Source organism: Palaemon carinicauda, unplaced genomic scaffold (genome assembly GCF_036898095.1).
Source record: "Palaemon carinicauda isolate YSFRI2023 unplaced genomic scaffold, ASM3689809v2 scaffold49, whole genome shotgun sequence".
Classification (NCBI taxonomy): Eukaryota; Metazoa; Arthropoda; class Malacostraca; order Decapoda; family Palaemonidae; genus Palaemon; species Palaemon carinicauda.
Genome location: NW_027171750.1, coordinates 238,537 through 365,384, shown reverse-complemented (window position 1 = coordinate 365,384; position 126,848 = coordinate 238,537). Strand labels below are relative to the sequence as shown.

The 126,848-nt window shown below is 39.7% G+C and overlaps 2 protein-coding genes across 2 annotated transcripts; one reads left to right on the top strand and one right to left on the bottom strand.

Moving 5' to 3' along the window:
* Window positions 1-5,415: 5,415 nt before the first annotated feature.
* Window positions 5,416-120,653, bottom strand: LOC137637009 (uncharacterized). Its single transcript, XM_068369324.1, has 13 exons — window positions 120,610-120,653; window positions 117,092-117,167; window positions 101,874-102,169; window positions 101,118-101,288; window positions 99,352-99,501; window positions 90,370-90,497; window positions 89,297-89,419; window positions 88,094-88,221; window positions 72,520-72,617; window positions 71,558-71,643; window positions 18,845-18,937; window positions 14,627-14,824; window positions 5,416-6,270 (listed from the first exon to the last, which is right to left on the bottom strand). The coding sequence occupies exons 6-13, from the start codon at window positions 90,385-90,387 to the stop codon at window positions 5,416-5,418; spliced, it is 1,599 nt and encodes a 532-aa protein (XP_068225425.1). The 5' UTR covers window positions 90,388-90,497; window positions 99,352-99,501; window positions 101,118-101,288; window positions 101,874-102,169; window positions 117,092-117,167; window positions 120,610-120,653.
* Window positions 37,497-61,803, top strand: LOC137637007 (DNA replication complex GINS protein PSF1-like). The gene is given in 6 exon segments (XM_068369322.1): window positions 37,497-37,538; window positions 47,898-47,969; window positions 53,834-53,924; window positions 57,052-57,114; window positions 57,116-57,169; window positions 61,276-61,803. Coding segments are annotated over 4 exon segments (312 nt in total). The 5' UTR covers window positions 37,497-37,538; window positions 47,898-47,969; window positions 53,834-53,861; the 3' UTR covers window positions 61,408-61,803.
* Window positions 120,654-126,848: the final 6,195 nt, after the last annotated feature.

Here is a 126,848-nt window from a genome sequence, read left to right as displayed (position 1 = left end):
AGTATTCTATAAGTTTTATTCCAGCTGTGACCAAGTTGTGGAATGATCTCTTTAATCGAGTAGTTGAATCAGCAGAACTTCAAAAGTTCAAACTTGCAGCAAATGTTTTTATGTTGAACAGGCTGACGTAAGTCTTTTTATAGTTAATATATGACATGTTTTGATATTGTTACTGTTTTTAAAATAATTTATTCCTAATTTTATCCCATCGTTTATTTACTTCCTTATTTCCTTTCCTCACTAGGCTATTTTTCCCCCATTAGACTCATTGGGCTTATAACATCTTGCTTTCCCAACTAGGGTTGTAGCTTGGCTAATAATAATAATAATAAAAATAATGATAATAATAATAATACTGTCCGGCCCTTGGCCAAAGTCTGGCCAGTCACAGGACCCAATATCACAACATTAACATTTCTTTCTTTTCTATATTCCATTCACTAAATATAAATTATCCTAATATTTTCTTTAAGTCTTCTTCGTAAATTTATTGTAGTTCATTTAATACGTTTCTTTCTTTTCTATGTTCATGGCAAATAATACAAATTTCTTTAAATTATCTTCACTATTTTCTTAAAATAAAAGTTTACTCCCCCCTTGTGTCTCTTTATAATGTACAGTTTTCATATATTTGTTCTTGCTTTAAAGATTACTAAATTATTGATGCTAATATATTGTCACATAATTATTCTTTAATTCTTTTCTTCCACTTTCCCACTTTCTATATAATTCTAAATTAACTTTACCCTCTAAATTCTATTTCCAATTTTCAGTGTCCCACTTTGTTTTTCTTCCTCCTCCTATTTTATTTTTGTCTTTGTCATTCTTCGTATTCCTTATAACCAGGTTTAATTCCTGCAGGTACTTTGTTGGTTATTTCCACCACTTTCCTCCTTTTCTTGTAGTCCGGGTGATCTTTTTCAGAATATAATTTTTCCCATTCAGGGTACTACACATGTACTGGAACTTACCATCTATCACCTTTGTTTGCATGGAAGATGCCCATATGTCTCTCCTTAATGTAGTATTTGCTATATAGTGTCACACTTGAAAGGGATTTTGACATAGGAAAAATCTATTTTTGGGCGAGATGGCCATGTCGACCTGATGGAAGTTCCCTTTGGCTGCTTTCTACTGTATAATATTTTTACACATGATATTGCAAGAGGAGTACCGTTAGGTATCAAGGGGTTCCAACCCCGTCCTTGGACCTCTCTCCCTTTGAGGCTTCCTACCGAGGCATAGGTAATTCTCTGGCACACTTCCATCAGGACGGCACGGCTCGAGCCTAAAAAACCGATTTTGACGTAGGAAAAATCTATTTTTGGGTGAGATAGCCACATCGTCCTAATGCCCCACCCGTTACGTTGCCTCTCCGCGATGCCTCTTCTCACGGTAGTTGTACTGCTGTGTGGAATGAGTTTATCGGGGACGAGTGGTACTATGAAGGGAGAGGATATGTAACAGCTCTTCACCTTAGATTCCTAGACTGGGTTAAGTCTGTTTGGGGTGCAGATATCTATGGTTATCTAATGATACGTCCCTGATTATACACATCTTAGGATAGCCGTTCCGGGGGTTAGAACCCCGTGATACCCGAGGGTAATTCTCTTGTAATATCACTCATAGAAATATCATATGGTAGGAAGCTGCCTAAAGGAACCACTGAATATTGTTAAATCTTCAAAAGGTGCAGGATTTGCAGTTAGACCCCATTAAAATACCAATTTTTCTTCCCTTATAATTCTTATGTTTTCACAGCAATATGATAAGCCATTTTTTCCTTTCCGTAAATTATATGCAATGGTGAAAAGTTTAAATATTTTGGATTACTGCTCATTTAGTACATGTCTGAGGCCTTTGTCCTGCAGTGAACCAGAAATGGCTGCATTGGTTGTTAAGGAAATGAAGAGGGTAATGAGGCGTTCAGAAGTGTGCCTACAATAACCAGTCCAGGTCGCATGTAGAGTTGGACACAGGGCACTGGAATTCCTGGTTCACCTCACTGACTAAGTACACTCTGTCACACCTTAACTGTGCGGGCATGTTCTGTTGTTAAGTCCCACCCACTTCCTCGGCCATCTATACCTACACCATCTGTTTGGTTACTTACCGCATTTTAAGGGGTATGACAGGACAGGAATAACTGGGTCCCACTGTACATATTCAGATTAGCAATTTTGTATAATTTCTAAGTCATTATCATTGATAAATATAAATTTATAAGGAATGAATTGGACAAAGAAATCAAAACAAATCACGTTAGACTACAATTCATTACTTTCCAGGATATATTTGATCAACGGTCCACATAACTCAACACCTTTATGTAAACCTCCTGTGATCAGCAAAGCTCCAAACACTTAAAATTACTCTCATTTCTCTGAAGCAGGAGCTAAAAATTACACACTGTAAAGAATAAATACTCAACTTTCCAGAGGCAGAAGCAGTTGGAGATTGCACAATAAATCCTCATATATCGAACACAAACGTTACAGTAACAGGGAAAACCACCATGCGAAACTGCTACGAAAATAGGAATAAGCGCCATCTAGATACTCAATTACAATAGAAGTCTGTGGAGAAACCTTGGGAAGGCCTACATCCAACAAAGGACTTTTGAAGGTTGAAATGATGATGATGAGATACTCAATAGTAGTACGGGAGGAAGGGTAACCTTGATAACGGCTCCCCTTCTATTTTTGCCACTTTTCCCCCCTCGAAGCTTAAACGCTATTCGGGGTGAAGATTGTTATGTGTCGTATCAAGATATACGTCCCCTGATATCATGCGATATCCTTAAGAAATATTCTAAGGATATTCGCGCCAGGAGTTAGAATTCTGGAGACCTAAAGGTTAATTCTCTGGGAATATCCCTTAGAAAGCTACCAATAGGAACCTTCCATCAGGACGACATGGCTATCTCACCCAAAAATAGATTTTTTTCATCGCTCAAAATCCGTTTATTACGATAAATCTTTTGGGTCACCCCTGGAAGTGATAGGTAAGGCTGTTGTTTAATCTTTATTATGATAAATCTTTTGGGTCACCCCTGGAAGTTCTAGGTAAGGCTGTTTAATCTTTATTATGATAAATCTTTTGGGTCACCCCTGGAAGTTCTAGGTAAGGCTGTTTAATCTTTATTATGATAAATCTTTTGGGTCACCCCTGGAAGTGCTAGGTAAGGCCGTTGTTTACCAATACATAAAACTGAACTGGATCTACTAACAGATATAATGTAAATCTATATAAATACATTACAGTAGTTCAAAGGCCGACGCACTTTGCCTCAGGTTGCTTTACAATTCACCTTGCGTCTAAAAGCCTTAAGATAATCAAACAGGCCTGGAACTACGCGGTGACGTTGTCGTTCACACACACACACATCACAAACCTGAAAGGGAAACTTACTAAATTTCTATACCCAAATATATACATAAACAAAGAATGTTTATATATATATTAAGTATAAGAAAAAGTAAGTAATAAGTAAAGACAAAACATTAATGGCTGCCAAGCGAGGGTGAGAGCTGACACATCTGCCCATCACCCGAGCCAAAAGCGAAGTGAATCAGTTCACCGGTGTGTGAGGGGGGAGGGGTAGCTAACTACCCCTCCCCTACCCCCTCGCTAACTAGCGAGGGGTAGTTAACCCTCGTTAAAAGTCTAATGGCTCGCCATTTCAGCTACGCCGAAAGTAATACCCCATGTAAATAGCGTGGTTTGTATTTCGGTTACGGAACAAACTATATTTATATGGCATTTTCTGAGCACTTTATCATAATTCATTATGTCCTGAGCTTACTAACTGAACTGGTTCCAAGAAGCTGCTTGTTAAGTAGAATTTTGTTTTCCAGCTGTAAATGTCAACAAATAGTCGGGTTTCAAATGAAATAGATATTATAAATATTATTTTGCTTTTTGTATAAAATGATACAATATTGTTAAATCACAGTATTTCTTGAGAACCTTCTGTATTATGTGGATGAGTATAAAAATAATTTTATTCCTATATAGAAAGAAACAACAATAATAAGAAGGGGACATCTATTAATGTATAAATGAGCGATGCTGAATCTTGCAAAATTAACTGATTTCATCTTGGGAGTCAAAAAAAAGTCTTTTTATTATTTAGGTATCCATTAGTTTAAAGATAACAGAAAACTTTCTTATAACAAATGTGGTAGATATGAACTAAAAGCAACTAACATTTTCTTTTTCATGTTAAGATTCAAAATAAAACAACAAGCAACGTTTATATTTATTTACCTCTTGGAGGGATAAAGACAATGTTAGCCCAATGCAATTTCTAAGGCAAAAAATCTTTTTCCTATTCAACAGTGTTCACCAAGTTGATTTTCATTTTCGTAGTCCTGAAGAGACAGTATTCTTTAACCTTTGGCACAGTATTACGAGAAGGTGTACGCATATTTGTGGCAATTTTGGCACTGCTGTCCATTCACTTGTTAAGCGTACTTCTGGCAAATATAGGATTTGGACAATAACTGGTAACTTAATAAATGCAAACTAAAAGACAACTTCATAAACGCAAACAAAAAACCAAATTAATTTTCCATATATTCTGTAGCACCAAAACTCCTAATCTTACCCTCATCATCACTTCATTCTTAACCTATTTATATACAGTCATAAAACTACTGCTTATAGAATCGTTAGCAGTATAAAAAGTCATCTCATTTTCTTCCTCTTCATTCCCCGTAGCGACCTCCGGTTCGTCGACATCAGTAAGACCAGCGACGTATCAATCTGTATCCTCCTGCATTTGTTCAGGGTTTTCCTGATCTGAGGATTCATCCGAGGTTTCTGTAAGATTTGCTTCGCTCCTGTTAAAAGAGTTCAAGCTTCCCTGATGTTTTACAGACTTCATTTTCTTTAGCTTTTCTTTCAAACCTTCCAAGACAGATTCTACTCTCGATATGAGACGCTCTAGTTTTTCTTCCTCCTCATTACGACCTTGGGGAAGGTTTTCTACTCTGGTATACTCGGCAGCACAATCCCCGGTATACCTACCAAAGTTGAGTGGGTGATAATAAAAATCATCCACGACCGTTTTTCTTGAGTTCACCGTTATTTCAAACGACTTGCAAGCAGCGCCAGGGATCTGCAAAAACTTTTCTCTGTCAAAGTTTCTCACATTCTCTCTCAAAACATTTAAATTAGCGACAGCCTCGGATTCCTCACTGGTATCCGAGTCTCCCGTATGTACTCCCTGTATATTCAAGGGATGAAAGGGAGCAAAAGGAGGCATCGGATACTCTTTACCATTGATGGTCAGCATTGGTGAGCGCACATTTCTGGTTTCAAACTCGTTTTCTACGGGGACACGCTGAGAAACGGACTCATCTGAGGTGCCAAAACTATCTTCGATGTTCGTTTCCGCAGGAGAATGAAGCCTTAAATTTCCATGAGAATCATCATCTGTCTTTTTGCAAGTCTTGTCAACTCCATGAGAATAATTGGTTGGCGATTTATCTTTTCTTTGTAGAACGTCTGTCCTTTCCCTGAACGTAATGTCATCTTTCTACTACTGACAGACCTTGCTTTGTTTACTGTGGAACTTTCGTTGTCACATTTCACACTCAAGTCAAGTTTGCTCTCTCCATCTGAACGTAATGTCATCTTTCTACTACTGACAGACCTTGCTTTGTTTACTGTGGAACTTTCGTTGTCACATTTCACACTCAAGTCAAGTTTGCTCTCTCCATCTGAACGTAATGTCATCTTTCTACTACTGACAGACCTTGCTTTGTTTACTGTGGAACTTTTGTTGTCACATTTCACACTCAAGTCAAGTTTGCTCTCTCCATTTGGCCATTCCACTCCGCTAACATACACATAGTTTCGCTTAATGACCACTTTGGGAAATTCACTCTCTTCTTTGCTTGTATCCGGAAAACTAACTCCAACACTAGTCTTCGGCCTACATCCCAAGGATGAACTTCTACTGCGGGACCTAGTGACTCTGGGGGAGGGAGGAGTGTGTGCAGGCCCTCTGCCCTTCATGTTCTCAGCCCAAAGAAAATCTGGGGTAGATGAACTTTCTGAAAGAATTGTCTTCGCAGCATTGCTGTCGTCGATGGTAGTCGAAGAAGGCAGTCTCTTCAGCGTCAAAGATCGAACGACCGCCTCGACAGACTCTCTCGTGAACTTTGCCTTTCCGTCGACGTTGCGTAGACTTTTGATGAGCACGCTATAGGCTCCCACTCCATGTTTCAGGAGGCGGCGGCAGTGATCTTGATCCATAGCAAGCTGCAATTGAATATAATATGAGTAGTGTTTCATATACATTGTCAATCTTAACAACTAAATGATTGAATTCTGTTAACCCTTTTACCTCCAATGGACGTATTGGTATGTTTCACAAAACTCATCCCTTAACCCCCATGGACGTACCGGTACGTCCTTGCAAAAAATTGCTATTTACATTTTTTTGCATATTTTTGATAACTTTATGAGAAACTTCAGGCATTTTCCAAAATAATGAGACCAACCTGACCTCTCTATGACAAAAATTAAGGCTGTCAGCGCAATTTAAGAAAAATATATTGCAAAACGTGCTTGAAAAAGAAAAACCCCTAAGGGGGTTAAGGGTTGGAAGGTTCCAAATAGCGTTGGGGGTAAAAGGGTTAAACGGATAATATTTTACAAGGAAGACCGACTGAAAAGTAGTCACAAAACAGAATTAACTAACGTTAGACAATGCAAACAGTTCGAAACTTTAAACTTTGAAGGGGGTAAAATAGAAATCGCCTAAAGTCACACATATTCAACTTAGAACTTACTTAATTCCATCATTCCTTGTGATTTTATTTGTCATGAAAGTTAATTTTGATCTAATTTTTGAACACTGTAAACTTTGGAATTAAATTTCTTTGTAAATACTTAAAATCTTATATACATTTTCTTATTCCTTTTGCACAAGGATAAAATTACAGAATTTCCTTTATACATCATACACATACCAAGGCACTTCCCCAAGTTTTGGGGGGTAGCCGACATCAACAAATGTCCATCCATATACCAAAGGCACTTCCCCCAATTTTGGGGGGTAGCCGACATCAACAAGAACAAAACAAAAAAGGGGACCTCTACTCTCTATGTTCCTCCAGCCTAACCAGGGACTCAGCCGAGTTCAGCTGGTACTGCTAGGGTGCCACAGCCCAACCTCCCACATTTCCACCACAGATGAAGCTTCATACTGCTGAGTCCCCTACTGCTGCTACCTCCGCGGTCATCTAAGGCACCGGAGGAAGCAGCAGGGCCTACCGGAACTGCGTCACAATCGCTCGCCATTCATTCCTATTTCTAGCACGCTCTCTTGCCTCTCTCACATCTATCCTCCTATCACCCAGAGCTTTCTTCACACCATCCATCCACCCAAACCTTGGCCTTCCTCTTGTACTTCTCCCATCAACTCTTGCATTCATCACCTTCTTTAGCAGACAGCCATTCTCCATTCTCTCAACAAATGTAACAAAAACAAAAAAGGGGACCTATACTCTCTACGTTCCTCCCAGTTCCTCAGGGCTCCAATAAGGAAAGCACTGATGTACGTAAAAAATTAGGAAATGAAGAAAATAAAAATGTTTACAAATAATAAAACAATGAAGGTAGCAAGGTAAAAACAAACATGAAATAGATGAACTAAGAATTTACATGAAAATGAACCTACCAAGAAAAGTTTGTTGGGAATATCATTGCAAATTTTGGTCATGGACACTAGAAGACTTCAAGAATTAACTGCATGTACACTATTACATGGTTAATGGTGATAGTATAGAAGAATAAAAGAATTAAAACATATCATTAAGATAGACAAGGCAAGATTACTTGAAAAGTCTCAATATATATGACAATGTCTTCGAAAATTGTATTTTTCCTAACATACAAACCACGAACTACCCTCTCTTGGGTTATCTGGGGGCTTCAGCTCTCCCACGACCAGAAATCCCCCCCCCCCCCCCCACACACACACAAATCTGCCAACCACCCTTCCAGTACAACCTCCTCTATTGACCCACAATGCACCTAGAAGGACCTCTCAGGATCACGCATACCCAGGACAGCTTAACCCTTTTACCCCCGAGCTCTTTGGAAATTTCCAACCCTTAACCCCCAAGGGGTTATTTTTTCCCCAGCACATTTTGCAGTATATTTTTTTTAAATTGCTCTAACAGCCTTAATTTTTGTCATAGAGAGGTCAGGTTGGTCTCATTCTCTTGGAAAATGCTTGAATTTTTTCAAAAAATTATCAAAAATATGAAAAAAAAAATTTTATAGCATTTTTTTGCAAGGACGTACCGGTACGTCCATGGGGGTAAAGGGATGAGTTTTGTGAAACATACCAGTACGTCCTTTGGGGGTAAAAGGGTTAACTAACCCCATTCCAGTCTGAAGAAAACTACCGATCTCGACTCCTACCGAGAGGGGTTTCAGTGAGGAAGGCAGGATGGGTAGTAACCCGAGAGTAGTTCGTGGTAAGTTAGGAAAAATACAATTTTTAAAGAAATTGTCATTCGTTCCAACACGACACTTACCACGAACTACTCTCTCTTAGGAGACTCAGACTTAGGAGGAGGGGAAATGGACCCAGGTAGGAGAGGTGCACCTGGAGGTCGAGGAGAGGGGGCGGGCCTGTTGGGAAAATCACTCTTACAACAATACCAGAGAACCACAGATAAGACAATGGAACAATCACCCAGACATCATCATCTTGATCCAAAGGTAGCTGCCCTGTAAACATGGGGGGGGGGGTCTTGAAACCCCCCCCCCCATGTTTATAGATCCGAGACACTCTACTGCTCCCCGTTCGGCATAAAGTAGGTAATGTATAGAAACAGTTAGATCCCTTCCCGAGACCTGAGAGAACAGTCTTTGCCATGTTCAATTGCTACTCGGTATCAAAATTTACAGTCACATATCCACGAGAGCAACTTCGTGCAGTGAGACTTTTTGAAGCGCCCTACGCTTTGGGACTTCTAAAAGATGGTAAAAGCTTCATTTTACACAGAGCAGAGAAATGTTTTTTTTTTTATTGAAATGTAGATACCGTAGTTGAAACAAAAACACGAAAGTAATAAGCCGCTTGAATAAAAGGAGAAACAAACAGTTATCCAAATATCAAATGAACTACGAATGATGTCGTTAACTGCTAAAAATTTGCAATACCATACCAAAGACCCTTGACCTTTTCCTTGCACTGGACGACTGACCTATTTGTATAGGACTGAACTACATAGGAACTGAGCCTCTACTAGAAGAATGGCCTTCTATCATTATTATTACTTGCTAAGCTACAACCCTAGTTGGAAAAGCAGGATGCTATAAGCCCAGGGGCTCCAACAGGGAAAATAGCTCGGTGAGGAAAGGAAAAAGGGAAAAATAAAATATTTTAAGAAGAGTAACACCATTAAAATAAATATATCCTATACAAACTTTAACAAAACAAGAAGAAGAGAAACTAAGATAGAATAGTGTGCCCCAGTGTACCCTCAAGCAAGAGAACTCTAATCCAAGACAGTAGAAGACCATTAGAGCATTACCCATGACTAGAAAACAATGGTTTGATTTTGGAGTGTCCTCCTAGAAGAACTGCTTACCATAGCTAGAGTCTCTTCTACCTTTAACAAGACGAAAGTAACCACTGAACAAATACAGTGCAGTAGTTAACCCCTAGGGTGAAGGGGAATTGTTTGGTAATCTCAGTGTTGTCAGGTGTACGAGGACAGAGGAGAATATGTAAAGAATAGGCCAGACTATTCGGTGTATGTGTAGGCAAGGGAAAGTGAACCGTAACCAGAGAGAAGGATTCAATGTAGTACTGTCTGGCCAGTCAAAGGGCCCCATAACTCTCTAGCGGAAGTACCTCAACGGGTGGCTGGTGCCCTGGCCATTCTACTACTGAAAATCAACAAGGATACTGACCTGCCAAGAATTTGAGAAATGAAGAGGTACCGTATTTCCCGCGGTACGAGACACTACAAGCGGTAGGATGCAACCTATATTCATCCAAGTAATTTTTGGAAAATAAGAAATTGAGTCTTTCCCAACCTATCGTAGCAGCAATTCCTAGTCGGCGATTTTCGTGTGGTTTTCCGTCTAGCACGGTAAATTTTTATATTTTGCTACATATTCATATAAAAAAACCACCAAACTAGTCTTAGCTGATACCACAGTAACAATGTTTCCAAGTGTTTGTTCACATGAAAGCAGTGTTGCCAAATGATCCAGATGAAATTTCGGCGGAGAAGTAAAATTCCAATATATTTCCTAAATTCCTCATGTACACATTTCATACTAAATTATTGATCAAATAAAGAATAATCTAGAATTTCAAAAGGCAAAGACAGTTGAGGAAAGACAGGAAAGCCTACCTATAAAAAAACCTGTGTGCCTGATCAGCGCCATCTATTGCCGACACACTGAACTAACTGGCTAAAAAACTCTACAGGATTTGGTATTTCAGAGGGTTCATAAATTATGTTACCATAACAGTTACCTAATAATTGGTCTATTCATCTAGTGATTTTCCATATATTTGTATTAAATCATGTTGATCATTAGACTAACTATATTCTTTTTTCAAATTCATTTAGTTTGTTGCCTGTTAATTTACTTTCTCATTATTATTACTATTACTTGCTACAACCCTAGTTGGAAAAGCAGGATGCTATAAGCCCAGGGGCTCCAACAGGGAAAATAGCCCAGTGAGGAAAGGAAAAAGGGAAAAATAAAATATTCTAAGAAGAGTAACATCATTAAAATAAATATATCCTATATAAACTATATAAACTTTAACAAAACAAGAGGAAGAGAAATTAGATAGAATAGTATGCCCGAGTGTACCCTCAAGCAAGAGAACTGTAACCCAAGACAGTGGAAGACCATGGTACAGAGGCTATGGCACTACCCACGACAAGAGAATAATAGGTTTGATTTAGGAGTGTCCTTCTCCTAGAAGAGCTGAGGACTCCCTTCCTTTACACAAGATGAGTTAATACGAAACTTAATATGTACATGTAATATCTATTAACCCTTTTACCCCCAAAGGACGTACTGGTACGTTTCACAAAACCCATCCCTTTACCCCATGGACGTACCAGTACGTCCTTGCAAAAAAAGGCTATAAAAATTTTTTTTTTTTTCATATTTTTGATAGTTTTTTGAGAAAATTCAGGCATTTTCCTAGAGAATGAGACCAACCTGACTTCTCTAAGACAAAAGTTAAGGCTGTTAGAGCAATTCTTAAAAAATATACTGCAAAATGTGCTGGGAAAAAAATAACCCCCTGGGAGTTAAGGGTTGGAAATTTCCAAAGAGCCTGGGGGTAAAAGGGTTAATATCATTAAACACCCGACTGCATATATCACCTTTAGAATATGGCTAATCTTAAGACTTTACACATTAACAAAATGCAAGTTAAAAGTTAGGCTGTGTGTTTAATGTATATACTGTATAATACTGCAAATATAACTTACAGAACATGTGAATAACACACAGCCGAAATAGGACCTGTGCACTTAAGACTAAACTATAGAAGGGGAGATTAGTGGTGGGTGGTCTAATACTGTCTTAGGCTTGTTAACCCTTTTACCCCCAGGTTATTTGGAAATTTCCAACCCTTAACCCCCAGGGGTTATTTTTTTTCAAGAACATTTTGCAGTATATGTTTTTTAATTGCTCTAACAGCCTTAATTTTCGTCATAGAGAGGTCAGGTTGGTCTCATTCTCTTGGAAAATGCCTGAATTTTCTCAAAAAATTATCAAAAATATGCCAAAAAAAATTTAAATAGCAGTTTTTTGCAAGGACGTACCGGTACGTCCATGGGGGTAAACGGATGAGTTTTGTGAAACGTACCAGTACGTCCTTTGGGGGTAAAAGGATGAGTTTTGTGAAACGTACCAGTACGTCCTTTGGGGGTAAAAGGGATAACAGCCATATTTTTCTCATACCATATAGAGATATGGTTAGAGAAGATACTCTAATTTTTCTGTATTTAATGTGATGCTTGTTTCTAGAGGACGGGTTTGTGCTTACATTAGTAAAATAAGGGCATCTCGAAGTGGCCTTATCCTCTATTAGGTCCTGTTTCAATGTATAATCTCAGACATTGATGAAGTACAAATGTACTGTTAAGTTATAATCATCTATACATTCAATATACAACCTTACCTTAACCCTTTTACCCCCAAAGGACGTACTGGTACGTTTCACAAAACTCATCCCTTTACCCCCTGGGACGGACCAGTAAGTCCTTGCAGAAAACTACCATTTAAATTTTTTTTTTTGCATATTTTTGATAATTTTTTGAGAAACTTCAGGCATTTTCCAATAGAATGAGACCAACCTGACCTCTCTATGACAAAAATTAAGGCTGTTAGAGCAATTTAAAAAAAATATACCGCAAAATGTGCTTGAAAAAAAAAATAACCCCTGGGGGTTAAGGGTTGGAAATTTCCAACCCTTAACCCCCACGGGGTTATTTTTTTTCAAGCACATTTTGCGGTATATTTTTTTTAAATTGCTCTAACAGCCTTAATTTTTGTCATAGAGGGGTCAGGTTGGTCTCATTCTCTTGGAAAATGCCTGAAGTTTCTCAAAAAATTATCGAAAATGTGCAAAAAAAAAATTTAAATAGCAGTTTTTGACAAGGACGTACCGGTACGTCCATGGGAGTACTGTAAAGGGATGAGTTTTGTGAAACGTACCAGTACGTCCTTTGGGGGTAAAAGGGTTAAAGCGGGCAAATGCTCGCAGAAATTCAAGCATCATTCCTGTCCTCCCTTTACTGCTGTGAAAAGGAAGATTTTTTTTTCTGCGGTTTGTGCGACTAGGTCTATAGTCTATTTCTTTTAGCGATGCATATTTGCACCGACTCGCAGCGGTGCCCTTTAAGCTCGGAAAAGTTTCCTGATCGCTGATTGGTTGGACAAGATAATTCTAACCAATCAGCGATCCGGAAACTTTTCCGAGCTAAAAGGGCACCGCCGCGAGTCGGTGCAAATATGCATCGCTAAATAAAATGGACGAGTTAGTTTTCAGCTAACTTGGTAACACTGTGTGACTCAGCAGTGAGATGTTTTTTCCAATTTTCTGTTCAGCAACAACTATCTGTATTTTTCAGAACCCATGCAACAAAGTCATTGCCATATTATTGCTTTATTACAAATTAGTAGGGGATTCAGCATTATGAAGCTTCATCTGTGGTGGATAACGGGGGAGGGTGGGCTGTGGCACCCTGGCAGTACCAGCTGAACTTGGTTGAGTCCCTTGTTAGGCTGGGAGGAACGTAGAGAGTAGAGGTCCCCTTTTTTGTTTTTGTTTCATTTGTTGATGTCGGCTACCCCCCAAAATTGGGGGAAGTGCCTTGGTATATGTATGTATGTATTACAAATTAACAAAATATGAGAAAATATAAAAATAACAAATTTGTATTTTTCCTAGTAAACAAACCTGGAGCTATTTATAGGGTATTCTGAAGTACGCCAAAATTATACCCCATAAATAGCGGAGGGTTTGCATTTACGCCGGAACAAATACTGCATCAACAAGTAATACATCGTAGTGGCGTCTGCTTGGATACCATTAGTTGGCATTTTTGCATGTAGATGTGTTGCCATGATTAATTAAAAAAGTACATTCAAAATAAGTTTATTACATCGTCACCCTCATAAACTAACTGCCTAAGTCATTTTCTCCACTTGTTGGGAAATAAAAAAAACGTTCTCATTTCCTAATTCTTTATATTATTGTATTGAGCTTCAATTAACAAATCCTAATTCACAAATTCTTCTATTAAGAATTTGTGAATTGAAGCTCAAGACAATGATATAAAGAATTAGGAAATGAGAAGGTTCTTTTTTTATTTCCCCAACAAGTGGAGAAAATGACTTAGGCAGTTAGTTTATGAGGGTGACGACATATGAATGACGATTGTAGGCTTATATTTTACGTTAGATGCGTGTGTGTGTATGTCATTACTGAGGTGTTTGAGAGTTGTCAAACTCCCCTATACAACTTTACCTAGTTTCAAGATAACACTAAGGGGGAAAAAAAAAAAAGTGTGTCTTATGACATGGAAAATACGGTACTTCATATATGCATCTCAAACACCAGTCCTTTTCAGTGTGGAAAATATAGTAAAGGATATTAGACAGCATACAGTACTGAGCCTCAGGTATACAGTAATGGGTTTGTACTTTTAACCCTTTTACCCCCAGGCTCTTTGGAAATTTCCAACCCTTAACCCCCAAGGGGTTATTTTTTTCCCAGCATATTTTGCAGTATATTTTTTAAAAATTGCTCTAACAGCCTTAATTTTTGTCATAGAGAGGTCAGGTTGGTCTCATTCTCTTGGAAAATGCCTGAATTTTTTCAAAAAATTATCAAAAATATGAAAAAAAAAATTTTTATAGCATTTTTTTGCAAGGACGTACCGGTACGTCCATGGGGGTAAAGGGATGGGTTTTGTGAAACGTACCAATACGTCCTTTGGGGGTAAAAGGGTTAACTTAATTAGTTCTTTCAAAATACGCAAGAAACAAGTACTGCACTGTATTGCTTTTTACAAGACATGCAAGGACTAATATCTACGATGGAACTCACCTTATCCAAGGCTGTATTGGGAAAGACTTGCTGCAACAACGCGAGAAGCTTCGGCACTTTGGTCTGGAGGCGCCCCTTCAACTCGGCAAGCAGTTGATCGCTGAGAATCAGACAACATCGGCTCCAGGAGAAGTCTCGCCGGATGATGTCGTGCGCGTCATTAATGTAGGTTTTTAACTGTGGCTTGAAAAAATCATCCTGTAAAATAAAATAAATTAAATTAGCAAGAAAATACTATGCTAGTCAGTGGCTCCACCTGAAATTTGTAAACTGGTATTAAAATAAACGTACGTAAACATCTTTAGTGACTGATTAACAATAATCATTGTGAAAAGTCGATGTCTCACAGGATGTAGATACAGGAGAGGGGGTTCCCGGCCCACTCGTCCCGTCCCTTTTAGTCGCCTCTTACCAGCTGAACTCGGTTGAGTCCCTTGTTAGGCTGGAGGAACGTAGAGTAGAGGTCCCCTTTTTGTTTTTGTTTCATTTGTTGATGTCAGCTACCCCCCAAAATTGGGGGAAGTGCCTTGGTATATGTATGTGTATTGTGAAAAGTTGGCAATAAGTAAGCTGGTTAAATCAAATTTTTATGGATTATAATCATCATTAATAATAAGGGATTTTGACGAAGGAAAAATATTTTCGGGCGAGGATCCTGTGTCGCCCAGTGAAATGCTCCACTAGCACAATTTTTAAGACATAGTTATTGCTGAATATACAAAAAAAAAAAAAAAAAGAGAGAGAGAGAGAGAGAGAGAGAGAGAGAGAGAGAGAGAGAGAGAGAGAGAGAGAGAGAGAGAGAGATGCGCGGAATGCCAGGAATAAACCTAACTCGCTCACTCATTGAGTGTCGGTATAGAAAACTGGGGCGTGATTGAACCACGACCATAGATCCCTCACCAATTAGACCTCTCCTTCATCAACATCCCCCCCTCTCTATCCCTACATTTCCCCACCCCCCCATCCTCATTCCTGCTCAGCACTTGCGTTTGTCAGACGCGTTTTGCTTTGCTCCGTGTTGTTTTGTGTTTTTTGGAAGATGTCCGACGTTTTAGAGATCCCTGCTCCCAAGTTGAGTATTATATTTGTCTGTTTTGGATTTCTAAGAAGCGACACTTATTATTCTTAACCCTTTTACCCCCAAGGGACGTACTGTTACGTTTCACAAAACCCATCCCTTTACCCCCATGGACGTACCGGTACGTCCTTGCAAAAAAAATGCTATAAAAATTTATTTTTTGCATATTTTTGATAATTTTTTGAGAAAATTCAGGCATTTTCCAAGAGAATAAGACCAACCTGACCTCTCTATGGAAAAAATTAAGGCTTGTAGAGCAATTTAAAAAAAATATACTGCAAAATGTGCTGGGGAAAAAAATAACCCCTGGGGGTTAAGGGTTGGAAATTTCCAAACAGCCTGGGGGTAAAAGGGTTAAGCGTGTTTGGTTTTTTCTTTTCGCTGCTGGTTCTTCCCACCAGTGGGGAAAATTCAAAAGATTTACTTGTGAATTTCACAAGCAGTGGCACCACAGTATATCGATTCACATTTTCTTCCAACTGCTCTGAAATTAGTCTATGATTTTCTAGGAAAATCACAAATTTCTAAAGTAATTTGTATTTTTCCTAATTATGCAACCCTCAGTCATATAAAGGGAGTTCAGTGGCCACTTTCCTCTTGGTAAGGGTAGAAGACATTTTAGCTATGGTAAGCAGCTCTTCTAGGAGAAGGGCTATCCAAAATCAAAACCACTGTTCTCTAGTCTCAGGTAGTGCCATAGCCTCTGTACCATTGTCTTCCGCTGTCTTGGGTTAGAGTTCTCTTGATTGAGGGTACACTCGGGCACATTAACAAAAGAGGAAGAGAAATTAGATAGAATAAAGTTTTTATTGTTTATACTGTATAAGAAATATTTATTCTAAAGTTATTACTGTTCTTTGTCGATGTCTCACAGGATGTAGATACAGGAGAGGGGTTTCCTAGCCCCCTCGTCCCGTCCCTGCTGCTGCTTCCTCCGATGCCTTAGATGACCGTGGAGGTAGCAGCAGTAGGGGATTCAGCATTATGAAGCTTCATCTGTGGTGGATAACGGGGGAGGGTGGGCTGTGGCACCCTAGCAGTACCAGCTGAACTCGGTTGAGTCCCTTGTTAGGCTGGGAGGAGCGTTGAGAGTAGAGGTCCCCTTTTTTGTTTTTGTTTCATTTGTTGATGTCGGCTACCCCCCAAAATTGGGGGAAGTGCCTTGGTATACATATGTATGTATTACTGTTCTTAAAATATTCTATTTTTCCTCGTTTCCTTTCCGTACTGGGATGTTTTCCCGGTGGGGTCCCTGAGTTTATAGCATCCTGCTTTTCCAAAATAATAATAATGACGACTTTACGAACCTGTATTGGCCACTAAGAATTTAATCAATTTACATTCAATGTGTTGGCTAATCAGCTGACAAAAAAAAAGAAAAAAAAAAGTATCTTGTTGCCATGATTAATTAAAAAAGTACATTCAAAATAAGTTTATTTATTACATATGAAATAAGGACAAGGATAACACGTGAGAACACAAGGGAAGGATAAGGTAACCACACGGGGACACAAAGGGATAGCACAGGGATACCACGAGGGAACCACGCGGGACACAAAGGAGTCTGGGACATAAAGAGTCGCACTGAGACAAGGAGAGCGTCGAGATGATATCGCGCCGCGACCAGAGAACTTACCGAGGACCAAGACCCAAGCTAGCAGGCTGCCTGACACAGGCCTAGCCTCAGGGCACGTATCCTACCACCTGAGGTTAGACCTCACAGAAAACGGAAGTAGGGTAAACTACACAAAACACTGGTCGGATGAGAGGAGATTCCAGGCAACTCCTAAGAAAGTAGTTCGAGGTAAGTTTCCGTGTTGGAACAAAGTTGAAATAAAAGATGTGGACAGATAAAAGCTAGATGAGTAATAAAAAAGTTACGTAAGGACCTACTAATACAAGTAACAAATATACACTACGTTACTTTTACCATGCAAACAGAAAAGAGCAAAGGCGAAATACAATAGCAGAAGTTCCTCAACTTACAAACAAACAAACACATATCCAACTGATATTATAAATCTCGGATATTGTATCAAAAGTTCATAATGAAATACAGTATCATAATTCAACGCAGTAATCAAGACGACATTTGCCATATGAAACTGGACAATTTGTTTACTTTTGCAGTGGAAATTGTACGCATGTGAGTCGGCTGATGCCTAACCTACAATATTGAACAAAATTTGACTTAAAAACCGCTTCTCATACATACATACATATACCAACGCCCCTCCCCAATTTTGGGGGGTAGCCGACATCAAATGAAACAAAAACAAAAAAGGGGACCTCTACTCTCTACGTTCCTCCCAGCCTGACAAGGGACTCGACCGAGTTCAGCTGGTACTGCTAGGGTGTCACAGTCCACCCTCCCCCATTATCCACCACAGACGAAGCTTCATAATGCTGAATCCCCTACTGCTGCTACCTCCGCGGTCATCTAAGGCACCTGAGGCAGCAGCAGGGCCTACCGGAACTGCGTCACAATCGCTCGCCATTCATTCCTATTTCTAGCACGCTCTCTTGCCTCTCTCACATCTATCCTCCTATCACCCAGAGCTTCCTTCACTCCATCCATCCACCCAAACCTTGGCCTTCCTCTTGTAGCTTCTCGGAACCTATTAAGTTTGCAAGCCGAGGATTTTCTGTAAATATTTCTTCAATTTGCCCCCAATATACCTTAAAACTAAGCCTCAGATTACCAAAATACCTTAAAACTAAGCCTCAGATTACCAAAATACCTTAAAACTAAGCCTCAGATTACCAAAATACCTTAAAGCTAAGCCTCAGATTACCAAAATACCTTAAAGCTAAGCCTCAGATTACCAAAATACCTTGAAACTAAGCCTCAGATTACCAAAATACCTTAAAACTAAGCCTCAGATTACCAAAATACCTTAAAACTCAGCCTCAGAATACCAAAATACCTTAAAACTCAGCCTCAGAATACCAAAATACCTTAAAACTCAGCCTCAGATTACCAAAATACCTTAAAACTCAGCCTCAGATTACCAAAATACCTTAAAACTCAGCCTCAGATTACCAAAATAGCTTAAAACTAAGCCTCACATAACAATATTCTTTCATTATTGCAATACCCTCTAATTTATCTACAAAAAAGTATACATAGTGAAACTCACATAAAGATGAAAATCTGTCTTAAACTGCTCCCAGTTGAAGAGGGGGAACCGCTTCAAGATTTCATTGGAAGGACACTTTTTCCGGTGTAAATTCTGTGGAAAACAAAATGTAGTAACAGCATTAGAGAGAGAAGCATCTTTGCTAAGGATATGTTTGTATTTGTATCTTTAAGATTGATAAAGTAAAGAACAGATGCTGAGTGCATTGACCATAATTAGGTAAAAATAAAACCAAAAAGCATCACAAATTTTAAGCATTTTTGTACTTTTCCTAACCATACAAACACGAATTCTTCATGGGAGCGTGACTTCCGCAAAGCTGGTACGGTCGTTTCAACTTTTAACGAGGTCATAGGTAGTAGGTTGGCCAGGGTACCAGCCGCCCGTTGAAATACTACCGCTAGAGAGTTATGGGGGTCCTTTGACTGGTCATTCAGTAGTACATTGGATCTTTCTCTCTGGTTACGGTTCTTTCCCTTTGCCTACACATACGCTGAATAGTCTGGCCTATTCTCTACAGATTCTCCTCTGTCCTCATACACCTGACAACACGGAGATTACTAAACAATTCTTCTTTGCTCAAGGGGTAAACTACAGCTCTGTATTTGTTCAGTGGCTACTTTCCTCTTGGTAAGGGTAGAAGAGACTCTTTAGCTATGGTAAGCAGCTCTTCTAGGAGAGGGACACTCCAAAATAAAACCATTGGTCTCTAGTCTTGGGTAATGCCATAGCCTTTGTACCATGGTGTTCCACTATCTTGGGTTAGAGTTCTCTTGCTTGAGGGTACACTCGGGCACACTGTTCTATCTAGTTTCTCTTCCTCTTGTTTTGTTAAAGTTTTTATAGCTTAGCCTATATAGGAAATATTTATTTCAATGTTCTTATGCTTCTTAAGATATTTTATTTTTCCTAGTTTCCTTTCCTCACTGGGCTATTTTCCCTGTTGGAGCCCCTGGCCTTGTAGCATAGTTATCCAACTTGGGTTGTAGCTTAGAAAATAATAATAATAATAATAATAATAATAATAATAATAATAATAATACTGTAGTGGTAGGTGCCTGATTGCAGGCGTGCCGAGGCATCCAACCAAGCGTGACTTAAAGGTCTTAGGTTTTCATGGTTCGGAAAAATCATAAATCGGTTATATAGGATTAACAACTTCCGGCCTCAGGTTACAAAATTTAGGTGCCAGTATCTTATGATGAATCGCAAATAATTGTACTTGATAGAAAATAATGGCCAATTTCGGTCTTTTCTGGCTTTTTTATTCAATTTTAGTAGGTTATGTTAGTCATAGAATGAGGTTATTTAAGGAAGGCATGTCCCTGGGCCTCTCTGGAACCTTTCCCCCCACCGGCAAGCGTGCTGTTCTGTGCTGGGGGGGGGGGAATGTGGCGATGGCTCCCTTACCGCGCAATGTTCGGCAGCCTCGCGCGGGGAGGGGGCAAGGTTGAGCTGGAAGATCGGTAGGTCAGCTGGCAGGACCATCAACACTGGAAGTTCTGCTTGATCCTCCGAGGCGGGGTCTCTATGAAAGACCTCTCCCGCGAACGAGAGAGGTACCCTTCGTAGAAGAGACTTGGCGACACTCGCAGGCTTAAGCACTGGAGAGTGCCTGTGTGCAATCTCAGGAAACTCTAACGATGTGCGCTGGTGCGCAGGGGAAACCTGGCGCTTAAGGGAAGTATGCGCAGTATTTGCCCATACGCCCTTTTTTCCCCGAAGGGATCGATGCCTGTTTAATGTAGGTGTCCACAGCGCGTCAGCAGTCAGGAACGGAGATGGCAGGTCAGCAGGTCTAGGAGATGGCGAATAAATCTGCGGAGAGGTCCGGATCAGCAATCTGAGCTAATCAGGAACAATCCTCCGAAGAGGAGTCTCTATGAGTGGCCTCTCTCGCGAACGAGAGAGGTGAACACTTCGTAGAAGAGACTTGAAGACACTGTTGATGGCGTCCCTTAGGGCTGTTGGATCAGCAAGCTGACCTTATACGGAGCAATACTCCGAAGAGGAGTCTCTATGAGTGGCCTCTCTCGCGAATGAGAGAGGTGAACACTTCGTAGAAGAGACTTGCCAAGACTGTGCTCCACCCCTGAAGGAAGAGAAACTCAGCAAGGGAAGAAAAAAGTCTGGCCGAAGAGCAGCACAGTAGTCGACGGCGATGAATTATTAAGGTATGGGAAGTTCTCCCTCTGCAGGGAGAAGATCTCACACCCGGGGAGGGAACCTCCCTCGGAAGGGAAGTTATCCAACCCATGGAGGCGAACCTCCTTTAGCATTCTAAGATGATCTTAAGTGCTGGCATGTTGTCACTGGAGAACTTCTAAGAGAAGAAATAACGCCCATGACGACGTCCTTTGAGGGACGGCAGTGACAGCAGACTCCCCAGGCACAAACAGGACAGCTCTGCTTCGTTGGCACTCTTTAATCAAACGAAAAAAAAATTGCATAGTTAACTGGGAAAATAAAATTAAATAATTATTTAACAGAGATTCCCCAGGGAGGAACTCCGAAGAGTAACCCCGCGGGAATAGCAAAAAGTAAGAATTAGAAATTAAGCATGCGCCCTCCTCTTCCACTGAAATTCACGGGAGAAGGGGGAGGGCGGAGTAATTGTAATAAAAACAGAATTATAATAATCTAAATCATCTAAGAATGTTCACTAACAGTAAGAACCACTGACCCCCGAAGGGAAGTGTTCCCCACAGAGATGCTGAAAAGTTAAAAATACAATTAGATTTCATTAAAAAAAATTGAGACAAATAAACAGAATAGCAACCCAACCCGCAACGGGAAAGGAGCTTCCGTAATAGTACGTAGTAGTATTAAGGGGTGAACGACCTCGAGTAGAGAGAGAGACCATAGTCAATCTAAACTCCCACATTCCCTTCACTGAGAATCCAAGTTCCCCTTTGGAAAGGAGGAACAGCGAAGATAATAGATGAATGAAGAAAATCCAGCGATGACGATTCTCCACGGCGGCCGAGTTAATGGAAAAGCCGAAGGAACGACCGAAGGACCAAGAGGGAGAGGCCGTACCCCATGACGAGAGACCGTGGTGGCCTTGCACTACGCAGGTGTCGTTGTCGTACATCACACACACAGCACAAACACTGAAAAGAAAACTTACTACATTTCTATACACAAAGATATACATAAACATTAAGAATGTTTATATATGTATAACAAGTATAAGAAAAAAGTAAGTAAAAAAACAAAAAGCATTAATGGCTGTCAAAGAGGCAAGGGTGAGAGCGGACACGTCCGACTACCACCCGAGCCGAGAGCAAAGTGAGCTCAGCACAGGTGTGGAGGGGGGGGGGGGGGGGGGGGGGAAGCAGGCTACCCTCCCTACCCCCCCGCTAACTAGCGGTGGGGTAGTAAACCCTCGTTAAAATTCTTATGGCTCGTCATTTCAGCTACGCCGAAAGTAATAACCCATATTAAATAGCGTGGTTTGTATTTCAGTTACGGAACAATTAAAGGTTTACTTCAAGTACTTAGATGTATAGGAAAAACTAAAAAAAACTACAACTCACAAGTAATTTAGCTGCCACATAAAGCTGGATTAAAGTTCCGTATAACCGACGGCATCACTGGAACGAGATGATCTTCAACAAATCTTCCAGGAGATGCTCGAGAGGCTCTACATTCTCTGGCGTTTTTTTCTGCAGACAACAGCTGAAGCCTTCTGACAAGGAGGGGGAATCCCCTGAAGAAATCTGGCCTCATATTTTCTTCTTGAAACTTTGCTTCAATTTCTGAAAGATGTATTCAATTAAATGTCAGGGTACAGCTTCACAGTACTGTAATCAAAATCAAAAAGTGTGATTTTCCTATTCTCTAAAATCTAAACAATCCATATTTTCCAAGTATTTTGTATTCCACCTAGCTATACAATGACCCAGTCCTATAAATATAGAATTTTTTTAACATATTTGAATTTTCCAAACCATAAAAACCTGAGAGTTTTAATAATTAGGAGAAATACAAAGTAAATCTATGACTTATTCCCATACATAATACAAACCTTATACCTTCAAGTGGAGGCTCATCCTGAGGATGGCAGAAATATCGATGTACTTCGATTCTGTAAAAGAAGCAAAAATCATGACTCACGTCAACCTCTTAACTACCTGAGCGTAGGGATATCACAGGTGCTAGACAAGGCCCCCACTAAGGATTAGTGGACACTCTAGGAGGAATCTACATCCTTCCAGATATGAGTATCCGAATGTATAAGTATTATGACTAGGAACACACCTCTCCATCCTTCCCCTTGTACAGATGGACGTGGAAAATACTTCAATGAAATAAAGTGAAGGAAACTTTCTCTGTCGAATAGCTTACCTGCATGGATCGTACGATCCAGGTTACGTACCGTCGCGATTGTTAAACCTTAAGGTAGGGGAGCAAGAAAGGAAAAATGCCCAGACATTATTACGGCACCTTTCATTCTCGGACTTGTATCGCAAACACTGCCTAAGAAAAGATGCTTCTTGTCCCATGATGGTGCTAGGCTTCCTATACAACCCGCTGAACAGGTATCAGAGGTCCTAAGGAAAATGGGTCAAGGGAGTTGGTATCCTCCTGCAGGTAGTGGGCAGTGGAGGTTGTCCAACAACTCCAGACGCCTGCCTTCAGCAACTGCGCCAAGGACATGTTCTTTCTGAATGCGAGGGTGGAACAGATTAATTTGACTTTGTTGGTTAGCGGAATAGGGAGACTACTCGAGGCTTTCTCAGAAGCAGAGTTTAATGACCTTACAAAGCCAGAAAGCGAGTGTTCTTGGAGATCGGCTGAGGAACAACTTATACTCTAGCTTGAAATGTCTGGTTCTCTTATGATAGCACCGTAGAGCTCTAATACGACAGAGAAGTAGGTCCTCTTGATCGTTAGTCACATCTAGAAGAGGGTCATAGACTCTAGGGTTCCGAGTCTTGGCTACAAACTCTGGAACAAAGGTCATCAAGACCTTTTTCCATCCTTCAGAATGACGAACGGCATAGGAGATGCCATGCGACTCGCCTACTCTCTTCATCAGCATCAGACACCTGTCCAATGCTCAAGGGCTCCAACAGAGTGTGTTTAAGGGGACCGCCCGAAAGACTCCTAAGGTCATGAGAACCCGCAGGGTCAACATGATGATAGCCCGAAGGTTACGAACACCGTGAGGAGAACTTGCAGGTTCAAAAAGACGTCTCCTCACAGCATGAGGAGGAGAACGTACAGGATGGCGAGGGATCACACAAACTTCCACCCTACGATCCTCTGGAGAGCAACGCAGAGCAGACTCCGCCCGATGGGGAGACGGATCCAGCTCTTAAGATACCTCCTCCGCAGGGGAGGTTTGTTTTCCCGAAGAAGAACGTCGCTTAAGACAAGGCTCTCGCTCCGCCCCTGGAGGATAACCATAAGCGTAAGGGAGACCGCCGATGTCCAGAGGCAGTCTTCTCTTGAGAATGAGAGACTCATTCCCTGAAAGAGATACTTGCTTCGGAGAAAGCTCTGCTACAGCCCCTGGTGGATCAGCAAACTCCTTAGAGTCGGAAACAGACTTAAGGCCTGACCGACGGGCTGCAGCGCCTGCTACACCCCGCAGCTCTAACGCAAAAGCTGAACATAAGTTTTCTCTCGCAAACGCAAACAAGAGGAAAGTTCTCCTGAAGGAGGACATCACCTAAGACAAGCTTTCTCCCAGCTCTATGGGAAAAAACCGTAAGCAAAATAATCTCTCTTGCAAACGAGAGAGAAGTCCTCCCGAAGAAGGACATCGCCTAAGAGACAAGCTTTCTCCAAGCTCTATGGGAAAAAGCATAGGCGTAACGATCTCTCTCGCGAACGAGAGAGAAGTTCCTGCCGAAGGAGGAACAAGCCTTGGATTTGCTTTTCCCCAACTCAAGGGGAAGAAGCACAGTCTTCGGCGACGAGATAGCAGAAGCAGATCTCGCCGAGCTGTCAGTAATTCTTCCTGAAAGAGGGAAGGTTGTTAAATGGCTGAAGTATGGAACCTCTCCCTCGGAAGGGGGGCAGCCCAACTCGGGGGAAAGTTAACACTGGCAGCACTCTATGCTTCCCATCACCAAGCCTTGTTCAAGTTGAAGGTCAGAAACGAGTGCTACCTCGTAAGGTGGGCAGCTCACGAACTGCCACAGGAAGTGCAGGACATTGACCGGAGCGGCCGAAGCCATCAGCATGTTTGGGCTATCTGTTAGAAAAGGTAATAAAAGTTGTGATGAATTGCAATTCATAACTCCGCTGTATAACATACTATTCGAAGAATAAGTCCCCTTCCTTGTAAGAGAATTCCTCGAAAGGGAGCGGAATTGTTATGAACTTTAGCTCAAGTACTGAAACAAACACACGGAAATGTCGAGAGGGCGGCAAGATAGGGGAGTAGTAGTATCAATACAGTACAAAGAAAACTCCCTTACGGTGGAGACTGTCAACTGTAATTAAGTTACAAGTACAGTACTGTACTGTATTTCACAAAATGAGTATGTTTTCATATATACACGCATATATATGTATGATAAAAACACACACAAAAGAATAAACTATACAGAAAAGCAATCAAGGCAAATCTTTGCAGAAGAGAAAGGCAACATGTCCGTCCTCTACCGAGCCACAAAGTAAAGTGGTTACTCAGCCGAGAGGTGTGAGTGAGCGGGGTAGCCAGTCTACCCCAACCCCCACCCGCTACCTAGCGGATGGGGTAGTTATCCCTCACAAAAATTATCATGGCTAGTCTTTCAGCTACATCGAAAGTAATACCCTTATAAATAGCCGAGGGTTTCTATTTACGCCTAAACAAATACTACAGTACAGTATATAAAACAATAGAATATCTACATCTGAGCAATTGTACCACATGCATAAACTGTTCAAATACTTATTTTGTGAAGGCCTATTTGGTCGACTTCCAGAGTGTGTGAAAACTCTGAATCAAGTCATGTACCCCCTAACTCCGGTCGTTCTCATAATTATGATTGCTAGAGTCCGAAGAATTTGGATTCAGCGACTTCAAAAATGGTACGCATGGTCAAGATATATATTGTTTGTTTGCATGTGAATTTATTTATTTGTCCTCTTTCCTCCCAGAATATACAATAACAATTTTACCCATTCAATCAACACCAAAGCTACGACATAGTTCAGACACAGAATTCTCTTATGGCCGGTTATATGCTAATCACTTGGTTATGGGTTGAGAAGTATAACGAAATAAGAGTCTGGGGGCAGAACTCCACATTAAAAGAATTTTGAGCACATATTAATGGAGGCTGGGAGGAACGTAGAGAGTAGAGGTCCCCTTTTTGTTTTGTTTCATTTGTTGATGTCGGCTAACCCCCAAAATTGGGGGAAGGGCCTTAGTATATGTATGTATGTATTAATGGAATTGGGGTATAAATACTCGGTTGGGACAGGCATAAACTTTTTTATCACTTGTCAAATCTATTTTCTCTTGGGGAAAATGCTGTCTATCTTGGTCTGAAATACGATATTATGAAGCTTGTTTTACGATTTATGAAATATGATTTAGTTTTACCTAGCTAGGAGGGAACCCGGGTAGGAAGCAAACGCAGAGTTGAGACATAGCCTTACGGTAAGCTAAGGATACAGCTGTCTGAGGAGAGCCGCAGCCCCCCACCCCTCAGTAGATAAGTAGGTAACAATAAGAATCCTAGGTTAGGTTATATTAGGTAGTGTTCTTGGTTAGCTTCCATTTTTAATACTGAATGAAATTTTTTGGTTAATATATGATACTTTAATTACTAACGAAACTGAAAATCGCTATAAGGAATGGACAAGTGCTGGCTAGTTTAGCATTTTTCTCTGTATGGTAAATGGGGGCTGGGGCATAACAACTTACGCAATAGTTGATTAAAATGTGAGGGCTAATTCTTACTTCAACTCCATTGTTTACATTTGGGAAAGTGATGGCGAGTTATTGCGCATCTGTTGCTTGCGTTTGCTTTTTCCCGCTGTTCTATTTTTTTTTGTATGACAATCATTGCCTGGCTTTTTAAACCAAATAAAAGCTTCCAAGTGTTTATGCACAAGTTCCGGGATGCCATTCTACAACAGCCATTTATTTTTCCACCTTCCCCTTCAGTTTCAGCTTGACCATCACAAAGACATCTCAAAGAGGGATGCACAATCTATTTTGAAAGTGTATTTTCTTTTTTAATTTGGTGTAATTTCATCTGTCAGTAATTGATTATAATGAAAACACTCCATTCAGTGTATAGCTATTGTTGATGATATAAAAGTAGAAAATAACCCTGAAATAAAGACCAATGGGGCTTGCTAGCACAGCTCAACATGTACCGGTTGCCAGACATAGGAGCAGGGATGCAATGTTAATTTTGCGAGTTTAGAGAGCCACGGCAAAGAAAAAACCATTAAGAAGACATTTAGTGAATAATAGATGATCATGATACTTTAATTTTTAGCCACTTACATGAACCATATATTTTTCCAACTTGTTACCTTGTGTTTATTTTGCAATTCTGACCATTATTATTGCTGCAAATCACTCGTTTTTGGCATTTCCTCACCCAACAAACCCCGATTTCCCACTGGAGTTCACCATAAATTTTTTTTCAAAGGGAGTCCAAAACCTCAAACAGGAGGTTAGCCCCAATAATCATTGGCAGAAATATATCAAACATGAAATTAAAGTATCATATATTTACCCAGAACAATCCAAAGTACAAATAAATACAGTACACGGTATAAACTCATGGAGGATGGCTAATGCGCAGGAAGCATAAGCTCATATTCGCGCAAGAAACCATGTACAGATGCACAAATGGGAGCAGAAACCTCGGGGTGTACGTATAAAAGCGGCCACCTGTGTGTATGATGACGGCTGACTATATAATAATACAGCAGTGTAAGGGGGCATTAGCAGCCCCCACCTACCCGTTCGGTAAGTAGGTAAGGACACTGCTTATAGGTTGGATTAGGGGAGGGAAGTTTAGTTTAGTTGGTGTCTATATTTTATGCTCGCTGGAGGAACTGGCCGCTGATATACAAAGGCTCCGAAACCTCCAATTCACAAAACATGACCTAATGAATGAAATATACATTTCAGGGGAAGAGGATCCCCATATTTTGTGCAATTTTTCGTGGATTTATTATGCGTCCCAGAGAGTAACGTATATAGAAAAAAAGGTTAGCTTTACCATTAATCATCAATTCGCCAGTAAATCTTCCCTACCCTGAACCCATGGTTCCCACTGACTGGCCCCATTACTGTAGGATATATTGGGGTATATCTTATTAACTATTTATTTGCAAGGGAAATAATGGTTGGAGCCTTTGTATATCAGCAGCCAGTTCCTCCTGTGTAAATTAAGAATGGACATCCACTTACCTCAACTCCCCCCCCCTAACCTAACCTACAAGCTGTGTCCTTACCTACTTACCTAATGCCGTATTCTAAGTTAGCCGTACATGCCGGTGGCCGCTATCCAACATACACCACAGTTTGGGACAATCATTAACAGGACAGACGGAATTATAGCTCTTAAATTTCACACAAAATCCCAAATATATGCATTTCATTATTTCAATCACGTTTCAAACGTGTCCTTAGGAATTACGCAGGATGCTGAAAAGAACATAAAATACCAAAATTACCTAATGACCAGGTTAAAGTTGAATTAAACAGCGTGGCCTTCTCACCCGGCACTCAGTTTGTTTACATTTATGGGCGTCGTCTGTTGAACAACAAAGTGGTTTAGGTTGCGTTCTGTTTTATATTTGAGAAATTTTATTCATATATTCATTGTATTATTCAAACTACTATTAAATGTTATAATATTAGTAATAAAAATAATAATATTAAAACATCTTTATTGACATTTTCCCAAATGATATTTATTTCATAGATAGTTTTTTTATGTTTATGTTCTGTTCATGTTCAGGTTCCTGGTTCCTTCCTGGTTCCTTATTAGTCACTCCGCAAAATAAGTTTGCTAGGTGCAAAGCCTCTAAGCTTATTCTTATTATTGTTAATAAGCATATATTACCTGTGACTTAAATAAATTAATACCGTAAAGAGATTCTCAATCTGTACTTTTATTCCATTCTACCTTAAAATTAGATAGGATAACACCTTGCTATCATCAGTTTTGGCAACCTATTGTGGTAATCAGTTTGGATTTCTTAAATTCTTCTTTTATACGCATTGCCCTACCTATAAATGCAGCCAGATCCCTGCTAGGATGTTTAAACGTACATAAGCTTATGTCTACATTCATTAGCTGTCATAATTTTGGGCATAAAAATAAATGTTCGGTAGTATCTTCATCTTAGCACAGGTCACACAAATTATTTTCATATTTTCCCCTGAAATTTGCTTTTAAGTTGAGCATATATATAATCTTGTCTTCATTACAAGGGATGCCTTACAAAATTCTTACGTCAATTTGACTAGTTTGTTAACAGCACCCCATAACTCAAAGGAACTCTCGTCTTATGCATTTATACCGGGAAATATCTGCTGTCTGATTGGCTGGTTGTAGTGTGACTTCACACACTCGTATTTATGAATGAATGTTGCGTCGAAGGCCCAGTGGCGTAATACCTATACATATTACAAAATAATTAGCGCTTAAAAATTTGTATTTAACTAAAATAATCCTTTTAAAAGTATTAATTTTTTAATAAAATAAATAATAGATCGTAATAAAGGTCATAAGTTTAATAAATTTGTCATATTTGAAGGAATAATTGACCCTCATTTTGGCTACGATGTTATATGTAAGTGCGTTTGTGTGTGTCTGAAGTCGTAGTAAATGAAATCAGTAACCAATCAGAGCTGGGGAAGATGTAGCCAATCAGAAGGCTAGAATGCACCGCTAAGAGATTCGATGATATGAGTTGCTGTTTGAGAAAGCTGTCCAAATTTTCGTAATTACGTTGATACAGCATAGATTTATTATCATCATATCGAGTTAAATATATTGAACAGATCATTTAATCGAATCATTAATTAAGAAATACGTCATCGTAAGGGTTATTTATAATATATATATTCTTTTAGATAAACTATTGCTTAAAGTTGCAAATTTTATTAATTAAACTCGAAAACAATCATCTCTAATAAAATTGATCTTTAAATACATACAATTGTTATTTTATGATATGTGAAAAAAAGAAAGAAAAAGATAGGATGAAAAAAAAAACCTCATTAGCTAGACCGTTTGCCCGAAATCGTCAGTAAATCTGACTTTTCCGTCAACAGCAGCCCATAAGTCGGAGGAACCCTCTCGCCTTATGGATTTTTAGCGGGAAAATATCTGGCCTCTCATTGGCTAATTCGTCCTCTGCTGTGATTGGTGGATGTATGTGACGTCATACAATCGTAGTTTTATGAATGAACTCGACTGAGCAGGAGTGAAATATCTATACTTATTTTAAATAAGTTAATAATTACAAATTGTAATTCTTATTTCAATAAACTTATAATAGAGTTAATTATATACTTAAATAAATATTGAATCATGTTCATAAGTATAAGCTATTAAAATAAGTTATTTTTGAAGAAATAATTAACTTAGTTTTGGCTACGATGTTAGACGCGTAGTAAAAATTTGTAGGAGAGCTCGGGACGGGACGTCTGCGTTTCTGTTTGTGAAACCTACCCGAATTTCCGCCACTATTTGAAAAGATTTTTCGTTTTTAAGGGTATTAGAGATAACTTTTCTTCAAAATATATGGAAACAATACTTTATAAGATGTTTTTTATAATATATTCTAGAAAAGGAATAAATTCTTATACTAGCTCATTATATTTATGAAGAAAATGAGTCTGAGACGTCAAGATCTGTTTGCTGGTTGAGTAAGAAGGTTTGACTGAGTGACACGTAGCTAATATTCGATATTCAAACAGATGCTATTATCATATCGAGCTTAAATAGTGTAAGAACATGACAGTAATTCATATTTTGTTACATTCATGGTAAAATGTAATTGAACAAATGTTTAACAAATCATGCGTTTTATTAAGGAAATATGTCGTCATAAAGGGTAGGGGTAAATACTGTATCTCAGATAAATTAAGACAAACATTGTACATTTTATAGAAACAAACTCAAAGCAATATTTAGTAATAAAATGTATCTTAAATATATAATTTTTGTAGTTATTATTACAATAAATAATAAAGAAATAGGATGAAAGGGATTTGGTAAAAATTTCGAATGAATTTGACTAGTTCGCCAACAGCAGTTCATAAGTCAAAGGAACCCTCTCACCTTATGCATTTTGAGCGGGAAAATGTCTGGCCTCTCATTGGCTGATTCTTCCTACGCTCTGATTGGTGGATTATATGACGTCATAAAATCCACTGGTAATCGTAAAAAATCTGTACTTATAATATATAAATTATGACTCATAAATTATTTGTGTTATCAAAATTGACATAAAATAATAAATAAATTATTAATTAATAAATAATTAATCTTTTTAAAGGACAAAACTTAAATAAATACGTCATATTCGAAGGAATACGTAACTGTGTTCTGGCTACGATCTTGAGAGTGCGTGCGTATGTCCGCAAAGCTGCATGAGCGAAGACATCAACCAATCACAGCTAAGGAAGAATCTGGCTGGGTTAGTGTAAAAAACTTATACTTCTTTTAGATAAATTACGATTAATAATTTAAAATTTTATATTTAAATAAACTACAAATAGTTATAAGTTAGTAATAAATAAATACTGGATCGTGGTAAAGTGCATAGTTGAATAAAAACGTCATATTGGAAAGAATACTTAACTGTCCTTTTGGCTACGATGTTGCATGTGCGTGCGTATGTCTGTATGAGTTGCTGTTTGAGAAACCTACCCGAATTTCCTTATTAAAATGTCTCTAAACCTTTAAAATGGTAAGACTTAGCTGGATTTTTTTTTAGTTTTTAAGGGAATTAGAGATATCTTTTCTTGAAATTATATGGAAACAATACTTCATAAGATGTTTTTATGATATATTCTAGTAGATGAATGAATTCTGATTAGTAGATCATTATTTTCATTAAGAATACGTCTTTCATACTTAACAAGAGTGGGATAATTCTGTTTGCTGGAAGTATTGAGTAACAAACACGTAGCTATTATTCGATATTCAAACAGATGTTATTATTATATCGAGGTTATGTAATTTAAGAACTACAGTACATGACTGTAATCCCTATATTTTGTTACATTTATGGTATTAAGTAATTGAACAAATAAATGGTTACCAAATCGTATGTTTATAGGAAGGACATTAGGATGAAAATCCTCAGCTAAAAAAAGATGATCTAAAATCTCGAGTGAATTTGACTAATTCGTCAACAGCAGCTCATAAGCAAAAGAAACCCTCTCACCTTATGCATTTTGAGCGGGAAAATATCTGGCCTCTCATTGGCTGATTCATCCTATGCTCTGATTGCTGGTTGTATATGACGTCATGAAATCCACTGGTAGTCATTTAAAAAACATATACTTATAATATATAAAATATGACTTATAAATTATAAATTTTATTAAAATTATCATAAAATAAGTAATAAATTACTAATACACATTTGATAAATCTTCTCAAAGGACAGAAGTTAAATAAATACGTCATATTCGAAGGAATACGTAACTGTGTTCTGGCTACGATCTTGAGAGTGCGTGCGTATGTGTGTGAAGCTGCAGTAAGCGATGTGTGCAGCCAATCACAGCTAAGGAAGATACAGCCAATCATAGCACTGGATTATCCCCCTAAGGTCCCTGGGTTGCTGTTTGAGCAATCTGCCCGAATTTTCTTCGAGATTTTTATTCTTTTATTTAAGAAATAAATAAATTTTCTTTATTCCCTGCCATTCTTTATAAATTGTTTTGATAATATATATATTAATCTAGAGTGATTACTTAATGAAAAACCTTTAATTGCTTGAATAAAGAAATAAAAATAAAAAACATTGAATAGATCGAACGAGATTTTTGCGTGAATTTGAAAAGTTTGTCAACAGCAGCACATAAGTCGGAGGAACCCTCTCGACTTATGGATTTTTTATCGGGAAATATCTGGCCTCTCATTGGTTGACTCGTCCTGAGCTCTGATTGGTGGTTGTATGTGACGTCATGGAAACGTATTTTTATGAATGAATCTGCTGAGTTGGTGTGAAAAACTTATACTTCTTTTGGATAAATAACGACTTATAATTTACAATTTTATATTGAAATAAACTATGAATAGTTATAAATTAATAATGAATAAATATTAGATCTCGTTAAAGGGCATAGTTAAATAAATAAGTCATATCGGAGAGAATACTTGACCGTCCTTAAGGCTACGATAATAGATGTGCGTGTGTACGTCTGCCTAGGTGTAGTAAACGAAGGCAACAACCAATCACAACTGAGAAAATACAGCCAATCAGAACACTGGAATATCCCACCAAGGGAGAGATCTTGCGACTTATGCGTTACTGTTTGAGAAATCTGACCAATTTTTCGTCAAATTTCAACCAAACGTTCTAGCTAGAGTGGATAGCGCTTAGGAATTTTTGTCTTTAATGGAATTGATGATATATTTTCTTCAAATTACAAAGGGATAGTCCCTTGTAAGATGTTTTTGATAAATTTTATCATGGGGAAGAATTTTAATTCACAAATTATTATTTCTATTAAAGAATACGTCTTTGTGACGTCATAGAGAGTAGGATGAATTTTACAGCTGCCTAAATGATTGATTAACTGATTTGCTGTTAAATAACACTGATATTGGACACTCAAATAGATACTATTATTACATCGAGCTTAAATGTTGAAGGAACTACATAACTGTAATTAGTATTTTGTTAAATTTTATGTATAACGTCATTAAACAGATAATTAAACCTCTGGTATTTCACGAGATGATTCTTTTAATACGAAAATTAACTCTTCTAGTGAAGTGATATTCTGAGTATATTAGCATTATTTGATACTTATACATAGATAAGTTATTGTGAATTTAATAGGGTTAGTATTTTCTCATAACTACCGAGAAGTCTCTAAAATTTAGGAGTAAATAGTAGTTAAAATGACGTATTTATCAAGCTTACGTATTTAAACGAGTTCTAAATACTATTTCATTAATAAATTGATAATATTTTAAGTTGTATCTTATAATAATTATGATTTATATACCCAAAATATTCTGTAATAACTAAGTTTTTCACTCAAATCCTGGCTAGACAAGATTTGAGTGAAAAACTTATAGTTATTACAGAATATTTTGGATATATAAATTATAATTAGTATAAAATACAACTTAAAATATCAATTTTTTAATAAAATATATAATAGAACTCATTTAAATAGGTTAGCTAAATAAAAAAGCTATTTTAAAAGAAATAATTAACTAGGTTCTGGCTAAGATGCTAGACGCGTAGTAAGAATTTGTAAGCAAAGAGTAAGAGTTCTAGCCATATAATACTGTACACGAAACGCTATGAGAATTTTTCGTTTTTAAAGGATTTAAAGTTATATTTTATTCAAAATGTATAGAAATAGCTCTTTGTAAGGTGTTTTGATAACATATTTCATCGAAGATATAAATTCTGGATACCAAAATCATTAATTTCTATTTAAAAAAATACGTCTTTTTGATGTTAACAGATTAATTCTGTTTGCTGGTTTAAGTGAGGCTGATATTCGATATTCAAATGGATAATATTATATCGAGCTTATATAACGAAGGTAATTAAATTATTTTAGTTCGTATTCTGTTATATTTCAAGTGTAATGTAATTTCCATTATATCTTAAGAAAATACGTCTCTATGACGTCATAAATAAGTAGGACGACTTCTAAAGCTTAACTAAATGACTGATTAATCGCTTTGCTGGTTTGAATTATGTGTTTAACAACGCTACTGGTGGACAATAGATCGTTTTATTATATCTAGTTTAAATAGTGAAGAAACTAAATGACCGTAATTCATGTTTGGTTAAACTTTAGGTGTAATGTCATTAAACAGATGATGCAACCCGTTGCCTTTAGTACTTCACGAGAGTGTTAGATATGAATGATATCTATTTCCTAATTTCCATTCCTCACTGGGCTATTTTTCTTTGTTGGAGCTCTTGGGCTTATGGCATCTTGCTTTTCCAGATAGGGTTATAACTTAGCTTGTAAAATTACAATAATGATTATAATTTGAAAATTACCTCTGTTGGTGAAGTGTTATTTTTAGCAGAATAATGTAATCTAATATTTAGATATAAAACAAACATGGTAAAATTAGTGCCTAATAACGTTAGTAGTTTCTAACAATTTCTTTTAATTACTATATGGGCTACTTTTCTGGTACTGTAAAGGTATTCTTATTTTATCATTTTAGCTATAGAATATTATGATGGATTGATTACGATATATTGTAATATATATATATATATATATATATATATATATATATATATATATATATATATATATATATATATGTGTGTGTGTGTGTGTGTGTGTGTGTGTGTGTGTATGCGTGTGTGTATTTGTTTGTTTGTCTGCGTGTGTCCATGCTTGGTACTACAATAATAATATCACAATTCGTAAACTGGGTCCTGTACATAATTTTCTTATATAATTCAACAATATGGGCATTACATGACACAACCCTATGTGTATTTGTAAGAGAGAGAGAGAGAGAGAGAGAGAGAGAGAGAGAGAGAGAGAGAGAGAGAGAGAGAGAGAGAAGGATGCTATTTACCTTTCCACATCTCTTACCACATTCTACTTCTTGATTTTTTTTCTTTTTTTTAAGTTTTATCAAAATTTAGAGGTTTTCGTAAAATCCAAACCTTTTCTCATGCAACATTTTTCATTTCTTCATTTCAGAAATTTCTTCGAAAAAAAGTCCTGTTATTTTTTTTTTTTTCCTTAGAGCATCCGATCTACTGTAATAGTTTAACAATATTTTAAAGTAACAAAAAATCTAGTTGGAAAAGCAGGATGCTATAAGCTCCAACAGGGAAAATAGCCCAGTGAGGAAGGGAAACAAGGAAAAATTAAATATCTTAAGAACAGTAATAACATTAAAATGAATATTTACTATATAAACTATGAAAAACTTTAACAAAACAAGAGAAAGAGGGAGAGAAAGGAGGTAGAATAGTGTGCCCGAGTGTACCTTCAAGCAAGAGAACTTTAACCCAAGACAGTGGAAGACCATGATACAGAGGCTATGGCACTACCCAAGACCAGAGAAGAATGGTCTGATTTTGGAGTGTCCTCCTAGAAGAGCCGCTTACCACAACTAAAGTCTCTCTTCTACCCTTACCGAGAGGAAAGTGGCCTCTGAATAATTACTGTGCAGTACTTGTTTGGTAATCTCAGTGTTGGCAGGTGTATGGAGAAAGAGCAGTAGCCTATATGTAAAGAATAGGCCAGACTATTCGGTGTGTGTAAAGGCAAAGGGAAAATGAACCGTAACCAGACATAATGATCCAATATAGTACTGTCTAGCCAGTCAAAGGACCCCACAATTCTCTAGCAGTAGTATATCAACGGGTGGCTGGTGCAGCTGTAGCTCCCTCTTTTTATTTACTACTCAAAGAAAGAGAAAGAACACCCAGCTAGTAAGTATACGTAAAACTATTTCTTTTTATGAGAGGAAATAACCAGTAAATAACATTCAATCTTTAATGTAATTTTATGTTCATAGCAAATATCTTTTTTTCTTTCTTTCCTTTGTCGAAGATCGCCATTTCGTGTCACCAATCGTCTGGTTTTTATTTGGTTTAGTTCGTTTATTATTGATAAATATTTTGAATAATTTAAAACGATAGTTAATGCAAATAACTGTACAATAATATATGAATATAAATGTATTTTTTGTAAATATAGATAAATTATTAGAATTAATGTATATTTATACGAATAATAATCTCCAAATATTTGGAAAATCATAAACTATCGTAGGAAACAAACGCAAAACACAAACTTAAACAAGTTCAAGTTTAGATGTTTGAACGGAGTGAGTTGTGTTTTCATTTGCTCCAGCTGATCGTCTGTTTTTGGTTTCGTTTACTAATTATAGTTGATATTTGCAATTATTTGAAAGAAAGATTATGGAAATAAAACCCCATCAATACTTAAACATAAATAAGATAACTCTATAAATAAATAAATAATTATACTTAAATCACAATTGTAAGAATGATAATTTAGAGTTATTTATGATATCATAAATCATCGTAGTAAACGTATTCTTAACCACAAACCTAAATGGAGTATCGTTGTTAGATTTTGGTTGAGTTCAGTAATTAAAATTGGATATTTATCATCATTTTAAGAAAAGTTTACAAATATAAACTTACGGTAATATTTGAAAAAGTTTATTTTTTATGAGATTATAAAATGATTATTATAATTATTCCTCAAATATAAAAATAATAATCTATAAATATCCACTAAATCGTAAAACGTCGTAAAAAAAGTTTCCAGTAAACAAAACTGTCAGCCTTCGACAATAACAATAACGTTGAGCGCGAAGTTTGCGAACTGCCAGAAGTTATTTAAACATTTTCAGTGAACTAAAACCTTATCTTATAGAGTGAAAAGAAACAGCGTCCAAAAATGTTTAACTTACCAGACAAAGCCCTGGAATTTCTGGAAATCTTACGAAATCTGGAAAAAAGTAAAGCCGGCCAGATGCCTTCATTCAACGTAAGTTTGACCCCCTATAGGTCGTCTACCGAATCTCTGCCGGTTAAATAACGATGGCTAATTATATGAATTTCCCAACATATATTCTCCTCCAAACCGTTCAAAAGACACAGAAAACCTTTAGCCTTCGTTATTTAACCGGCAGAGATTCGGTAGACGACCTATAGGGGGTCAAACTTACGTTGAATGAAGGCATCTGGCCGGCTTTACTTTTTTCCATATTTCGTAAGATTTCCAGAAATTCCAGGGCTTTGTCTGGTAAGTTAAACATTTTTGGACGCTGTTTCTTTTCACTCTATAAAATAAGGTTTTAGTTCACTGAAAATGTTTACCATACCTAGGGAAAAAACTACTTTTTTTTAGCTGAAGATGTTCTGATTGTATTTACTGGTAATTTGAATGTTTCTGATGAGAATTTGTGGAAATTCTTATTTTCCAAAAGCTGTGATTTTTTAAAAACCAAAATTTTAAAAGGGAATTGGTTAGTTTGTAGCAGGGTGGATACATTTTATATATTTAATAGATAGGATATGGTAATTTAGGTTATCACAATCTATTTTAATAGATGTAATTAGTTTACTGTAATACAATAGTTAAACTGATTTTTTACTAACAATTTAATACTGCACTACCCTACTTAAATGAATTTGAGCCACATTACCTAGTCCCGTGTTGAAGAATAATGGAGCCTTTGCATATAGACGGCCAAGGCCTCCTGAGTGCACAGAAATTGGGAATTTTCTTTCCATATTTCCAGTCGTTCGTGGCCATGTCCGTCATACTACAAAACCTCGTACGCAAGAACACCGCCTAACTCAAGGGTCCCCACTTATCCTAACCTAGGAGACATATTCTTAGGCCACCCTGTGTTTGCTTGCTAACCGGTTACACTCATGGCAATGTAACCACGAATCATATTCTGTAAAAGATATTGATTTTACAAGTAATAAGAATGAACATATATCACAAGCACACGTGATTTTAAACAATGTAAATATCACCCACAAATGGCATTTAATACCGAAATCTCATTCACCGACCGCCCCTCAAAAGAAAAAAAAGAAAATAAAATGACAATGAGGGTTGAATGTAGTTCGTTGGGACAGGCGTAAATTTTCTTATTACTTTGTAAATATCACCCACAAATGGCATTTAATACCGAATTCTATCTTGGGAATACTGTATATATCCACTTGGAATTCATTTAACGGTAACAGCTTCTGGCCGGGTGGAGATTCGAACCCCCACCTGTGTGGCTGGAAACTATGCCTACAGTGACTCTACCGAGTGACTCGGTAGAGTCACTGTAGGCATAGTTTCCAGCCACACAGGTGGGGGTTCGAATCTCCACCCGGCCAGAAGCTGTTACCGTTAAATGAATTCCAAGTGGATATATACAGTATTCCCAAGATAGAATTCGGTATTAAATGCCATTTGTGGGTGATATTTACAAAGTAATAAGAAAATTTACGCCTGTCCCAACGAACTACATTCAACCCTCATTGTCATTTTATTTTCTTTTTTTTCTTTTGAGGGGCGGTCGGTGAATGAGATGGACTGGTGCGTGTTCTGCGGTTCATCATATGCAAAGCAAGGTAGGATGACAAAAACATCAAGATAATTAGGATATTTAAAAAAAACTTCATCGTATTTAGCAATATTCCTTTGGCTTGAGCTATCATAACAGTGCCATGAACAGTATATTGGGAGGAGGGTGATGGAAATAGAGGTACAGGGAACGAGAAGGAGAGGGAGACCAAAGCGAAGGTGAATAGACTGTATCAAGGATGACCTTCGATCAAAGGGATTAACCGATGATAAAGTGTGGGACAGAGGTAGATGGAGAAAGCTGGTCAGAAACATCGACCCCACATAAGTGGGAAAAGATGCAGACAAAGAAGAAAAACTCCCTTGGTTGGGTGAAGTTCATAACCTCACCAGCTTTAGATTGTTCAACTTGTAAAAGGAATCTCTTGTATCACGTCGAACTTGGTAACTCTCGGAGGTCAACGTTGCCATTCTTACGTCTCGGCGGCCAAGAAGTTAGAACGGGCATCTCCACGCTAAGTTTGATGTTCCCATTACCCTGTTTAAATTTTAAAATGTTTCGATTCTGATTGAATAAAAAAAAAGTCCTCTGGCAATTTCCCAGGTTAAGCGGGGTCTGATTGGATTGTTTCAAATTACTGCGCCTGTCGATTGGCTCAGTGTTTTGCCGCTAAAGTGCTGATGAATTGATCAATACATTACGTACAGTGAATCCATACCTACTGGTTACGCTGCATATCCTTAGCAAGCGCCCCCCCCCCCACCTCTGTGTTCTTAGCTTACCCTAAGACAACTCGCAACCCTGTGTTTACGTCTCGTCTGGCTTCCCAGCAGAAACTTGAGATTTTCAGAGGTATACAATAGTGTAACTTGTCTTTATAATTTGTGAAGAGCTTTTTTACATCAGTTAACATAATCGAAACCGTTCAAAATACCTTGGAGCACGCCACTAACACCCCAAGCTCTGTGTTCTTATGTTTACCCTAAGACAACTCGCAACCCTGTGTTTACTTCTCGTCTGGCTTCCCAACGGAAACTTCAGACTTTCAGAGGTATATACTAGTGCAAGTTGTCTTTATAATTTGTAAAGAGCTTTTTTACATCAGTTAACATAATCGAAACCGTTCAAAATGCCTTGGAGCACGCCACTAACACCCCAACCTCTGTGTTCTTAGCTTAACCTAAGACAACTCGCAACCCTGTGTTTACTTCTCGTCTGGCTTCCCAGCGGAAACTTCAGACTTTCAGAGGTATATAATAGTGTAAGTTGTCTTGATAATTTGTGAAGAGCTTTTTTACATCGATTAACATAATCTAAACTGTTCAAAATGCCTTGAAGCATGCCACAAACACTTCCTATTTACTCCAGTAGGGAAATGGTCACCAGTTTGGGATGTTTCCATTACCATTAAATGTATCTTATCTAAATGAGTATTTAAGTAGAACTGTTACAAATGAGTCACTGTCAGATACGGAGGTAGCAATAGTAGATGTGCAGGCAAGATTGGCCAAGAAAAGTCACTCGACAGTCAAAACACCTCTGATTTAATGTGAAAAATATTGTCCTGACTAATAATAAAGAAAATGGAAAAATCTAAGTTGGGACAACAGCACCACCTGTTACGAACTCAGGGGTTAAGATCAAGTTGGAACTCATTCAAATTTAATTCAGTGGTAAGAGGTCATGGAAGCTTCAAGTATCTAGGTGACCATTATCCGCCAATTATGCCTTTTTCCAGTCTCTTAATATTGTACTAAAGTATAGTAAACCTGCCATACTTGAAGGTTTTAAAGGCCGGTTAGGAATGACAGAGGCAAGGGGCAGTGCCGTTTGCCCTATCAAGCAGGACCATGCCCTAGAGACTGACATATGCTCAGTGCCCAAGCCTCCTCTCCATCCAAGCTAGGACCAAGGAGGGCCAGGCAATGGCTGCTGATGACTCAGCAGATGGACCTATAGATTCCCTCAAACCCCCTTCCTAAGCTCACAAGGATGGTAAGGAATTAAGGAGTTTGAGCAAGACTCGAACCCCAGTCTGGCAATCACCAGACAAGGACGCTCTCACCAGGCCATCACAACCCTAGGCTCCCCTTTTTTTTTTTTTTTGTGAGTTTAGACTAGGTGAAGGTTGTTTGTAAGTCTAGCATAGGCTAGGTCATGATTGGTTTGAGATCTACCAGGAGTTGCCTCGACACAGAATTTACGCTCTAGTAAAAAAATAATCAAGGTGAAATGCACATGGTTGCAATTTAATGTAAGCTGCACTTCTAGTCTAGTATATGAAGGCAAACAATTGAACAACTTGTCAATGGTTACCATCGTCCCGCTGTATTTAGCCGTACTATCCTCGACTTTAAAGTGTTGAGGTTACTTTAGCCGGAGTTAAGTTGATGCTTTGTATGCAATGCTCAGAGCCATTCACGTAACCATGATCAGAAAAGTTGTTCTACTTTAATGCCTTTTTTGAAAGCATAAGATCTGTTATAAGAAGTCTACTTAATGCAATGCTGTTTGTTCTTTCGCAAATACGAACCCTCGTCGTTTATATGGGTTACACTCTACAGCATTGCCGTTTAGCTACAACCAAAATTAAGGAGATCCTGTGGATCTGGTAACATTGTATGGTTTTCCCATTCCCACCCAAGCTGGGTAGGCTTGACGGACTCTGCGGCTAAGTCCCCGCTTTACTCTTGGCCGCTGCAACCAACTGACGTCTGTTCGGCCGCTGACCCCTCTTCTCTTTTTCCTTATCAGCTTATGTGATCACGAGTGCTTCTTAAATATGTATGACAACCTGCCATGGCCTGCGGGTCATGGTAAGAAGTGTTCCGTGTCTTCCACTTGCAAAATCTGTAGGGAATGTTCATCTTCCCAACGGGAGAAATTTAGTAGCTGTCGTAAAGAAAGCTAAAAGGGATTGTTCATCCACTCCTTTCTCCAAAGAGGGCAAGAAGCAGAAATCTCTCACGAGCCCTGAATTTTCCCTGTCCTACCTATCGTTATCAGAATTCCAAGAGGCACAGATAACAAAGGATGCGGGCATCTTCATCAAACAGACAATTGTTGAAGAGTTATCTCCGATTATTCTTAGTGAGACGGCAAATGCTCTTAAGTGATTAGGATCATTTGACCTCGTTAATTAACCAACCAGAGCAGGATTTATTAGAGGAACTGTTAATTTCTCCAAGAGTTTGTAAATCCTAACAGATCAATATCCCCACAGAATATGCTAAGCTCAGGGGAACAGATTTCTCATCCATGATGCAGAATTCACCGATTAATGTAGATCAATTAATAAATAATAACAAGCCAACATTGTCCTCGCACTGTTCTGCGAATGGACAACAGGTATCACCAACTCCTTTAACTTTCAAAGTTATATTATTCCACAGTGAGATCCCATAGTGAGTCAGGGCTACAAGTAACATATGAAGACTCAAGTGGTAAGTTTCCTCCAGAAAAAAAGCTATTAAAGTTTCACCTGGAAAATCATCAACACTTCCAGACTCCTCGCAAGGGGTTAAAGTGTAAAAATATCTGAAAGATTGGTCATGTGCTCCTAGTGCTGATGCAAGTTTTTCCATGCGTCCGGAGATACACAAATGACCTGTGCGTCCCTCCGGTCGCAGGAATCGAGGATGTCAAGGTACCCGTTAGGGACAGTAGATCCCTAGATTTAACACCTGTAGGGGAATGCTGCACCCCCTGCAACATTACTGGATGAGGTAGCAGTTCTTCGGGGGAGATCCCAGGGCTATAGAATTTCTTTGCTCAGGGTATCATATCCTGTTCACAAGTTGTTGACCTACATTATCCCATACTCCGACTCTGACGATCCCATCGTTGTATTTGACGGGATCCCGAAAAGATCTGCTCTTGGAGAAAGAAATTTCACTGATGTTGGAGAATGAAGCAATAGAGGAAGTCTTACACAAGTCCCCGGGTTTCTTCTGCAACCTCTTCCTAGTGGAGAAATTGTCGTGAGGTTGAAAACATGTTGTAGATCTTTCCTGCTTGAAGCAGTTTGTTCTTCAAACTCGGTTTGAGATGGAGACCTGCTGCACAGTGGCGCAGGCCATGCAAGATCAAGGAAGTACCTGCGTTTCATTTTCAGAGATAGAACTTAGGAGTTCAAGGTGCTATATGTCAGCCTGTCAACAGCCCCACAGACGTTCACTCTCCTGTTCACCCTAAGTCTCCTCATGGGCTCTCGCGACGGGAATAATGCTCTTGCAGTACTTAGACAACTGGCCACTACTGGCAGTCAAGATCTCGTCTTACCCACCAATTAGATTCTTCCCGAATTTTTCTGCGACCTGGGTATCCGGCTGTATTACGAGAAATCAAGACTTGACCCACAATGTCGTCTATGGTACTTGGGCATGAACATGGATACGGTCCAAGCCAGAGTATTTCCATCTTTAGACAGACCGTAACACCTTTTCTCCAGGAGTTCCTTCCAGCTAACTTCTAGCAGAAGCTTGTGGGTCCCCTTTCATGCATACAGAAATTGGTACCCTTCGCTCGGTACAGTGGCCACTAATGGTCGCAGACCTCAGACTCACTATCGGCCCTTTGGAAGATCCCACGAGACAGGAGAACAGATCTCTCGGGGTGTTTAGAGGAGGGGGATCTGATAGCACCTTTACTGATTCCAACTCTATTGTAGACTTCTGAATCATTTCAGATGCTTCTCGAAAAGAAGGAACAAATCTCATGACTATGGTCACAGGAAGACAAGTCGTTCCACGTAAATTGTCTGGATCTCAAAGCAGCGCATCTCGTGTTACTCTGCTTTACAGAAGCGATCGAAAGTCACTCGGTAGTGTTGATGAACGACAACACAACCGTAGTGACTTTTGTCAACAAGCTGGGGGCTCGGTATGCCAGATCCTCTGTCAGTTGGCAGTAGGGATGCAACACTAGCACATGTAAATACCATTCATCTCTCAGGTCAATTCATCCCATGGTAAAAGAATTTGATAGACAATATGAGCCGACTAGTTGTCGATACTGTAATTGGTTCAGAATTGTCTGTAGATTATCTAGTGGCGAAGAGTCTGCTGAATACAGTATGCGAGCTTCCCTGGCCGTAGACATGTTCGCCGCATATCTGAACAACAATCTACCAGTATATTCTTCTCCAGTCCTGGATGCAGCAGCAGTAACGGAAGACTGTTTTCCAACACTCTTAGGACAGGATGGCGTCTATGCATTTCCCGTTCTGTCTGATCAGTCAGGTCTTGAACAAGATAAGGTTGTCACAAAACCGAAGAGTAACGCTAATCGCGCCAAGGTGGCCACAAGTGGATTGGTACCTGGACTATTCTAGATCTTCACACAGAAGTTCCAAGAGAACGTCCAGATTGGTCAAACCTTTTATGTCAACCTCATGTGAAAGTTTTACGAAACGGCTCACTGCCCGTCTCTTCACGGCTGAGGGTTATCCAACACCACCTCCAAAGGAAAGGCTTTTCGAGACTGACTACGGAGCACTTCAGGATACCTCCGCAAGTCCTCCGCAGCGATCTATCAGGCAAAGTGGTCACTTTTCTGTGATTGGTGTCATAGATGTGGAGGGAGAAACTAATGTCAGTCACAGCAGTAAAGGCTATCGCTCAGCCTCGAGCCAGGTCTTCAGACTGAAGGGAATTGATCTCTCCTCCTTGTGGGAACTCTCGGCTTTATTCAGAAGATTTGAGCAATCTTGCCCACCTCGGGAACTTGAACTCCCGTCCGGGAGTGTGTTGAAGGCTTTAAGGTCCTAAAGTTGGTACCCGACGAACCGCTATGCAAAGCAAGAGACAGGGACCTAACATTGAAGATAAGTGGTTCTCTTAGCTCTTTCATCATCAAAGAGAATGAGTGAACTACACAGTCTCTCTCACTTGGTGTCACAATCTGGGTGTTTAAAAGATTTGTCTTTTTGTCTTTTTTACTTTTGTGCCGAACCAAGACCCAAAATCCATCATTGACTGATGAGAGAGTTGTCTCCCTTATGATTTCAGCAATCAGCGAGGTAACTGATGATCATGACAGTCTTACTTTGTCCTGTAAGGGCAGTCCATCTTTATCTAAAGAGGCCCTCACCCTTTCGCCCTCTCGTCCCTAACTTGTTTGTAAGCACAGGTCGAAACAAGAAGGGAGTAACCGAGAACACCATCTCTTTCTGCTTACGAGAGGCTATCATGAGAGCATACAAATCTTTGGAAAATGTGTCGACTGGGGTCCCTTCCAAGGCTCACGACATTTGTAGTATTGCCGCAACTTTAGCATTCCACAAGAACCACTCACAGGTGCGTAATGTTTGGTTCTCTAAAGACAGATTATCTTCACAGCTCCAGTAATTAAAAGGTACCCATAGATCTCTGAACGCATTTTCCTTGTCACATCGACAGTTATTTTCAGCATTATTGTGGCATGAGAATGCAGTAGAATGAAAGGGGCTTCCTTCCTCTCTTCAGAACCTTCCTTCCTAGGGAGTACCTACACTGATAGCCACTTATACACGTAAGAAAACGTCTGTGACATTACATATATGTGATATATTTCAAATGAAGAAATTGTTGTTACACAAATCTCTAACTTGTGTTATGGCTTTGACAATTACTAAATTTTTTGAGGCTGACGTCATGACCATATTTATCATACGAGCTGGTCATGATAGTCGTTATTTTATCCTGCGTCAAGGGCCAGACAGACTCCCTAGCATTGTCACATAGGTACTGATTCCCACCAAAAGGAAGACGCCCATAATTGACGATGGTTTGTATGAGTAATTTGTATTTCTCCTAGGTATACAAACCCATTTATTTATGTTTCACGTCTCATCCACCGGCAAGTCTTAACCCAGAGTAAAGTGAGGAACAAAGCCGTAAGCTCCGATGCATCTACCCAGCACGAGTAGGAACAGAGGGTGACCATACATTATTGACAGACCCACAGGACTTCTTAAATTTTAGTCATAGCAAAAAAAAAAAAGAGAGTAAGCCCCTTATAAATGATTCAGGTTTGTATAGCTAGGAAAAATACTAATTACTTTAAAGAATTTTAGCTTTTGTAAGTCCACCATTAAGCCAGGTTTTTTTTATCATGTGATTTTAGACTTGGCGAACGTTGTGTTTAGATCTACTGTAGGTAAGGTCCTGCTTTGTTTTAGATTTACCAGAGGCTAAGCAAGGTATGGTGTCTCCAACCAGGAGTTTCCTGGAGACAGAAATTGGTCTCTTGTGCAGAATGGAGGCGAAATGCACATTGCTTTACAGTAGAGTCATTTAATGCTCGTACTTTAGTGTAAAGGCAAGAAAGTTGAACAACCTGTTAATAGTCACAATTGTCCTATAGTTGTCGAGGCTTCTTTAGCCTGCTTTTTATTTTTCAATTCACGCAACGCTCGGATTTAGTAACGCAATCATAATAAGAGAAGTTATTCAACTTTATTGCCCTTTTCAAAGTATAAGGTGCGTTAAAAGAGCGCTACTGTATATGCACTAGTTTTTTATATATATTTGTAATAAGCCGTGACGTACGGCTCAGAATGATTTATTGTTAATTTGTTCTCTTCAGTTATTTATTTCCTTATTTTCTTTCCTCACTGGGCTATTTTTCCCTGTTGGAGCCCCTGGGCTTATAGCATCTTGCTTTTCCAATTAGGGTTGTAGCTTGGATAGTAATATTAATAATAATAATAATACACCTTGACAAGCTTAATTCTAAAGTCAAAGCTCATTCCAGTTCTAAATGAAGTTTCTATATCAGAGGTCAGGCATTCAGTCAAAATTTACTGTATATATACATATAAAGGATTTTGACGTAGGAAAAATGTATTTTTGGGCTCGAGCCATGTCGTCCCGATGGAAGTTCCTTCTGGCAACTTCTACAGTATGATATTTCTGCGATTGATGTTACAAGAGAATTACCGTCAGGTATCACAGGGTTCCAACCCCCGGAAACAACTATCTGAAGATATCGTGTATAATCAGGGATGTATCCTAAGATAACCATAGATATCTGCACCCCAAACAGACCTTACCCAGTCTAATCCATTAAGGGGAAGGATAAGTAAAAAAAAAGTATAAAATATATCAAGATCAGTAATATCAATGTTATAGATGAGTTATTTATAAACTATGAAGTAAGACTTATGCCATCTTGTTCAACAGAGAAGCATTTACTTTTACAACAAGTTTGATTGCGTGTCACAGAATAAGGGAGGAATGTAGATGCATTGATTGCGTGTCACAGAATAAGGGAGGAATGTAGATGCATTGATTGCGTGTCACAGAATAAGGGAGGAATGTAGATGCATTGATTGCGTGTCACAGAATAAGGGAGGAATGTAGATGCATTGATTGCGTGTCACAGAGTAAAGGAGGAATGTAGATCCGTTGATTGTGTGAGACACCGGGTAAAGGAGGAATGTAGATCCATTGATTGCGTGTAATTTGCTTTCGTATCTTTTGGTTACAGCTACTCATTGTTTTGTTCTTTATCAATATTCTATTGATTTTAAATGTTAGACTGGCTACCAAAAACAAATCCTTTAAGTACTAAAACCTTATTGTTTCCTGAAAGCTATGTAAGAAACACTCTTAGAAGAAGTAAAAAGACTTCAAAAGAAGGACCAGTTATGATAAACTTTACAATATACTCTATTGTAACATCTGTAAAGTATTTTAAAAGCATGTTGCAAAAAAACTTGTGTATACTCCTGTTATACAGGACCAGATAAGCAGGCTGTAAAGTAAAGTATTTGATGTTTTTTGACACAGAAAAATACAAATTTTTATATATTTGAAATTCTTTTCCAGGAATGCCACTGTGGCAGGCGAAGTGAGACATGCCGCTTTGGAACGGAATAAGAGATGCCTTCTGGTCTACCTGTAAGTATGGGATATTTTTCCGTGAATAGAATTGATGTCCGTACAATGTACATTACTGTAGTTGCATTATTTTATTAAATAAGAGTTGTTTCTACGTGGCGGTGGCTTTCGAAAACTCTGACACTCGGGCCGGAAGTGTAGGGTCCTGTTCAGTTAGCACAGCGCCCTCATGGGACAAAAGAGTGTCTCCTCTCGCCGTTATTTAAAGGACTCGGGTTTGTGTGGCTAGGAAAAATATAAATTTGAAAGTTTGTGATATTTGGAGTTGGTAAGAGTTAATTCTACACAATTGCCCAAGCAAAAGGGCGGATACTCACAAAGGTAAAAGAGTGACACTACGTCTCGCTTTCTCTGTCGAGCGAAGCAAACTGGTATGTTCACGTACAGGGTAAACGTATTGGTGTTACTCTACACGAATGCAAGCAGTCATCATTTAATAGGCGTTTGACTTCAACGAGGTAGTTAGCAGTAGCTGGCGGGCGGATGATAGGCCCCGCCCACTTTGGATTCGACCGTTATTATTATTATTATTACTAGCTAAGCTACAACCCTAGTTGATAAAGCAAGATGCTATAAGTTCAAGGGCTCCAACAGGGAAAAATAGCCAAGTAAGGAAATAAATAAACAATATAAGAACTAATGAATAATTGAAATAAATTTTAAATATTTTAAAAACATTAACATTAAAACATATTTCATATATAAACTATAAAAAGACATGTTAGCCTTCTCAACCAATATGAAAATATTTGTTGCAAGTTTGAACTTTTGAAGTTCCACAGAGTTTCAGTACAGAGACCTGTTGCTCTGCTGCCTATGGTGGATATGCAGTGTTTCCCAGTTAATGTAACAAAGATATTTTGAGCCTGAATCCAACATACTTGGTCCTGGCAGTCAGCATGTTTATTTTTAAAGGCCACTCAGGAAGTATCACTTCATCCCTGGCTCATCTTCATTAGTCTTCCCTACAACTTCAAGGAGAAGAACAAGCAGTAGTAGTCTGGGAAGACCGATTGATAGAATTCTCGTAATTGTGATTCCTACCGTTTCTCTCCCCATGGGAGAGACAATGCGATACCAGGAACCTCCCTTCTTGAGAGAGTGCCGAGAATTGTTCCATAGTGAGTAGAAACGCCGGCTTGCACAGCACTGTGGAGCTGTCTGGGTACACTGTCTCTATCTTTCTCTCTCTCTATTTCAGGAGAGAGAAGGAAAAAGCATGCATGCCAACTGAGTCCAGGACGTATAACACCTGATCTCGTACCAGGCGCAGTGCCTTTGACCGTGCCTGCAGAAGCTGCTACGTCTGGCGAAGAATTCGTCTTTGACCGTATCGAGTATGCATCCGATCGGGAAGACGATCATAGGACGTTCTTATTTCGGATGCGAGATGGTACATACCGGGAACGTTCCTTTCTTCTAAGTAGACATAACGGGACGAGGTACAGGTGTGATGCTACCTGCGCCTCGACTGTTTCTGTATCCTTCTTTTGTTGCCGAGCCTTCGGATGTGCCGCCCTAAACGGAAGGAGAAAGAAGTCGCCGATGGACAGCACGACCGATCAAAGCCAAGTCTCGTGAGACATTGAACAGTTCCTCCGCCTTGTTTCTTGTGGGGGGAATCAGCACTAAAAAATCCGAAGTTGCCTATGAACAGCATGACCGATCAAAGCCAAGTCTCGTGAGACATTGAACAGTTCTTCTGCCTTGTTTCTTGGGGGGAGCAGAGCTGTAAAAATCCCATCTCCTAACAGGAAGGTGTTTTGGTACAAGAGCTCACGCTCTTGCTAGTAGTGCTAGGTCTCACGCTGTGGCGGGATGTGGCAAAGACAAACCCCACACCCTGGAATCTTACAGACAAAAGTCTCTGCAGCATTAACTTTTCTCCTTACATTATCACAAACCAGACTCTTGGACTGAAGGCAAATTAAATCTAACCTTAAAACTTGGTTGAGGGTACATTCGAGCACACTATTCTGTCTTGTTTCTCTACCTCTTGTTATTTTCAAGTTTTTATAGTTTGTATATGAAAGGTTTATTTTAATGTTATTGTTCTTAAACTTCTCTTGTAGTTTTTCTTTATTTCCTTTCCTCATTGAGCTATTTTCCCTGTTGGAGCCCTTGGGCTTATAGCATTCCTGCTTTTTCAACTAGGGTTGTAGCTTAGCCAGTAATAATTAATAATAATAATAAAAAAATCAATATTAAAAAGAAACTCCAACAATCACACTTATTGCTATAATACATATAACTAAATCAATTAGATAAAGCAACAATATTCAAACGAACCAAAAAAACATTAACAAAACTTAAAACTAAAACAATAACCGCAACCAAATAATATATAAGTATGTATATGTACTTTATATACTGTTATATAGTAATACAGATACTGTTGTCCATACGCACTAAGCCGAACTGTCTTTAACGGCACAGCCACATCTCTGTGGCAAAACACAACAGTGATGGAAAATCTGCCACAACTGCCTCAGTTAATCGGTAATAATCATTATCGTCATCATCATCCATCCAGGAGAAATCATTTATACAAGCCAGGTCATCAAAGGTTATACAATCCTCAAGAGCAGTCTAATAAATGTCACTTATGATAATCCTGGCCAGCAATAATTTGTCCAAATTCAAAATGCAAAGAAAAAACACGTACGGACACTTCTAGCCAACCAAACTTATCTTACTATAATCAAAGATAAATAATAAACTTTCTATCATTCACAATCACCCCAAAGGCAAAGAAAGCAATTCTGTACTTACCAATATAATAGATAAACACTTCCAAAGCTGGTAGAAAAAAGAATGATTCCAGTATTTGAACACACAACTGCCTCTGGCAGCAGTCAGTTAAAAAACACCTTTACCCAGGACATTCACTACTGGTCTAAACTAGCTACAAGAAAGTAAACAAACAACCTTAATTATACCAGCAGTCTTTCTCACTACAAACAATTGTTACACTAATTACCTCTCTCTCTCTCTCTCTCTCTCTCTCTCTCTCTCTCTCTCTCTCTCTCTCTCTCTCTCTCTCTCTCTCTCTCTCTCTCTCAATTGGAAAAAAATACATAAAAAGTTGATCCTATACATACCTCGGCCCCCCCCCCTTACTTTGCCAAATCCTTCTCACACAAACACCTTATTTTTTCCTTACCCAATCATAGTCAGGAATGGGACCTTTGCTTTGAGTAACTGGGCCTTCAAATATTGTCTCTTTCACTTCTTCCATATCGCTATCATTCATTGTATTATTAACCCTTTTATCCCGAGGCTATTTGGAAATTTCCAACCCTTAACCCCCAGGGGGGTATTTTTTTCCCAGCACATTTTGCAGTATATTTTTTTTAAATTGCTCTAACAGCCTTAATTTTTGTCATAGAGAGGTCATGTTGGTCTCATTCTCTTGGAAAATGCCTGAATTTTCTCAAAAAATTATCAAAAATATGAAAAAAAAATTTTATAGCATTTTTTTGCAAGGACGTACCGGTACGTCCATGGGGATAAAGGGATGGCTTTTGTGAAATTTACCAGTACGTCCTTTGGGGGTAAAAGGGTTAAGATTCCCATCTATACTTCTATCATCTAGTATATCATGCACTATCCCATTGTACCTCATTCTCGTGCACTAATCAATGCTTGTAAAGTACGCTTAATTGAAAAACTTAATAACTCCAGAAACCTTCTTGGTTGATTTTGAAATAGCTATGATTAATAGTCTGTGCACAGTTTTTCCTCAAACTTAAGTAAAGTGTTGCTTTTTTCACCCGAGTCAAAACATCCACAGAAAGATACAAATTCACAAGTTTCGGCCGTGGTACCAAAATGATGAAATAGAGTTTTCTGTCAAGATGAAAATGGTAGCTGCCATTCAAAGGCTTAAAGGCCGTTCGTGAATGGCAGAGGCGAGAGACAGTGACATTGCCCTATCAAGCAGGACAATGCCTTAGAGACTGACCATATATATATATGATCAGCGCCCAAGGCCCTTCTCCATCCTAGCTAGGACCAAAGAGGGCTAGGCAATGGCTGCTGATGACTCGGCAGATAGACCTATAGGCTCTCCCAAATCCCCCATCCTGACCTTACAAGGATGGTGAGGTTTCAGCGACCAAAGAAACTAACGAGTTTGTGTGGAACTCGAACCCCAGTCTGGCGTTCACCAGTCAGGGACGTTACCACATCGGCCACCACAATTGCTTTTGTTCTATCTCATGATGTTGAAAAGGCTTTTATTATTATTGAAGTTGCAGCAACCAAAGAAACTAATGAGTTTGAGCGGGACTCGAACCCCAGTCTGGCGTTCAACAGTCAGGGACGTTACCACATCGGCCACCACAATTGCTTTTGTTCTATCTCATGATGTTGAAAAGGCTTTTATTATTATTATTACAAGCTAGGCTATAATCCTAGCTGTCCTTTGGAGTGGTTGCCCTTGGGAGGAATAATTTTCCTTAGACTCAACAGTTAGATGCTCCTACCAATATGTGTAACAGCAGTTCTAGCTTTGCCCAAGTCAATCTTCTGTTAAAGGACTGAGATTTGTATAGTTAGGAAAATTACAAATGACTTTATATTTATATTTTCACTTCCCATTGTGGTCAAACGTGGACTCCCAAATGGTAGACGATGTTGCGAGGTTGCTACCAATTGGTTCATAAAAATAACAAAAGATGTATTTGATATTGATGCGAAGTGGAAACTTATGTCCGTTATTATAAAGGGGAGAAATTAGTAAATATCTTCATTAATTGTTGTAAGGAAACATTTCTTACCCTTTTATCAAAAAGAGGTAAAAAGGTGATTTTTTTTTTTTTATCTGATATAGAAAATTTCCAGCTTGTAGTAATGAGTCAATATGAGTTTTTTCTAACATGATTGAAGACAGTATGAAAAGTTCAGTACTGTAGTCCCTAACTTCCAAGAAGTTTTAGGTGTCTGGTTTTCTGCTCAGCGCTTTCAGTGCACCTGATTTTGAGTGCTATAGGCATTACCTAATGGTCCTTGAAGTGTCCTTGCAACCCCCCTAAACTGGACCTCCTTTTTAGCCTTCTACCTCAAGTCTATCGTCGCTTCCTTTCTACCGTCCAATCTCTTCCATGTTCAACAGTTTCAACTCGTCAGTCAGGGGCTTTACTTGCCCCCAGTGCCAAGCCATATTATGGGGTCTTATGACTGACCGGACAGTACTACATTGGATTCTTTTCTCTGGTTACGGTTCATTTTCCCTTTGACTACACATACACTGAATAGTCTGGCCTATTCTTTACAGATTCTCCCCTGTCAACACTGAGATTGTCAAACAATTCTTCTTTACCCAACGGGTTAACTACTGCACTGTAATTGTTCAGTGGCTACTTTCCTCTTGGTAAGGGTAGAAAAGACTCTTTAGCTATGGTAAGCAGCTCCTCTAGGACACTCCAAAATTAAACCATTGTTCTCTAGTCTTGGGTAGTGCCATTTTCTCTGTACCCTTCTATATAATTTCTCTCTCTCTGTTTGTTAAATTTTTTATAGTTTATATAGGAGATATTTATTTTAATGTTGTTACTCTTCTTTATTTTATTTTCCTTTTTTTTCCTTTCCTCACTGGGCTGTTTTCCTTGTTGGAGCCCCTAGGCTTATAGCATCCTGCTTTTCCAACTAGGGTTGTAGCTTAGCAAGTAATAATAATGATAAAGTAATTAATCAGACTTTCCCTTATAAGTATCTGCACAAAAATGCGACATGTATAAAATGACAACCTATTAAAAACTAAAAAACTACAACATTAATGAAGCTGGGTAATAGTGGATTCATGTACAGTGAAGGCCAACTAACCGACTTGTCCCTATATAGACGTCTCTTTCTCTCCGCAGATACAGCAGATTAGAGCGAATCCGAGACATGCGGTGGGAGTTCGGAAACATCCTGCCGGCCAACATTCGAGCAACTCTCTGCGAACCGGAGGTATTTGTTCGGACGGTTCAGTGTTGGTTAAACCTTACGAATTTCCTTGGTTGGTTAACCCTTTTACCCCCAAAGGACGTACTGGTACGTTTCACAAAAGCCATCCCTTTACCCCCCTGGACGTACCGGTACGTCCTTGTGAAAAAATGCTATAAATTTTTTTTTTTTCATATTTTTGATAATTTTTCGAGAAAATTCAGACATTTTCCAAGAGAATGAGACCAAGCTGACCTCTCTATGACAAAAATTAAGGCTGTTAGAGCAATTTAAAAAAAATATACTGCAAAATGTGCTGAGAAAAAAATAACCCCTTGGGGGTTAAGGGTTGGAAATTTCCAAATAGCCTGGGGTAAAAGGGTTAAGGAATGTGTACTGTACAAAACTTCTTTCTTCTTTTTCATTTGGTTTCTCTCATTCAGAGGTCACCATAGCGGAAAATTGTATCTTTCTATTTACTGTCACACCAACTGCTCTCATGTTTTCTCTTATTGAAACCATAAATTTCCTCTTAGGCCTTCCTCTCCTCCTCCTACCTTGGTGGCTCCATGCTTTGCTCTCCCGACGTAATGTTCCTTCTCTTCACGTACCCGTACCACCTTGGTCCTGCTTCCCTCGCTTTCTTTCCAAACCGATTGACGTATGCAGTTCCTCTTGTGAATTTATTTCCGATCTTATCCTTCCTCGTTACCCCCCAGCGAGAACTCCATTTTCATTTCTGCAACTACTATCTCTGCCTCTTGCTTATAGGTTCGGTCTCCAAACCATACAGTATAGCAGGTCTTACTTCCATTTTATGGGCCGTCTCTTTCACATTTGCTGATGTCTTCCTGTGCCATACCACACCCGATACTCTTCTTCAGCCATTCTACACGGCTTGAATTAGCCTCATCTCGCCATCGCACCCACTGTTTCTCTGTATAGTTAACTATAAATAATTGAATTTATTATCTTTTTCCAAGTTTTATATTCAAGTCCTACTGCATTTATACCATCCCCTAGTTTTCATACCCTTCCTCTCTAGCGCAGTCCCCCAAATCTTGAGATTTGCTTCAACCTCCTCATCACTTTCGCCACAGATCACTTTGTTGGCAGCAAATAACATAGACGATGGAGACTCCTGCTTAAGCATATGTATCCTGCACTTGCCCCTCACATACTTCTCATCCACTGCAGAGCTCTTCATACAATACAATACAGTACCCTAATTCATCTCGTAGCACTATATATCATTAGCTTTCTGTAGATCCACAAACTCGGAATGTAATTCTTTCTGGCCACGATATTTTTCAATTAAGATTTGCAAAATAAATATTACATGCATAATGCTCTTACCTGGCACGAAATCGTGCTGCTCTCCACTCATCGTCAACTTGTGTCCTTAAGTCTTTTTATTATTTATATATGACATACTGTACAGTACCTGTTTTGACGTTGTTACTGTTTTTAGAATGATTTATTGTTGATTTGTTCTCATCATTTATTTATTTCCTTATTTCCTTTCCTCACTGGGCTATTTTTCCCTATTGGAGCCCTTGGGCTTATAGCATCTTGCTTTTCCAACTAGGGTTGTAGCTTGGCTAGTAATAATAATAATACTAATAATAATATTACTTTTTCCTAGATTTTCAGCTTTATTCCACGGTAGTCTGTGCAGCTCTGAGCATCTTCATTCTTCTTGTACTTAGGCACCAGGGTTCATTTTCCCCACTCTTCAGGCATTCTCTCCACAGCAAGATTCTTTTGAAGAGCCTCGTTAGGAACTTCTCTTCTACATATACCAAGCACTTACACATGGATATCGTTTGGGTCCACCTCCCTTCTCTTTTTCGTTCTCTTCAAGGCTTTTCCTTACTCTATCTTCCTTTTGTCAAGTACCTCTATATGTCCGCAGAGCTTCAAGCAGCCTTTCTTCTCTCGCATTGTACACATTCATGAGCTCTCTCAAATATTCTTTGCATATGTTTATCACTTGCCTATCATCAATTATAACATTGCCATATTAATCTTTTATAACCATTACGCATATATCTTTCCCTGCTTGGCCCAATCGGTAAATTCTTTTCCTCCCTCTGTTTGTATCCAGCCTTTTATATAACTCATCATATTCTTTAGCCCTTGCTCTTCCAACTGCCGTCTTAACTTCGTGTGGTTTCTCCTTAAATTTACACCTACCGTCAATGTCTTCTTTGCCTAAGGCTTTTTGCCAAACTTTGTCGGTGGTCAAACACACAGTTTTGGGTTACTGATTCTGTGAGATATGAAGACCTTTGGTTATTTTCTTTGATTCAATGAATTTTTATGATTTTCAGTGTATAAATTCATTTTCTTTTAGTATATAATAGTGTTAAAATTAATGAAAGCAGAGGCAAAATTATCAACTTACAATGCACTGATGGTGAATTAGCAGCGAATGAATCTCAATATTTTTATGTTTCTAAAACTAATATTTTAATTTTGTTTTAGTTCTGCTATTCAAAAACTTCATTACCAGCATTGTGTGTGTTATTGCATGAAAAAAATTTAATAAAAAATAAAGAAGTAATTTTCACGATTACTGTATTTTGAATATGTTAACCCTTTTACCCCCAAAGGACGTACTGGTACGTTTCACAAAAGCCATCCCTTTACCCCCATGGACGTACCGGTACGTCCTTGCAAAAAAAATGCTATAAAAATTTATTTTTCATATTTTTTGATAATTTTTCGAGAAAATTCAGGCATTTTCCAAGAGAATGAGACCAACCTGACCTCTCTATGACAAAAATTAAGGCTGTTAGAGCAATTTAAAAAAAATATACAGCAAAATGTGCTGGGAAAAAAATAACCTCCTGGGGGTTAAGGGTTGGAAATTTCCAAAAACCCCGGGGGTAAAAGGGTTAAGTGATGATTTTGTTCCAAATTCCAAAGATGCCAGCGTCGTCCGTAAAAATTGCAATGTGTAGTGTATGAAAAAATTCATTGAATTGATCACAGGCTTTGACTGTTTACTATTCATAGTTGCAGTATTTGACTTTACTTAAGTGGTCGTAGTATTTACCAGTATGAATATTTGCAATATTTGCTTATATTTAAATGCTTGTAATATTTGTCTGTTTAAAATTTACAATAATGTTGAAATTCCTTCCAGATTCAGTGGTTCAATAAATACAACAAAAATCTGGCGAATTACATGAGGTCCCTCGGAGAAGGTTTGCGGGTTGGATCTCACCCAAAACATAAAACCTCCCAAAAATTTATACATTGAGGTAACCACAAAATTTTCTTCCTTATATATTCATGCATTTGAAGTACTGTAGTATGCTATAAATAACTTTGCATTTAACCTTTCTACCCCCAATGGACGTACTGTACTGGTACGTTTCACAAAACTCATCCATTAACCCCCATGGACGTACCGGTACGTCCTTGCAAAAAACTGCTATTTGCATTTTTTTTTTCATAATTTTGGTAATTTTATGAGAAACTCCAGGCATTTTCCAAAATAATAAGACCAACCTGACCTCTCTATGACGAAAATTAAGGCTGTCAGCGCAATCTGAAAAAAAAATATTGCAAAACATGTTTGAAAAAAAAAAAACGGTTGGAGGTTAAGGGTTGGAAAGTTCCAAATAGCTTGGGGCTAAAAGGGTTAAAATCATGATAATGATTTTCAGTTTTTTCAGAAGTTCAAACTGACAGCATTTTTTTTTTTTTTTTTTTTTTTAAAAAGGTTGATAAAGTCGCTCTTCATGGCTTACATATGACAGATTTATTTTAAAGTCACCAATCTTTAGACATTTCATATTCATTATTTCTCTTGCAGTTTGTTTATTTTCTTTCCTTACTAGGTTGTTTTTCCCTGTTGGAGCCCTTGGGCTTATACCATCCTGCTTTTCCAACTAGAGTTGTAGCTTAGCTAGTAATAATTAATTTTAGGTTAAGGCAGAATTATAGTGTGTTTACTTCTGGGTTAGACATGAAATATATTCCTCTCATTTTCAGTTCTGGACTTTCTTATGTCAATTCTATTTTTTTCTAAACGAATACAAACTGTATTTGTTTTTACATGAATGCAAACTTTCATTCTTTAATAGAAGTATTCAACGAAGCTGGAACTTGGATGTTAAAATGTATAGTGAGGTGGTGGTAGCATGGCTGTAATTACCGACAAGTAACCACCGACATAATTTCTCCATCTCTTAACATTGGCTGTTTTGATCGTTTTCTGATTTTTCTTATCAGAAGCATTTGCCGTTTGCTTATGGTGGAAACCCCACATACCGACATTTGGGTCTGCCCTGGTAAACCTGCTGGCTCCCATCTCTTTAGTCCTTTTTTGCAAGGGGCACGATTGCTTGCAGTAATCACCCTGTGATGAGTGTAGGTCATAGCCTCCTTTTATAGTGGTTTGATTACGGTTGTAGGAAAAAGAAATCTTAAAGAGAGATTGTCTTCAGAGGCAAATTTGCACAAGCTGTTGCCAAAGAAGCTTTTTAGCTGCTCTCCCCTCCGGCACTCAGACTGGTGCACTTTTTTTATAACCTAACCTAACCGTAGATCCAAGCCCTCCAGAAGAAAACCGAGGAAGGTAGGAGACCTCGATTTGCCCCCAAACCAGGTTCCTAAAGTAAGAGCATCCACTCCTCTCAGTGAAGGTAATATCCTTCTACTTCCTCGTCAATGTTCTCCATCGTTTGTGAGGACGACACTTGCAGAGCTCGGACCACCTGTCCTTTATTCGAGACGGCCTTGGCTCAGTCCTCTTCAACTAACGTCGTAGTGCCCTTACGGGACAGAAGAAAATCATCCTGATCTCTGGTCACTTCTTTTAAGGAGATGTGTGCCATCATCATTCCTCTTCTAGTGTGAAGGATGAGCTCGCTAGTTGGCCAAAATTCTACAATCACTCTGCTGGTCGTCATTGTTGATGTATTTTCTCTTGAGCTATTAGAAGAAGGTGGTGGGCAAGGGGAGCGTCCTTCGTGACAACTGAGGGTGTATGTACTCATTCCTGCACGGGGCCGAATAATGGTCGGTGGTAAAGAAACGACAGAAGAGACCCGAAAATCTAATTCAGTAAGCAAGGAATCTAACAGTCGCCACGTCCTGCGCTCCTTCCGAAGCAGATGTCCTGGACGTTAGAGCATCTGCTAACACCTCCAACAGCTTTTCTGCTGATGGGTCACCATCAATGCCTAAGGAAGGCCAAAACTTCCAGTGGTCCAAGCTCAGCAATTGTCGGACCACTGCTTCGGAAGGAACACAGGACATGGCGACCGTTAGAGTCCTTGCTTACCGTATTAGATTTTCGGGTCTCTTCTGTCGTTTCTTCACCACCACCTGTCAGTGACGCAAGTCTTGAAGGCTAGATTATGTTAACAGCAGACTGCTTTTGGAAATATACTCGCAGGTCCCCGGACACTTTTATCTTTGGGCTGTTGGTAGCCACTCAACTGGTAGTGTAGCGAACCCTCACAGGACAAGAAGCATCTAGTCTAAGATAGCAGTTGCAACATAAGTCCTAATATCAAAGGTATAAATGTCTGCCCCTTTTTCCTCTTTTCTTTCTCGTCTCTCGGGGTGCAACGGTTGTGTCGTCATTTGCTGTATCATATGTCTGACGCAGGCAAGCCTCCCAACAGGGCAACTTTTCAATACATTTTGAGAGTAGAAGTATATTCCCTATCCTCCTTATGAAGGAGAGGATGAACAGCTTTATACAAACCCAATATATATTTTGGATAACATAATCCCTTTCTGTCAAGTATTGGCAAAACCGAGTCTATCACCCGAGATATCCTTTTCCCAGATTGTTTAAAGTTGTCCGTTGAAACCTTTTACAAGTTTAAGTGCTTTGACATCTTAGTATTTAAGCCATCTAGGTTAGTTATAGGAATTTCCTCCCTCTTTAGGAATATCATCTATTAAAAGACTAATGTTTGTATTTGCGTATGAACAAATCGCCAATTTCAAGTCATTTTTAATTTTCTTGACTATGCAAACACGAGTACAAGTGTTACTTCCCGCCTACACTTCTCCACTAGTCTTATGTCAAGGGCACAGTGGCTACTCAGACTATTAGGGCTTACCTGTTGCCTGTCAGTGATTACCACAATCTCGTTTTTAATTGAACGGGAAAACTTCCAGCTTCACCAAAACCATACTGTACTGCTATAAAGAACTCAGGTTAATATAATTAGGAAATATACAAATGACTGGAAATTTAAGTTTGGGATACTCTTAAGAGTCTTTTTTTATATCAGGTTATGATACTTACCAGAGGTCCAATTCCCAAAAGTGCCCCCTGTGTGGAAAGTCTGAAATTATATGAATGCTATATGTTTTGCATTTGAAGTAGTTGTCTGAATCCACTTCAGTGATTACTACTTTTGTTTGGGTAATACTGTCATATAATCTATCAGTACTTATCAATTTATTCACATTGAACTGAAGCATAAGACTGTGACAGTATTACTATCTTAAGGGCACAGTTTTTGCAAATATATACAGTGACATCCCAGTTTTTGTCAGCATACTCTTAATAAAAATACCCAATATCTAACTTGTAAATTCTATAGTATAGGTTATTATACAGCTTCTTACCTAATGGTATTCAAATATTTGGTAGTTCATTTAAGCTTAGAATGCTAAAGCAGGTTTTATATTTATAGTCCCTAATCTGGTTTAAAGGTTTTGTAGCTCTAACTACTGATGCTCTAGTTATAGTCGATTCTTTTTAGTGAGGCAGATTTGCACCGACTCGCAGGGGTGCCCTTTTAGCTCGGAAAAGTTTCCTGATTGTTGATTGGTTGGACAAGATAATTCCAACCAATCAGAGAGCAGGGAAATTTTCCGAGCTGAAAGGGCACCACTGCGAGTCGGTGCAAAAGCGGCTCATTAAAAAAAATTGAGTATAGTTCCCAGGTATAATTTTCAAATGTATGAATGAATTTCCTATTGGAGGCATTATTAGGATACAGTGTTGTAGCGAGATTGTATTGACCAAAGCAAAATGCTTATGTCTTTAGGTACAACTGGGCGGAGTTTCTTGGGTTCGAGTTCTCTTGCTTGAGGGCACATTCTTCTATCATATTTCTGTTATTTTTTTCAAGTTTTAATAGTTTATATATGAAAGATCTAATTTAATTTTGTTACAGTTTTCAAGATATTTGGATCGTTCATTACTCTTCTTGTAGTTTATTTCCTCGTTTCCTTTCCTCACTGGGCAATTTTCTCCCTGTTAGAGCCCTTGGGTTTATAGCATCCTGCTTTTCCAACTAGGGCTGTAGATTAGCTAGTAATAATAATAATATTGTAATGCAAGACTTGCCTACTTGGAAAACACAGTTTCATTCATATTGTTTCTCCTCAGGTCCGATGCCTTCAGGATTACGGTGAGTTTCCAATCGAAGAAGGCGACACGGTCATCTTACAGAAGAATACGACGCACTACCTACTAATGGCTCACTGTCAACATCTCATAAGACAGGGAATTCTTGAATAATATACAATTAATAAAGAAGAATAAGTATTTTGCAAGTGGAAAATAGTACCTTTTTTTTTTTTTTTTTTTAATTTTTATACGAGGCTAACTATACATAGTCCTGTTTTTTAAGAGACTGAACATGTAGAATAAATATACAAATATACTTTATTAAGAATAAGTATTTTGTAAGTGAAAAATAGTACATTATTTTTGTAGTTTAAATTTTTATGAGGCAAACTATACATAGTCATGTTTTTTAAGAGACTTTTAGATGTTTTAGAATATTGGATGGGTCTTGATCTTTTACTTTTATTAGTTTTAAACAATTTTATAGTTCATAGTGAGCTTAAACCATGGTCTTTCTTGTCATAATTAGACTAAGGCAACTTTGTAATAAAATGTTAAACCTGAGAATATTATTTTATTGGAATAATTTCTTACATTAGATACTATTTTATATTTATTCACTTAAAGTAAAAGTAATGACTAAACGTAATTGACGATGAGTTCATAAGATTATCTTCGTGCTCACGAAAGCAAATGATGGAACCTTTACCGATGATAATACAACCTAAGTATTATTCTGTTTATCTTTCTCAAAGATACTGTTTCTATCATCTTTAAACTGTTCTATCAAAGGTAAACTATTATAAAATAAAAGCTAACCTAACTATTCACATGGGTAAAAGATCCCATTAAAGAAGAAGGCTGAAGCCTAAAGTTTAATGTAAAATTAAGCTGTAAATTTTATACATGGAATTCTTAAATCAAAATCGATAACCTCTGTAGTCTCTCCGGTACATTCCGAGTCCTGAGCTACGCTGCGAGGACATATCTTGGGTATCGTAGTCTTCTCTGCTAAGCCAATACGGGTCGGCAGGCGTCCTGCCGTAGGGGCCTGGCGGGGCCCTATAAGGATCCATCGCTGTTACACCATAAGGGCCCAAAGGATCTCTCCTGTACGCATCCATGGGGTCTCTGTTGCCTTGCATCTGGTCGTAGCCCGATCCAAGTCGTTCAAACACTGTTCGGTGCATTGTAATACCTGTCGAAATTTTGACCCTGCATTTGGGGCCTCCTGTCATCCATGGGATACTGGCCCATTAAGCTCCCGGATGCTTCCCCCATCATGAATCTCGCTCTGCCGCCGTAGGATCTCCCGGCCGCGTACTCAGACCCCTCGTCGTACTGGCAACGCGGATTGACGTACGGCTGGTACATCTCCTTCCGGCGTTTTCCCGACACGCTCTGCCAGGCGCCATAACCTGTAACCTGCGATGCATCGGCTTCGTCGCCACTTCCTTCGTCCTCCTGTTTGGGTAAAATTGCATCATTATTCATTCTTAATTTCAAATAGTTAACAATTACACCTTCAGTGTAGAAGCTAAGTTTCTAGATATGATGACCAGCACTTGACAATAGTGAGAAGAAAACTACTCATGATTATGATAGCATAGATCACTAAATATAAATTAGATAATTGATGATACAGTATAAATATAAATTTTGCATTAAATGGGAATTTATATTTAGGTTATAAACTGCTAAATGAAACTGATAGACAATTACCTTATTAAATTTTCACTTAGAAATACCCTTACTTATGATTTTAATCAATAATGAAAGTTAAAAGAAAATAATCTCATGGTAGTATCCGCAAAACAATATGTTTCAACGACAGATTTTCATACAAACTCATAACCATAACCACATTAGGTTACTTGTCAAAATATATAAAGGGATTTTGACGAAGGAAAAATCTATTTCTGGGCTCGACCTGTGTCGCTCCGTGAAATGCACCTTAAAGCACCATCTCTAAGGCATAAAAATTGCTAAATATACCAGAGAAAAAAAGAATGCATGGAATGCCAGGAATTAACCCAGCTCGCTCACTCAATGAGTGTCGGTATAGATACTGGGGCGTGATAGAACAACGACCATAGGTCCCTCACCAGTTAGACCAACGTTTATAGGTACCTTTGCAGACTGAAAACTAGTGTGGTAAAGTTGACAAATATAGATAGAAGCTGTGAACTCATGCATTTTGAAAACCTCATCTTGATAGAATAAACTCTTCATTGATGAAAAGCTAAATGAAAGAATAAAAATAGATAAGGAATATAATTATCTCTAAGTACAAAATTGTTGATGATTAACTCTTAAGAAACAGGCAAGGCAGATTGAAAAGGGTCACTATAGATGATTAACTAAAACAAAAGCATGAACAGGTAAGGCAGATTGAAAAGGGTCACTATAGATGATTAACTCTTCAAGCAAAAGTATGAACAGGTAAGTTAGATTAAAAAGGGTCACTATAGATGATTAACTCTTCAAGCAAAAGTATGAACAGGTAAGTCAGTTTGAAAAGGGTCACTATAGATGATTAACTCTTCAAGCTAAAGTATGAACAGGTAAGTCAGATTGAAAAGGATCGCTAAAGGGAAGCAAACAACAAGAATATTAAAAATTAAAAGTACCCAAGGTTCTGCTACACAAGCATCTGAAGGCTGGAGACAAAACAGTGGTACAGTATCTCAAAGATCGAAATGCTTTTGACGTGACAGAGGAAGGAAGAAAAGTGGATAAGAAACATCGTAGATACTGTAAACAAATAATAATGGCCAATCTTGTAAGAAAACTTGGGAGTATCTTAGAGAAAGGAGACGGGTGAAGTACCAGACCTGACCGAGTTCAGGAAGTAAGGGCATTGGACAGAAGAATGGGTATGCAAGCTCCATATTATCATCAACATCTCTTTTTAACTCCATTAGAAGTATGTTGATGACATACATGCCGAGGGAATACTGCCTGCTGGCCATTATTGAAGATAAATTCAAAATAAATAGAAAAAAATCAGAAATTTGCAAAAAATAAAAAATTCAGAAATTAGCATTTAAGGGAAAATGGACCTCATGGCAATATATGGCATCTAAGCCAAAACCAATGTCATGCAAGTGGTAGACACACCATCCACCCACACTTTCCAACTATAAAGAACCAAACAAGTATCAACACTGTTCGACAATTTATAATTATGTAATAACTTTGCTGTTTGATCACTTACCCCTTTAAAGGTATTTCAGGGTCGAGGTCGACCCCTGGGGGGGGGGGTAAAAAAAACGGGGAAGGAGGGAAGTTAGACGAAAATCAGTCCTAAAGCAGACAATGGCATGTAGACTAGTCACCCCTTGCAGGTCGATCACTTCCATATTCGAGACAGCTGATGATTTATGGGGAAAAAACAGGTTTTGAAAATGCTGTAGGGGTCGCATACCTTTCCAGGGTTAAAAAGAAGACTTTCATCTCCTCTTTAAAATGCTTCAACCTCAATGTGATATTTCTTAAAATTCACTAATATTGTTTGACTCTAAAAAAAACTTTAATCTCATTATGATATTCTTAAAATACATCATATTTGCCTCTTTTCAAATAAAATACTTCAATCTCTTTCAAAATACTTCAATCTCTTGGTAATAAGATTTCTTAAAATACACAAATATCGTTTAAAAAAATACTTCAATCTCTTAATAATTTTTTTTAAACATTTCAACTTCCATTTTAACAAAATATTACAAAAATATAAACCTAATTTCAGGCATTGATTGATTAATGAGTTTTCTGTCATATTAAAGAAAATCAGTTCCTTTTTTTGACATTTATTTCCAAATGAGACCAAATCCCGGTCGGATATGAGGTTTTCAAAAACATATTCGACCTTTTCCCTTTATAATAATACATTAATATTCAGAATATCTGGCCTTTTTACTTCATAATAATAAATTAATATCCAGACCTTCCAAAGGAAGAATACTTACGATAAAAATACTTCAATCTCTCACGAGAATTTCCCGACGATTCAATTTCAATACTTTCGTATTGATAGATCACGATGAATTGATAATTGATTGATTGAAAGTTTTCTGGCATCCTGATACCTAAGGTCATTGGCACCCATAGCATTTATTATATATGAAAAATGAAAGAGAATTCAATTAAAACCATAAAAGTTACAATGTCATTATAAAAGTTTAAATAGTTTTCAGAAGACCTGCTGCTGAAGTACAGTGAACCCTCGCTACTTCGCGGTTCGACCATCGCGGATTCCCCACTTCGCGGATTTTTTTCATAACCCATATATATATATACATATTGGTAATAACAAAATCAACATACTGTACTGAATAATCAATATAATCGATGCAAAAACTAACCTATACACAGATGTGTACAGTAAATGCGTTTGTTTCTTCATTATGATCAGAGAAACTTAAACAAAACATTGGTTGCCATTTTTTATCGTGCTTTTTGGCGTGTTTAGGAAACGCATGATAGAAAATCGCCTTTAATATTTGTGCCTGTTTTAGTTTAGGGTACTGTAGTACATGCATTAAGTGTTCTGTACATTAAAGGGTAGTTTGTTAACAGTACTACGTACAAGGGAAGGTTTTAAAAGTCTGAATATACATGTTAAATAAATAGGTAAATATGGTGTCACTACTTCGCGGATTTTCACCTATCGCGGCCGGATCTGGAACCTATCTACCGCGATAAACAAGGGTTCACTAATATAAAAATGCCGCTCACATAGTAGGACACATCACGTGCAAAAATCTTGGCAAGGATGAACCTGCCATCCTCACCTCGAGCCTCAAACAGATATCTATACAAATACCGATGAATTGAAGTATGGCCAGACATTACCATGCCTTTAGTACAGAAATTAACTCTGACATGCAGTCAAAGTACATTGTTATAACAGTAATGCATTTAGCATGGTTATTAAACTCACAGGAAGACGGCATCGTCGTAATGAGCGACTGTCACCCATGCGAAAAATACTTCAATCTCTTTTTCATAATTCAAAAACAAAAGTACTACGTTCCAAAAGTCATGTGAAAAACGACCTTCGGCATTTCAATAAGAAAAAAATCAATGAAATTAAATGAAAATATCTGTGACATCAAATCCTTTTTTCAGTTCCAAAAACTTCTGACCAAAAGATTAATAAACTTCTCGAGAACCAGTTCATTTCCTTTCTTCACTGGGTTATTTTCCTTGTAGGAGCCTTTGGGATTGTAGCATCTTGCTTTTCCAACTACGGTTGTAGCATAGCTAGTAATAATAATATTAACAACATCCAATAATAACCTTCTCGAGAACCTGTTCATTTCCTTTCTTCACTGGGCTATTTTCCTTGTTGGAGCCTTTGGGCTTGTAGCATCTTGCTTTTCCAACTACGGTTGTAGCATAGCTAGTAATAATAATATTAACAACATCCAATTTGACTTTGCAGTATTTAAGAACCCCTTGTTGTACAAAAAACATTCATATATAACTTCAAATACAACTATAAACGCTATCAAGATATCCAGAAGATTAATTTTCATCCTGAAGGTAATAAATTGTTACAGTCATTAAAAGCAACAATACCTAATCTGAATTACTATTATTATTAATAGCTATGCTACAACCCTAGTTGGAAAAACGGGATGCTATAAGCCTAAGAGCTCCAACAGAGAAAATATCCCAAGGAAAGGAAATAAGAAAACAGATAAAATAGTATGCCTGAGTGTACCCTCAAGTAAGAAAACTTTAAACCAAGACAGTGGAAGACCATGGTACAGAGACTATGGCACTACCCAAGACTAGAGAACAATGGTTTGATTTTGGAGTGTCTTTCTAGAAAAACTGCTTGCCATAGTTAGAGTCTCTTCTACTCTTATCAAGAGGAAAGTTGCCGCTGAATAATTATAGTGCTGTATTCAACACCTTGAAAGAGGAATTGTTAGGCAAGTGTTGTCAGATGTATGAGGAAAGAGAAAATGTTTGAATAGGCAAGAAAATTCTGTGTATGTGTAGCAAAGGGAAATTGAGACGTAACCAGAGAGAAGGATCCAATGTGGTATTGTTGATCACACAGTAGTATATACAAAAACCTGCATCTGGTTGATTTGTGATCGAGATACGAGGAAATCACTTAAATAAGTTGATGGCAAAAGGAAGAGCCTAGTGATGCCAAGGACGAGAGCATTTAAAAAATAATTCTTGGGTTGAGGCAATGATATAAAAAAATTTCTGATATTGATGTGTTCAGGTTGATTAGAAAAAAAACTTATTTTACATTAAGCAAATACTTTATAGTATTCCTGTTCATGCTAGAATTTCCTTAATATTTTTCTATGTTGAAGGTAAGTCATGTAGGAATTATCATGTTGTATTATGCTCTCGCTTACTTGGAGAGGAAACCATGTTGCTAATGCGGGAATCACACTATTCATTTCTTGCTTTAGGTTCCCACCAACCTCGAGCCGATGCTCGCGAGCGAAAGTGTTGTAGAAATCACACAACGATCTCGCAGTTTGAGGAGGAAATAGGAGAAAGTGTAAACAAAACCGATCAGCTGATATCATCGTGGCACCCAAAAATTTTACAACAGTTGCAGTAATATGTATTCTCGGAACATTATGTGAATTTAAGAATTCTACAATTACTACAGGATGAACAAAGCAGATTTTCATTATCTCTTGAGGCTTGTTGGCCTCAAGATTGCCAAGCAAGGTCATGTCCTATTTGCAGCAGCCATCTTGTTTAGTTACATCCAGTCATGCTTGGGATTTATGCTCGCTGCTTCCTACCCAGTTGGGAAGCCAAAATCACGAGCAAAAAGCTCCTGGTTTCCCATTTTCGGCAGCAACGACTCGCTGCAGGCGGAAAAAGCCTAGTGTGATTCAAGCTTAAGTCGTCAAGAATGTGTGTGAATCCAGATGACAACTGGGTATCCAATGCATTACCCGGATCATGTTGAAATCTCGGTTGTCTTGTAAGTATTAAGCGAAGAATCGTAAGAGAACGAGGACAATATGTACAGTACTACCTTTGCAGATCACTACCCACGTCGCCAATCATCATGACATAAACACAACATGATGAAATATTATTCCTTGGCAATTACCAATATCATTTGGGCTTCTTAATTATATTGCTAGAAACGCTGCCTATAAAATCGCTGAGCTTGTAAACAAGAAGAGAATTATTTTTATTATTTTCACAAAGTGCTGTTAAACTACAATATTTTTCTATACAGTACTTAGTAAAATTAATAAAAATGCATTTAACAGCATGTTTACAAGCGTAGCAACTTTATTTTACAAGCAGTACTGTATTGCCAATAGTTTCTTTTGAGCTAATGACAGCGTTACCTGCTACAAATGTAAGGCTATCAGGTCTCCCTAGCTTCCCAAAAAGTGTACCGGAATTAATGAAGCCATCTGTACCTTGCGATGCTGCTTCTGATAATGTTAGTTCATATACATATGCCTAATCAAAAAGAATCTTTGTCAAGGGAAATGATCAAGTGGATTGAATATCTAAGCTCCCCAGTTCTGAGTTTGATTCTCAAAATGAGAAAGGCAAAATGGAATAGGAAAGTCGGGGGTTTTTGCACAGTCATGCATCTCTATCTATTTGCCAAGGCACTTCCCCCAATTTTAAGGGGTAGCAGAAATAAAAAAAATGAACAAAAGTGGACCTTTTCTCTCTACGCTCCTCCCAGTCATGTAGGAAGAGATAAAAGGAAACAGAAGAGAAAAAGCAAAGGACCTCCAACACTAGTTACAAATGCTGAAGAACCCCCACCACTAACTGCGAACCAAATACACCCATAAAGCGGGAAAATCAAAACTTCTAATGAAGATAAATAATTATGCACTCCCAAATGCATTCTTGAATTACCGGCAACTACTTCGCTTTCAAAGAAATGCCTAAAGAGCACAATGAAGAAATTGTGATTGAAATCCAATCACTCATTATATACGCCTTCACCTGGTGTCCAAGTAACGTAGCCAATGCTCATGGTCTGCCAACCACCAAAGAGCAATGGAAAGGCCTAAATGAATCTCAGCTACAGCTTGTATTTGCATCCTAGTAGTGTAGCCGATGCTTTGGGTCCACCAAAGAGCAATAGAACGGCCTAAATGGAGCTCCTCGGCTACAGCAACAATGCGTGGATTGTCAAGTTGTCTCAAATAACATAAATATGCATGTCGAGGGTCACGGACACGGAGGTGGATGGGGGAAGGAGAGGAAGGCGATAGTTCAGAAGGAAAGACAAATAGTAAATGATATGAGATGGAAAAATGACTAAGAGAAATGAATGCTCATGATATTAGAGAATGGAGAAGGCTTACACGAAACAGCGACCGCACATAGGGGTAAAGGCTGTAGTCAAAGAGGAAAAGGACTTCACTGTACATAAATACATATGATTCTCGTTCAAAGGGAGTCGATCTTTGCTTCTCGGCGACGAAGCCCCGAGTGGAGATCGAACTTTGGAACAACTAAGTTTGGGTTTCCAACAGTCCAACTAAGCTACCACCAGTCACATTCTCCCTTTGCTCAAGTTATGGCACGAGTAAAACACAAGGTTTGTATTTGTGTGCGGATATGATCGACCGACGGGTGATTTATACCCGCTTATCAAACCTCTAAATTAGAAAAAATACTTCAATCTCTTTCATTAAGCAATCTTAAAATCAATTTGGATGCATGAAATATATATTGTAAATCGGTTGTCCATAGCCATTAAGAAATTATATTATCCAATCAACAATAAGATAAGAAATAAAGTAAATTTTAAAAAATTCTATGGTACTGAAAGCTAACATTTTAAAACCATGTATTCTATCTACCATGGCAATTCCTTCAATTTTGGGAGGTAGACAGAAAAAATCATCTATAATTTATATATGGTGAGAACGGTGCGGTTACATGAAAAAAAATGGAAGATCAGCTCTTCCATTTGAAGAGGAAAAAGAACCTTTATATTTAAGATTATCATTATTATTATCATTATTACAGTTTATTACTATAAAGTCCGGGCATAAACTGTAGAAAATTTCTTTTCTTGACAAAGAAAATGATATTTCTATTAAAGATCCCATTAAAATAAATATAAATTGTGTTAAAGATATCATGGCACTGTTAAGTAAATTTTAAAATCATCTATAATCTACATATAGTATAGGGACAGCAGTAGATCTATACGGAAATTAATTTAAGACCGGCTCTTCTATTTTGAAGAGGAAAAAAAGTCATATTTCTGTGATCATCATTATTATTATTATAAAAATTTGCTACCGTAAAGTCGGGGCATAAATAGATGTAAAGTTCCTCTCTAGACAAAACAACCAATATTCTAGTTATAAAATGATCCTATTAAGAAGAAATAAAGAGAAATTTAAAAAATTTCAATGCATTATAAGTTAATTTTAAAACCATCTATAATTAAAATACATACAGTACTGTATAGTGAAAACAGTGCATCTATACGGAAACTAATTGAAGACCGACTTCTAATTTGAAGAGGAAAAAAAACCCAATCTTTTTTAGATTATTATTATTATTATTATTACAGGACTATTACTACAAAGTCCGAGAATAAATTGACAAGTTTCTCTCTCGACAGAGCAACCGATATCTGCTGTTACAAACATTAGCGCACCTCCCTTCAAGACTGCACAAACTTGCTCCTACTTTTCTATAAAGTTAAAACTTAAAAGTAAAGGGTATGTCAACAATTTTATACAAAAATTTACAGCATTGTAGTTCCAACTAGCATAATAATCTCACCGACCGAAGCATGTTATTAATCGTCAAAAAACCCATCTACGTACCTAAGTTTTAACCCAATAAAATAGTTCATCCAATAGAAGATGAACTAAAGGCTATCATTAATGAAAAATAATGAATCTTATATTCATTTGAAATCTGTAAAGCCGTAAGAACTAAAATCCCATTGTGATGTGCTAAGGATAAACCAAGTGGTTAGATCATCTAAATCATGGGCTCCCAACCTTTTTGTCCTTCTGCGCCCCTTGGGCTTTTTTAGCTTCCTATGTACCCCTAAAACTGATGATGAAAAATACAATGAAATTGACAGTGATATAATATCTTTCAATCTTATTGCAGATTAAATCATGCACTGCACAGTACAGGCCATTCTATCAGATCTAATGTACCCCCTGAAGGGTAAAAACGTACCACTGGTGGTACACGTACCCCAGGTTAGGAACCCCTAATCTAAATAGGTGTCCGTAGACAAGGCTTAAATTCTAGATATTTTCAGTTATCTACAAAATAGACTATCATAAAAAAGGATAACAATACTCACGTCTTCACTACTGCCCGCTTGATACTCGCCCTCGGGCTTGGCGGGTAAGCGTTTGAAGTAATCTTCGTCGCGAGGCAGCGGGTTACCTGCATCGAGAGATCACTTAAGGGTTAATCTAATACGTGTAGCCGAGGCCTGCTACTATAGACATGTAGGATAATGAATGTTTGTTGGCTAGGAAGAGCTAGGGATTAAATTAAGACAAATGAATGAATTACAAGGTTCTAAATATCATGGGAACAATTAAACTGTAGACTTGGATCAGATGTGAACTCAACACATTATTCCTTGAGAAATTTAAAAAACAAATCTTTAATGTTTAAGACCATAATAAAAGATAATTAAACCATTACTGACAAAGATATCATTATCATAATGAATATTAATACTGTTCTTAATATATTCCATTTTAATTGTTCATTACGTCTCTTATAGTTTATTTCTTCGTTTCTTTTCCTCACTGGACTATTTCCCCTGTTGGAGCCCTTGGGCTTGTAGCATCCTGCTTTTCCCAACTAGGGTTGTAGGTTATGTAGTAACAACATCTTTAACCCCCATTGAACAAGCAGTGTGTTACGAGCACAGGAGCTACGAAGGGAAAACATTCTTGCAAAAAAAAAAAAAAAAGAATGGCATAAACCAATAACCAATGAAAATTAAACACGAGAATAAAAAAAAATAGATGAGAAAGACATTAAGATATCTTCCCAGTGCAAGAATGAATGAATGCTATGTAATTATCTGGCAAACATAACATTAGTGGTCTCTGATGGCGATTCAAGTATGATAAATTAACAATTAATAACTTTACGATGAAACAGAAATCAATGAATAACTTGACCATGAACCTTTTAAAATCTATTATATTTAAAATCGATTAAGAACAGCTTCCAATATGAACTTAAAAATGCCACTGGCATCATACAAAATGTCCTCTCTGAGAATTCACAAGTAAACTGTACCTTCCATGATCCTTCTCCACTTGCGTTCCTCCCACCTCTCGAATAGGATGAGCAGCTCGTAGTGAGGCGTGTGAGGGAAGAGGTCGACAACGGCCGCTCTGCAATGATACGTAAAAATTAAAAGGAAGGAACACTTCAACCAAGGATGCTTTTCTATGTAATTAAATAAAATTCTAAAATCACAACATGTATAAAATGTAGAAAAAAAAGTTCCAATAGAACTAAAGAAACAGGTACGCCATGCCCCTCTAAATCACGGTCCCACAAGAACCGTGAATTAACCCTTTTACCCCAATGAACGTACTGGTACGTTTCATAACACTCATCCCTTTACCCCCATGGACATACTGATACGTCCTTGCAAAAAACTGCTATTTACATTTTTTTTTGCATATTTTTGATAACTTTATGAGAAACTTCAGAATAAAACGTTTTTAAAAATATCTCATTTCAATTGCTCATTACTTCTTATAGTCTATTTTTTTCCTTATTTGCTTTCCTCACTGGGCTATTTTTCCCTGTTGGAGCCTTTTCTTTTTAAAATGTCTTATTATAATTGTTCATTACTTTTCATATAGTCTATTTTTTTTCCTTATTTCCTTTCGTCGCTGGGGTATTTTCCCCTGTTGGAGCCCTTGCGCTTATAGCATCTTGCTTTTCCAACTAGGGTTGTAGCTTAAAATGTCATATTTTAATTTTTCATTACTTTTTATATGGTCTATTTTTTTCCTAATTTCCTTCCCTCGCTGGGCTATTTTTCCCTGTTGGAGCCCTTGGGCTTATAGCATCTTGCTTTTCCAACTAGGGTTGTAGCTTAAAATGTCATATTTTAATTTTTCATTACTTTTTATATGGTCTATTTTTTTCCTAATTTCCTTCCCTCGCTGGGCTATTTTCCCCTGTTGGAGCCCTTGGGCTTATAGCATCTAGCTTTTCCAACTAGGGTTGTAGCATAAAATGTCTTATTTTAATTTTTCATTACTTTTTATATGGTCTATTTTTTTCCTTATTTCCTTCCCTCGCTGGGCTATTTTTCTCTGTTGGAGCCCTTGGGCTTATAGCATCTTGCTTTTCCAACTAGGGTTGTAGCTTAGCTAGTAATAATAATAATAATAATAATAATAATAATAATAATAATAACACCTACACTCCAATAACTTGACTTTACAATAATTTCTCCTCATTTGACCAATACCGAGTCTGAGACATCACGACAAAAATGTTATTTTGATAATAAAATAAATTTTTGAATATACTTACCCGGTGATTATAATAGCTGCAACTCTGTTGCTCGACAGAAAAACTCTACGGAAAAATTCGCCAGCGATCGCTACACAGGTAGGGGGTGTACTCGACAGCGCCATCTGTCGTTCAGATACCCATTACTCATTGTAAACAAAGAACTCAATTTTCTCCTCGGTCCACTGTGTCTCTATTGGGGAGGAAGGGAGGGTCCTTTAATTTATAATCACCGGGTAAGTATATTCAAAAATTTATTTTATTATCAAAATAACATTTTTCAATATTTAACTTAGCCGGTGATTATAATAGCTGATTCACACCCAGGGGGGTGGGTAGAGACCAGCAAAATATGTTTACATCATATGAGCTAAGAATTTTTATTTCATTTTAGAAGTTATCAAAATAACTAAACAAAATAAATAGGTACCTGGTAAGGAAGTCGACTTGAACAATTACTCTGCCTTTTTAAGTACGTCTTCCTTACGGAGCCTCGCGATCCTCTTAGGATGCTGAGCGACCCCTAGGAGCTGAAGTATCAAGGGTTGCAACCCATACAACAGGACCTCATCAAAACCTCTAATCTAGGCGCTTCTCAAGAAATGACTTTGACCACCCGCCAAATCAACTAGGATGCGAAAGGCTTCTTAGCCTTCCGGACAACCCAAAAACAACAATAAAAACATTTCAAGAGAAAGATTAAAAAGGTTATGGAATTAGGGAATTGTAGTGGTTGAGCCCTCACCCACTACTGCACTCGCTGCTACGAATGGTCCCAGAGTGTAGCAGTTCTCGTAAAGAGACTGGACATCCTTAAGATAAAAAGACGCGAACACTGACTTGCTTTTCCAATAGGTTGCGTCGATTATACTTTGCAGAGATCTATTTTGTTTAAAGGCCACGGAAGTTGCGACAGCTCTAACTTCGTGTGTCCTTACCTTCAGCAAAGCTTGGTCTTCCTCATTCAGATGGGAATGAGCTTCTCGTATTAACAGTCTGATAAAATAGGATAAAGCATTCTTTGACATAGGCAAAGATGGTTTCTTAACTGAACACCATAAAGCTTCAGACGGGCCTCGTAAAGGTTTAGTTCGTTTTAAACAGAACTTAAGAGCTCTTACAGGGCATAAGACTCTTTCTAGTTCATTTCCAACCATACGATAAGCTTGGAATATCGAACGATTTTGGCCAAGGTCGAGAAGGCAGCTCGTTTTTGGCTAGAAAACCAAGTTGTAGAGAACATGTAGCCGTTTCAGATGAGAATCCGATGTTCTTGCTGAAGGCATGAATCTCACTGACTCTTTTAGCTGTGGCTAAGCATACCAGGAAAAGAGTCTTTAAGGCGAGATCTTTCAGGGAGGCTGATTGTAGCGGCTCGAACCTGTCTGACATAAGGAATCTTAGTACCACGTCTAAATTCCAACCAGGTGTAACCAAACGACGCTCCTTCGTGGTCTCAAAAGACTTAAGGAGGTCCTGTAGATCTTTATTGTTGGAAAGATCTAAGCCTCTGTGACGGAAGACTGATGCCAACATGCTTCTGTAACCCTTGATAGTGGGAGCTGAAAGAGATCGTTCTTTCCTTAGATATAAGAGGAAGTCAGCTATTTGAGTTACAGAGGTACTGGTCGAGGATACGGATACTGACTTGCACCAGTTTCGGAAGATTTCCCACTTCGATTGGTAGACTCTAAGGGTGGATGTTCTCCTAGCTCTAGCAATCGCTCTGGCTGCCTCCTTCGAAAAGCCTCTAGCTCTCGAGAGTCTTTCGATAGTCTGAAGGCAGTCAGACGAAGAGCGTGGAGGCCTTGGTGTACCTTCTTTACGTGTGGCTGACGTAGAAGGTCCACCCTTAGGGGAAGTGTTCTGGGAACGTCTACTAGCCATCGAAGTACCTCGGTGAACCATTCTCTCGCGGGCCAGAGGGGAGCAACTAACGTCAACCTTGTCCCTTCGTGAGAGGCGAACTTCTGCAGTACCTTGTTGACAATCTTGAACGGAGGGAATGCATATAGATCTAGATGTGACCAATCTAGGAGAAAGGCATCTATATGAACTGCTGCTGGGTCCGGGATTGGTGAGCAAAAAATTGGGAGCCTCTTGGTCATCGAGGTTGCGAAGAGATCTATGGTTGGCTGGCCCCAGGTGGCCCAAAGTCTCTTGCATACATCCTTGTGGAGGGTCCATTCTGTTGGAATTACTTGTCCCTTCCGACTGAGACAATCTGCCATGACATTCAAGTTGCCTTGGATGAACCTCGTTACTAGTGATATGTTTAGACCTTTTGACCAGGTGAGGAGGTCCCTTGCGATCTCGTACAACGTCAGAGAGTAGGTCCCTCCTTGCTTGGAGATGTACGCCAAAGCCGTGGTGTTGTCCGAGTTCACCTCCACCACTTTGCCTTGAAGGAGAGACCTGAAGCTTTTCCAGGCCAGATGTACTGCCAGTAGCTCCTTGCAGTTGAAATGCATTGTCCTTTGACTCGAGTTCCATATTCCCGAGCATTCCCGACCGTCTAATGTCGCACCCCAGCCTACGTCCGATGCGTCCGAGAAGAGAACTTGGTTGGGAGTCTTAACAGCCAGGGGAAGACCCTCTCTTAGGTTGATATTGTCCTTTCACCAAGTCAGACAAGACTTTATCTTTTCGGAAACTGGGATTGAGACCGCTTCTAGCGTCTTGTCCTTTTTCCAGTGAAAAGCTAGATGGTATTGAAGAGGACGGAGGTGTAGTCTTCCTAGTGACACAAATTGATCCACGGATGACAGTGTCCCTACCAGACTCATCCACAGCCTGACTGAGCAGCGTTCCTTCTTCAGCATCTTCTGGATGGATAGCAGGGCTGGGGGCTGATCGTCTTGTTGTTCAGCAACGTCCTCATCAGAGGGTTCCTCATCCGAAACTGATGAGGAAACGGCAACGGAGTGGGCAACGTCTGGCTCGCTGAATCCGGTCGCACTGGTGGATGCGTGACGGAGCCGGACGCAATATCATGGAACTGCTGCACAGTCTGTGAACTGTCAACAACCATGGGTGCGCGAGGAAGCACAGCGTCAACCCGAGACTGTCTAGACCGTCTGGGTTGTGCAGTCAACACCCTACCGGGTTGCTGAGGTTGACGCACTGCGTCAAAACAAGTCACCTCTGCTGGTTGTTGAACGTCCTGAACGTCAACAACCACCTCCGAGCGTCGCTTAACGTCAACGTGCGGCTGGCAACCCACACTGGGTCGCATCGGTGGAGGAACCACCTCAACTGACAGACGCGAGTAGGATACCTCAGCGTCAACAGGGCGCACAACCGACCGGTTGGAAGGTTGTTGGCCAGAAGGTTCTTCTCCGCATTTAAGTCCTCTATCAAGGACGCAAGCTTGGACTGCATGTCTTGCAGCAAAGCCCATTTAGGGTCTACGGGAGCAGGTGTGGCAACAGACGGGGTTAGCGACTGAGGCGGAACCGTTTACCATCCCTGATAGCCTTGTTATGCGTGACATAATAGTACAGCAAAACTTCAAAGGCTCGACAACAGCTGTGAAGTTGACCTGTAAACAGCTTGGAGCGTCTCCTGGCTAGGCGCCAGGGAGAGTCTACCAGAATTGAGAAGTCTATCTGGGCTGAGGCATGAACTCCCAAGCCGAGAACTTCTCTCGTGTCATATCAGACTCTCGCTCTATAAACCAGTTTAAAAGAAGGGAAAGCAAAGGCTGTATCCCCCAAACTCCTCCTGGTGAAAAACCAGTCGCCTAGCCAACGTAACGCTCTCTAGGAGAGCGAGAGAGCACTAGCTTAAAAACAACAGCTTCGAAGTAGCTAGGCCTAGTGTAAGCTCTGACGTTTAGGCGAACGAGGAGCAGCAGTTACAAAAAGATCCGGACGAAGATCCTTAAAAAAATCATCATGATTTAATTAAAGTCCATAGGAGGCTAAGCAGCTTTAGGCTCCTCTCCATCTGACAGAGTCCTCAAGGGAATATCAGTAGGAGGGAGAACAGCAACTTCCTCAGCTACAGGAACCTTGTCCGATAAAAGCTGAGTCTCTCACTGGTGCATTAGTAGCGGACCAGAACGCAACGTCATGTAACTGCTTGACAGTCTGTGAACTGTCAACCACAACAGGTGCGTGAGGACGCACAGCGTCCACTCGAGACTGCTTTGACTGCCTAGACTGAGCAGTCAAAACAACTCTAGAATGCGGAGGTTGACGCACAGCGTCAAAACAAGTCCACTCCGATTGTTAGTGAACGTCTTGAACGTCAACAGGAGCATCAGCCAGTGGCCTAACGTCCAAATGCGGCTGAAAAACCACACGAGACCGCATCGAGTGTGGTTCTAAACAACCTGATTGACGTGACTAAGCTACGCCAACGTCAACAGTAAGCACAAAGGAACGTTAGGTTGGCTGAAAGCCAGGATATCGATGAGATAAACGGCTAGACTCAACGGGCTAATCGGCAGAATAGTCTTCCATAAGGGAGGCAAGCATATACTGCATGTTTTGCCATACAACCCCTTAAGGATCAACGGAAATGGTTGTGGTAATAGACGAGGGTAACGTCTGTGACCGCAACACTTTGCCTACAAAAAAAGACTCTCGGAGTCTGTGTTACGCTTTTGTTAGGCGGCGAGCAGTTATCTGATGACTGCATAGGGTCAGAGCTGTCCTAATGGCTGTAACCAGGACGCTGGACCTGTCCTGAAAGGACTGACTTTCGCTTAAGGGCTTCGAAACCTTGTGACAGGTTTCTTATGCGAAAAGCCTACCGATGGCGAGGAGAAACAACGTCTCTCTCGTCTTATGGTTGGGGTGATCTTGGTAAGATACACCCGATACCATAGAGGGAAAACGTCTGTTCGTTGGTCAAGGCCTCTCGAACCCATAAGTCGTTTGACATTACTTCTCCCCTGGGCTTGGGAGCTTGTAAGAGGTCCCGGACTAGGTGAATGGCAGGCACGAACAGACGAACCCTCGGACGCAACACTGTAACACTTTGCGCCTCGGACGCAACACTGTAACACTTTGCGCATATCACTTTATCACTTCAATTTTCTGTTTTGCACTTATTTCTACCTGAAACACGCAATTCTACCCTTCATTAAAAGGTAGTAATTGCAAAATTAGTCGTATAATGCAAGCTCATAATACCAGCAAAAAACAGAAAACATATTTTAATATAAAAAGAAAAATCAGTGGCTGGGAAAGAGACTAAACACTAGTTCATATAACTACGTTTTCAATCTCTCACCGCACATAGCCTGGGGACGAGAATAAAAACCTAAAAACGTTTTATCCTTCCTCCCCGTACAGCGACTAGGGACGTGAGTAACACGAGAACAACGTTACCCGCTTGAACGGAACGTTTTCTCTCCTCTCTCTCCCTCCGTCTCTATCTCTCTCTCTCTTTCTCTCTTGATTTTGCACCTAAGAGAAGAGCCCAATTATATATCGTCAAAAAAACATGTTATTTGACTAAAGGAAAAAACTGAAAGGTTTTTCAAATAAAAAGTTCCTTTAAATTAGAATTTAAAACATTTAAGCTAAGAAAGAATGAACAAAACGTCAGAATCGATTTACTCTTACTGCAAAGTGAAACCGTGATACACTCTCTCTCTATCGTAACGATAGAGCGCATGTTGAACGTCCTGAACGTCAACAACTGCGTAGCATAAAAAACTAAACGTTAGTTCATCTTTGAAAACAGTACGAAGACTATCAAAGAAATTCTTTCATAAAATATTACATTTAAAAAGTTTTAAATCCTTAGCTCTTTAAAAGCTAAAGACGATATAAAGGGCTCAACGTTGATTAACTTCGGTTTCCAAGTTAGGACCGCCTACTCTCAGGAAAGGTCTATATAAACAAAGCATTAAAATTTATTTTTATATGTTTATAAAAAAAAAAAGGAAAGTTAATCGAAGAGGCCTAATAAAGGCGGAGAGATATAAAATATATAGAGGAAAATCTATAACGTGATAAGATAATTACTAAAAGCCTAAACACACTTCCGTCTAAGGGAAGGGTCGGCCATTTAAAAGTGAAAGAAAGTCCATGCTCTCTTTGTCACCATAATTAAATCTATCCAAAACGAGTTCAAGTTTTAAGATGAAAATAAAACACCTGCATAGCGAAAGCTCAAAACTAGAATAGTGTACTTCACCAAATAGTTGTGAAAACAAATCCAGTTAGCAACAGCGAATTAGTAGGTCTTGCCGGTAGCCCGACAGAGAGAAAATTGAGTTCTTTGTTTACAATGAGTAATGGGTATCTGAACGACAGATGGCGCTGTTGAGTACACCTCCTACCTGTGTAGCGATCGCTGGCGAATTTTTCCGTAGAGTTTTTCTGTCGAGCAACAGAGTTGCAGCTATTATAATCACCGGCTAAGTTAAATATTGAAAATTGTAAAATTTTAAATAGAGATATTTATATTTTGGCGATATAAGTTTATAGAACATTTCATCAGACTCTAGGAATTTCGGTTTTCAAGATTTAAAACTTTTTTGAGATCATTTTATACAGATTTAAATTTCTATTTACCATAGCCTTTTATATAAAAATCTTATTTATCCTATATTCTATATAATAATCTTATATTTCAGCAAGTTTTTATATAAATATCTATATTCATCCCATACTTTATATATATTTGCTTTCTGGGCTCGAACCTGTGCCGCCCAGTGAATAAGCTCCATTTAGCACTTATTCTTAGGTAATTTACTGCTAAATATACCAGAGAAAAAATGTAAAGGAGTGCTAGGTTAACTAGCTCGCTCACCTATTGGTGTCGGTATAAAATTGGGCGTATAATCCAGAGGTCCCGCACTATTTAGATTCATCCACGACAGAAACCCCAATAGAGGAGAGCCGTTCAACCTCACTCGGTACTACTAACACTGCATCCGCTCAGAACCCAACTCCTTTTAGCACGTCTTGTGTGTAACCCGCATTTTTGTTGTGCTCTCGTTTTTCCACTTATTTTCATTGGATTATGGCTTCTTCGTCGGTTTCCCTAGAGACACCGTCTAAGTTAAGTACCAAGCTTGGTTTTGCTGTGTTTTGAGCATCCTAGATCGTTTAATATTTGAATTATAGGAGTTTATTCTCTTCGTTCATATCGATCTTGCTTGATCCCACTTACAGTTGGTACTCCTGTTTTGAGAGCTTTTAGTTTCACTCGCGGTGTTACTATATGTATTATTTTTATTATTAAATTTTATTTGTTATTGTGGATATTCATTATTTAGCGTTTAGAACCCTCGTGGTTCAATTTTTGGGCCGATATCATTTACGTATCGTTATGGCTGCCGACCTTCGTTGCTAGGCGGCAATGTTATTTTTTTTTTAAGCCACCAGGTGTGTCTTTTGTGATTTAATTATTATGTTGCATGCCTTGCCCAAAAATTTTTATGTGTTTATTTTATATTATCAACGCTATTACTATTATAATGAATATTGTGCTATTACTCCGTTTGATCTGTCTGGTTGGGGATCGTCAGTTGGTAGCCCTGCTGCTCCGTATCACGTGATCCTCCCCCTCTCACTAGGTGGGCGGCTAGGCTTCTCTCCCCCCCTCCACTAGGGGACCGTTGCCTTCCCTCCTTTTAGAGGGGGTAGTTCAGTGTTTATGGACTTTGTCCTCCGGGTGTCCCGGCGGGTTCGTCTCTGTCTAGTCTGGTTGGCCACCGGTCAACAGAGTTGGATCCCGGTGCACCCTATTTTATATTCACTTATCACACTGGTTTATGTTATATGAAACCCTCTGGGTTCGGTTGGCGGTTCTTATCTACAGTTCCGTCCCCCTATTAATTTATAACAGTTCCTATGATTATATATAATGATTATATGACAGATCACTATCCCGGAGTTCCTATACGAATTGGTTTTGGATACTTTTATTTCCCGGCCCGGGGCTTAGCCTCGCCCCGGGAAATCAGACACCATGTGTCTTAATTTCTTGTTGTTACATCCTTTTTTATGCTCCCGGCTCGACCGGAATGGATGGCTATACTTTAGTCTTAAGCTAGACTTATGTTTAGGCCGGGTCCTCCGGACCCGCCCCTACTTAAGAATATTACAGTTAAGCCCTAATCTTGTGTTAGGCTTATGTTAGGCCCGGGTCCTCCGGACCCGCCCCTACTTAAGAGAATTACAGTTTCTCATATACTATTCTTTTTATAGATGGTGCATTGTCAGACGACGGCCTGTGCAGCGGTTCTACATCAGCCCTGCGGCCATACCGTCTGTCGGTCTCACGCCCTCTGCGGAGTGCAGCTGGAGGATGTCGTGGTATGGCACCCGGATAACTGTGTGGTCTGTTTTGACCTCGTTACCACCCTTGGATCTGACTCGGTGAGTCCCGTTGGCTATGTTGCCTTCTTATTTATCTTACCTTTTTTGGCATACACACACTATTTAGTAAGATATCTATGGGCATCCCCGGAGCAAAAGTCTGCGGCTCGGGCCACACTGAAAGTGTGGGTTGGTGGTTTTGCCCGGAACGTGAAGTCCAAGCGGCCGTACGTCCTCTCCGAGGACTACTGTTCCTTGATTTACCCCAACGCCAAGTCTTCAGCCGCTGTGGCTAGGCATGTTGCAGCTCCCATCATTGCCCACATTGATGCCACCATAGCGGGGTTCATTGATCCAGAGCAGGATCCGTCGGACGCCCCCGGGGATCTAGAAGACAATGTTGCCTCCATGAACCTTGACGTGGAACCCATGTTATTGGATGATCCAGATACAGGTAGGGTGGTAAGTGAGGCAGGTGTTTCCGGCGCTGAGATTCCTTTCCTCAGCCCCTCTCTTTCTTCTTCATCTGATCGCTCTTCCTTTCATGGTTTTTCTGGGGACCGTGATTCGTCCCAACGATCACACTCGGTTCCCCCCAAGAATAAGTCTAGAACCTTACCTAAAGCTCATAAGCCTCATAAAGCTTCTCATGGTTCTAAGCAGAATACAAACCTGTCATCTAAGGGTTCTGGCTCCTCCTCTAAGTCTCGCGACCCGGGAGTTCATTCCGCCACTCCGGCTGCTAGCCCGGGCCTTTCCGAATCAGCCATGCTTCGCATCGTGTCGGAGATGCAGGCCAAGTTGGTATCAGAGATGCAGTCTAAGATGGACACGATGTTCTCTAACATCGGTCAGAGACTTGGGGCATTAGAGCAAGGTGCTCCGGAGCGAGTCCAAAGCTCTCTCATCCCGGATGCCTCTAAGCTCCCGCCATTTGCCAAAAATAACCCTTGGCGTATGGCTCTTCATTCTCCGTTCTCAGACGGAATGTTAACTTTGGAGGGTCTTGGCACTCGTCCCCTAGAGGACTTTGAATTCTTTCCTCCTGGTCTGGCATTTCCATTTCATGGTTATGCCAGGCTTACCGAGGAAGCTTTGGTTCGATTAGACAAGGTCCCCAAAGAGACAGTCATCTTTCCTAAAGAGCATGCTCAATCTGTGTGGGCCAGATTTCTGAATGACATCGGCTGCACCAACACCATGTTGACGCCTTATAAGAGCTCCTTCACAATGTTTTTAATGGACAAAAACACCGTGACTCCATGTGTCAATAAGGTAGCAGAGCTTGCCTTCCAATATGCTCTGGAGGAGAAGCCCTTGCCTCCCATCTGAGAGGTGGATCCAATCTCCCTCCTTCTTCCTTCAGGCATTGAGTGTTGGGACAACGTCCATACCACTTTTACCTCCGGCAAGCTAGCAGCAGACTGTGCTTCAGTAATGTTTAGTGAGCGGCTTCCCCGTTTCCCGGAATCCCTCATTAAACAGGAGTATGATTCCCGCCTACGCGTTGGCCGTACTCTGAACTTGGCCACTTCCACGGAGTCGATAGCCTTGACTTACGATACTGAGGGTATTTTTAAGTCTCTCAACAAGGCTATGTTGCAGTCATTATACTATGACCTGTATGACTTCGCTACTGCTAAACGCAGGTGTCGCAAACATGTCCTGGCAGAGGCGACTATTAGGCATGAACCTAATAAGCTTATCCGATCCTCCTGTTGGGGTTCAAATCTCTTCCCTGAGGATCTTGTAGAGGAAGATTTGGCGGAGGCCACTAGAGTCAACCAGAGCCTTAAAGCCTGTTGGGGTTTGACTCCTAAACGTAAATATGACCCTGCAAATTACCAAGCCCGGGGTAGGAAGAAGCTCCGTCCTTATACCTCCACCCAGTTCAGGCAACAGCAGAGTGGTTCGTCCATTTTCCGCTGCCTCTTCCCCCTGCACAGCCTTCCACCTCTCAGGCTCCTTCGGATGACTATGTCACCGTTCTGCTCCCTAAGAGCCAGCTTTCCGGTGCCTCCGCCACCTCTCCTGCCTTTAACCAGTCTTATGAGGCTCATAGCTCTTCCCAGAGTTATGGTAGAGGTAGAGGCTACCACCGTGGTTCTAACCAGAACAAAGGCAGGGGAAGAGCCTTTCGCAGGGGAAAGAACTTCCGAGGCGGACGTGGAGGCAACTCCTCAAACCAATACTGAGGTGCAGCAGGTAGGGGGGAGGCTCTATGCCTTCCGCAACAAATGGAGGTTCAGTCCCTGGGCGTTCAGTATCATCTCCAAGGGACTGGGGTGGAGTTAGATTCAAGGACCTCCTCCTCCGAACAAATTTCATCAACATTCCACTCCGGACCTGGTCGAATTTGTCCAGGATCTTTTACAAAAGAACGCCATACAAGAAACGAAACACCTGAAGTTTCAAGGTCGGCTGTTCAGTGTCCCGAAGAAGGATTCAGACAAGAGAAGAGTGATTCTAGACCTATCCCTTCTCAACTTGTCCATTCAATGCGACAAGTTTCGAATGCTTACCGTCTCGCAGGTGCGGACCTTACTTCCCCGTGGGGCCGTCACCACCTCTATCGATCTTACAGACGCCTATTATCACGTCCCGATAGCGAGACACTTCCGTCCGTACCTAGGCTTTCGCTTAGGGGACAAAAGTTACTCCTTCAAGATGATGCCTTTCGGGCTCAACATCGCCCCTAGGATCTTCACAAAGTTAGCAGAAGTCGCTGTTCAGGAACTCAGAAATCAAGGGATTCAAGTAGTAGCCTATCTGGACGACTGGCTCATTTGGTCAGACACCTCCCAAAATTGCCTAAAAGCCACTCACAAAGTCATCCATTATCTTCAATCTCTAGGCTTCCAGATCAACTTCAAGAAGTCCCGTCTTCTTCCAAAATCGAAGTTCCAATGGCTCGGCCTGCAATGGGATCTTATATCTCATACTCTGTGTCTTCCCAAACCCAAGAGGTTAGAGATTGCAAGGAACACCAAACGCTTTCTCAAAGACAAAGTAAGTTCCAGACGACTCCAAGAGAGGATTCTGGGGTCCCTTCAGTTTGCCTCAGTGACGGATCTTCTTCTGAAGGCAAAATTAAAAGATATCAATCGTGTCTGGCGTTCGAGGGCGAACCGGAAGTTCCGGGACAGGAAAGTCCGCCTTCCTCCCATTCTACGGGAAAGACTTCTTCCTTGGACAAGAGCAAACAGTCTGTCAAAGTCAGTTCCCCTTCGATTTCCGCCTCCGAAATTAATCATTCACACGGACGCATCCTTATCAGGTTGGGGCGGCTATTCTCAGCTCAGGAAAGTTCAAGGTCTTTGGTCTCCCTGGTTCCGCCAATTTCACATCAATGTGCTGGAGGCCATGGCAGTTCTTCTAACCCTGAAACGTCTCGCTCTTCCCAAGAGACAACACCTTCGTCTGGTCCTCGACAGCGAAGTGGTGGTCCGCTGCCTCAACAGAGGCGGGTCAAAGTCAGGGCCTCTGAACCATGTTCTAGTAGCCATATTTTCCCTAGCAGCCTTGAACCGTTGGCATCTTTCAGCCGTCCACCTGGCGGGAGTCCGGAATGTAGTGGCAGACGCCCTGTCCCGGACCTCCCCTCTAGAATCGGAATGGTCACTCGATCTAAAGTCATTTCAGTGGATTCTCTCTCAGGTTCCCGGTCTCCAAGTGGACCTCTTCGCCACGGAGTCCAACCACAAATTGAGAGTATATGTGGCTCCCAATCTAGACCCTCAGGCTTACGCCACAGACGCCATGTCACAGAATTGGGACATCTGGGAAAAGATTTATCTCTTTCCTCCGGTGAATCTTTTGCTGAAAGTTCTAGACAAACTGAGATCCTTCAAGGGACAAGTAGCCTTGGTCGCACCCAACTGGCCCAAGAGCAACTGGTATCCTCTCCTGCGAGAGTTGAGACTATACCCTCACCCGATACCCAATCCGGTTCTGTCTCAGATAGTACAAACACGCGTTGTGTACGCTTTCTCAAACATTCAGAGCGCCCTAACTTTATGGACTTTATGAAGTTTGCGGCCATGCATGGTGCCAATATTGATCCTCAAAACACCCTGTTCCTAGAATCGGATAAACGGGATTCCACCATCCGCCAGTATGACTCGGCAGTTAAAAAGTTGGCAAAATTTTTGATAGACTCAGACGTGAACTGTATGAACTTGAACCTTACAGTCACTTTCTTTAGATCTTTATTAGAATCAGGTCTGGCAGCCAATACTATCACCACTATTAAATCTCCTTTGAAAAAGATCTTCCTAGTGGGTTTTAACATAGACTTAACCGACTCTTTGTTAGCTTCAATTCCGAAAGCCTGTGCCAGACTGAAACCGGTTACTCGTCCTACCCCGGTGACCTGGTTCCTTAATGATGTACTCAAATTGGCTTCTGATACCATTAACAGTTCTTGTGATTACATTCCCCTTCTCAGGAAAACACTTTTCCTGGTAAGCTTGGCTTCCGGGGCAAGAATTTCTGAACTGGCAGCCTTGTCGAGAGACCCGGGTCATATTGAGTTCCTGCCTTCGGGAGAGGTCCTTCTTTCTCCTAACAAATTCCTTTTGGCTAAGAACGAAGACCCTCAGAACAGATGGTCCTCCTGGAAAATTGTTCCCCTCATGCAAGATCCGTCTCTGTGCCCTGTTACTACTCTTAGGTCTTATTTATCCCGGACCTCCTCTAACTCCTCGGGGCCTCTATTCGTTAGAGAACAAGGCGGTACCATTACTATTAAAGGGATCAGGCAACAAATTTTGTATTTTATTAAACAAGCTAGCCCTGACTCTTTTCCTCTTGCACATGATATCAGAGCGGTTGCTACTTCGGTGAACTTTTTTCACCACATGAATTTTACGGACCTTTCCAGGTATATAGGGTGGAAATCACCGTCAGTGTTCTAGAAACACTACCTTAAACATTTGGAAGCCCTAAAATTTTCTGCAGTAGCTGCAGGGAGCGTAGTTACTCCCAGGTAACTCACAGGTTAATGCCTTGTCTCTTTATCTCTCCCTCTTACCTGCCTCATTTATACCCTATTGTATTCGTTGGTCTCGCACCTGAATACTGTTATTATATTTGTAAATTTTAAACTCCTGAGTATCTGTATATATTATCACTCACGGCATTATTATACCTACCTTATTTGTCAATTGTCCACCAAGTGGATTTATGTTCATATTTAAGATAACCTTATAATTGTTTTTTGGTACTCATCTCTGATTAAAGCATCCTGTATTTCCCTTACGCTTATGTTTTTTCCTTTATTTTGCAAGTTTGGTGACATATTCTCTTGTATAGATTCACTGGGCGGCACAGGTTCGAGCCCAGAAAAGGGATTTTGACGTAGGAAAAATCTATTTCTGGGCGAGGGACCTGTGCCGCCCAGTGAACCCTCCCAGCTCCTCTCCCTTGGAGTCCCCAAACTTTGGGGGCTAAAGAGTTGGGTTCTGAGCGGATGCAGTGTTAGTAGTACCGAGTGAGGTTGAACGGCTCTCCTCTATTGGGGTTTCTGTCGTGGATGAATCTAAATAGTGCGGGACCTCTGGATTATACGCCCAATTTTATACCGACACCAATAGGTGAGCGAGCTAGTTAACCTAGCACTCCTTTACATTTTTTCTCTGGTATATTTAGCAGTAAATTACCTAAGAATAAGTGCTAAATGGAGCTTATTCACTGGGCGGCACAGGTCCCTCGCCCAGAAATAGATTTTTCCTACGTCAAAATCCCTTTTATATTTTATTAGTTTTAATATAAGTACTTTTACCTCTAGAATTTAATCAGGCCAGCTCTGTTAGAGTCGAGCTTGACTCGTGTAAGCTGGTTAAGGTCTTCCCTTTTAATAATAATCATCTAATAAACAAATGATGAATTTTGACTTTCACAAAACAAGAATTGTTTTCAATCAAAGTAATATTCTAAATCAATTGAACAATTTCAACTCATTATTTCATGGTTATAAATCATGACTTACTTATGCCCAAATGACTGGAACTTCTCTAAACTCATTTAATTTTAATAAACTGTTGACTTACCTCTGCCCAAACGCCTGGAAGAAGATGGAGGTCACGCCGGCCGACATGCCGGCCCCGTCCTTGGAGTAATCTATGATGCCTTGCTTCAGGTTGCCGATGTCTTCCTCTGAGAAATCTTGCGGATGGATCTGCGGACGTAGAAGAAATCCTTGAGAGAGAATAATGATATATATATATCATACATATACCAAGGCACTTCCCCCAATTTTGGGGGGTAGCCGACATCAAACAAATGAAAAATTAGAGGACCTTTCCTCTCTACGCTCCTCTCAGCCTGACGAGGGACTCGACCGAGTTCGGCTGGTACTGCTAGGGTGACACAGCCCACCCTTCCCCGTTATCCACCACAGATGAAGCTTCATAACGCTGAATCACCTACTGCTGCTACCTCCACGGTCATCTAAGGCACCGGAGTAAGCAGCAGGGCCTACCGGAACTGCGTCACAATCGCTCACCATTCATTCCTATTCCTAGCACGCTCTCTTGCCTCTCTCACATCTATCATCCTATCACCCAGAGCTTTCTTCACTCCATCCATCCACCCAAACCTTGGCCTTCCTCTTGGCAAGGAAAATTATATCAATGAACAGAGAAAGAATGAGATAGATTATCTATTACTTCACCCACGGCTAAATATGAAATATTGCAATGCAAAAATACCCAAAAATTTCTCAGACAGAGTAGAGAACTTTTGACTTTAATATAATTCAGAAGTATGGATATATGGAACCTTCTCTGGGGTTAGGGCCTGGGAGGCCAATTGAGGAGTAAAGTATACTACAAAGTTCAAGTTTAACGAGGTTGAATGACAACTGCAGTAATAAGAAGGGCACATATGTTGAGACTTATAAAATGTAGAGTTGCAAGAGGATGAAGGACCCCTGCTAAGTTAAGTTCAAAGACAATGGACCAGGTTAGGTGCAAAGACAATGCACTAGGTTAGGTGCAGAGACAATGCACCAAGTTAGGCACAAAGACAATACACAGATTTATAGTGGTCACTACTGTCCCCTTGAAGCGACGAACTTCAATACAGTACTTTGAGATTTCCCATTTGCGAGTGGTTATCCCCAAGATGATTCCTGACCCAGAACACTTAGTCAAAAGGAGTCAGGATTGCTTTAATATAAATGGACCCAAACACCACTGCAAGTTTTAAACCTATCCTATCCGTCTTTAAAACCGATACTCTTCTATACTGACCACAACGGTTATGAGAACATCGTCGTGGGACGACGTCCTGATGGTAAGCTGTCTCCACACCCCTTTGTGGGTCAGGGGATCGAACGGTTTGTGCTCCGAGCTGCGAACGTAATCCTGGAATACCTGTTGGAAAATAAGAGGGGTAAACATCAGTTTGTAAACAAGTCACTTCTTACCCCTAGGTTCTTAAATAAAATTGAGATCACATAGAAAAACATTGGTCAGTTTTTTGTGGGCTTAAAGAAATCATTAAATTTACAGGTAAAGTAATCTTTTGGCTATTGCGAGTATCAAGACCCAAGCCCCAACTGCGATGGTTGACAACCGCTAAGTAGATAAATAAACCTGTATTCTTTTTTTAAATTGCTGTAATTTGCCCGTAGCTATAACCCCTCGTGAATAACGATAACCGACAACCACAGACACATTTATGGATCTATTATTTCCATGTTGTTTATACTCTACAATTCTCGATTCAGTTTTCTTACTATTTTTACTTACCACACCAAAATTTACTAGTTTCCTTATATAATTTTTTTATAATGGACTTAAAATTGATAACTTTCAACTGTTAAATATCATGAATATAATTATATAATTGCATGTAGTTAATAACAATATATATATATATACTGTATATATGTATATTACATATTTTTTCTAACTTATGCATCAGAAACTTGGAGCCTTACCTAAGCCTTAGAACATAAGCTAGTTATAACTCAAAGAACTATGGAAAGAATAATGATGGGAATAACCCAAAGAGAAAGAAAGAGCAACATGGATACGAGAGCAGACTAAAGTAGAGGGTATTCTAACAAGAAAAAGAAATGGACACGGGCAGGACATAACGAGAACGACATATAACAGACGGACACAAGAATAACAGAATGGGTCCAAAGAGATTGCAAAAGAAGCAGGCGAATTTGATATTCGAAAAATATTTCGCAGACAAAAGCAAATGAGCATCTTGAAACACGTGGGAATATTCGCTGTTGCAAATGTAAATGAAAACATTCGGACCATCTCTACTCAGCACCACCGAGTCTCAAGACTCAAAACATCCAACGTACCTCGGCGACTTTCTTCATAGTATTTGGAATGTGGACTAGATGACCTACTGGTCCGAAAGCCAGGCTCCCGGCCTTGTAACTGGAAACTCGGAATCCGACAGTCGGCAAATCGTCTTTGGAGTTGATGCCTAGAAGGTGACATCGAAAAAATTAATAAAGCTGGAAATTGTTCTTAGTTGGGAATGCAAATTCCCATATCTTCAAGGGAAAAAGGAGAGATAATAATTAAATAATAAGTAAATAATAATAACAAAACAAGATCTGAATGCAAAGGGTAATGAGAACTATGAAAAATCTTATACAAGCATAAAGAACTAACTGAACAACAGTGTCAAGAGATTAATATCTATATAAGGAATAAGAAATTTAATAGACCTTAAATTCCTGTCCAACAAATTAAGATGAGAATCAGCAGTTAAAGACCAGACAGGATTACAATACTCAAAAAAGGCAGAATGAAAGAATCAATATATTAAAATAGCGGCACGTAATAATAAGCCACATATGCATCTTCAGTTTTTCAGTTAGATTTTTCCAATTAAAAATTGAATTTCAAAAATAAAATCTATTTCTACACTCGCCTGTAGCTCATATTACTTCTTCTCTAGAGGCTTGGTTTAAATTGACATTTACCATAAAATCTTCAAACAATTTAAATATTTCCATTTTCTTTCCTTCAATTATCAAAATAGTACAAACTTTCAACCAGTGATTTATGTGATGAATAAGCCCAAAGGCTTAACAGTGAAAAATAGCCCATTGAGGAAAGTAAATAAACTACAACAGAAGTAGTGAACAATTAAAATAAAACTATAAAAACTGTACTGTAACAACATTAAAATGTTATTTTTATTAATAAAATAAATTTTTGAATATACTTACCCGGTGATCATATAAGCTGTCAGCTCTGCTGCCCGACAGAAAAACCTAAGGACAAAATACGCCAGCGATCGCTATACAGGTGGGGGTGTGCATCAACAGCGCCATCTGTCGAGCAGGTACTCAAGTACTCCATGCAAACACAGAACCAATTTTCTCCTCGGTCCACTGGGTCTCTATTGGGGAGGAAGGGAGGGTCCTTTAATATATGATCACCGGGTAAGTATATTCAAAAATTTATTTTATTAATAAAAATAACATTTTTCAATATTAAACTTAGCCGGTGATCATATAAGCTGATTCACACCCAGGGGGGTGGGTAGAGACCAGCATTACATGTTGACATTATTATGAGCTAAGTATTTTGTATTTCATTTTAGCAGTTATTCAAAATAACAAACATAAAATAAATAAGTACCTGGTAAGGAAGTCGACTTGAACAATTACTCTGCCTTTTTAAGTACGTCTTCCTTACGGAGCCTCGCGATCCTCTTAGGATGCTGAGCAACTCCTAGGATCTGAAGTATCAAGGGTTGCAACCCATACAACAGGACCTCATCAAAACCTCTAATCTAGGCGCTTCTCAAGAAATGACTTTGACCACCCGCCAAATCAACTAGGATGCGAAAGGCTTCTTAGCCTTCCGGACAACCCAAAAACAACAATAAAAACATTTCAAGAGAAAGATTAAAAAGGTTATGGAATTAGGGAATTGTAGTGGTTGAGCCCTCACCCACTACTGCACTCGTTGCTACGAATGGTCCCAGAGTGTAGCAGTTCTCGTAAAGAGACTGGACATTCTTAAGATAAAAAGACGCGAACACTGATTTGCTTTTCCAATAGGTTGCGTCGATTATACTTTGCAGAGATCTATTTTGTTTAAAGGCCACGGAAGTTGCGACAGCTCTAACTTCGTGTGTCCTTACCTTCAGCAAAGCTTGGTCTTCCTCATTCAGATGGGAATGAGCTTCTCGTATTAACAGTCTGATAAAATAGGATAAAGCATTCTTTGACATAGGCAAGGATGGATTCTTAACTGAACACCATAAAGCTTCAGACGGGCCTCGTAAAGGTTTTTAAAAAGAACTTAAGAGCTCTTACAGGACATAAGACTCTTTCTAGTTCATTTCCAACCATACGATAAGTTTGGAATATCGAACGATATTGGTCAAGGCCGAGAAGGCAGCTCGTGTTTGGCTAGAAAACCAAGTTGTAGAACATGTAGCCGTTTCGGATGAGAATCCGATGTTCTTGCTGAAGGCATGAATCTCACTGACTCTTTTAGCTGTGGCTAAGCATATCAGGAAAAGAGTCTTTAAGGTGAGATCTTTCAGGGATGCTGATTGTAGCGGTTCGAACCTGTCTGACATAAGGAATCTTAGTACCACGTCTAAATTCCAACCAGGTGTAACCAAACGACGCTCCTTCGTGGTCTCAAAAGACTTAAGGAGGTCCTGTAGATCTTTATTGTTGGAAAGATCTAAGCCTCTGTGACGGAAGACTGATGCCAACATGCTTCTGTAACCCTTGATAGTGGGAGCTGAAAGAGATCGTTCTTTCCTCAGATATAAGAGAAAGTCAGCTATTTGAGTTACAGAGGTACTGGTCGAGGATACGGATACTGACTTGCACCAGTTTCGGAAGATTTCCCACTTCGATTGGTAGACTCTAAGGGTGGATGTTCTCCTTGCTCTAGCAATCGCTCTGGCTGCCTCCTTCGAAAAGCCTCTAGCTCTCGAGAGTCTTTCGATAGTCTGAAGGCAGTCAGACGAAGAGCGTGGAGGCCTTGGTGTTCCTTCTTTACACGTGGCTGACGTAGAAGGTCCACCCTTAGGGGAAGTGTTCTGGGAACGTCTACTAGCCATCGAAGTACCTCGGTGAGCCATTCTCTCGCGGGCCAGAGGGAAGCAACTAGCGTCAACCTTGTCCCTTCGTGAGAGGCGAACTTCTGCAGTACCTTGTTGACAATCTTGAACGGAGGGAATGCATATAGATCTAGATGTGACCAATCTAGTAGAAAGGCATCTATATGAACTGCTGCTGGGTCCGGGATTGGTGAGCAAAATATTGGGAGCCTCTTGGTCATCGAGGTTGCGAAGAGATCTATGGTTGGCTGGCCCCAGGTGGCCCAAAGTCTCTTGCATACATCCTTGTGGAGGGTCCATTCTGTTGGAATTATTTGTCCCTTCCGACTGAGACAATCTGTCATGACATTCAAGTTGCCTTGGATGAACCTCGTTACTAGTGAAATGTCTAGACCTTTTGACCAGGTGAGGAGGTCCCTTGCGATCTCGTACAATGTCAGAGAGTAGGTCCCTCCTTGCTTGGAGATGTACGCCAAAGCTGTGGTGTTGTCCGAGTTCACCTCCACCACTTTGCCTTGAAGGAGAGACCTGAAGCTTTTCCAGGTCAGACGTACTGCCAGTAGCTCCTTGCAGTTGAAATGCATTGTCCTTTGACTCGAGTTCCATAATTCCGAGCATTCCCTACCGTCTAATGTCGCACCCCAGCCTACGTCCGATGCGTCCGAGAAGAGAACGTGGTTGGGAGTCTGAACAGTCAGGGGAAGACCCTCTCTAAGGAGATATAGTCCTTTCACCAAGTCAGACAAGACTTTATCTTTCTGGAAACCGGGATCGAGACCGCTTCTAGCGTCTTGTCCTTTTTCCAGTGAAAAGCTAGATGGTATAGAAGAGGACGGAGGTGTAGTCTTCCTAGTGACACAAATTGATCCACGGATGACAGTGTCCCTACCATACTCATCCACAGCCTGACTGGGCAGCGTTCCTTCTTCAGCATCTTCTGGATGGATAGCAGGGCTGGGGGTTGATCGTCTTGTTCAGCAACGTCCTCATCAGAGGGTTCCTCATCCGAAACTGATGAGGAAACGGCAACGGCGTGGGCAACGTCTGACTCGCTGAATCCGGTCGCACTGGTGGATGCGTGACGGAGCCGGACGCAATATCATGGCACTGCTGCACAGTCTGTGAACTGTCAACAACCATGGGTGCGCGAGGAAGTACAGCGTCAACCCGAAACTGTCTAGACTGTCTGGGTTGTGCAGTCAACACCCTACCGGGTTGCTGAGGTTGACGCACTGCGTCACAACAAGTCACCTCTGCAGGTTGTTGAACGTCTTCCTAGTGACACACTGAACGTCAACAACCACCTCCGAGCGTCGCTTAACGTCAACGTGCGACTGGCAACCCACACTGGGTCGCATCGGTGGAGGAACCACCTCAACTGGCAGACGCGTGTAGGATACCTCAGCGTCAACAGGGCGCACAACCAACCGGTTGGAAGGTTGTTGGCCAGAAGGTTCTTCTCCGCATTTAAGTCCTCTATCAAGGACACAAGCTTGGACTGCATGTCTTGCAGCAAAGCCCATTAGGGTCTACGGGAGCAGGTGTGGCAACAGACGGGGTTAGCGACTGAGGCGGAACCATTTACCATCCCTGGAAGCCTTGTTATGTGTGACATAATAGTACAGCAAAACTTCAAAGGCTCGACAAAAGTTGAGAAGTTGACCTGTAAACAACTTGGAGCGTCTCCTGGCTAGGCGCCAGGGCGAGTCTACCAGAATTGAGAAGTCTATCTGGGCAGAGGCATGAACTCCCAAGCCGAGAACTTCTCTCGTGTCCTATCAGACTCTCGCTTTATAAGCCAGTTTAAAAGAAGGGAAATCAAAGGCTGTATCCCTAAAACTCCTCCTGGTGCAAAAACCAGTCGCCTAGCCAACGTAACGCTCTCTAGGAGAGCGAGAGAGCACTAGCTTAACAACAACGGCTTCGAAGTAGCTAGGCCTAGTGTAAGTTCTGACGTTTAGGCGAACGAGGAGCAGCAGTTACAAGATCCGCACGAAGATCCTTAAAAAATCATCATGATTTAATTAAAGTCCATAGGAGGCTAAGCAGCTTAAGGCTCCTCTCCAAATGACAGAGTCCTCAAAGGAATATCAGTAGGAGGGAGAACAGCACTTTCTCATCTACAGGAACCTTGTCCGATAAAAGCTAGGTTATCTCAGTGAGTCTCTCACTGGTGCATTAGTAGCAGACCAGAAGGCAATGTCATGTAACTGCTTGACAGTCTGTGAACTGTCAACAACTGAACTGTCAACCACAACAGGTGCGTGAGGACATACAGCACTGGTGCATTAGTAGCAGACCAGAAGGCAACGTCATGTAACTGCTTGACAGTCTGTGAACTGTCAACAACTGAACTGTCAACCACAACAGGTGCGTGAGGACATACAGTGTTCACTCGAGACTGCTTTGACTGTCTATACTGAGCAGTCAAAACAACTCTAGAATGCGGAGGTTGACGCACCGACGTCAAAACAAAACAACTATGGTTGTTGTTGTAACTCGCGAACGTCAACGGAGGGTTCCGTGCGTCGCTGAACGTCAACATGCGGCTGGCAGGGTACACTGCGCATGGGTGGCGGGACTCTCACAGCTGGAGTGCGGGAGAAGGTAGCCTCAGCGTCAACTGAACGCACAACCGTGGTTGGTTGTAGGCTAACGGGTGCAGCGTCAACCTTCTCCGCACGAAAGTCCTGCATTAAAGACGTTAGCTGTGTCTGCATGGTCTGCAGCAAAGACCACTTAGGGTCTACAGTAGCAGGTGCGGCAACAGACGGTGTTACTGCCTGTTGCGGTACCGCTTTGCCTCTCTTAGGAGGTGAGCAGTCGTCGGAAGACTGCAGCGAGTCCGAACTGACCCAGTGGCTACAACTGGGCCGTTGGACTTGCGCGGAAGGGACCGACTTGCGCTTAATAAGCTGCGAGACCTTGGTCCATGGTTTCTTACGAGAAACCTCTTCCGCAGACGAAAAGTAAATGGGCTCTCTCGTCTTTGTGTGGGTGGGGTGATCTTGGGTAGATACGCCCGAAACCACGGAGGGAAACGTCTGTTCGTTGATCAAGGCCTGACGAACCCATAAGTCGTTCGACATTACTTCTCCCCTGGGCTTGGGAGCTTGCAAGAGGTCCCGGACTAGGTGAACGACAGGCACGAACAGACGAACCCTCGGACGCAACACTGTAACACTTTGCGCATATCACTTTATCACTTCGATTTTCTGTTTTGCACTTATTTCACTGAAATCGAAACTTTTACTGATTTCTACCTGAAACACGCAATTCTACCCTTCATTAGACGGTAGTAATTGCGAAAACAGTCGTATAATGCAGCTCATTAATACTAGCAAAAACAGAAAACATATATAAAGATAAAGAATTCAGTGGCTGGGAAAGAGACTAAACACTAGTTCAAATAAACTACGTTTACAATCTCTCACCGCACATAGCCTGGGGACAAGAATAAAACCCTAGAAACGTTTTACCTTCTTCCCCGTACAGCGACTAGGGAGGAGAGTAACACGAGAACAACGTTACCCGCTTGAACGGAACGTTTTTTCTCCTCTCTCTCCCTCCGTCTCTATCTCTCTCTCTCTTTCTCTCTTGATTTCGCACCTGAGAGAAGAGCCCAATTATATATCGTCAAAAAAACATGTTATTTGGCTAAAGGAAAAAACTGAAAGGTTTTCCAAAAAAAAGGTTCCTTTAATTTAGAATTTAAACCATTTAAGCTAAGAAAGAATGAACGAAACGTCAGAATCGATTTACTCTTACTGCAAAGTGAAACCGTGATACACTCTCTCTCTATTGTAACGATAGAGCGCATGTTGAACGTCCTGAATGTCAACAACTGCGTAGTCTAAAAAACTAAACGTTAGTTCATCTTTGAAAACAGTACGAAGACTATCAAAGAAATTCTTTCATAAAACATTAAATTTAAAAAGTTTTAAATTCTTTAAAGGCTAAATACGATATAACGGGCTCAACGTTGATTAACTTCTGTTCCAAGTTAGGACCGCCTACTATCAGGAAAGGTCGCATATAAACAAAACATAAAAATTTATTTTTTATATGTTTATAATAAATGGAAAGTTAATCGAAGAGGCCTAATAAAGGCGGAGAGATATAAAATATATAGATCTATAAAAATTACTAAAAACCTAAACACACTTCCGTCTAAGGGAAGGGTTGGCCATTTAAAAGTGAAAGAGAGTCCATACTCTCTTTGTCACCATAATTAAATCTATCCAAAACGAGTTCAAGTTTTGAGATGAAGATAAAACCCCTGCATAGCGAAAGCTCAAAACTAGAATAGTGTACTTCACCAAATAGTTGTGAAAACAAATCCAGTTAGTAACAGCGTAGTTAGTAGGTCTTGCCAGTGGCACGACAGAGAGAAAATGGGTTCTGTGTTTGCATGGAGTACTTGAGTACCTGCTCGACAGATGGCGCTGTTGATGTACACCCCCACCTGTATAGCGATCGCTGGCGTATTTTGTCCTTAGGTTTTTCTGTCGGGCAGCAGAGCTGACAGCTTATATGATCACCGGCTAAGTTTAATATTGAAAAATAGATCTTTCATATATAAACTAAAAAAAAAACTTCCCTGAGCTTAAAATCAAGAACAGTGGCCCGCCATTAACTAATAGGAAAGCAACGAGTAACAGTATCGAGACAGCTACGAGAACCGATCACTTCCCACTGTAGAGGATTCGCCCATCCCGATATTACAGTCACTCGTTGAGACGAGTCTAAAATTGCCTCTCTTATAAATCTACTGTACTTGAAAATAGTTGGACAAAACCCTTCCTGGGAAGCTCGATACTTGTTCACCTCTCCACTGGTATCATCGCCTCTCCTCATGTATGTGCCAACTTACTCTCGGCTCATCAGATAGGAGAAGTCTTTTACATTTTCCAAACATGACGACTACAAACGGGTGCGAGTTTCTGAAGCTTAAACTAAAAAGTTTTGGATCAATAAAGGGAAACACTTCATGAATGATAACCAGGAGATAGTTTACATAGCAGATAGAGAAAGGTGTTTCGCAATACGATGCTAATTTCTTTGAACAGTCTTAGATATGCGTCAGGTTTCCGGTCAGCCACTCAAGTTAATGGGTCTATGAAGAAAAAACAAGGCTGTACTTGCAAAACTATTGAAATGCCGTGGGTCATCTATTGAAAAAAAAAAGGACCTTGAACCCAGTGAGATGTTAAGAGACGCAATGGCATTACACTAATTTCGAAACTAAATAATGAAAATCCCACATTCGAAGGCATCCGATTATTTTCACAGATGTTTCACTAAAGAAAAGAAGAATGAAAATTGATGTGGTCTTCGATGTGTACAAGGAAAAGTCAAGTGAACATGCTGAGAGTCTCAATAGTGGTTATCTTATAACATGATCTTTAGAGAATCAACATCAAATTACATGGTCAGTCTTCAAAAACTCCTAAAACTTTCTCAGATTAATCAGCGTCTGTGGAAGCTAAAGAAAAATTTGTCCCTATAGAGAATCAACTTCAAAACTGCCTGATCAGCCTTCAAAGTCCTACAATAGGTAGCCAATGTCTTGCCCAACCTAGCAATTCACAATCTTTTCACCTTCCCTTAGTTTATCTTTCAATATCACTGTAACAAACTAATCCAAAGACCTAATAGCACTGCATCCCTCATCGCAACAATGGCGTGATATCTCACAACTCTTCTTGTCATAAAATACAATAACAAATATTCTTTTCCTATCTTCAGTAAAAGTATGTGGAATGATGTTCCTAATCAGGATGTTAAATTAGTGGAACCACAATTGCAAAGAATGTATCTACTTATTCATATCGAATAGACTGACTTAATGCTGTCTTTATAGTTTATACACGACAGAAAAGAATGTATCTACTTATTTATGTTGAATAGACTGACTTAAAGCTTTCTTTATAGTTTATACAAGAAAGATCTATTTTTATACGTTACCGATCTCAAAACATTTTAATTATTCATTACTTCTCTTTTAGTTTATTCATATCTTTACTTACTTTCCTCACTGGGTAATTTCACCCTGTTGGAACCCTTTGGTAATCATCCTTCTTTTCCAACTAGGGTTGTAGCTTAGCTGGTAATAAAAACATTAATAAACTTTGAAAGAAAACAGACTTTGCATCCATTACCTAACATATCACCTAAGTAAATCTCTACACCATCAAATTGTTAAGGACTCAATAACTTCGAGAAAAGCCAACATTACCTGATTTTCGTACGTGAAGTGAGTGAACGGCGTCACGCTCTTCACCACCCGTTCGTTAATTGGGATTTTGGCGTCCGGGTCGACTCCCTCCAGGAGCTTGGAGTCGGCGGCTCGTTTGGCCTGAACCGGGTCTTCAACGGGTTTTGCGATCTGGAAGAAAAAAACTTAATAAATCATTTATATAAATGATTTCAATTGAAATCTCCATGTACAGTTTTTTTTATTTCTAAACGTATTGGATTAAATATCTATGATAGATGAATTAATTACTATTTTAGCAAGACGTAAATTAAGACAGTAAAGAATCAAGAATACAGTATATACAATAAATACAGGAGACCTGTAAGAACTTTAATACCATAACAAGAATATGTACTGTACAACAAATAAGGGAAACCTGTAAGATTCCTATAGTTTACAGCACCAGCATTGAGATTAAAATGAGTCTGAAGGATACTCCAAAATCAAACCATTGTTCTCTAGTCTTGGGTAGTGCCACAGCCTTTGTACCGTGGTCTTCTACTGTCTTGCATTAGAGTCCTCTTGCTTGAGGGTACACCCGGGCATGCTATTCTGTCCTATTTCTTTTCCTCTTTTGTTAAAGTTTGTATAGTTTATATAAGAGATATTTATTTTAATGTTGTTACTCTTCTTAAGATATTTTATTTTTCTTTGTTTCCTTTCCTCATGGGGATATTTTCCCTGTTGGAGCCCCTGGGCTTATAGCATTCTGCTTTTCCAACTAGGGTTGTACCTTAGAGAGTAATAATAATAATAACAATAATAATTGTACAATTAGGAAACACATTTCACAAATTGGTTACAGCATCGGGAATGAATTCCAAAATACTCTACAGTTTTAACCATTCCTCAAAATAAATAAAGCTAGAACCACCAACATGAAAGCCCCTTCGGCCACATAGCAATGCGCATTGCCTGCATAAGCAGGGAGTGCATTGCAACATTCCTATATGAACATATAAATAAAAAATGATCAGCTGAGTCTTCACATACACATCCACATATTTCAGTAATATACATAAACATTGTTATTACCAGCGAGGTTATATTTTCACCTGGATTTACCCGACTACTTTTTTACGCGTATCTGTGTGTGGGATTACGTTAAATTTTCGTGCTTGATTTTCATCAAATTGCAACAACACATAGGCATTATGCCCCAGAAGAACCCCTTACATTTTTTTAGGTGATCCAGATGAAGATCATAATTCTGGTTAACCCTTTTACCCCCAAAGGACGCACTGGTACGTTTCACAAAACCCATCCCTTTACCCCCATGGACGTACCGGTACGTCCTTGCAAAAAACTGCTATTTACATTTTTTTTTTTTTTGCATATTTTTGATAATTTTTTGAGAAACTTCAGGCTTTTCCAAGAGAATGAGACCAACTTGACCTCTCCATGATGAAAATTAAGGCTGTTGGAGCAATTTAAAAAAAATATACTGCAAAATATGCTTGAAAAAAAATAACCCCTGGGGGTTAAGGGTTGGAAAGTTCCAAATAGCCTGGGGGTAAAAGGGTTAATATTGTTATGTAATAGATTTATTCACGGCCAACATACAAAAGAGGAAACCTTGGACCGAAGACTTATTATCATGCAGTAATGTAGATACACTTACGGCCAACACGAAAAGACGAAATCCTGGTCCGTAGACTTGAGTACAGTAAAGCGTTGACAATCTTCGTTGCCAGAGGTCTGAAATCTACGATTACTGTACTCTTTCTACTCATTATAAGACTCACCGAACACAAGAGGACGCATTTCTTCCACTTGAACTTGTCCAGCACAGTCAGAGCCTTGGTCCTGGACTTCTTGTCGCGGAAAGTCACGTAGGCTCAGTCTTTGTTGGAGCCGGCCGGCTTGATCTTGTGCGCCTTGAGCTGCAAGGTCTCCTTCAGAAGTTTCTTCAGTTGCTGGAAAGATAAATGATTGTTAGCATTGTTTGAGAGCAAAAAGTCTAATTATAGTCGAGTACTGTTTGCAGGCAAAGGTCAAACTATAGTTTAATACTGTTTGCAGGCAAAGGTCAAACTATAGTTTAATACTGTTTGCAGGCAAAGGTCAAATTATAGTTTAATACTGTTTGCAAGCAAAGGTCAAATCATAGTCCAGTACTGCTTGCAAGAAAAGGTCAAGTTATGGTCCAATACTGTTTGCAAGCAAAGGTCAAGTTATAGTCCAGTACTGTTTGCAAGAAAAGGTCAAGTTATGGTCCAATACTGTTTATAAGCAAAGGTCAAATTTTAGTCCAGTACTGTTTGCAAGCAAAGGTCCTGTTATAGTCATTGGGGGTTAAGTTTTCTGCTATCCCTCAACTGTTTATCTAAGTCACCTTATTAAGTGGTATGAATATCAAAGTCCTGTCCTTAAAAAAACGGCATTAGCTGACTGACCCGCTCAAAGGACGATAGTTGGCACACGTAAAGGAAGGAACGACCACCAATTCGTCATCTGCTTTTGTCTATTTATTAGTTAAAATAAGTTAGTCAACTACTCACCCCCATAGCATAATATCGAGGCAGCCCCCTAAGTTCTATCTTAAAATCCTCGGAGGTGAACTCCGTGTCTCGCTTCGTCTGCGGCGTTTCCCTGGTCTCCACAGACGCTTCCCTTCCAGTGGAGCCGTTCGTGTCATCTTCCTGTACCTCATCGATGTCACTGTCTGCCTTGAGGATCAGCTCGTCCTCGGCCTTGCCAGTGCTGTTTTCCTCGTCGTAGTCGTCCTCCGCCTCATCCTCCTCGCTGTTCAGGTGATCCTCGAGGTCAATCATGTCTTGGTCATCGGCCAAGTTTTCTGAAAGACAAAGTTGAGCTTAGTAAAACAAATACATCTGATAGACATAATTATTCTTAAGAGAAAAGTTACTATAGCTATGAACTAATATATACTCATCCCTTTGAATTTTTATTATATGCAGGAAGTTTCACGAATTCCTTAAGAAATAATTTTCAGTACGGCAGTCGGATATTTGCAAGCTCTCATACCAGTGGAGTGCTTGTCTCGTCAACATCACTTCAAGTACGGTACTTGTACTGAGCTCATTTTAATATAAACAACTTTCAAAATAAAGGATTAGTATTCTTTGGTTATAAAAGGATAAAGGAATAATCAGTACCTGTCTACAGCCTCTCTTACATTAAATTGGTGAATTTGAAAGAACATTTAATGAACACTTGGAATAACAACGTTAACGGCCCTTTCAATTACGGAAATACGACGCAGACTAACTGGAGATTTGCCGACCGAGAATGGATAAAACTTCACTGAATAGACCCAGAATATGATCCCAGAATATAATGAAATCTTGATATAAATTTATATATGATATACTGTTGGCAGGAACCGTTGATAGATTGATTTTGGGTTTTTCCGTCATCCTGACATACATCAAGCTTTGTTGAAACAACTAAAAACACGATGCAATCTTGACACAGAACTACGGATGAAGATGAAATAAAGGCTAGCAAAATAAAAATTAATTACCCACAAAGCTTCAAGATCCATATCCCAGAAGAAGACGATACAAAGAAATTAATCTACTGTAATCCACTTCAACTAATATATTCAATTGAATCCCAAAGTCCTATTCTACTGTTGTACCTTTTCAGTGGCTCCTTTACTTATAAACAAATCATAAAAACAAAAAACTTTTATGTTCGACAGCCAGCATCTTTTATCACTAACTACTATTAACCATCATAATAAATATCGAACCAAGAACATGTTAAACATTTACACTCAGGAAATTTCAACAGCCTTCTGCCATGTAAAAATTTAAATTTTATTCATATCTATTTTCCCTTACCATACAAACCCGAATCATTTATCAGGAGAATGTTTTTAGCGTAACTACAAGGCGACTTAAAATTCTTAAATAGGAGACCTTAGGGGATACGTCAAAGCACTTTGGTCCTGCACAGGAGCTAAGATGACACCTCTTGTCAACCCCAACGACATAAGCATGAAAATACAGCCGGCAATAAGCCAAGTCACTAGCAGGAACGGGTTGACGTCAAGGATGGCGAGGTTGTACTCTACTAGACATGGTCCAGCTTGAATGGTCCCCGAACTCCCGTCCAACTGATTACCAGGCAGAGATGTTTCTGGAACAGAAAGGAAAGTCACCTCGGTCCAGGCTAATCGTAGCGAGGAGATGAAGGAGGATTGAAGTCGTGGCTGGCTGATTTCTATATCCAGTCTAAGCATTCCTGACCGTAGGTAATGGAGATCTTAAAAGCTTTCCAATGAATAGTGACAAGAAAAACACACCCTTTACTTAAGCTTGGAGGGGATACCACAGGCTCTAGCGGGTCCTCTAAAGCTGACGTTCTCCTATCGACAGATTGCGGAAGACTGACGACCAATCTCCACATACAACCATAAAAACTAAACAAGTTCCAAGAGATAGAAAAGGGTACAGTACTAGGAATTAGGGGAGCGTAGTGGTAGATCCTTCGCAGCAACGAATGGACCCAAAGTGTAGCAGTCCTCATAAAGGGTCTGAACACGTTTCAAGTAATGGGATGCGAATACAGATTTACTTCTCCAAAAAGTTGTATCCATTATGCTTTGCAGAGAACGATTTTGTTTAAAAGCTACCGAAGTAGCTACCGCTCTTACTTCGTGTGTTTTCACCTCAAGCAGTCTAAGCTCTGCCTCACCACACTGGGCATGAGCTTCTCTAATCAAGAGCCTTATGAAAAAGGATAAGGCGTTCTTCGACATAGGCTGCAAGGGCTTCTTAACTGCGCACCAGTGAGCCTACGAGCTGCCTCTCTAGCTCTTTGTTCTGTCCAAATAGACCCTTAGTGCCTTAACAGGACAGAGCACCTTTTCCACCTCATCGCCCACTACATCATAGAGATTAGCAATCTCAAAAAACTTCGGCCATGGATGTAGAGGACGCTCATTCTTGGTCAGAAAACCCAGCTGCAGGGAACATATGGCTTTCCCGTCTCTGAAACCAATGTTCCACACTGACTCTTTTAGCTATCGCTAAGCTCACCAAGAAAAGGGTCTTTAAAGTTAAATCTTTAAAAGAGGCTGAGTGCAGAGGCTTGAATCTGTCACTCATGAGGAATCTAAGAACTACATCCAAATTCCAAGCAGGTGAATCTTGATGACATCTCTTAGAAGTTTCAAAAGACCTAAGAAGATCTTGTAGGTCTTTATTGTTGGAGAGATCCAAATCTCTATGCCTGAAAACAGTTGCCAGCATACTTCTGTACCCCTTAATAGTCGAGGCAGAAAAGTTATGCTTAGTTCTAAGATCTAAGAAGAAATCGGCAATCTGTGTTATAGAGGTACTGGAAGAAGAAACCGAGTTAGCCCTACACGATTCTCTGAATACTTCCCACTTGGACTAATACACCCTGATGGTAGAAGTCCTCCTTGCTCTTGCAATAGCCTTGGCTGCCTCCTTCGAAAATCCTCTTGATCTTGCTAGTTTTCCGATAGTCTGAAGGCAGTCACACGTACAGCTTGGAGGTTTAGATGGTTTCTTGCCAAGTGGGGTTGTCTGAGAAGATCTGGTCTTAACGGAAGGCTTCTCGGCACATCCACCATCCATTCCAGTACCTCTGTGAACCAACTTCTTGACGGCCAGAAAGGAGCAACTAGGGTCATTCCGGTCTCCTTGTGAGATACGAACTTCTGCACCACCTTGTACAGGATCTTGAAGGGTGGGAATGCATACACCTCTATGTGCGACCAATCCAACAGTAACGCGTCTATGTGAGCCACCTCGAGATCCGGAACTGGGGAGCAGTACGTCTCCAGCCTTTTCGTCTTCGAGGTTGCAAACAGATCTATGAGGGGACGACCCCATAACCACCACAGCTTCTTGCAAACGTTCTTGACCCCCTGAATGAATCGTGTCAATAAAATAATCCTCCTTTCCTTCGCCCATACGAGAAGAGATCTCGCCAACTCGTAAAGAGACTTCGGGTGGGTCCCCCCCCTGCTTTGCTATATACGCTAGGGCCGAGGTGCTGTCCGCATTGATCTGAACCACCTTGCCTAGGACCAGATTCTCAAATTCCTTGAGGGCTAAGTGCACAGCTAACTGCTCCTTTTGATTGATAAGAAGAATCTCTTGCTCTTTTGTCCACAGACTTGAGATTTCTCTTTTCCCTAAGGTTGCTCCCCACCCCGAGTTTGAGGTGTCGGAAAACAACACAAGATCTGGGTTCTTTTGCTCCAGTGAGAGGCCCTCCTCGAGTCTGTAAACGTTGTTCCATCATTGAAGGTGTGTTCTGATTGCACTCGTAATGGGAATACTCTCCCTGTCGAGACTGTCTCCCTTCTTCCAATGAGCATTGAGATGAAATTGAAGGGGACGTAGGTGCAGCCTCCCCAGAGACACAAACTTTTCCAGAGATGAGAGGGTCCCCAGAAGGCTCATCCACTCTCTCACTGAACTGACGTCCTTCCTCATAAAGGTACAAAGCCTTAGGAGCGCTGACTGAATCCTTGCAGGGGGTGGAAAAGCCTGAAAACCCCGACTCTGAATCTCCATCCCCAAATAAAGAATCTTCTGGGATGGAGTCAGCTGTGACTTTTTTGAACTTATTAGAAGTCCCAACTCTTTTGCCAAACAAATCCAAAGTCATCTGAAGATCCTTCAAGCAGCGATCGGCTGAGGGAGCTCTTATGAGCCAATCGTCCAAGTACAGGGAGGCCCTGATGCCTCTTGAGTGCAGCATGCTCACCACACTCAGCATGATCTTCGTGAATATCAGAGGGCTGTGCAGAGACCGAAACATAAGGCTCGGAACTGGAAGACCTCCTTCCCGTACACGAACCTCAGATAACGTCTGCAACTTGGATGTATTGAGACATGAAAATAAGCGTCCTGGAGGTCCAATGATACCATCCAGTCGCCTTTCCTTACTGCTGCCAGCATGGTTTTCTGAGTTTCCATGGTGAACTTCGAATTCTGGACGTAGTTGTTGAGGGCACTTACATCTAGAACCGGTCTCCATTCCCCTGAACTCTTGGGAACCAGGAACAAACGGTTGTAAAACCATGGCAATTCCAAGTCCCGCACCCTCTCTATCGCTCTTTTTTCCAGCAAGAGAGACATCAGAAGCTGCATGGCCTGCCTCTTCGGTCCTTCCCTGTATTTGGGCGAGAGATCCACAGGATCTGTGGCTAAAGGAGGCTTTGATAAGAATGGGATTTTGTATCCTTCCTTTAGAACACGAACGGACCAAGGGTCCGCTCCCCTTACCTCCCACGCTTGCCAGAAGTAACTTAGCCTGGCTCCCACTGCTGCTTGAAGGCGAGGACAGTCAGACCCTGCCTCGACTGTACTTAGCTCCTCTTTTCTTAGACTTCCTCGCATCGGGCTTGAAGTTACCTCTCCCGGTAGGCTTACCACGAAAGGGCTGAGCAGTCTGGGAATATGACGTCCCTTCTTTCGTTCTACGAGAAGAGAAAGATGTAGGCAACACCTTCCTAGCTGTTTTGGCAACCAAATCATGAGTAGCCTTCTGAGTCAATGCTGCAGCCACCTCCCTCACTAAATCCTGCGGGAATAGAGCAGAAGACATGGGAGCAAAAAGTAACTCCGATCTCTGACATGGAGTGACTCCCACCGAGAGGAAGGAACACAAAGTTGCCCTCTTCTTCACGACTCCTGCAGTGAACAGGGCAGCCAACTCCTTAGAACCATCTCTAACTGCCTTGTCCATACAAGACATAAGCTGGATAAGGTTACTCGTGTCAGTGCCCTTCATTTCCGTTACTTTTCTACCCAAGGCTCCCAGAGACCAGTCAAGAAAATCAAACACCTCAAAAGCCCTGAACAAACCTTTCAAGAGATGGTCAAACTCCGACAATGACCACCACACTTTAGTCTTCCTCATGGCTAGATGCCGAGAAGAGTCCACTAGGCTCGAGAAGTCCACCTGAGCAGACGCAGGAACCCCCAAACCTAAGACTTCGCGTTTCACACCAAACGCTCGATTTGGAAGCTAGTTTGGTCGGTGGAAAAGCAAAACATGCCTTGCCAAGAGCTTTCTTTGAGTCCATCCGCACTCCCATTAATTTCAATGCTCTCTTAGAGGAGCGGGAGAGAACCATTTTGGTGAAAAGGGATGTCCTAGCTGCTTTAACGAGAGTAAATTCCGAAGGAGGAGATCGCAGGGCAACAGGGGTAAAATGGTCTGGAAATAACTCCATGAAGACCAGCATTAGTTCCTTGAGGTCCACCAAATGTTGAGGTGGCTTATCCTCTTTTCCCACTGAAATGTCATCCAATTGTTCCTCCTGAGAGAAAACCTCATCTGGATCTTCCTCCGACAATTCAGCCACTGCTGGAGTTGTGCCTTGATCAGAAAGGCGATGTTCCTGTGCAGGCGCATCAGTGCTGACATGGGCGTGCTTGCGCTGTTCAAAATTCCCATCCGACTGACAATCACTAGCCATGCGTTTGCTGTCACGATCGGTTTGTGAAACAGCATCAACCTGATGCGCTGCAAAAACAGTCGACTGCCGTGTAGTCATGGATTGGCTGGCGTGAGGAGCCTAGAACCGTCGCGGGTAGCTTGAAGAATAGAGCCATGGGTAGAATCTGGCTGGCGCTGAGGCTCCGCCGCGTCATGGCACGCCGCTCATGCTGACGTGCCGCCACATCATGGGTTGACTGGCGTGTGTCGTCATGCTAACGCTTAGCGTCTGCCTGCCGCAGACGCCCCGCGGCGTCATGGGTTAATTGCTGTGTGTCGTCACGCTGACGCTCCATCTCGCGCCCGCTCCCATCCTGCCGCTTAGCGGCCCGCTCCGTTCCCTGGCGAGCGTCGTCACGTTTGGAAGACTGACGATCGGCTGTATGCGCAATCGATAGATGTTGTGAAGCAGAGCTCTGACGAGATGCATCCACCTCAACCCACTGTTGAACGCTGCGACTGGGAGACCTCCGCCTGTGCGATAACATGTCAGTACCAGAGACAACAGGTCTACAACGGAAGACTGACGCCCAGTCGCACTGTCAACAGCAGGCCGATAAGACTGCATAAGCAACGAGAGCTGCTGTTTCATGCCCAACAACATAGACCAGTTGGGATCACCTTGAGGCGATATTTGCGCCGCCTCTCCCAATGCGAATTCGCCTTCCTCATCGTTACCGAACCGCTCCCCGCTTTCGGAAGACGAGCACCAGTCCGATGGAAGCGGCTGAGCATGAACCGTAACACCCGAACCAGAAATTAGTTGCGCATATGACTGAATCAAATCTTTATCTATATCGGAACCCACGTCAGAGCACTTCGCAGGCGAACACTCGTCAAGGGACCGAAAACGTTCCGGTGTATCCCAATGACTACAGCCTGGCTGTTGCGGAGAGGAAACGCGCCGCTGTTCCACCGACTGCGCTTCTCTCTTAAGCGGTCTAGAGGCTTGCCGCCACATCTCATCACGTGACCCTTCATCCGAAGAAGGAGATGAAGCACTAACCTCACCTTTCCTACGGTGAGGTTGAGCGACCTGTGATATGACAGCAGGAACACTCGAGGGGACGTCTGTGCTATTGATGAAGCCTCTCGTTCCCTTTCGCCGTTCAACATAACTTCTCCCCTGGGTCCGGGAGCTTGACAGAGGTCTTAGGCTAGGCGAATGACAGGATCGCGCAAACGCACCCTCCACAACACTGAACACATTAGTCGAACTCTTTACACTTGATCGGTCGCCAGTGCGACAACTTTTAAGTAAATTAATATTTGACATAATTTGCATTTTGTCCGCAGCTAACGATTCCACTGTCACAACGAGCGCTTGAATAGCGGACAACATACCCTTCATCGTAGGCTCTTTCGGCTCTTGATCTACCACTACGGGGGAAGGAATAGGATCAATGACATCAGATACTAGATACTAGTTTATCACTCCTTGGAGACGCTATCGTTATAAAACAGCCCCTCAAGGGTATATTGCTTCTGGCGACGGATATACTCGACGGTATGATGAAATAGTTGCCGAGATACCCAACAAAACTAAATGTGTCGACGATGTTCTTCTTTGGTCTGACTCAATAGAGGAGAGTTTTATCCAAGCTGTACAATGGCTCGACATATGTGGAAGACACGGCATAACACTCAACCCTGACAAATTTCGTTTCGCAGAAGACACAGCTGAATTCGCTGGATTTGAAATAACCCCAGACACAGTTCGCCCATGTGCAAGATATCTTAGTGCAATTATGGACTTTCCAACCCCAAGAAATATCACCAATGTCAGATCTTGGTTTGGTTTAGTAAACCAAGTATCGTATGCTTTCAGCATGACCGACAAAATACAGTGAACCCTCGTTTATCGCGGTAGATAGGTTCCAGACGCGGGCGCGATAGGTGAAAATCCGCGAAGTAGTGACAGCATATTTACCTATTTATTTAACATGTATATTCGGACTTTTAAAACCTTCCCTTATACGTAGTACTGTTAACAAACCACTCTTTAATGTACAGAACACTTAATGCATGTACTACAGCACCCTAAACTAAAACAGGCACAAATATTAAAGGCGATTTTATATCATGTGTTTCCTAAACACCTAAAAAGCACGATAAAAAATGGCAACCAATGTTTTGTTTACGTTCATCTCTGATCATAATGAAGAAACAAACTCATTTAGTGTACAGTACACATATATAGGTTAGTTTTTGCATCGATTATATTGATTATACAGTACTGTATGTTGATTTTTTTATTACCAATGTTTTAGTTTACGTATTTTTCTTAGGACTTCCAAATGAAATCTTTTTCTTTATGACGCCGCCTGAAACGACGGCGTGTACGCTCAGTAAACAACCACGCTCAGAACAAACAAGGCATTTAACGCGCATGATGATAGTGATAAATAATGATACAGTACATACAGTATTTACAGTAAAAGCATTTACAAAATATGTTACCTTACAAATATAAATTATACAGTACTTGTACGTAGCAAAGCAGGAAAACAATTTGAGAGAGAGAGAGAGAGAGAGAGAGAGAGAGAGAGAGAGAGAGAGAGAGAGAGAGAGAGAGAGAGAGAGATTGTTTTACGTACGAATGTAAATTTTAAACAAAAAAAATATGATAGGTTACAACATGTAGACTTTTAAAACCTTCCCTTTAACTTAATGCATACAGTACGTACATTACTAAACTATAAAACAGGTTAAAGTAAAAAATAAAGATTGTTACTGTACTCACCACGAAAGAAGTTCAAGAAAAACTTGAATGACGATGGCGATGAATTTGCTGCACAGTAGAAATGATGATGATGAAGCTGATGATGTGTTCTACTGTGCAGTCAATGATAGTATTTTACGTCTCTTCAGACGGAGGTGCCTTTTCCTGGGACACCTCTTCAACTTCTTCAATTTCTTCCGAAGGCGTACTAGCAGGAGGAACTGGCTCTTTTTTGCGAGGCTGGAAGAACATTGTGATCGGAAGTTGTTGCCGCTGCTTCTTTTTTCGATCCAAGAGCATCCTGTAGGGAGTCATGATGTCATCGACCTTATTTGAGAATTGCATTGAGCGAACCATATCCTCGTCCCACTCTTGTAACATTTCTTTCGCCTCCTTCATATGGTTGCAGAACTTGGCAAGCCGTTCTAATGTTAAGCCCGTTTCTTCGACATTTTCTTGGGTCTCTTCCTGGGCACCCTCACTCTCTTCCTCACTTGCCGATTTCGTCAGGTCTTCGAGGTCTGCGTCAGTTAGGGGCTGGGAATGGCAGTCCAACAACTCGTCGACGTCTTCAGTCGTCATGTCGCCAAACCCGTCACCTCCAATTATGGCAGCCAACTGCACAGATTTCCGTATTGCAGAGTGTTGGATTTCCGACGGAGTAAATCCCTTGTCGTCGTAAACAATCTCGGGCCACAACTTCTTCCAGCTCGCATTCACGGTTGCAGGTTTCATCTCTTGAAGTGCCTTTTGAATATTCTGCAGGCACGTGGCTATGGTGTACTGCCGCCAGTACGCCTTCAAGTTGAAATCTTCATCCTCGTCATCTTGGGCAGCATCCACACACGCAACGAGGTCCGCCAAGGTATTCTTCGTGTAGAGGGCCTTGAACGCCCTGATAACCCCCTGGTCCATCGGTTGAATTAATGACGTGGTGTTGGGTGGCAGGAACTCAACCTGAACGCCCTCACGCGACAGGTCAGTTGCGTGTCCACCAGCGTTATCCATAAGGAGAAGGATCTTGAATGGCAAGCCCTTCTCTAAGAGATATTCATGGACTTGCGGGATGAAACACTGGTGGAACCAGTTGGAGGTCAGCATCTTCGTAATCCATGCTTTTTGATTATGCATCCAGTACACGGGAAGGAGATTCTTATTTTTATTTTTCAAAGCGCGAGGATTTTTCGACTTATAAATAAGCCCCGGCTTTAACAAAAATCCAGCAGCATTGCCACACATCACGAGGGTAACGCGATCCTTGAATGCCTTAAAGCCAGAGGCTTTGGCTTCCTCTTTGAACAGGAAAGTTCGCGACGGCATTCTCTTCCAAAACAAGCCGGTTTCATCCATATTAAACACTTGTTCCGGCTTGTATCCACCTTCAGCGATAATGTTCTTGAAAGTCTGGTTCACGTAAGTTTCAGCAGCGGCAGTGTCAGCGGAAGCAGACTCCCCATGCAGGGAAACGCTTTTCAGGGCGAAGCGTTTCTGAAACTTCGCGAACCATCCTTTGCTGGCGGAAAAACGTTGTTTCTGACGCTGGGAATCAGTGGAGGTCCCTGGTTGAGGATCATCTACATCATCATCTTCTTCAGCATGGTCGCCATCGTCGTCATGAGGTTCCTTTGCCGCAAAATTCTCATACAAGCTCAAAGCCTTTGTTCGGATGGTGTTCGTATCCAACGCTATGTTCTTCTTCCGACAGTCGGCAATCCACACAGCTAAAGCACCTTCCATGCGTACGATCGTTTTATTACGCGTTGTAACGACTCGCTTCGCTGATCTGCTAAAGGTGATTGCAGCAGTCTTTCTAATGTTCGCCTCGTCCTTCTTGATGTAGCGAACGGTGGATTCGTTGATGCCAAAATGGCGGCCGGCGGCCGCGTAACTTCTACCATCTTTTAACATGTCGAGAAGCGTAACCTTCTCAGCTATCGTCATCATCCTTCGGTGGCGTTTAGGCTCACTACCAGCCTTACTAGAAGCAGAACGCTTGGGAGGCATTGTAACAGAAAGTTCAACAAAAAGTTCAACTTAAAACAGTCGCACACAGCACAGATTAAACTTCACAAACTTAAGAACGTCTACTCAGCAATACGCGGAAAGAGAAAGTGAACGATGCAGCCCCGCGAGAACTTTGATGCTGCGGGTAGAAGATGCGGGCAAAACACCAATCACAGGCTAGATAACAAAACTTGAGTTTTGATTCGTCATCTATCAGCGCTTGAACCAATCACAACCCGTCTTATACAGTACTATGGTGCGTTGGTTACTCATAGAAGATGTCCCGCGCACACTGAACGTACGTAGATTAAGTACAATACCGTAATAATAATAAATAATGATAATAATACTGTACAGTAATAATAATAATAATAATGATTAATAATAATAACAATAATAATTTTATTAACAACAACAACAATAATAATAATAATAACAATAATAATAAAAATTTACGTACGCTATTTTACGCCTCTCTCTCTCTCTCTCTCTCGTACGCTTACAGTATTCGAATTGGGATTTTTGCAACAAAGAATATTATTGGATGCAGTACTGTACTACGTACGTATACATACAAAAGATTCATGGAAAAGAAGCACATCCATTACAGTACACACCATTCTAATATGGTATGACTGCATCTGATTTGCGTTTCATGTTCGATTTAATTTTACTACGTACTGAATTATCGTATGATCACATTCTCTTTTCGTGTTTTATTTCTTTCTGTGCTGAATTATATATCATATGTAATGCAATAAACAATCAGTAAGAGCAGATATTACTAATTTAATGGAATTACAGGTAACAAAATATCGTATTTGGTTGTCTTCAGATTTCGCGGTATTTTCGAATTTTCCGGAAAATCCGCGATATGTATATATATATGGGTTATGGGAAAACCCCGCGAAGTGGTGAATCCGCGATGGTCGAACCGCGAAGTAGCGAGGGTTCACTGTGCTACCATTCAGACAGTTATTGAAACCAGGAACACCATTCACCTGGAATGACAATATTAATGCACTCTTTGAGGAGTCTAAAACTGCCATTATCAACGAAATTGAAGAAGGCGTGCGAATCTTTGACAAGACAAAACCTACCTGTCTCGCCACCGATTGGTCAAAATCAGGAATTGGATTCTGGCTGTTCCAGAAACACTGCGACTGTCCAGACAACCGACCATTTTGTTGTCGCAATGGTTGGAAGATCACACTTGTCGGAAGTAGGTTCACACATGCAGCTGAGTCTCGATATGCACCAGTTGAAGGTGAAGCGTTGGCAGTCGTCGATGCTCTTGATAAGGCAAGATACTTTGTTCTTGGCTGTGAAGATCTTGTGGTCGCAGTTGACCATAAACCCCTGTTGAAAATATTTGGTGACATCATTGGAGGACATATCAAATTCACGTCTCAGAAACTTGAAGGAAAAGTCCCTCCGCTATCAATTTCGCATGATTCATATCCCAGGGGTCAAGCATCTCGCTGCAGATGGATTATCGCGCCACCCGACTGGAAAATCTGAAAAGCTATCGCTTCAAAATGACATTGCATCAGTTGACAGTGTACCTTCCGTGAGAAATGTTCCCCTACACAAATTGCCATCAGCATATCCTGTTTCCACTGACAATGATATTGATACTTGTATCACCGCATCAGCAGTATGCTCACTTGACTCACTTAACGTGATAGCAGTCACCTGGGACAGAGTTCGCACTGCCACAAGTAGTGACGATAACATGCATGAACTGCTCAGCCTTATAGAATGCGGAGTACCAGAGTCTCGCCAAGAATTTCCTGTACATCTTCGAGAGTATTTTCAATTCCGCGAGCATCTCTACACTGTTGATGGTGTGATACTATACAAGGAGAGTATAGTTATTCCTCCAGCCCTTCGTCAGGAAATTCTCACATCTCTTCATTCAGCACATCAAGGAATTACCTCTATGGTATCGCAAGCAGAGTCATCTATGTTTTGGCCAGGGATAACACCCGCTATAACAGCACCTCGAGCTGGATGCAACCACTGCAATCGCATCGCGCCTTCGAATCCTAGTGCTCCGCCTACACCCCTTATATCTCCAGACTACCCATTCCAATGTGTTTGAGCAGATTACTTTCACTACCGAGCAGTTGGATATTTAGTTATAGTTGATCGATACTCGAATTGGCCCATAGTTGAACGATCTTCGAACGGTGCAGAGGGTCTTATAACTTCACTACGTCGAACATTTGTGACATTTGGGATTCCGGATGAAATGACATCTGATGGTGGACCTGAATTTACAGCGACGGCAACTAGGCAGTTTTTAAAGGACTGGGGAGTCCATCACCGCCTTTCCTCTGTGGCCTTCCCACATAGTAATTGCAGAGCCGAAATAGGCGTCAAAACTGTCAAGCGTCTTATAGCGTACAACACGGGCACTAACGGTGATCTCAACACTGATGAATTTGGTCGTCCCATCAGCGACTTCACACCTGTCCCGCCCGGCAGGTACCGTCCCCACGACACGTGGAAGGAAACACTCGATGCAAGAGAGGAGGCCCTAAGACATCGACACCTTAAACAGGGAGAGCGCTTATCAGAGCACACTAAGAGACTGCCGCCACTGTCCGTAGGTGACCGGGTTCGCATCCAAAATCAAACAGGAAATCACCCCCTGAAATGGGACAAAACCGGTGTCATCATAGAAGTCCGCCAATTCGACCAATACGTTGTCAGAGTTGATGGCTCTGGTAGGGTCACACTAAGGAACCGAAAGTTTTTGAGACAATACGTGCCTGTCAGGAGTGTTCCAGAAGTCCGTACAATTAGAGATGACTAAAATCGGAATCAGATTGTACCTATTGCCAATCCTTCGACCACTAAAACGTCTGAGACCATTGCGAAGGACACCATTCCGACAACCCAAAATCCGGACACACATGGTATTCTTCCACTGACCACTTTGCCGTTACCAAGTGGTACTACCCCTAACATTCATTTTGATGTAGCTGCTCCGGAATGCTGTCCCAACGACCTCGGTAACACTGCGAATCATCAAGCAGAGATTCCGCCTCCCAATGATAGCACAAACTCTCCATCGCAGTTAACTCCTGCCATGCCAAATTTGGAGCAACGCAAGTCCAGTCGTACCCGTCGACCGCCAACATGGCACTGTGATTTTGAGATGAACTAGCTATAGTGTCATCATGATCAAGACATGACAATAATTGTTTTTCAAGTTTCCGTTCCTTCCCATGCTAACAGGAGTTTAGTGTTCATGAACCTATAATTTGGACGTTTAATTGCCACCCAATGTTTTGACATCAGTTTTAAACCGACCTCCACGAGAGACATTTTAAAAGGCCGTTTAAAAACTTGGGGGGAGATAGAGGGTTATAAACATTGAGTTATATACATTGTTCATCATTTATTCTTAATATGTTTTATGTTCAATAATAAAGACATTTGAATAAATGGACCAAGCTCTTATTTAGATACAGGTAAATCCACAGAAAGGGAAGAACTATGTCTAATCCTGTCTCTCTCTAATTTCTGAGTATAACGCTCATAAGCTACCCACTCATTTTCGGTTAACAAAGAACATTCTTCACACCGATCCCCAAAAGTACAAGATTTACCCCTACATTTTACACAAATTGTATGTGGATCAACAGAACCCTTAGGAAGGCGAGTACGACAACCTTTAATACACTTCCTATACACAGGGGAGGGGTTGGCCATATTGAAAAGTTACGAGAGAGATCCCCCCTAAAAATAACAAGAGTCAAAATTAACTAAATAAACCCAAAACAATAAAGATTTCAAGAAATTATGAAAGAGAAATCACTTATGCGAGAGCCCAAAACAAAAAGACAGTACATCACCAAATAAACCGTCTAAATCAAAGTAATCTGCGAGAGAATTTCCAACGTTCTAGCCCCTATGGCGGCAGAGAAGATCTGAAGTGGTTGGATTAGTTCGGCCTGTCTACAGCAAGGGCGGTAGTATACACCTGGCATATCTGCGATAGCCGGGAGATTTTGAATATTTCTGCCGGGCGTACAGGGACTTTAGCTATTCTTATATAACCAGCGGGTAAGTTTTATGTTTAAAAATGACAAACTCTCATCACAGATAGGTGGTACAATATCAAAGGGTACCTATTCCATTACTACCAAAGTTGTCTTTCAATCTAAATCTATTTATACAAACAATTGGATGAACTTAAGAGACAATGTACAGATAAGCAGTTCACTTTTTAATTTATGTTTTGATTAAACAGGAATTATTTTATAAAAACACTCATAATTTCAGTAAGGGAGAAGACACTTTACCAGAAATATTCTCTCTCTTTGCCTCAACTTTCCCCACTCATTAGGTTTTGCTGTGATGTAGAAATAGTTAAAGAAGTGAACGAAGGAATGGAAGATACAGTATAAACAAGACCCTGTAATGTTGGTACTCAGACAAGGAAATTAAAAGAAATTACTGATAATGGAAAGGACGAACTTAATTGGTTCCAAGAATCCCACCCTACAAAACATAAACTCTACTTACCACTCTCCTTTCTGATTAAGAAATCCATTTCCCAGACCACCTCCTGTGGCTTGTGGGATGATTCTCGCATTCAAATCTGAAAAACATATCTTGTTAGAAAGAGTCTCAAGGCTTTCTATTAATTAGGTAATTTTGGGTACTCACTAGCTGTACATTGGCTCCACTCATTTTTCCATTGCTAGAGTCTATTATTATTATCATTATTATTACTTGCTAAGCTACAACCCTAGTTGGAAAAGCAAGATGCTATAAGCCCAGGGGCCACAACAGAGAAAATAGCTCAGTGAGGAAAGGAAACAAGGAAAAATAATATATTTTAAGAACAATGACATTTAGATAAATATTTCCTTATATAAACTATGAAAACTTTAACAAAAAACAGGAAGAGAAACAAGATAGAATAGTGTGCCTGAGTGTACCCTCAATCAAGAGAAATCTAACCCAAGACAGTGGAAGACCATAGTACAGAGGCTATAGCACTACCCAAGACTAGAGAACAATGGTTTGATTTTGGAGTGTCCTGCTCCTAGAAGAACTGCTTACCATAGCTAAAGAGTCTCTTTTGAATAGACCTTAAGTTGTGTTATTTGATGGTAGTATGATAATCAACCTAAATTTTCAGAATGTGCTCTCTCACCATAAATTTCTAAATTCCTATGTTATTTATCCTATAAAAACTAATTTCAAAATACGATACGGGATATGTGTAGTGATAATAAGTAAGAAAAGCAATAATTCACGCAAAGTAGACTGTAATGATGAAGGCAAGAATAGACACTTTAGATCTAAATTGGAGATACAAAAATAAAGATACAAAATGTATGTGTGTGGCCATGAAGAAGAAACATTAGAACACTTTATATTACACTGCGAGATGTACAAGGAAACAAGAAATAATTCCACACTATTACATCAACCATATATTGAAAATGAACGTGAAATAATAGCGGACATTCTTTGTTTCAGCAACTGTGATCAAAAAGAAATAGAAAGCAGAAAAAATCTTGTCCAAGAACTGTGGAAAATAAGCAAAAATAATAAAACAAGACATCAAGTGACAATACCATTTAAAGAAAAGAATAGAGGAGCCGTTACAAAGGCTTATTCTCAAAGTACAAGTACAAATTTGCCCATTTCCCTTTTTACCCTTATCTATATACTAGGCACTACAATTTAAGCTTGCTCTCTCAATATTTCAGTTCTACATTGTACATCAGTATAGTTTACAGTAAACGTCCTGAATATTTAGCTTTTCCTAATGCAGATACAGACACCACAAAAAGGCAAATCACCATCTGCAACTTCTTATCCTGAATAAAGGATAATAAATGTAATGGGCAACCAGTTGCCCAAGCGCACAAGTGGCTTATTAAAGGATAAAGCAAAGGGGACGAATCATCACACCCCCACCCCCATTTCAATAAGTACCCAGCGACCTAGGTTAGAGTAGACATTATTAACGGGTTATTGTGACTCTTCAGATTACTTCTTTGAATATGATCACTGCCTTGGTAGCATTGCTTAATAGATCTGATGATTTTCTTTTCAGCATTACTGCATTCTGCCAATAAGAAGGCAAAATTCATCCTTCATCATCATGGGTAAGGTAGATCCAATGCATGTCAAAATTGGGCATAATGCAATTTACAAAATGAGTACACAAAGAAGGTAAAGTACGGTTTACAGCGTCACATTTTGAGAAGTATTATCTCTCATCTTCAGGCTGGAGTGTTTGAAATGGTGCTGGTAACCCTGCTTCTAAAGTACCCATTCCTATAACACCACTTACCATAAGACAAGTCGTAACCCTGTGTTTGCTTCCCTACAACACATCCCTATAACCCCTCTTACGTTAAGACAAGTCATAACCCTACGTTTCCTTCCCAAGTACCCATTCCTATAACACCACTTACCATAAGACAAGTCATAACCGTGTGTTTGCTTCCCGACAACCCATCCCTATAACCCCTCTTACCCTAAGACAAGTCATAACCCTGTGATTCCTTCCCATGTACCCATCCCTATAACCCCACTTGGAGCCTTTGTATATCAGCGGTCAGTTGCTCCAGCGAGCATAAAATATGGACATAAACTAACCTAAACTTCACCCAATAACCTAACCTACAAGAAGTATTCTTACCTACTTAACTAAAGGGGTTGGTAAGGGACACCGGCGACCCCCTTACACTGCCGTATTCTCAGTGCGCCGTCATCATACATACAGATGGCCGCTATCATACATACAACCCCCCCCCCCCCTTATCCTAAGGCAAGTCATACCCGAGTGTTTGGAGAGCAAATATTTGATTAAAACTTTATAATATTCTTGTGTGGACACATGACACTCTCTGACATGTCCAAGGTTATGTGTATATGAGCTGTCTTACTCTGTAAGTTAGTGGACAATATAGTACAAGTGTGGCTCCGAGTTGTCTAACCATGTATATTACTATAAAATACTATACAGTATAAGTGAGGCAATGAATTGTCTTCTAAGTACTAGTTTTAGGGTAAGATCAGGATACGCTGGTCTAGGCCTGGTTGATGGGGGAGTAGCCAACCCCTCCCCAGTAGTTAGGTCAGGATATGGCTCCTAGACTGCGTTAAATGGGGTCAAGTTTGTTTCCCTTTTAAAATGTAGTTTTTTCAATAAAATATTATCATTTTAAAACATTTGAAATGTGTATAATATGTTTCCCCTAATTATTTGCATCAGTACAGTTTAAAGTATTTACAAATATACCAAGAAAACTTCTTATTTTCTTTATTTGGGTTATTGTACTACAGTAAAGATTTACCTTCTTGACTTCGTTTTATCGTCTCATATTCTTTTTAACGATTCTTCTGTTTCCTAACGATTGTTAGATTTATTATAACGATTATTTTCATTATTGTAACGGTTCTTGTCTTCATTATAACGATTCTTATCTTCGTTTCTATCGGAAATTGAGTTTACAATGTAGCTTACACACCACCCTTGGTCGAACGTAAAGAATACGAGACCACGGAAATCATTCGTCTAAAACAAATATAAAATAGTAATAGTTATGTTTTTGTGAAGGAAAAACCACAAATAGGTCATTTATATGGTAGATACTTGCTATTTTACCTTGCTAATATGTGGCAATTCATAGTTTATTGGGACAGACCGGGTCAGGAAATCCGTCAGGAATCGGTACAACGAAGACACAAAATTGGTTAAAAAACGAAACAAAAAATGGATAATACGACGACAAAATGGTTAGAAAGATGACAAGAATCGTTATAATAACATAATATGAACATACATGTAATTAATGAATATAATTCTGCTTTTTATAAGGATAAACTCTAACTTTACCGAACACAATACTGTACCACTAGCTGTTACACGTCAAGCAAGCGTGATTATCTTATAATTAAAAGGATTATATACACTTAATGTGTTCCTAATAGTTAAGATTTACTTTTAACTAATGATAATTACATTATAAATTACGTAATGTAATACAATTATACAATATCATGCAATTATTTACCTTGGCCGCTGCGTTCCTGGTTTGTTTGCTTGTGGGTAATGACGTCATAAATTAAAGATGGCTTCTTGGTGACGTCATACCAAAACAAATAAACTATACATCTTTGAAATGTTTTATCTTATTTTATTACTTTAAATAATATAAATATATGAAATAGAAATCATATACATAAATTAATATTATACTTAAATACGTTTTAGTTGAATTTATTCTGGATATTAGTTGAATTTGAAGATTTAATCAAGATACTTTACCTGGATTAAAGCTATACCCATGACGTCATAGAAACTTCTTTAAGCTTCTTATTATTGTTATTAAGTTTATATTACCTGTGCCTTAAATAAATTAATATCGTAATGAGATTCTCAATATTTACTCTTATTCCCTTTTACCTTGAAATTAGATAGGATAACACCTTGCTATCATCAGTTTTGGCAACCTATTGTGGTCAGTTTGGATTTCTTAAATTCTTCTTTTATATGCATTGCCCTACCTATAAATGCAGCCAGATCCCTGCTAGGATTTTTCACCGTACCTAATCTTATGTCTACATTCATTAGATGTCATAATTTTGGGCATAAAAATAAATGATCAGTAGTATCTTCTTCATCTTTGCACAAGTCACACAAATTATCTTCATCCATTATAGAGTACACTATAATTTTTCATTTATGGCTGGCATAATCTCATAGCGTAGCTTATTGTTCAATCTACGTACACATGGAAGAACAATATCAAAATCAACCAATTTTGATTAAATGTGCATTATATTATGAATAAATGACCAATAGAACATCAAAATTTGATTTATAATCCACATGTAAGAGATTAGTAATTCCAGTGCAACAGGAAACAATTGTGTTGATACGTATGCATAATTATTATTTAAAAACATATTCATAGTACAGTATACATTAATGTATTTGCTTTCCTTCATACATTATTATATGTCTGAGATATTTAAAATAGGTTCCATAAGTCAGCATAGCATTTCATAAGCCCCAGTGTTAGCTTGTCTAGTGGGAAGGATATGTGCTGTGATTGGTTGCTTTGATAATGACGTCATTAACTATCAAGCTCATAATTGGTTCTTGACTCATGACGTCATTATTCATAGCTATTATTGATTTTTGATTGATGACGTCATTATCCATAACTCATTGTATTTACTTAAATACAGAAAGGAGAAGGGTGTATGCATTATAAATGTAAGAATACTTTAATTAAATATCTTTTGATTAACCAAAAATAGTTTAATAATTGCGGTTTTCTGCGTATATGGTATTACAAAATATTCTCGCCTTATGCATTTATAGCGGGAAATATCTGTTGTCTCATTGGCTGGTTGTATATGACGTCAGACACTCGTATTCATGAATAAAAAATCTATACGTATTTTAGATTAATTACAGCTTCAATAACTAAATTTTACAAAAAATAATCTTAGTAATATTATTAATTTCAAAACAAAATAAATAAAGAATCTTATTAAAGGCCGTAAGTTAGATAAATAAGTCATATTTGAAGGAATAATTGACTGTTCTTTTGGCTACGATGTTAAATGTGTGTGTGTTCGTTTGTGGGTAAAGCCGTAGAAAAACCTATACGCATTTTAGATTAATTAGAGCTTGAAAAAATAAATTTTACAAAAAATAATCTTAGTAATACTATTAATTTTAAAATAAGATAAATAAGGAATCTTAATAAAGACCGTAAGTTAAATAAATAAGTCATGTTTGAAGGAATAATTGACTAACTTTATGGCTACGATGTTCTATGCGTGTGTTAGTTTGTGCGTGAAAGACGGCAATAACCAATCAGAGCTGAGGAAGATATAGCCAATCAGAGGACTGGAATGTACCACCAAGAGTAACGGGGACTTATGAGTTGCTGTTGGAGGAACCTGCCCAAATACCCGTAAATTTACATTAAAACGCTTATGAAAACAAAATAGGATGAAAAAAAAACGTCATTAGCTAGAGCGTTTGACCGAAATGGCTCCCGTGAATCTGACTTTTTGGTCAACAGCAGCCCATAATTCGGAGGAACCCTCTCGCCTTATGCATTTTTAGCGGGAAATATCTGTCGTCTCATTGGCTGATACGTCCTCTGCTGTGATTGGTGGTTGTATGTGACGTCAGGTTATAGTATTTTATGAATGAATTCGATTCGATAGGAGTGAAATACCTATACGTGTTGCAGATAAATTAGGTCTAATAAATTATGTTTTTTCATAAAACCAAACTTATGATAGAATTAATTTACTAATCAAATAGATAATGAATCTTGTTCGAATGCTCAAGCTGAATAAATACGAATTTTTGAAGGAATAAATGATCTACGATTTGGCTACGATGTTAAACGCTGTTACCTAGGGGTAAAAAAAACTATACGTATTCTAGATTACGTAGAGGTTAAAAAATTTAATTTCATAGAAAATAATCTTAGTAATATTATTAGTTTTAATATAAAATAAATAAAGAATCTTATTAAAGGTCGTAAGTTAGATAAATAAGTCATATTCGAAGGAATAGTCGACTAACTTTCTGGCTACAATGATATATGTGTCAGTGTGTTCGTTTGTACGTGAAGTCGTAAAAAAAAACTATACGTATTTTAGATTGATTAGAGCTTGAAAAAATAAATTTTACAAAAAAAATCTTAATGATAGTATTAATTTTATAATAAAATAAATAAAGAATCTTATAAGAGGCCGTAACTTAGATAAATAGGTCATATTTGAAGGAATAATTGACTAACTTTCTGGCTACGATGATATATGTGCGTGTGTTCGTTTGTGCGTAAAGTCGTAGAAAAACCTATACGTATTTTAGATTAATTAGAGCTTGAAAAAATTAAATTTTACAAAAATTAATCTTAGTAAAACTATCAATTTTAAAATAAAATAAATAATGAATCTTATTAAAGACCGTAAGTTAAATAAATAAGTCATATTTGAAGGAGTAATTGACTAACTTTATGGCTACGATGTTTCATGCGTGTGTTCGTTTGTGCGTGAAACGAAGGTAATAACCAATCACAGCTGAGGAAGATATAGCCAATCAGAGGACTGGAATGTACCACTAAGAGTAACGAGAGCTTATGAGTTGCTGTTGGAGGAACCTGCCCAAATACCCGTAAATTTACTTAAAACACTTATGAAAACAAAATAGGATGAAAAAAAACGTCATTAGCTACAGCGTTTGCACGAAATGGATCCCGTGAAGCCGATTTTTCGTCAACAGCAGCTCATAAGTCGGAGGAATCCTCGGGAAATATCTGTCGTCTCATTGGCTGAGATGTCCTCTGCTGTGATTGGTGGTTGTATGTGACGTCAGGTAATAGTATTTTATGAATGAATTCGATTCGGTAGGAGTGAAATACCTATACGTATTGCAGATGAATTAGGTCTTAAAAATTATATTTTTTCATAAAACAGAACGTATGATAGAACTAATTTACTATCCAAATAGATAATGAATCTTGTTCAATTGCTTAAGCTGAATAAATAAGTATTTTTGAAGGAATAATTAATCTACGATTTGGCTACGATGTTACCTAGGGGTAAAAAAAAACTATACGTATTTTAGATTAATTAGAGCTTTAAAAATTGAATTTTACAAAAAATAATCTTAGTCATATCATTAATTTTTGAATAAAATAAATAAAGAATCTTATTAAAGGTCGTAAGTTAGATAAATAAGACATATTTGAAGGAATAATCGACTGACTTTCTGGCTACGATGTTCTGTGCATGTGTTCGTTTGTGCGTGAAACGAAGGCAATAACCAATCACAACTAAGGAAGAAGTAGCCAATCAGAGGACTGGAATGTACCACCAAGAGTAACGAGAGCTTATGAGTTGCTATTGGAGGAACCTGCCCAATTACCCGTAAATTTACATTAAAACGCTTACGAAAAACAGAATAGGATGAAAAAAACCTCATTAGCTAGAGCGTTTGCGTGAAATGAATCCCGTGAAGCCGATTTTTCTTCAACAGCAGCTCATAAGTCGGAGGAACCCTCTCGTCTTATGCATTTTTAGCGCGAAATATCTGTCGTCTCATTGGCTGATACCTCCTCTGCTGTGATTGGTGGTTGTATGTGACGTCAGGTAATAGTATTTTATGAATGAATTCGATTCGGTAGGAGTGAAATACCTATACGTATTGCACATAAATTAGGTCTTATAAATTGTTTTTTCATAAAACCAAACTTATGATAGAATTAATTTACTAATAAAATAGATAATGAGTCTTGTTCAATTGCTTAAGCTGAATAAATACGTATTTTTGAAGGAATAATTTATCTACGATTTGGCTACGATGTTAAACGATGTTACCTAGGGGTAAAACAAAAACTATACGTATTTTAGATTAACTAGGGCTTCAAAAATTAAATTCTACAAAAAATAACCTTAAGTATATTATTATTTTTAAAATAAAATAAATAAAGATTCTTATTAAAGGTCGTAAGTTAGATAAATAAGTTATATTTGAAGGCATGATTGACTAACTTTCTGGCTACGATGTTCTATGCATGTGTTCGTTTGTGCGTGAACGAAGGCAATAACCAATCACAGCTGAGGAAGATCTAGCCAATCAGAGGACTGTAATGTACCACCAAGAGTAACGGCATCTTATGAGTTGCTGTTGGAGGAACCTGCCCAAATACCCGTAAATTTACATTAAAACTCTTATGAAAACAAAATAGGATGAAAAAAACGTCAATAGCTACAGCGTTTGCGCGAAATTGCTCCCCGTGAAGCTGACTTTTTTGTCAACAGCAGCCCATAAGTCTGAGGAACCCTCTCGTCTTATGCATTTTTAGCGGGAAATATCTGTCGTCTCATTGGCTGAAACGTTCTCTGTTGTGATTGGTTGTAGTATGTGACGTCAGGCAATAGTATTTTTATGAATGAATTCGACTCGGTTGGAGTGAAATATCTATACGTATTGCAGATAAATTAGGACTTATAAATTATATTTTTTCATAAAACCAAACTTATGATAGATTTAATTTACTAATCAAATAGATAATGAATCTTGTTCAATTGCTCAAGCTGAATAAATACGTATTTTTGAAGGAATAAATTATCTATGATTTGGCTACGATGTTAAACAATGTTACCTAGAGGTAAAAAAAAACTATACGTATTTTAGATTAATTAGAGCTTCAAAAATTAAATTTTACAAAAAAAAATCTTAGTAATATTATCAATTATAAAAGAAAATAAATAAAGAATCCTATTAAAGGGGTAAGTTAGATAAATAAGTCATATTCGAAGGAATAATTGACTAACTTTATGGCTACGATGTTTTATGCGTGTGTTCGTTTGTGCGTGAAACCAAGGCAATAACCAATCAGAGCTAAGGAAGATATAACCAATCAGAGGACTCGAATGTACCACCAAGAGTAACGGGAGCTTATAAGTTGCTGTTGGCGAAACCTGCTCAATTACCCGTAAATTCACATTAAAACGCTTATGAAAGAAAACAAAATAGGATGAAAAAAAAACGTCATTAGCTACAGCGTTTACCCGAAATTGCTCCCGTGAAGCTGAGTTTTTTGTCAACAGCAGCCCATAAGTCGGAGGAACCCTCTCCTCTTATGCACTTTTAGCGCGAAATATCTGTCGTCTCATTGGCTGATACGTCCTCTGCTGTGATTGGTGGTTGTATATGACGTCAGACAATAGTATTTTATGAATGAATTTGATTCGGTAGGAGTGAAACATCTATACGTTTTGCAGATAAATTAGGTCTTATAAATTATATTTTTTCATAAAACCAAACGTATGATAGAACTAATTTACTATCCAAATAGATAATGAATCTTGTTAAATTGCTTAAGCTGAATAAATAAGTATTTTTGAAGGAATAATTAATCTACGATTTGGCTACGATGTTACCTAGGGGTAAAAAAAAACTATACGTATTTTAGATTAACTAGAGCTTCAAAAATTAAATTTTACAAAAAATAATCTTAGGCATATTATTACTTTTTGAATAAAATAAATAAAAAATCTTATTAAAGGTTGTAAGTTAGATAAACAAGTCATATTTGAAGGAATAATCGACTAACTTTCTGGCTACGATGTTCCATGCATTTGTTCGTTTGTGCGTGAAACGAAGGCAATAACCAATCACAACTGAGGAAGAAGTAGCCAATCAGAGGACTGGAATGTACCACCAAGAGTAACGGCATCTTATGAGTTGCTGTTGGAGGAACCTGCCCAA

What these genes read in the sequence shown, in the direction of transcription:
- LOC137637009 (XM_068369324.1), bottom strand. An exon ending in GTGGAGAAGGATCATGGAAG is followed by an intron (nt 71,644 to 72,519) that starts GTACAGTTTACT and finishes CTCTCGATGCAG; the next exon opens with GTAACCCGCTGCCTCGCGAC. An exon ending in AAGCGGGCAGTAGTGAAGAC is followed by an intron (nt 18,938 to 71,557) that starts GTGAGTATTGTT and finishes TGTTTTCCACAG; the next exon opens with AATTTACACCGGAAAAAGTG.